The following is a 142,710-nucleotide window of genomic DNA, read 5'->3' as shown; positions in this document are numbered from 1 at the left end:
TATTCCCACCTGAGGGCGAGTCCACCTCACCTGACCCCAGCTCTGCGTCAGACAACACCTGAAACCGAGTTACACCAACTAAAGCCCCACCGGCGGCTTCATATCAGCTCCACTCTGCTTCACTTTCCCACTGTAAGCTGCTCAGGGTGGTAAAGCAATGGCAGGGTTTGACTTTCAGTGAGCTCTGGTGTTTCACAAAGTCACAGTTTTACTCACAGTATCAAGGATGGTCAATGTTGGAAAGTTTTAGTAAGATAATAGTTGTAAAATGCAACTTTTAGTGAAGAATTTTCTCAGCTTTATTTGACTGATTAAATTGACATACTTTTAAAAATGCTTTATCAAAGTAGAAAAAAAAAATCCCTCTGTGTTCTTTCCAGCTTCATCAATGAAAGTCACAGCCAAATACAAACAATAATTAAAGCTGCAAGCATCGTTAAATGGGCCCTGTTTTATCTGACTGATTAAATTGAGCAGACACAGACTTTTAAAACACTTTTATTATCAAAGGTAAAAAAAAATCTAAAAATCTCTGCATTCTTTCCAACTTTAAGAATAAAAAACACAAACACAAACAATAATTAAAGCTGAAAGCATCTCTGAATGGGTCCTCGGGATGTGGAGCATGTAAAGGCGTGGCATATGTCCGGTGTGATCGAAATGTCAAAAAATTGAGACTTAACTGACTAATGTCAAGGATAATATCACAAAGTTTCTAGCAATGGTACGTTCAAATATAATGGCTACAACTTCCTGTTTCCTGTAGGTGGTGCTATGACTATGACTCGGTTTTTTAATGTCAATGACTCTTGTCCAGCATATAAAAATTGAGGCAGAGTGGATCATGTGTAGCACACCATCATGGCGGCATCATGACGTTTCTCAGCAGCAGGTTCTGGAAAATTGGCATTACCTTGTAGGAATCTGTTTTCACTTCGACATTAAAGAATCTTTTTTTTTTTTTGGTAAATTCTTGGCTTGAGCAAGTTTGACGTACAACCAGCTACGAACCTGATCCATATGCAGCTTTGGTCGTTATTTTAGTTACCCGAGAACCCGTCAGAGTCTACAAATGATTCGATCTGGAACATGTCAACATTCGGACGTTAAAGTCATGTTTGTGTTGTTATTCTTTCTTCTCGTCCTCCAAAGTTTTAAAAACCAAAGAACCCGGCGAGCCTGAACCCAAACCGCAAGATACAGCGGAGACCACATCGTCTGAGAGTCCGACTGAGGAAACCGCATCAGGTTTGTTTACTGTGTACATTTAAAATCTGTTGACAAGAAGTTGGAGAAAAAATATTTACAGACATCTGCTCCATAAAACTGACTGCTCTGTGGTTTAAGAAATTCAGAATTTTATTTGGATTATTAACAATAACTCTAAATTCTAGACTAAATGTTCTCTCCAGGTCTGAATATTTTTGGCTGATTCACGTAAACAAAACACAAAAAGCAGAAGGAAGCACCGGAAGTTAAAGGTTTAAACTACAAAGATTCAAGACGACGGTGAGGAATTCAAGATGAACACAAAGAACTGAAGACGAACACAAAGAATTCAAGACGAACACGAAGAAGAATGCAAAGAATGCAAGACAAGTACAAGAAAGTGTGCAAAGAATTCAAAACAAACACAAAAAATGCAAAGAATTTGAGGCAGATACTGATAATACAAAAAGATTACGGAGACGAATATACAAAGAAACTAGAAAAGCACTCAGAGAGTGCAGACCTCTGCCAAGGATCTATGGAATAAGATTACTGTCAAAAGTATTCATCCACGATTCTAACCATTCGTATTCGTAATGTTAAACATTTGTATGTTAATAAAAAACTTGTACACAAAATTCTGCTGTCATATGCATGAGTTTGATAAATTAAGGGTTAGGATTGTTTTTACGAGTATGAACCTAAAAGTTGTGAGTGCAACTCTAATTTCTACGACTACGAAGTCTTCCCTGTGAGGACGAATTCAAGTTTATGGGTACGAGTAGAAAAATACTGGAATGACGTCACATAGGTCACAGGGGAAGGTAATCGAACACCGATTGCTCCAAACGCGCATGCGCCATTTATAAAGAGTAGACGCCGAGTGGACCCGGTGGACCTACCGGGGCAGGTGACGCCTCACAGGTCAAGTAAATAACACATCCAACTTCTTGTAATTTATTTATTTCATGAAACTGTACTGTTTTAATTGATATACAGTTTATGGACGAAAGACGGTACTGCTTAGCTTGCATGCTAACGAGCCGGGCCGGTGACACATTAGCCTTCTAATGCAAGGAGGCTAATGAGGAGGCTAAGGAGGCTTAATAACAAAACAAACATAATTTGAGATTATGAATCGTGGCAATTGGCGTATGAATCAGCCCATTGTACAGCCTAAATTGCTGTAAATTAAGTCCAGTTTTAGTTCTTTGCAAACTCAGACACGTGCATTAGTTTAGTTTACAATGAATCTGGCGGAGTTCGGTAAAGTTGGAAAGATATTCACAGATTCGGACTTCCGGCATCAATAACTCATGAGATATATGTTGTCAAAACATGAACGATGCCTCTTTCAAATCGTTGTAAGGTAGACAATGTGCTACAAGGCCAATTTTATCAAAAGTCGCTGTATTTCAAGCTACAGAAATAACATTGGCGTCTATGAGCAGCCGGCGGTGCAACGAGTGAACAGGGACCGTCTGCACATAGCAAAACCGCTGCAACAGCGAAAAGAGACACTACACATATATTCAATAACTTCACTGTAGAGCCACCAAAATCACTGGAGCCATGAATGGGCTCTTGCTGGTCAAACTACAACTCTTGCTTTGGCGCTAAATGAAAAATCTGTATTTTAAGGAGTTTGTATTTTTTATAATTATCATTTTATTAGTAATAAAATTCAATAACTTCACTCTTACACACTGTACAATCACCAAAATCACTGGAGCCATCAGTTGTCTCCTGCTGGTCATACTACAACTCTTTGTTTGGTGCTAAATTAAAAATCTGAATTTTAAGGAATTTTTATGTTTTGTATGATTATTTTATGAGTATTAAAATGGCACTTTTCTTGATGTATGTGGTATATTTTATATAACACACAGGAAAAATGGCATAAGGGCATAATGTACTTGTTTGTCCAAACACATAATTCTGTATAGTAATGGAATTTACAATCCTTACCAAAGAGAGTATCAGATAACATCAATATACCAAACAAACTGTTTAGACTGTCACCTCAAGTACTGATGATTGAGAAGAAAGATGATAAGACACTTTATTGCAAAGTTTCAGTGTCAATTGATTCATTTATACCATAATGTTAAACTGAGAGTAATATTTTTCTAGTTAAGGACTGTACAGACAATACTTGGAGGTAATAAACCTGACGGTCTGACCAGCACAGGTCACAGCAAGTACACTATGCCCTTATGCCATTTTTCCTGTGTGTTATGTAAAATATACCACATACATGAAGAAAAGTGCCATTTTAATACTCATAAAATAATCATACAAAACATAAAAATTCCTTAAAATTCAGATTTTTAATTTAGCACCAAACAAAGAGTTGTAGTATGACCAGCAGGAGACAATTGATGGCTCCAGTGATTTTGGTGATTGTACAGTGTGTAAGAGTGAAGTTATTGAATTTTATTACTAATAAAATGATAATTATAAAAAATACAAACTCCTTAAAATACAGATTTTTCATTTAGCGCCAAAGCAAGAGTTGTAGTTTGACCAGCAAGAGCCCATTCATGGCTCCAGTGATTTTGGTGGCTCTACAGTGAAGTTATTGAATATATGTGTAGTGTCTCTTTTCGCTGTTGCAGCGGTTTTGCTATGTGCAGACGGTCCCTGTTCACTCGTTGCACCGCCGGCTGCTCATAGACGCCAATGTTATTTCTGTAGCTTGAAATACAGCGACTTTTGATAAAATTGGCCTTGTAGCACATTGTCTACCTTACAACGATTTGAAAGAGGCATCGTTCATGTTTTGACAACATATATCTCATGAGTTATTGATGCCGGAAGTCCGAATCTGTGAATATCTTTCCAACTTTACCGAACTCCGCCAGATTCATTGTAAACTAAACTAATGCACGTGTCTGAGTTTGCAAAGAACTAAAACTGGACTTAATTTACAGCAATTTAGGCTGTACAATGGGCTGATTCATACGCCAATTGCCACGATTCATAATCTCAAATTATGTTTGTTTTGTTATTAAGCCTCCTTAGCCTCCTCATTAGCCTCCTTGCATTAGAAGGCTAATGTGTCACCGGCCCGGCTCGTTAGCATGCAAGCTAAGCAGTACCGTCTTTCGTCCATAAACTGTATATCAATTAAAACAGTACAGTTTCATGAAATAAATAAATTACAAGAAGTTGGATGTGTTATTTACTTGACCTGTGAGGCGTCACCTGCCCCGGTAGGTCCACCGGGTCCACTCGGCGTCTACTCTTTATAAATGGCGCATGCGCGTTTGGAGCAATCGGTGTTCGATTACCTTCCCCTGTGACCTATGTGACGTCATTCCAGTATTTTTCTACTCGTACCCATAAACTTGAATTCGTCCTCACAGGGAAGACTTCGTAGTCGTAGAAATTAGAGTTGCACTCACAACTTTTAGGTTCATACTCGTAAAAACAATCCTAACCCTTAATTTATCAAACTCATGCATATGACAGCAGAATTTTGTGTACAAGTTTTTTATTAACATACAAATGTTTAACATTACGAATACGAATGGTTAGAATCGTGGATGAATACTTTTGACAGTAATCTTACTCCATAAGGATAGAGAGGAATACAGGAAACCCATGCAGTAAAAGATCACAACCTGGAATCGAACCTGTGCCTCTGACACAGTTCTGTTTATGAATCACCTTCTTAACCAGTTGAGCTATCTGGACACCTTGCTCTGATCTGTTGGACGACATACTAACCTATGATGTTTTTGTCATATTTTGGACCACATACTAAAACATACTAAAAAATTCAAAGTGATCCAGAATCCAGGATCCTTTCCGGATTGCCACCAAAATTAAATCAGCTCTTCCTCTTGCCATAGTCTACATCCCCTCAAAATGTCATCTGAATCTGCCCAGGCGTTTTTGAGTTATCTTGCTAACAGACAGACAGACAGACAGACAGACAGATGCCGGGTGTCACATAACCTCCTTGGCGGAGGTAATTACAGCGTCTGTTGAAGCCAAGCTTATTAGTCGTCTTTATTTCAGGCTAAGCTGACAAACTTTTGGTGGTTTTTGCTTCTTTCTTTGTGGCGCTTGATGTAAAATTCACACTAACATTACAGTCACTGATTAATTGAACTAAAACCATAAATGCTGCTGATCTATTTCAGAAAGCAGACCAACATCCGTCCTCAAAGATCAAGGTCTATATTCAAATACTGTTTATATTCAAGTGTAAAAGCTTTTTCCTCCTTGTTTTACTTCTTACCCTGGCTGTGCTCCGTTGTGGACATCCTGGTCTGCTGTCTGAAGACAAATAGCTTTTATCCAGTGGCTGTTTGGTTGTGATGTGAGAATCAGCTGAATGTTGATTCATGACAGTAACGTCTTTGCTTCTGTCTGTGTTCGATCCAGTCTCTGGATCTCAGGATGTGGAGTCTGAAATCCAAGGTTGGTGCTGCTGTAGAGCTGCTTCATGTCTCCACTGTGGCTGTAGAACTTCTTGTCTTCATGTCTCCACTGTAGCTGTACAGCTGCTTCATGTCTCCACTGTGGCTGTAGAACTTCTTGTCTTCATGTCTCCACTGTAGCTGTACAGCTGCTTCATGTCTCTACTGTGGCTGTAGAACTTCTTCATGTCTTCATGTCTCCACTGTAGCTGTAGAACTTCTTCATGTCTTCATGTCTCCACTGTGGCTGTAGACCTGCTTCATGTCTTTATCGTGTTGTTTGGGTCAGACGTGTTGCCTCAGAAGTCTTTTTCATGGTGCTCATTGCTGTTAAACTCATCCAGGTCCTTGTGATCGTAGGAGCTTCAGTAGAAACCAACCGGACTTCTCTGGAAGACGTTTCAAGAAGCATCTTCCAGAGAAGTCCGGTTGGTTTCTACAATTAAAAGGTGGAACATTTCAGGTCATTAACCTCCTCATTAGTCTTTGTCATGGTGCCCTTTGCTGCTAAACTCCCACAATGTTCTCTGCTTTAACTGAAGTCAGAGTGACTTCTCCTCTGGTCTCTACAGGATTAACCAGGAAGAGGCGCCACCTGGTGGAACAACCAGGAGCTACAGCTGATCTATGGAGTGTTATCAGGAGGAGGGATTCTGATTGGTTCTCTGTAGCTACAGATGGATTCTGATTGGTTCTCAGTAGCTACAGATGGATTCTGATTGGTTCTCTGTAGCTACAGATGGATTCTGATTGGTTCTCAGTAGCTACAGATGGATTCTGATTGGTTCTCAGTAGCTACAGATGGATTCTGATTGGTTCTCAGTAGCTACAGATGCTAATTATTCGCTAACCTGTATCAGACATCCCTCCTTGTCTTCCAGCCACAGATGTGTTTGTTTGTTTGTGTTTACTGTGTGTTTTCCTCTGATGACATCACTCTACAGGTGTATAACTTGTCTACCTGTGTTTCCTCAGCTGCTGTTCCTCTTCCTCCACTGGAAGACAGCTTCATACCAGGTCAGTCCAGCAGCATTGGGGCTCTTTGGGTCAGTTTGGATCAATTTTGCAACTCTTTATATCTTTTTTCATGGTTTTAATGTCATTTTTGTTTTTGTGTCATTTTTTGTTCATTTTGAGTATTTGTGCATCTTTGTGTCATTTTTTAACTTTAATTTTTATGTTGTTTTGTGTATTTTTTGTCTTTGTGCAGTTTGTGTGTCTTCTGTGTGTCATTTTGCGCCCTTTTTATGCCATTTTAGCGAGTTTTTAAAATCATTTTTATGTTTTTTTGTACAATATTTTGTGTTTTTGTGTAATTTGTACAACTTTTTGTGTTTTTGTCATTGTTATGTTTTTTGTGCATTTATTTTGTTTTTTGTGTAGTTTGTGCATCTTCTGCCTTTTTTGTGTCATTTTGTGCCTTTTTTGTATTTTTGCCTGGTTTTGTGTGTTTATTTGGTCTTTTTATGTAAATCCTGTAACTTTGTGTCATTTTTATGTTTTTTTGTGTAATTTTTTTAATCTTTTTTGTGTCATTTGTGAATCATTTGTGTCTTATTTGTGTCATTTTGCCTGTTTTATGTAATATCCACACCATTCTTTGTGATGTTTGCACCGTTTTGTGACATTATTTGAACTTATTTTGGTTACTTTTTTTGTGTCTTTTTGTGTCGTTTTTCCAAGTTTTTATCAGTTCTATGTATGTTTGTGTAATTTGTGCATCTTTTGAGTCTTTTTTGGTTAAATTTTCCCTCTTTTTGTTTTATTTTTTGCATGTTTTTGTACTACTTTTTGTTTCTGGGTTCTCTCCCCTCCTTTATTCTGTTTCCATGGAGATGCAGGACTTTAGAGGGATAAATGAACCTACAGAGAGGAAAACTGAAATGTAGCTCAGAGTGTTAAACTGCGTGTCTTCACAGTAAAACATTCAATTTTTCGTGTGTGTGTTTTTGTCGTAGATGATCCTGGAGACAGCAAAAATCCGTCCGGTCAGTAAAATTCTCCTCCTGGTTTTTCCACTTCTCTAGACGTCGATCGTTTTCACAGTAATCTGTTATTTTCATGTTTTTAGAGGATGAACCGATGGCGATCGACACCACTGGAGGTCAGAATAATAATATATAATCTATAATAACATCTGGTTCTTGTGTTAGTTAGAGAAACAGCTGGATGAGATGTGATCTGTTTTCTGTTGCAGTTCTGGTGGAGGAGCCGCCGGCCGAGCGGAGCGACGGTGAGTCTAACAAACAAATTCACTCACTTTACATGTTTTCATTTGCTTCAGCTGGATGTGGAATATTTTATTTAGGCCCATTTGTATCTTACACACTTGTCATTTTTGTCTAGTTTGTGCATCTTTTATGTCTTTTGTGTGCCATTGTGCCTCTTTTTCTGTTTTGTTTTATGATTTTTGTGTATTTTTTGCATCTTTTTGTGTCATTTTTGCCTCGTCATTGGTCATTTTTATGTGTTTTTGTGTCATCTTTTTGACTTTTATGTAATTTCTGCCACTTTTAGTCATTTTTATGTTTTCTTTTTTGTAATTTGTGCATATTTTGTGTGGGTTTATTGTGCCGTATTTGCATTTTTTGGTCATTTTTATGTTTTTTGTGTCATTTTACCTGTTTCTGTGTATTGTTTTTGTCATTTTTGACATTTTTTAGTAATTTTCATGTGTTTTGTTTCATTTATTTGTCTTTTTGTGTAGTTTTGCATCTTTTTGATTATTTTTTGCCATTTTTTTGGTCATTTTTATGTTTTTTTGTCATTTATTTGCATTTTTGTGTCATTTTTGCATATTTTTTGGTCATTTTTATGTTTTTTGTGTCATTTGTTTGTCTTTTTGTGTCATTTATTTGTCTTTTTATGTAGTTTTGCATCTTTTTGATTCATTTTTGCCACTTTTTTTGGTCATTTTTATGTGCTTTTGTCATTTATTTGTCTTTTTGTGTCATTTTTGTCACCTTTTTGGTCATTTTTATGTTTATTTGTCATTTATTTGTCTTTTTTGTGTCATTTTTGCCACTTTTTTGGTCATTTTTATTTTTTGTGTCATTTATTTGTCTTTTTGTGTCATTTTTGCATCTTTTTGACTCTTTTTTGCCACTTTTTTGGACATGTTTATGTCTTTTTGTACCATTTGTTTGTCTTTTTGATTCATTTTTGTCACATTTTGGATCATTTTTATCTTTTCTGTGTCATTTTTTGTCTGTGTAGTTTGTGCATCTTCTGTGTCTTTTTTGGGGTCATTTTGCATGTTCTGTGTCATCAAAAAATCCCAAATTAGCAAGAAAAAACGGGAGTATTTTCTCAGAATAAAGCTGTAAAGAGATTAAAAAAAAAAAAGTTTACCGGAACCAGCTTGTTTGTTCTGTAAGGTTAAAGCAGTCAATATTCAGGGCAAAAAACAAACAGGTTTGATAGAAAAAGAGCTGGAAATGTACCAGAAAACACATGAAATAAACTTGATAATGGAGGAAGTGAGGATCTGGAGGTGATTTTATGATTTTCTGTTAAATGACATGAACACTGATTTATGTTTGTTCTGCAGTCAAAACTGAAAAATACGTGACGAGCTCCAAACTCACGCAAGAAGCAGGTAAACAATTAATTATGCTTCATTCAGTTTGCTACAAAATTTTTTTAAATTCCAAGAAAAGTTTTTAAATTTTTTTTTTTTTTTACATCCTAATTTCCAAGAGAAAAATATTAATAATTCTCAGACATTAAAGGTAGAAATTTACTACAATAATTGATTTGTGAGAGAAAAACCTGTAGATTAAAGCGGTGTTTTTATTGTGTCGTCAGAACCAGAACCAGAACCAGAACCACAGACTGAGAAACCCAAAGAGGCTGAAAATGATCCGGAGGCTGAAGGTCAGAAACGTTTATTAATCAACCGTCAGAAGAGAATAAATCTTTACAGGTTCTTTCATCGGTTGTTGACCTAAAAAAAAACTTTTAATTTCTTTAATTTTTCTGTCTCTGCATTAATTTATTGATCTGTTCTTCATTCATCATTTATTTATTTCAGCATCCATTTATTTTATTCATGTATTTCTATTTTTATCAATTTATTTTTTGTTTTGTTGTTAATGTAATAAATATTTATATGTTTATTTTTGTATTTTTAATTTTTATTTTATTTCTGTTTATTTGTAAATGTATTCTTTTAATTACTTGTGTACTTTAAATTGATTCATTTATTTAAACATTTCCTTAATTATTAATTCAGATAACTATTCTTTTTTTAACTTTCTTCATAGGTTTATTTTTATTTTATTTCTGTACTTCTGTATTTATTCTACTTTAATATATTTATTTATTGTTTTGTTATAAAATAATTTTTTCGCAGATTTTTTAGATTTATTGTTTTAATTACTACTATATTTTTTAATTACTTTTATTTATGCATTTCCTTATTTATTTATTTATTTGTCCAATTTTTTTTGCTTCTCTATTTCTGTATTTATCCATGTATGTATTTTAATTTTGATATATTTTTATTCATTTATTTATATAGTGTTCATTTGTTTATATATTTCCATCTTTCTACCTTAATTTATTTATTTATCATACAACAGAAAATATTTAAAGATACATAGAACAGAAACTGACCATTAATCATCATGTAAATACAGAAAGAAAAAATGTAGAAATAGAGAAATATTGTGACTAACAGCTGATGTGTGGAAACGTAAAGGAAATTATGTTAAATGTCCTTTGTTTTCTTGAACAGCAGCAGAGAAACAGAGTGAAGAGAAGCTCAGAGAAAAAGGTGATTTCACAGATTTAATCTAATAAAATTACTGCTTTCTGTGTTTTATTCCTCTCACTTCCTGTTTTCTTTGCTCTTTATCCTCCAGCCAAGAAGAAGAAACCGAAACTCCTGAACAAGTTCGATAAAACCATTAAAGCGGAAATCGATGCAGCAGAGAAGCTTCGTAAGAAGGTGGAAAAAATTAATTTAAAATCAGCTGTCTTAATATTAATATTTAATGTGTTTCTAAACTCCTTCAGAGAGCAGCGACAAATGCTAACTGCACAGCTAAAATCATAGAAAGAGCTAACTACACAGCTAAAGTCAAAGAAAGATGCTAACTACACAGCTAAAGTCATAGAAAGAGCTAACTACACTGCTAAAGTCACGGAAAGAGCTAACTACACTGCTAAAGTCATGGAAAGAGCTAACTACACTGCTAAAGTCACGGAAAGAGCTAACTACACTGCTAAAGTCACGGAAAGAGCTAACTACACAGCTAAAGTCACGGAAAGAGCTAACTACACTGCTAAAGTCACGGAAAGAGCTAACTACACAGCTAAAGTCACGGAAAGAGCTAACTACACTGCTAAAGTCACGGAAAGAGCTAACTACACAGCTAAAGTCACGGAAAGAGCTAACTACACTGCTAAAGTCACGGAAAGAGCTAACTACACTGCTAAAGTCACGGAAAGAGCTAACTACACAGCTAAAGTCACGGAAAGAGCTAACTACACAGCTAAAGTCACGGAAAGAGCTAACTACACAGCTAAAGTCACGGAAAGAGCTAACTACACTGCTAAAGTCACGGAAAGAGCTAACTACACTGCTAAAGTCACAGAAAGAGCTAACTACACTGCTAAAGTCACGGAAAGAGCTAACTACACAGCTAAAGTCACAGAAAGAGCTAACTACACTGCTAAAGTCACGGAAAGAGCTAACTACACTGCTAAAGTCACAGAAAGAGCTAACTACACTGCTAAAGTCATAGAAAGATTCGAACATTTTTTTAAAACCATCCCAAATAAGCTAAATATTTTAACCTGCTACAGCTCATCTTGTCATTTATGAAGCTGTTCTTTGTTCCTGCTAGTTTGAGTTAAACTGAAGCATGTTTTTCTTGTTTATTAGCCTCTTTATTAACCCGTTCTTCCTCATTCAGGGGAAGGTGGACGAGGCGCTGAAGGCGTTTGAGGCGCTGGTGCAGCTGTATCCAGAGAGCCCTCGAGCTCGCTACGGGAAGGCCCAGGTACTGCACAGTAATATTACACAGTGATACTACACAATAATACTATACAGTACTACTACACAGTACTGCATTACAGTGAGCGTAGACCACGAATCACCATGTGTGTGTTATTCAGGCGGAAGACGATCTGGCTGAGAAGATGCGAAGCAACGACATGCTGCAACGAGCCATCAACAGCTACAGAGAAGCTGCTGAGCTTCCTGATGCCACCGCTGACCTCCTGAGAGCTGCACTGAAGAGACGAGCCGAGAGACAGCAGTTCTTAGGTAGCAAATACTCATGACTGAGCTAGCTATGCGGCTAAAGTTGGAGAAAAACAGCTAACTCCACAGCTAAAGTCACAGAAAGTCAGCTAACTGCACAGCTAAAGGCATAGAAAATCAGCTAACTACACAGCTAAAAGCATAGAAAGTCAGCTAACTACACAGCTAAAGGCATAGAAAAACAGCTAACCGCACCACTAAAATCATAGAAAAATGTTGAACTACATAGCTAAAGTGAAAGAAGACGCTAACAACACAGCTAAAGTCATAGAAAGTCCGCTAACTACACAGCTAAAGGTATAGAAAAACAGCTAACTTCACAGCTAAAGGCACAGAAAAACAGCTAACTACACAGCTAGCGTCACATCGAAACAGCTAACGTCACATAAAGTCATAGAAGGATGGCTACCGACATCGCTAAAGTTACATTAAAACGGCTAAAGTCACAAAAAGTCAGCTAATGTCAAATAAAGACTGGTAGCTAACAACACAGCTAACGTGACTTAAAAACTGCTAAATGCACAGCCTCATGTATCGTCTGTGACTCTCTGCAATCTCATGAGGTTTTCTGTCTCTCAGGTCGGATGCGAGGATCTCTGGTGACTCTGGAGAGGTTGGTTCAGATCTTTCCAGAAGACATCAGTCTGAAGAACGACCTGGGCGTCGCTCACCTATTGCTAGGCGACAACAAGGGCGCCAAGAAGGTGTATGAAGAGGTGTGTGTATGATAGCAGCTTACTAAACTTCATGTGATTTTTAGTCACAGCAGTTTGTTGGTAGTTTAGTGGTGTTCTGCTAATACAGGCTTCCACTGATTGGCTCCCTTATACCCCGCCTCCTAGGTTCTGGCGGTTGATCCCAGCAGTGGTTTTGCTAAAGTTCATTACGGCTTCATTCTTAAGTCAGAGAACAAGATTGCGGAGAGTATACCATACCTGAAGGTAAGCGTGCACACATTTGTAAGTTTATATGATCATTGTGGCCAAAACACAGCAACAAGTCATAGAAAAACAGCTAATCGGACAGCTAGCGTCACATAAAGACAGCTAACAACACAGCTACCATTACATGTACAGGTACTGTTAACACCACTAAAAATATAGATAATAATGCTAACGGTATAGTTAACATTACATGAATACAGCTAAAAAGACAGCTGAGGTCACATAAAGACAATGAACAGGCCAGCTAATGCCAGAAAGACAGCGAAGATCACATAAAAATAGCTAACAACACAGCTAACGTCACATGAAGACAGCTTAGAAACACAGCTAAAGTCTGATAAAAACAACAACGCAACAAATGTCACGAAGACAACTAACAAACACTGAGTTATATTTTAAGAATTCTGCCTTATGTTGGATAATTTTGTAGTCATTTTGGAAAGGTTTTTAGTAAGTACTGACCCGTAAAGATGGAAAAAAGTGCAAAATTTTCAGTTGTGGTTGATATCGTGTCTCGATAAAGCTCCTGTAAGCGTGTATATATGGATGGATCCATATTTCTACCAATTAGTGTTTGAATATTCTGAGAAAGTACAGCAACATATTTCCTAAGTTCTGTCTGAACTGACCCAGTAACGGGTACTACTGATCCCATCGTCTCACTTCCTGGTTCTCTCCAGGAGGGTTTGGAGTCGGGTGAGCCGGGAACAGACGACGGACGCTTTTATTTCCACCTGGGCGACGCTCTGCAGAGGGTCGGAGACAACAGTGTGAGTGAAACTACCTTCTGACATGCGTCCAAACAGAGATGTGGAGGTTTAGAGGTTGTTTCCAGGCACTGAGCAGCAGCAGTGTCGTCCTGCAGGGTGATGTTCTGGCCACAAGGTGGTGCTAAAGAGTTAAGAAATGAAGACGAACATGCAGAACTCAGAACTGAGCACTTTCCTTCCCAGCTCTTTAAAATGTAGTTTACAAGTACTCCGATTACACCTAAATAAATCCATAGTTTAATGCAGTAAAGTCATGTATTTTTTTCTGAAATTGACTTTTACTTTTGGAAATGTATTTATTTACTGAAAACATCCAGGTTTTGTAGTGAATCCAGATGACAAACGGCCTCAAGTGTTACCGGACCTTGACTGTTTGTTGTATCAAATTTTTCAATGTTTACACTTTTTATTTAACCCTCTTTGTTGTCTTCATTTACCGTCATCAAAAAATATTGTTGTCTGAAAAAAAGCTAACAATTCAGCAAAAAAATTCCCCAAATTTCAGAAAACTTGCAAAACCTTCAGGAAGAAAATTTCAATAATTCCTTAAAAGTTTCCCTTTAAAGTTTTATTTTACAAAAAATCACCCAAATATGGCAAGAAAATTCTTGAACATATTTTTTTTAAAAATTAGTACAAATCTTTAAAAAAAAAACCTAAAAATATCTAAAATGATTCCATGTATTTCAGTAAAACCTCTGATATTTTCTTTAAGAACATTCACAAAAAAACAACCAAAATCCAGTGAAATTTGCTGGTTTTTGGTTGTTTTTTTGGTAGATTTTGGTTGAATGTTCTTAAACGTACTTTTTTTTAATTTCTTTTTTCCACCCAAAAAAATGTTCAAAGATTTCCCAGGAATGTTGAAAATGTGGACATCAGAAGTTTCACTGTGAATTTTTTTTTTCTTCCACATTTTAAACTTTAAAACGGATCAGTTTTGACCCGCAGGACGACACGAGGGTTAAACGTTTTTTAACTGCTGTTCACCAGATCTCAGAGAACAACAGTGTAGAAAAACTTTCAGGGTTGGAGTCAAAGCAGAGGTTTAATTTCCAAACTCCACATGATGTGCAAGTCAGCTTTCTACATGTTCATTTAAGACCTCTTTGGCCCGTACGGGGATCGAACCCGCGACCTCGGCGTTATTAGCACCACGCTCTAACCAACTGAGCTAACCGGCCACAAAATAGGGTGCAACTCCTCTCCAGCAGGTGGCAGTAGGTGAACGAGGAGGATGTCTATTTACATACTGCCTGATCGTAGAGTGTACTCAATGATGTGCAGATCAGCTGTTTTTGGTGTTATTTCAAGAGATGTTTAGCCTGTACAGTGTTGAACTATACAGTAAAATCAGGTTCTTGAAGTCAGGGGAGAGGTTATCGTAAGAGATCCTACCAGGTAATCAGTGTAGATAGTTTTCAGTGACTGTGCACAATCCTCATAGTCTCCACATTATATCCATCCAATTTTCAGGGTTGATTCCAGATTTTACTGACAAGCTGTATTTTCTGGCTCCTTAAAAGCTTGTCTGGCCCGTATGGGGATCGAACCCACGACCTTGGCGTTATTAGCACCACGCTCTAACCAGCTGAGCTAACAGGCCACAAGCACTGGTGTTTTTATGTCAGTGTGGAAACGACAGCTGAGGCATATGTGGCGTCACCCATTCAACTCCTGTTATGTTTCAAACGTACACCATGTTTTCAGTTTTTCCCGAGTTTTTTAAACCATCGAGTCTCAGAGATCCCCACATTGAAGTTTCTATAGAAGAGTACGATAGTGTTACTTATTTAAACCAAAAAATCGAAAAGAGTTGTTTTTACCTTGCTGACATGTTTCGACAGCTCCTGCTGTCTTCCTCAGAGCGTCATCTGACGTTTGGTGACGTGTCCTTTTTAATCACGTGGTCGGTTTGACAGATCTGTCAGAATCTGTCAAACCGACCACGCCTCCCGCCGTCCGGTGGTCTCCGGAGGATGGTGTCCGAGGTATGCGAGAGGATGTAGGCTCCCTCGTCCCGGTTCATGGTGTGGCCCGCCCGCTTTTCGATTTGTCGGTTTAAATAAGTAACACTATCGTGTAATACACAACAACAAAATGAACCTTATCCAACTATTCTATAGAAGAGTGTCCAAGCTAACAGTGGACCAGCCAAAATGGGTTTTGTCACTTTTGCGACCATTGCTTGTTACTTCGAAAAGTAGAACGCCACACACAGAAAGATTGTTCTTGTTCTTGCATTATTGCTCGTTCAGCGGCTAGTTTAGATGTTTGAGGACAGTTTCACGATGCGAGATATCTCTGCACGCCCCATTGAATTTACATAAAGTAGAAGTTGAGTCTATTTCATGCAAGAGCGCATCTAGTGGATACATGCCTCCAGTTATACAGTGTTTGGACATCATGTTTCTGCCATGGATGAGAATGTCCATAACCTCACACCAATTAGTAGAGCCTCTGTTTAGAAGTGTAGCTTCAAAAAGCTCTTTGGCCCGTACGGGGATCGAACCCGCGACCTTGGCGTTATTAGCACCACGCTCTAACCAGCTGAGCTAACTGGCCATGAGAGAACACTGATTTTACCCATCTGTCAGAACGAAGTGGGCAGTGGAATGACAGATTCTTTTTTGATCTGGGAATGGTTTCCGATGTGAAGTTCAGGACACCTGAGCCAAAGGAAAGACTAGCTAGCTAAAATTACCTTAAGATGTAGCTACAGCTGTTTCAAAGGAGTCACAGAAAAGACTGAGGTTTGCGAGGTAATTTAAAGTAGAGGGATTTCGTTGATACACAAGGTCATGGGAAAACACAGTTTACAGTTTGTGACCAGTATTTTTATTTTTACTTTTAATTAATTCCCATATTTTAAGTAAAATGACCCAACATCTGTGGTTCCAGCTTCTATGTCAGAATTTACTTCATGAAAGGAAAGTTTTCAGTGAAAATCAGTATTTGGGTCCATTTTAAACCCACCATTACCCTATTATACCTGACACCATTAATTATATTATCTCTGTTGTCTCTCTCCAGGCGTATCACTGGTATGAGTTGGGTCACAAGCGTGGTCATTTTGCGTCGGTGTGGCAGAGATCTCTGTACAACGTGGACGGACTGAAGGCTCAGCCGTGGTGGATGCCCAAAGAAACCGGGTATACCGACCTGGTCAAGGTACGCCGTCAGAGAGAGTGTGGACACGTGTGCAGTTTGTCTTTGCTCAGAGTTAAACTAAACAGGATATTTGGTGTTTTTACGTGCACTCAGATGTTGGAGAGGAACTGGAAGACGATCCGGGACGAGGCTCTGGCTGTGATGGACCAAAGCACCGGACGGTTTATACCCGAAGAGGAAAACCTCCGCGAGAAGGGAGAGTGGGGCCAGTACACTCTGTGGCAGCAAGGTACGAACTCATTTCATCGGCTGAAAATTAGCCCACAGTGTTTTTAATATCAATAAGTCGCTTGTATTGTCAAAAAAACAGAGGTTCCAGTTCCTTAAATGTGATTAATTGATGTTTTTCTGTATTTCTGGTGTGTTTGTGGTCAGGGAGAAAAGTTGGAAATTCTTGTCAAGGAGCCCCGAAAACCTGCTCGCTGCTGGAAAGATTCCCTGAAGCTACAGGATGCAAAAGAGGACAGGTACACACTGGCAGATAGAATGTTTTTGGCCTCTGTATATTTGATTTTAGCTGTAGTTAGCTGTTTATCCATTACATTAACTGTAGTTAGCGCTTTCTATGACTTTAGCTGTGTACTTAGCTGTCTTTTAACAACTTTAGCTTCATAGTTAGCTGTATTTCTATGACTTTAGCTGTGTACTTAGCTGTCTTTTAACAACTTTAGCTTCATAGTTAGCTGTACTTCTATGACTTTAGCTGTGTACTTAGCTGTCTTTTAACAACTTTAGCTTCATAGTTAGCTGTATTTCTATGACTTTAGCTGTGTACTTAGCTGTCTTTTAACAACTTTAGCTTCATAGTTAGCTGTACTTCTATGACTTTAGCTGTGTATTTAGCTGTCTTTTAACAACTTTAGCTTCATAGTTAGCTGTATTTCTATGACTTTAGCTGTGTATTTAGCTGTCTTTTAACAACTTTAGCTTCATAGTTAGCTGTATTTCTATGACTTTAGCTGTGTACTTAGCTGTCTTTTAACAACTTTAGCTTCATAGTTAGCTGTATTTCTATGACTTTAGCTGTGTATTTAGCTGTCTTTTAACAACTTTAGCTTCATAGTTAGCTGTATTTCTATGACTTTAGCTGTGTACTTAGCTGTCTTTTAACAACTTTAGCTTCATAGTTAGCTGTACTTCTATGACTTTAGCTGTGTACTTAGCTGTCTTTTAACAACTTTAGCTTCATAGTTAGCTGTACTTCTATGACTTTAGCTGTGTACTTAGCTGTCTTTTCTCAACTTTAGCTTCATAGTTAGCTGTATTTCTATGACTTTAGCTGTGTATTTAGCTGTCTTTTAACAACTTGAGCTTCATAGTTAGCTGTACTTCTATGACTTTAGCTGTGTAGTTTGTGGTCTTGTGTTTTAAACTCAGTTTTCTTGGAGATTTGCCACAAAGAATTATATTTCCAGGAAGTGAAAGCAGGTCAGAACAAGCATGAACCCTCGTTTAGGAACAGGCTCAGACTGAGATCACAGAGCATCCAGCAAACGGACAGATTAGTTTCGGTTTGGTTGGTGCTGAGAGCCAGAAAGAGTCCTGAAGATGTAACAGCTGCAGAGTTTGAACACCTGCGAGGCTTCAGGGACGGATTTTCTCCACTTTGGACTAATGGTATCTCTGTACCTTCCTCTGTCCAGAATAAGTATTAGAACAGGAAGTGTTGTCTTATATTTGGGCCTGCAGGATAAAACATGTGACCTGACATGTCAATAAGCTGATTTTAAGGATTTCATGTCCAAAAATATCCAAAGAGTCACCAAATCCATGCTTTTACTGTCCACTTTTAGTCCCAGCTGTCCTGGAAGTTCATGTTTTCTCTCTAGTAACCATGTCTGCCGTCTGTCCAGATTAAGTTCTCAGTGATGCATCCTGGGACTCACGTCTGGCCTCATACTGGACCCACCAACTGCAGGCTGAGGATGCATCTGGGCCTGGTCATCCCCAAACAGGGCTGCCGGATCCGATGCACCGACCAGACCAGGTGTCAGCTCCTCGTTTAGCTCCTCATTTAGCTCCTAGTTTAGCTCCTCCTTTAGCTCCTCCTTTAGCTTCTCTTTTAGCTCCTCCTTTAGCTCTTTGTTTATTTCCTTGTTTACTTTCATTGTGTATCTCCTTGTTTGTCTCCTTGTTTCCTTTCCTTATCTATCTCCTTGTTTAGCTCCTAGTTGAGCTCTTAGTTTCCTCTCTTAGTTTCCTTTCCTTGTTTATCTCCTTGTTTCTTTTCCTTTCCTTGTTCATCTCCTTGTTTCCTTTCCTTATTTATCTCGTTTATCTCCTTGTCTCCTTTCCTTGCTTCTTTTCGGTTTGTATTAAACTCTTTATGTCATCAGTACGACTTCAAAAATCCTGAAACAATGAATGATGCTGATGTAAAAACAAAGTGTCTCACTTCTCCTCCTCCTCCTCCTCCACGTCTCAGGGAGTGGGAGGAAGGTAAAGTCCTCATCTTCGACGACTCCTTTGAACACGAGGTGTGGCAGGAGGCCGACAGCTTTCGTCTGATCTTCATCGTGGACGTCTGGCACCCGGAGCTGACCCAGTACCAGCGGCAGACGCTGAGCCCCATCTAGAGCCGACCAATCACAGCAGCGGTAAGAATCACGTGACAGGAAGTGTGACGGACTGACTGATGGACTACTGACGCTGTGGAAGGACCCCGTCCACACCGGACCGTTGATTTCTGGGTTTTACTACTGACTCCACCACAAACTCAACCCATCGGTACTTCACCACACTCTGGATTCTCACTCACAGCTCCGGACACAAACAAACAAACAAACAAACAAAGCAGCTCTTCGGAGACGAAACACTAAAGCGTGATTTAGAACAGCTTCTGGATGAAACAAAGGAACCTTCAGTTTAGCTCCTCAGTCCTTAGCTTCACTCTTCATCACTTTTGCACAGATGACATGTAAGAAAAGATGATTTATATTTATATTAAAATTAAAAAATGCAAAACTTTGCAATAATAAAAACATGTGTGTTTGGTTTTTATTCCTCGTATCAAACCAAATTCATCACATTTAATAAACTGCAAACTTCAGCGTTTTTATTCACTTTCAGTAAATGAACTAAAAACTGGTTTCATTTTTGCTGAAATTATTCAGTGTTGTCAATAAAGTTGAATTTTTATATTTATTCATCTCTATGTCTCCTTGTTTCCTTTCCTGGTTTATCTCCTAGTTTCCTGTCCTTTTTATCTCCTTGTGTCCTTGTCTTATTTCCTTCCCTTGTTTCCTTTCCTAATTTAATCTCCTTGTTTCCTTTCCTTGTTTATGTCCTTGTCTCCTCTTATTTCTTTCCCTTGTTTATCTGTCTGTTTCCTTGTTTCTTTTCCTTGTTTTATCTCCTTGTTTCCTCTCCTTGTCTCCTTTCCTTGTTTATCTCCTTGTCTCCTTTCCTTGTTTATCTCCTTGTCTCCTTTCCTTGTTTATCTCCTTGTCTCCTTGTTTATCTCCTTGTTTCCTCTCCTTGGTAATCTCCTTCTTTCCTCTCCTTGTTTGCTCTCCTTGTCTCCACTTCTTGTTTCCTAATTTATCTCCTTGTTTCCTCTCCTTGTTTATCTTCTTGTCTCCTTTCCTTGTTTATCTCCTTGTTTCCTTTCCTAATTTAATCTCCTTGTCTCCTTTCCTTGTTAATCTCCTTGTTTCCTCTCCTTTCCTTGTTTTCTACCTTTTATTTGACTAAATTAGTTTGTTTTGTGCTAAAATGTTTACGTGTGTTTATAGTTTAGATATTTAGGCACAGACGGTTTTTCTTGAACTTTTCACAGCAAAGCGTGGCGATTGTTTCATAAAACAGCCCAAAATGTGCAGTAAAATGATGGTATGAAAGGAAACACGGCAGGACTTTGGTGTAAATGTTTACTTCTTTACATTCATTGAAAGGAAATACATTACAGTTGAGTGGAGATCAGCTGAGTGTAGCCCTGATGATGAAACAAAAATCCGTCCAATCATCAACCTGCACCATAAACCCAAACCTGTCGCAGGAAATGACTTTAAATATGTCCGCCCAGGTTCTTCTGTAGTGTTTCTGCAGCGCAGTAATACGAGTAACGATAATATACAATCTTCAGATGAGTGAGTCGATAAAAACAATCTTTGCTTGTTCGCTGCTGGAGGTTGAAGGTGAGAGTTTGGCATCCGGAGGTTTCTTCACAGCTGGTTTTCGCTGGTAGAACGACTTCCCCACATCCCCATGCTCTATGAGTGTTTGTGGCGACAAACACCGTGCTGTTTTTATTTGTTTTTTTTACTTTTCAAATACTTGTGCAACGTCGGTGAGTTTGTTGTGCCTGAAGGAAAGAAAACAGTTGAAATCATTTCTGCCAAAGTGAAGCTTTTTTCTTCCTCGTCTTTGTTTCCTTCTCTGGCTCGTTGTTCCATTCCTCTGTTATCAAGAATCTTCAAAAGTTACAAAAAGATTTGGCTAATTAGGTAACAGTTTGTTTTTTAGACATTCAAACATTTTAAGGTTGGGTTTCACCAAAGAGGACGATGTTTAAACTCAGATTTACACCTACTTTATTGTTAATTTGGCCACTAGGGAGCAGTGCATCAAGCTGCAAGAATTAAAGCCCAACATTTCCTCTCTTTTGACTCCATTTTTGGTCTCCACCACCTCCCAAAGGAAATACTGGGCCCTTTAGCTGCTAAATGCTAACCCAGCTACTAAAGAGGAAAATGAGTTTTAACTGAGAAACACCTTATTAAAAATGTTAGCTAGCAGTAAATAAACAGTGCTTTTACTACAAACAGCAACTTTTCTTAAATTATCGCCGAATGTATTTGTGATTGTCCACTTAATTCCCCTCTGAGTCAAAGATAACATCTTAAAATGTCAACAAATTGTCCAAAATCTGAGGTAAAACATTTCTTTGTTGCTTTTCTGTTCTTGGTAAACAATTTCAAACACAAAACCTACGCAACTTCTGTGAAAAATCACTTCTTTTCCGAGTTGTAACTTTACCAAATCCAAACAAACAGAAGCAATACACAAATATTTAGCCTCCGTGTGGTTTAAACTTCTCGATGACGCCATTATGGTGACGTTCAGTGGGAATAAAAAGGAGTAAACTTGTTTAGAAACCTGCAGAAGTCGCTTAAAAATCGTCCTGTTTTTAGCTTATCAGCATCCTTCTTAATCGGTGAAGTTTTTCTGCACATCAATGGACTCGCTACAGATGCTAAATGCTAACTGACTGACTCCTTTTAAACAATGCTCCACCCCCTCAGAGGAATTATGGGAAAGTCTTAGAGCTCAGTGGTGCCCCTTGTGGACAAGTAAAAAACACCAAATCCAGTTAAAGTTGTGTTATTTTCAGATTAAAAAGGAGCAACCTTTGTTTAAACTGAATCCTCGTTGGTGCAACCCGCTCTACCACGGTTCTCCATTACAGACATGATTGTTTTGTTGTACTGAGGTTTTTAAATAAAGTTTGATCTTCGGCCGTTGTGTTTAAATGTGGTCAGCACTAGAAACTCAGGAGTGTGTTGTTGTTGCTGCTGCTGCTGTGGACATCTGGACAGATGTTTGGCTGCGGAGATGCTCAGCTGGGAGGAATTAGGCGGCTCACACTCAGGACAGACTGTGTGTGTGTGTGCGTGTGTTGTACTTCTAGGTTTGTGAGGACATCTTCTGTGTTTTCCAACCTGATTGTTCATTTTACTGCACGCTCAAACACAATAAAAACGAAACTGTTTTATGTGATGCTGCAGCAATTAACTGAATTGATGGTGAATGTTCTTGGGTTTATCTACAGAACAGGGGGTCCTCGACTTACAGCGTTCGTCGGGACTGGTTACGTGGAACTAGTTGACGAGCAGAGCGGATGAATACGTCGTCACGTGGCACTATCAGACCGCTTTGTTTCCATTCTCCGGTTGTACTCCACCTTGGATTGTGCTGCATTCACGAACCTTTTGTCCTTCATTATGGCTCCAAACATAAATCAGACTCTTCTGATGTTTGGAAGAAAAGGAAAGCCGTCTCCATGGAAGTGAGAATAAAACACTGGGAACAGAAACACCGATGAACCTCGGCATTATCAGACCAAGTTGTAGAAACAGGTCAGCACATTCTATTATCTTCTTGTGAAATGATTCATACATGTATGAAAGTCGTTGAATTCATGACTTTTCTGGAGAACCGATCGATATCGCGATGTATGGAACGGCTTTGTTTACATTTTCACTGGAGTCCCAACTTACCGCGAAAACCGATGGAAATACGGAACTCAGATGTAAGTCGAGGACCTCCTGTAAACTGAATGTTTTTTGGCACGTTTTATAACTCCAATAGATCTTATTGTTTATTACTGCAGCAACCAAAGGAGATAGGTAGTTCTGTGTTGGCAAGCTGTAGGGTTTTAGCTAGAAAAGGAGCACCATGACAAAGACTTCTGTCACGCTTAATGACCTCCAACCACTTGTATCTACTCTCTCTTGCACAAATGATTTAATATATTGTTACGTTTAACTTATTAGTGTAATCATCATGAACAAAAACAGATTTAGTCTTTAAAAGTCTCAATTTTTTTCCCCAAAATCCTCTAAATTTGGCCAGAATGACTCTTAATTTTGTGTTGAAAAAATCAACTAAAACCTGATTTAAAATGATCTAAAATAGTTACAAACTTGTTCAGAACGACATGAAAACTGTCCAAATGTTCCTGAATTGAACAAAAACCGGATTTAGTCTTTACATTGTGACACCTGGACGGATGTAGAACTGATCTGGTGTCAACTTTTAATGTGTTGTGTAATGTAATCTGCTGTTCTGATGAAGTTCTGGGCTCAGAAATGATGGAAAAGTCCATTACATAAACACCTCTATGTACTTAAAGGGCCAATACATCTGAAAATATTCTTAGTATGAAGGTAAAATATTGCATGGCTTCATTAAATATAGTTAATGAAGATAAAAAAACAGCCTGTTCTCAGGGAACCTTCTTCAGATTTGGTTGGTTTTAAACATGATGACCCAGGACTCTTCTTTAGTCCTTAATAACAGCTAGTATGATATCATTCTGCTGGATGCTGCGTTATGCTAATTACGGTCCTCACAAAGATAGAAGTACAGATGTCTGTGTGAGTCCTGTGCAGTGGGTTCGGTCACCGTCAGGTCAACGGGACAGAAGGACAAATCCACCAGATTAACACACAGCTGGTGCTGGTTGTGGCTTAAAGTGTGTTTTCAAGAAGTGTGTCGTGTGTTTAGTCCAGAGCCAGCAGCGGTGTGCTCGTCTCCCGGTCCGTCTGCCGGAGAGTTCCTGGTTCCACCGCTGACTGAGACCTGAAACAAGACAGAGACTAGTGAGGGAGGCCACCAAGACACTATGACTACTCTGAAGGAGTGACTAGAAAGAGGAGAACATAATGGAGCTCTTTGTCCATCAGACTAGATGATACCAAGTACACCATCATGGCAGCATCATGATGCGAAACATGGTGGTGACAGCATCATGACGTGAAACACGGTGGTTGCAGTATCAAGGCTTGTAAAGGTAGAAGGCAAATTAATGCAGCCAAGTCAATAGATGTCCAGAGGAGAACCTGGTCCCCACCTCTTCATCAGGTCCTTATCTCCTCCACAGTTCTCCCGGACGTGCAGGGCGTCGTATGTTAGCGTGTACTCAGTCTCGTCGTTGTAGTCGGGTCCCAGCAGCGTTCGCGCCCAGATCCCCATGTCGTACGGCGGCAGCGTCCCGCCAAACTCCGACGGCAAACACTCGGGCTGAATGAGCTGGTGGAGCGAGTTCAGGTTGTTACCGTGGAGGAAGATCTGAGGAGGAAAAACATGGTGAGAAAGAGATGAGAGGATAAAGAACTAAAGCATGGTGGTGGCAACATCATTATATGAAACATGGTGGTGGCGGCATCATGATAAATATATAGCAAAGAAATGTGTCCTCACCCTTTTCCTGGTCTTGTCTTTGAGGAAGGGTTTGATGATGGTGTACATGGCATGGATGTACCACGGCTGATTCACAAAGTGGATTCCTCCAAACCGCGCAGGGAAGCTGTCCTGAGGAGACGAGGAGTCATGGTTTAGTTTCGCAACATCCGAGACACGAGGAGACGAGTCGAGGACAGAAAACAAACAACGAGGAGAGGAGGGTTTCCCACCTGGAGGCCTTCTATCGCCAGCTTCAGGATGTTGGGCGTGAGCTTGGAGGCCTGTTTGAAGGAGAAGTTGCTCCAGTCGATGATGAGGATGAAGCCGTTGATCTGCAGCTCCGGGTTCTCGATGAGAACCTCCAGAGACAGCAGGATGGCTCTCAGGATGTCGGTGAAGGAGTTCCTGCAGGGGGAGGAACTATTCAGCCGCTAATCGATGGCTACAGGGAGCGTGACGGTCTTTAACTACAGCTCTGTTGTTCTATTTCAGAACACAAGTGACTCATTAGACTCTCGGTGTTTCCAATCAATACCACACATCTCTGTGTTGTAAGCTGTAGAACACTGCAGATCCAGTCTCTGGACTCAATATTCAGAGAAGTCGGCTTTAAATATCACAGAACATTTCACAAACTGAATCAACTGATCAGTGAAAGCAGGATTTGTCATCATGATGCAGTATAAAGGTGTAAAGGTGTGTGTCTTACCTGTTCTGTTCCTCATAAAGCGGTACAAAGATATAAAGGTTTGTGTTTTACCTGCTCTGGTCCTCATAAAGTGGTATAAAGGTATAAAGGTTTGTGTTTTACCTGCTCTGGTCCTCATAAAGTGGTATAAAGGTATAAAGGTTTGTGTTTTACCTGCTCTGGTCCCAGTTAGAAGCAAACAGGATGAGGATTTTTCTGCCCTGTTGGTCCGGAGTCTCCAGGACGCCTGGAAAACCGTCCATCAACGCTCGCTTAATGCCGGGATCGTCCACCTGGTGATACCAGAGATGAAACCAGGTGAGAAGACAAGGATGACGTGACAGAAACGTACAGGTGAAGCACTAAGTAGTAAATAACGATCGTTCTTTAGTATACAAGCGCTGGTCGGAAGTCATTAACTACCCGAAGTCTTTGTCATGGTGGCCCTTTCCTTGGTAAACTCCTGCACTCATAGTCTGATCTACCGCCTCCTCTGGCATTATCAGAGGGAGTGCAAGATCATTTCTGATGTGAAAAGCAGTTAAATTATTTACAGCAACCAATCCATTAATGATAAACCATTATCCTCCCTAGTCACAACCAAAACAACAAGATACAGAAGTCTTGGATGGGTTGACCCCACTGAGAGGGAGGTGCTCCAACTTGGCCTGGGTCAAAAAATGATTGCGATACATAACCAAAAGCAATAAGAATATATATATATATGTAGTTTCACTTTATTGCGTCAAAGCTTCACGTAAGCACATAAACAAAAAGTTCAGTTCCATAAATAAACTCCTAGCATGTTTCCCTGCAGGTCTCATGAGGTGCGCTAGTCCACGGCTGCCTGGATCTCGTCACCTTTGTCCACACCTGCAGATTGTCCCTTATACTACAGCTAATTTACACAACACTTTCTGATATGAAAAGTGGGGAAATTATTTACAGCAATTAATCCATTAACATCTCTAGTCGTGACAAAATGTAAAAGATGCAGGAGTCCCCATCGGTTGTGGGCAACAAGCTCAGACTAGGACTTAAAACGATACCGATACCTAACCAATAGCAATAAGAAGTTCTTCAATAAACTGGTAGTTTCACTAATTGGCATCAAACCTTCATGAAAGCAGAAAGACAAAATGTTCAGTTCCATAAACAAACTCCTAGCATGTTTCACTGCAGGTTTACCAAGGTGCACTTAGTCCATCTTTAGACGTCCCCAGTGGATGCTGTAATTGGCCAGAATCAACTAAAAACACCCTCACACTTGTGGTTCCATCATCTCCACCCAAGGGTTGTATCCCTGGCATCCTGTTAGGGCTGACGGACTGCTCATCAGGGTGCGTGGCTGCCGGTGTAGGGTCTCCATGTGGTGATACCCTGAACCTTACCCTTCGCCCTGGACGCCCTCTGTGATATTGTCCATTTTACTTGCTTCCAGAGTTAGGAGTGGAATGGGACAACCAAGATTTAGAGCGCTGTACGTGAACTACAACTACCAAGTGCTGGTTTTTAAAATTCTCTTTTTGTTTGAAGACTATCAGCAGAAACAGACCTTGAAGCTCTGGAACATGTCGAGGTTCTGCTGTCTGAACTGGAAGTACTGGGCCAGCAGTCTGAAGGTCTCCACCTGGTCGAACTTCCTGGCTCTGAGGAAGCGAAGGATGAAGTCGTCGTCCGTTCGCAGGAAACCGATGTCCGGTCGCGTCACGATCATGTCTCGAACCTTCGGTCAACAAAAAGGGAAACAACAAAAAAAACTTAAGAAAATTCCACTCTGAAATATGAAAACAGAACCAAGAAAGTAGTTGGAAGGCCTGTATAAGATTATATCTCAAGTTTGTGGCATTTTGCGTGAAATTTAACGCCACATAATTAAGTCATTTCATGGGTTTTTCAACTCTTTTACAGTAGGTACAAGTTTTTCATCATAGTATGCTGCAAATGTTACCAGAATTGCAAAGAAAATCTGCAACTGATGCCCATTTTGTCCTCTATGTGAATGAAAGGACCTGGTGTGTGGAGATGAACAGCAGATGGCGCTAATTCTTCGAGAAGAAGATATGATCACATCTGCCAAGAAGGTAATTTTTTTTACATGAAAACTGTCTGGATGATTTTCATGAAACTTGATGAATGGTTGGAACAGAGGTTATCGAAGAACCTGGTGAATGTTACTCGGTGCCTCGAGTACTGTGGCGCCACCGATGGGTCGAAGTTGAAGGTGCGTGAATGTGTCTTAACTTTTGAGCCACTCCCCTGATTTTCTTGCTGATTTCTGCCGCAATGGATTTACTGACATTTTGGATTTTGTGAAAAAGTTTTAAAAAGTTTTCAAACGCTACCGTTTTTTCACCAATCTTGTTTTGAAAAGTGTCACAGATTCTGAATTTTTGGAAATATCTCAGGAATGCTTTCATGTATTAAAATCAAAGTTGGTTCTCTGGTAGGTTCTTGAAACTACCAGAGAACCAACAGAGAAGTCCCAGTTGACTTCTACTGAAGCTCCCACGATCTCCGTGACCTGGATGACTGAGAATCTTCACAGACCTACACCCTGAACCCAACAGTTGGCGGTTTAAAGTGCATTTACCTGCTGGATGTCCTGATGAAGAGTATCCGGGTTCTCGTTCAGCTCTAGTCGAGCCTTTTCCGTTGTCTCGGAGCTTAGACCAGCGTGGAGGTGAGTCATGGTGGAATCTCGCTCTGGTTCGGCTCCTAAAGTCCAAAACGATTCCACCTGTGGTTCCCCTGAATCCAGCTTTGACCGAGTGTCCGAACCCTTTTTTTAATTCAAACTTCTGGACCTCAAAGCTCCAGAAGAGCGTTCAGGTTTCTTGATGTTCGTTGATGTTTTTCTCAGTAGTTTTTGCCCTTTTTAATCCTGTGACACAATCGTATTCGCTGTCAGTCTTTGATTTTACAAAAGCAAGAAACAGTTTGATCCCTTTTTGAAAAATTCCCTGTCGGTAGAAGACAATCGCACTCGTCTTGTACAGCGGCTTATGAACCGTCTTCTTCTACATCGTTGGCTGGAAAAAGAGATTCTGATGCTGGGTTGAAATGTTTTAGAACTTCAATCTCAGTCATTAGAAAAAAGATCAGCAGCGGGTTTGATTCACTTTCTGATGCCTTAATTTTAAAAAACACACCAGCAGGTAAACAGACGGTTCTTAAATGTCTAATTCACATCCTTTTTGTCCTGTATCTTCCTCCTCCTGTTCTACGTCATGGCTCTTCAGTGTTTATCCTCTTCGAATCTCTGGTTCATCATGACGAAGCTGTCAGAGCTGCAGGCTTTGATGATGTTACGGTCGTTTGTCCGAGAGAAGTGGAGGTCGGTTAAGGCAACTTGGTCCGACTCGAACCTCCTCAGTCTGTAAGAGACGGAAGAAGAACCCTTAATGTGATTGAACAGTGAAGGGATTGAAGATCTCAACCATAAATATAACCAAGGACAAGTAATCTGTGGTTGACCTGCTAATACGCTAATCATGCCGCTAGAATATTCATGATAAAACTCTACTGCATCTGCAGAATGGTACGAAATACAGCATCAGACTGGTTTTTATCGTCCAGAAGCTTCGTCCAGATGGCGACAAGCAATCAGATGCTAAACTATGAGGCTAAATAAACAAATATAAGGAATATAGCTTTAAAATCATACAAACCTGAGGCAAATATACATTACAACGAAAAAATATTATAGAAAGCAGACTGTTGAATGGTCCATGATGTAAATATGACTGAATAAAAAAGTTGTTTTTACTTGAAACTTAAAACCAGAGAAACCATAAGAGCTAAAATCTTCTAATAGGACTGAGAATGAATCCAATATTTAATCAAAGTACCAAACCAGGAGCTGACTGGTAATCGAAGAAGCTGAAGTAGCATCAGACACAAGGCTGACCATTTAAAGCCGACTCTCGTTCACGTTTAACGCCTCCACGGTTGTTGTGAAGAACGTGACCTTTAGAGAGGATTTTGTCCAGTTCAGAGTCTTTCTTCAGCCCGGTTTTAACCCAAACAGGAAGTGGTGTACGGTGAGCCTGTTCTCTGGTGACTAAGTTCTTTGTCGCTGTGAATAACCTGCCAAATCAATGTAAAATTCACCACATAGGTTAACGTAACTAGCGTTATACGGCTTCGAGACCTTTATTCATGTCCAGTAACTACTGTCACCAGTGTTTTTAAAGGATATATTTTACCTGCCTTTTACAGTGTGGGCCTTTTATTATTTTATTTTATTTTATTGTGTAAGTTATTTGTGGTTTGTGTTGTTTTCTAGATATTTTCTGTAATTTAACAAAACTTTTTTATTTTATTTTATTTTTGTACAGCTTTGGCCTGTTTTTACAACACATATATGTATTTTTAAATTATTGCGTTAGATATTATTTATAATTTAGCCAAACATTTATTTATTTATTTATTTATATTTATAGTTCTAGCCTGTTTTTTTGCAGCATGTGAATGTTTTTTTTATTATTGTGCAAGAAATCATCTGTAATTTAGCAAAAAAAATATATTTATTTTTTGTGTTTATTTATTTATTTATTTATATTAACAATTCTGGACTGTTTTAACAACATGTAGATGATTGTTTTTAGATTGAGCTAGATATTATCTGTAATGTAACCAAACGTTTATTTTATTTTACAGTTCTGACCATTTTTTCTTTCTTTTTTTCCAACATGTAAATTAAGAATTTTTCTTATTTATTGCGTTAGATATGATCTATAATTTAACCAAACATTAATTTATTTATTCATTCATTCCTGTATTTATTTTTATTTACAATTCTAGCCTGTTTTTTAACATGTAAATGATTATTGTTTTTTAATTATTGTGCTAGAAATTATCAATATTTGAACCAAACGGATAAAACGTGTAAAACCTCGTTAAATTATCTATCATTTTCCGGTTAAATCGTTAATCCTCTGCTCTCTCGGTGTTTTCTGTCTGAGGGTCGGGTCCACGGTGACCCTCCAGCCGCCTCCATCCTCCGCCGGTCGCTGAGCGCTCCGAGGCGGACCGATGGAGGAGCCGGAGCCGCCGCCGTCACCTCCTGGCCCGGATCACCGGGACCCTCCTCGACCCGGTAAATAACGGAGGACTCACGGTGGACGAGCCGCTAGGTCTGCTGCTGCTGCTGCCTGGATCCCGGCCGTCCTGCTTGGCCCGACGGCCCTCCGGCGGTGGTGCTGATGCTGCGGACGGAGGCGGCGGCGGCGGCGGCGGGGGGACGCTGCTGGTGGAGGCGGCCATCGGACAGAGGAGAAGCCCCGGTGGACGTCTCGGAGGACGGAGCCCAAAGAACCGGGGAGAGGCTGGAGAAAGAGCAAGGTCCCTGAAGGCGTCACGCAGGATGGAGCCCGTCCTTGTGAGTCCGTGTGGGCATCTGGAGGAGGACGAGGAGGAGGAGGAGGAGGAGAGCCGTCAGTGTCCGGAAGTAACCCGTACACATCCGGTCACTGCCGGAAAAATAAAATCACCCAGAAATAAAAGCAGGTTCAGAGTCCACAATAATAATAATAATAGTAATAGTAATAAAAATAAATACCTGCAGACTAAGAAATGCAATAAAGCATAAAATGAAAAATAAAAAATAAGTCCAGTTTCTTTATAGCTCCAGAATAAACACAACATGGATGACTGAGAATCTACACTTTTTTTAAGGTACTATTTTTTTTTACCATTTTCCGTCTTTATTAGATAGGTGCAGCGTAAATGAGGGAGAAGAGTGAGGGGAAGATATGCAGCAAAGGGCCACACGAGCGGGAATCAAACCCAGGCTGCTGCATCAGGGACCAGCCTCTATCCATGGGTCGCCCGCTTAACCTGTTGAGCTATACGGGCAGATTACAGGCCATTTTTGAGAATGAACTACTCCTAGGGGGTTACTAGAGAATTCAAATTTCGCTTGTATATACAACACAGCATAGTGATCAAAAGTTATTAAAAGTTCCCGCGTAAGCCAAAGGGTGTAGCCTGACGACCTCCAGAATTTTGATGCTTCGCCATGAAACATCAACAGCTGTGTAACTATCCTATGCATGCTCCAATCTCCTTCAAACTTTACATGTGTGATCAGAGTGCAGTTTAGAAGACATCCATTGACCAACGTACAGTCAGAGTGACAGCGCCACCTGTTGGATAAACAGGAAATGCTGTATAACTAGCCTGTACATACTCCAATCTGTCTGAAACTTTACATGTCTGCTCAGAGTCCGGTCCTGATGACATCCATAGACCAATATGAAGTCACAGTCATAGCACCACCTAGTTGGACAGGAAGTGCTGCATGTCTAACCTGTACATGCTCCAATCTGCCTGAAACTTTACACGTGTGATCACAGTCCAACCCTCATCACATTCATTGGCTGAAATATACTCTCAATCACAGTGCCACCTGGTGGACATGCTTGGATTCACAGATCAGCAAGAGTGCGAGGACCCGTTCAATGCTGCTTGCAGCTTTAATTATTATTGTTGTAGTTATTAATATTATTGCAAACAAAAATACCAAGCTTTATTTTTATTTATGCTAATCAGTTATTCAATAAGCAATGAAAATAATTGATTTGACAAGAAAAAATGCCAACTGTTCCGATTATTTTATTTATTTATTTATTTTATTATCTCTACCTTATTTCTGTATTTCACTTTTTCTGCTACTCAATCCTTCAGTTTGAGGAAATAAAATACAATGTTTCATTTTTGACTAAACATAGTTGTCCTCTAGTTATCAGTAAATATTTAAATACTGATCTATTTTTTTTATTTCACAGATGATCGGTTTCGTGGTTTTATTCTGAAACTCCCCTCCGCCGGCTTCCATGGTAACACTGTGTAACTTCACACATGTGCGCGCTCCCCAATGTGACGGCGGCTGATGGTGCGCGGTCACGTCGTAAACCTGAGCTGACAGATTGTGGGCCGAACGCGCACACGCACGGGCTGGTGCGCACGCATGTAATGTAGGTTAGAAGTCCTGCAGTTTATTTAAAACCGGAAATCAGTGTTGCATCTCATTTAATATTTCATATCCCAGTTGTTATTCTATATTATTTATACATATTTATTCATTCACTGACCTGAGTAGATTATTTCTGGGGTTTTGTTTGTTTATTTTTCTGGATTAAATATGAGTTAATAGCTTTAATTTAAAGCTCTTTTAATTACTTTGTGTTCAAAAATTCTCACAACTCCTGATGAATAATATAAATTATTTTTATTTATGAGTCAGAATTAGGTTGTAAACTGAAATCTGGATTTTTTTTGTTGAAAAATCATGATTACGTTTTTGTTAAAAAATGAAATTATGATAATAAGTATCATATTAATGATCAAAGATTAAAAGGATAATAATAATCAGAATAATTACAGAAATAAAAATGAGAAGAATTTTGTGTAGACTGAAAATTATATTACGCATCATCATTTTTGCTTAGAAAAAAAATCTTCTTCTTAATAATAATCGTAATAATAATGTTTTTTCTTAATTAATAGTTAAGCTCAGCTAGTTAAACGACTCCTGGACCCGGAAGGCTGTTATTGTGAAAGTGCTTTGTAGCCCTCGACGACCATGACGTATTTCCGGTGGTGACCAAGGTTCTCTTTGCTGTAGAAACTCCTCCGAGCAGCTTTTCTACCTCCTTTCAGCCGTGACTTTATTTTAAAAACCTCTGTTACAGACCCCTAAACTACAGGTTCGTCTTCAGGGCAGTTCGTTCGGCAGTTTTGTGTTCGTGTCACGTCGAAGAACGTCCGTTTTTGCGTCATTTTCGGGACTTTTTGGTCGTTAAATCTGCCCTCGACGTTCGATAACGTTAGCTCAGCAGTTAGCCGCCATTCTACCTCCACACAAAGGATCGATTAATCGATATTTTAAACATGGATCAAACCGGAATCACGACAGAAACACCGAAGGTAAGAAGCTGTTTGTGTCGCCGACTTGTCATCATCTGCTGTTGTGTTTTATTTCTGGTTAGCTCGATGAAGCCGCTGTGGCCAACTGCTAAGTTAGCTGATAATGTTAGCCACCATGGCCTCAGTGACAGTCCTGTCCTTAAAAGGCTCAGTGGCAGCAGCTTTGGCACAACGTCCACATGAAAATGAGCTCCGGCGCTGAGTCATGGTCCAAAAAACACCTTACGTTAGCTCCTTGTTAGCTAAAAAACACCGTGAGCTCACTACTATTTCTGTAGCAGCCCACAAACTTAAGATGTGACCCTTTTAAAGTGAGTATTTCATCTTTAAAAGTCCCCAGTTACATCTAAAAGTCTTGAATTCAGAGTGCTATGACGTAAAAGTAGTGAAATCATCAACGTAATATGAAATTAAAGTGTTAAAAGTTGATATTTCTGTGTGTGGAAACGCCCCTTTAGCACATAGCTTCATGTTTCAGGAGCTAAATGAGAAGCTGTCAGGTAAAAATAATGAAGTGAAAGGTTTAGTGTTAGCCTCAGGAGTGTACTAAAGTAGCTCACACAAACTACAGTACACCAGTAAATGCAGTCAGTTGTCTCCCACTGCTGTTTAAAATAGTCTAATTAGACCCTCTAATAGAAGTTAAACTGGTCTGACGGTTTTGTTAAACAACAGCACATCGGATCGTTTTATTCTTTTAAAATCACCTTAAACCTTTTATTTAAATCCTCTTTTTGCTGTTATGTAATTTAACCTGTTCAGATTTCAGGAATTTGAGTTTAAATGTCCATTTTTACACCCCTTTCTGTGTTACTTTTCATGTTTAGTGTTTTTTGTGGCCTTGTGTTTTTAAAGCCCAGAATAAAGATGTGGTCCTGATCTGAGCTGGTAGGCGTGGTTAGCTCAGACATGTCTGAACAAGCCTCTGTGACTCATTCAGACCATTACAGCTGCTTTTATTGGACTTTCAGCTCATTAATTCATCTCCAGAATGACGTCTCTGTAGAAATGGCTTTCACAACCTGAACATGTTAATTAACTGTCATGAGGAGGAAAGAAACCAGAAATATTCACATTTATGAAGCAAGAAACTGATTTTAAAGTGAGTTTTTGAGATGTCGCCCTCGGCTAACAAACTTTTATTGACTGAACTATTAATTTAACAAATCTATACTAGAAATAAAGAGAAAAATCACAGACTGCTGACCTGAATGGAGAACACAGGTGTGGGTAGAATTAAAGGAAATCAGAGACGAGGCCACAGTTGAAGCAGAGATTTTTGAAATATGAGCTGATGTTGGTTATTTGTGGTGTAAATAACGTGTCGTCGTGTTTCAGAGTCCGTGGGGCTCCGTGGCCCCAGCGGCTCCGTCCTGCTCTCTGGCTGAGGTGATGAGTGAACAGCTGGCCCGACAGCTGGACGAAGAGAACAACAGCTTCCCAGCTCTGTCAGAGTGAGTCTGAAAATCGATTTCAAACCTAAAAACTGAACCTGCAGACGCCTGAAGTTTACATTTACAGCCTCAGCTTTCTGATTTAAAAGTCCACAGACATAAAACTCCACCAGAGCTGCTTCTCAGGGTGTTTTTACTTTATCTGTTGGTGTCTCGACACGTTTTGAATCAGATTATTTCAGATTTTATCCCCTGAAATACAACCAGTCATATTTTTCCTCACTGACGCTTCCTTTAGCCCTGCAATTTACGCTGTGATCTCTGTTCTTCTGGTGTTCCTGTGGTGTTCTTCTGGTGTTCCTTCATGATCTCTGTTCATCTGATGTTCTTCTGGTGTTCCTCCAGCCCTGGATCAGACCTGCTGCTGGTGGATGAAGCTGCTGACACCACCAGTGACCTGATGCTGGCCCAGATGCTGCAGATGCAGTTCGACCGCGAGTTTGACGACCAGCTCCGGAGGGAAGAGAAGAAGTTCAACGGAGACAGCAAAGGTAGAAGATCTCCATGGTAACTGATGCTGAGGAGCTAGGTCTCCATGGTAACTGATGCTGAGGAGCTAGATCTCCATGGTAACTGATGCTGTGGAGCTAGGTCTCCATGGTAACTGATGCTGAGGAGCTAGATCTCCATGGTAACTGATGCTGTGGAGCTAGATCTCCATGGTAACTGATGCTGTGGAGCTAGATCTCCATGGTAACTGATGCTGTGGAGCTAGATCTCCATGGTAACTGATGCTGTGGAGCTAGGTCTCCATGGTAACTGATGCTGTGGAGCTAGATCTCCATGGTAACTGATGCTGAGGAGCTAGGTCTCCATGGTAACTGATGCTGTGGAGCTAGGTCTCCATGGTAACTGATGCTGAGGAGCTAGGTCTCCATGGTAACTGATGCTGTGGAGCTAGGTCTCCATGGTAACTGATGCTGTGGAGCTAGATCTCCATGGTAACACATCTGCTGAAAATATATACGTTTTGCAGATATTTTCCCTTATTTTTCTACCACACTTTTTTGTCGTTTTTGGGATTGTGTGTTGCTTTTTACACACTTTTTGTTTGTTTTTATGTCATTTGTCCACATTTTTGTGTCAGTTTTCTGTCTTTTTGTGTCATTGTTGGAACATTTTGTGTCATCTTTACAACTTTTTTTTGTCATTTTTGTTTTCTTTTTTAAATTTTTTTGTGTTGATTTTGCTCAAATTTCTTCTCTTTTTGTGTCATTTCACACGTTTTTTTGGTGTGTTTTTCTGTCATTTTTGGATTTTTTTTTTGCCAGTTTTGCATCAGTTTTCTGTCTTTTTGCCATCTGCTAGTGTCTTTATGTCAATTTTGGAAGTTTTGTATAATTTTAGGAACTTTTTGTGTCATCTTTACACATTTTTTGTTGTTTTCACCGTTTTTCTTCCACTCCACAGTTAAACGGCTCCTTCTCTGTGAACAGAGTTTGAAGCAGACAGTGGGGGTGTGTGTTAACTCTGACTGAGGTTTTAGTTTTGGTCTGATGTGTTGAACCTGCTTCATAGCTCAGCTCCCTGGTTTGATGACAGCATCTCAGACTTTTTACCGTTTTATCTCTGAAGGTTCCTGCTGAATCAGATGAACAAAACTGAGCTTCATTGAACTTTCTTTGTTTCCCTCCAGTGTCCATCTCCTTTGAGAACTACCGGAAGGTCCATCCCTACGAGGACAGCGACAGCTCTGAGGACGAGGTGGACTGGCAGGACACCAGACACGACCCGTACCGGGCAGGTAGCTCACCTGTTCTGTTGGTTTCTACCTGTGTGCACGTCTCAGCTCATGTTGTTAATATCGACATGTGGGGCATTTTAGGAGCTTTTTCTGTCACTTTTCTGTCTTTTCTCGTCATTTTTGCTCATTTTTTTGTCTGTTTTGTTTCATTTTTTGAACTCTTTCAGTTTCACATTAGTGTGGTCATTTTTGGAAACGTCAGTTTAGAACCTTTTGTGCCAGTTTTGTGTCATTTTTACATTTTTTGTCTCTTTTTGCGTCATAGTGCAGGTTTTAATGTCTTTTTGTGTCATTTCTAACAGTTTTTGTCATTTATACACACTTTTTTGTCTATTTTGTAGCATTTTTGGAATTTTTTATGTCCGTTTTCTGTCTTTGTGCATATTTTTGTCGTAGTTTTATGCCTTTTTGTGTCATTTTCAAAAAAAATTGGGGTTTTTTCTGCTTTTGTGACATTTTTACACGTTTTTTTCGTGTCGTTTCTGAACTTTTTGCACATTTTTGTTGCTTTTTATGTCATTTCTGCATCTTTTTGTGCCGTTTTGTTTTCAGTTCAGGCTGAAAACGGATCTCCTGGTTTGTGTTCACCCATAAGGGCCTAAAACAGGAACCGAATTTTGTGTTTTCTGGCTTTGAAAGTGTTTTTTAAATGTATTTCTGTGCTGTGTCGCTCTTCCTCCCAGTGGTTTATGAGTCCGTTTATAAAAGAATCAGGTTTTAAAGGTCGCTGCGTTATCCAACGTCCTGAACAATAAAACCTGTGGAACAACAAACATAAGATGACTAAACGGCTGCTGCTGTCGTCATCTGGTCTGTTTCTATTGATGTGATCTGTGAACTGTGTGTGATCGTTCAGAAAAGCCTCAGACCACGCCCAGGAAGGGATTCAGCGGGAAGGGCAAGAACATCACCACCAAACACGACGAGGAGACCTGTGGCCGGAAGAACACGGCACGGATGGACAAGGTCAGATTCTGATTGAAGCCATGAAGATGAGAAATGTTCTCCTTTTATTGGTTTACTGTGAATCACGTCCAGTTTAGGTCAGATTTTAGGATTAAAAAGGACCAGAAGCAGCACAAAAAACGAGTGGCTGAGCAACAAAAGAGACCAGTGAAGGAGGCAAAGATGCTTTGTGTCATTTTCAGAACTTTTTGTGTCATTTGTACAGTTTTGTCTGTTTTTGTGTTATTTCTATCAAGTTTTGTGTCAATTTTCTGTCTTTTGTGTCATTTTGGCATCTGTTATTGTCTTTTTGTGTCATTTTTGGAACGTTTGTGTAATTCTTACACAATTTTTGTCAGTTTTAATCTAATTTTTACTTTGTTTTATGTCAACTCAACATCTTTTTTGTCATTTTTACACTTTTTTTCTGTTTTCGTGTCATTTTTGGAATTTTTTTAATGTCGGTTTTGTGTTTTTTGTGTTCGTTTTCTGAATTTCAAGAGACCAGTGGGGGAGGCCACCAAGACTCTGACTCCTCTGAAGGAGTTCTGCACATTCACAAATTGCCAAAGTTTTACCGTCATACTGTGAATGTTTTCACGGTTTCAGGCCCTTGAAGTCGTCTCTTTCTAGTAGCTCCTTCAGACGAGTCATAGAGTCTTGGTGGCCTCCCTCTCTGGTCTCTTTCTCCTTCAGACGAGTCATAGAGTCTTGGTGGCCTCCCTCTCTGGTCTCTTCTCCTTCAGACGAGTCATAGAGTCTTGGTGGCCTCCCTCTCTGGTCTCTTCTCCTTCAGACGAGTCATAGAGTCTTGGTGGCCTCCCTCTCTGGTCTCTTCTCCTTCAGACGAGTCATAGAGTCTTGGTGGCCTCCCTCTCTGGTCTCTTCTCCTTCAGACGAGTCATAGAGTCTTGGTGGCCTCCCTCTCTGGTCGCTTCTCCTTCAGACGAGTCATAGAGTCTTGGTGGCCTCCCTCTCTGGTCTCTTCTCCTTCAGACGAGTCATAGAGTCTTGGTGGCCTCCCTCTCTGGTCGCTTCTCCTTCAGACGAGTCATAGAGTCTTGGTGGCCTCCCTCTCTGGTCTCTTCTCCTTCAGACGAGTCATAGGAGTCTTGGTGGCCTCCCTCTCTGGTCTCTTCTCCTTCAGACGAGTCATAGAGTCTTGGTGGCCTCCCTCTCTGGTCTCTTCTCCTTCAGACGAGTCATAGGAGTCTTGGTGGCCTCCCTCTCTGGTCTCTTCTCCTTCAGACGAGTCATAGAGTCTTGGTGGCCTCCCTCTCTGGTCTCTTCTCCTTCAGACGAGTCATAGAGTCTTGGTGGCCTCCCTCTCTGGTCTCTTCTCCTTCAGACGAGTCATAGAGTCTTGGTGGCCTCCCTCTCTGGTCTCTTTCTCCTTCAGACGAGTCATAGAGTCTTGGTGGCCTCCCTCTCTGGTCTCTTCTCCTTCAGACGAGTCATAGAGTCTTGGTGGCCTCCCTCTCTGGTCTCTTCTCCTTCAGACGAGTCATAGAGTCTTGGTGGCCTCCCTCTCTGGTCTCTTCTCCTTCAGACGAGTCATAGAGTCTTGGTGGCCTCCCTCTCTGGTCTCTTCTCCTTCAGACGAGTCATAGAGTCTTGGTGGCCTCCCTCTCTGGTCGCTTCTCCTTCAGACGAGTCATAGAGTCTTGGTGGCCTCCCTCTCTGGTCTCTTCTCCTTCAGACGAGTCATAGAGTCTTGGTGGCCTCCCTCTCTGGTCTCTTCTCCTTCAGACGAGTCATAGAGTCTTGGTGGCCTCCCTCTCTGGTCTCTTCTCCTTCAGACGAGTCATAGAGTCTTGGTGGCCTCCCTCTCTGGTCTCTTCTCCTTCAGACGAGTCATAGAGTCTTGGTGGCCTCCCTCTCTGGTCTCTTCTCCTTCAGACGAGTCATAGAGTCTTGGTGGCCTCCCTCTCTGGTCTCTTCTCCTTCAGACGAGTCATAGAGTCTTGGTGGCCTCCCTCTCTAGTCTCTTTCTGTAGATAAAGTAAAGTTTGTGTGTTTTTTTTCAGGGTTTGGTTGTTTTCTAGTGAAATGAAACGTGTAGATTCTCTGATATCAGTGACACCTTCTTGGGTTTGTGTTTATTTCAGACTGAAAAAGGAAAAAAGGGGCGACGGTTGAGTCTCTGCTTTGTGTTTCTGTCCTCCAGTTTGCTCCAGAGGTCCACGTGGGGGACGGTCTGGGGATGGACCTGAAGCTGTCCAACCAGGTGTTCAACTCTCTGAAGCAGCACTGCTACAGCGAGCAGCGACGCAGCGCCAGGCTGCACGAGAAGAAGGAGCACTCCACCGCCGTACGTACGAACGGGTTGAAAGCAGACGTCTGCTGCAGGACGGCTGTGTCTGACTCCACCCTCTGCTCTCCCTCAGGAACAAGCCGTGGACCCTCGCACGCGGCTGCTCATGTATAAGATGGTGAGCGCCGGCATCCTGGAGAGCATCAACGGCTGCATCAGCGGCGGGAAGGAAGCGGTGGTGTTCCACGCCAGCGGAGGGAGGTGAGAGGAAAAACACCGTCAGCTTCCATCTGTAGGAGCCAGATGTTTAAAACACTGGAACATCAGCTACCACAACTAAGAAAGAAAAACACCTAGAACCACTAAAACGACGGCTACCAAATCCATTTCTTTATTAACCCTTTAAGCGCCAAAGTCGCAATATTGTGACAAGCTACATTGCTGAACATAACAACCCTTCAAATATACTGCCTCGTGTAGTTACTACTTTATACCAGGAGATGGCGGACATCTGGAACTTCAATCTGAGCATCAGTTGTGGGCGTGTTTTCATTCAAAGTTTGGAGTTTACAGAGTTTGAAAACCGAGGAGACGAGACTCGCCGTCGGAGCGTATCAGAGCGAAGACGGCACATTTTAGAGCGAGAAAACTCACCGAGAGGTCTGCTCAACGCTGACAAAGTACTTTGTCAAGTAATGGCTTACTCATACTCTGAAGAGGAATATTCACCCTCTGATGAAGATGTTCAGTCGTCCACTGAGACAGAAAGTGCCGCTGCGTCTGTGTGTAACGGCAGCGGGTCGGTGCGCCATGACAGTCCACGAGCAGCACATAGTGGAGCCGATGCTTTGCTTCGGGGGGGCAGGAAGGGACGTGGTGGGTGTAGCTGGAGTGGTCAGAACACCGCTAATGATGAGGGGGATAGCGAGGATGCAAAAAAAAACACGGAAATAGCAGCAGACGCGGGAGAAAATGCACTGATAATAACGATGGAGGCTGCAGTGGCGTTCACGGCCCTGTCGTAAATGACGATGATGATGATGGCTGGGTTTGATTGACAGATGAGGAAGAGTTTCAGAAGTGGATCAGACATTTTGATGAGTCTGTTGGGTATCATGGAGACAGAGATGTGACACATTCTGAGCCAAACAATGCCATCTTGATCCATAAACATCAATAAAGTTCTGTGATCCATATGTCCGCCACCTGGTGACATCATAATATGCAAATTAGATGAGTGAATTTACTCCCATCACAAACTTTGGGTCACACTGATCATTTTTCTCATTTACAGTTTGCCTTTATCTCTAACCATTTTCAAGTTACAACCTTTAGAAAAATGACATCAAAACTGAATTTTATTGAAAAACTGTGGCGCCTAAAGGGTTAAACTGGTCAAAGAAAACAGTGGTGTTGGTGATGAAACGTGTGAAAAATCCTCCGTTCAGACTTCATGTGGATGTCAGATGTGAACTTCAACCCTCTGAGCTCCCAGCAGCAGTTTGTGGACGTTTTTTGTTTGTGTGGTTCATCGATGGAAACAGAACAACATGAAGGAGGAGAAACTCAGAAATGACTCCTGTGAGCATGACACCGTAAGAATGACCTAAAGAGACACAAATGAAAGAAGAAGATGCAACAATGACACTAAAAGATGCTGAACTCACACATAAGTGACACAAAAGACATAAAAATCACTCAAGAGTTGCTAAAATGACACAGAAAGGCACAAAGGGGTGAAAATTGGCCCAGAAAGTTGTAAAAATGCCACTAGAACAATAAAACTGACAGAAAAGTGGATAAAATGATGCAAAAGGTCTCTAAGGGATGGAAACTAAAAGATCCACAAACATTCACAGAAATGACACAAGATGTTCCAAAAAAGACAGTGAAAGCTGCAGCACTGACATTCTGTGTGTGTTCCAGTCTGGAGGAGCAGCCGGTCCCAGACGAGGTGGTTCTGAAGGTCTTTAAGACGACGCTGAACGAGTTCAAGAACCGGGACCGCTACATCAAAGACGACTACCGCTTCATTGACCGCTACAGCAAGCTGAACCCCCGCAAGATCATCAGGCTGTGGGCCGAGAAGGAGATGCACAACCTGACCAGGTAACGCAGGTCGTCATGGTAACAGACTGATGCTGCTGGTCCTGTCCACCTCCAGATGTCTGCTTTAACCTCAGACCATCTGGAAGGTCAGAATACTAAACGTCCTGTTTGTGTTCAGGATGAAGAAGGCGGAGATTCCGTGTCCAGAGGTGGTTCTGCTGAAGAAACACGTCCTGGTTCTGTCCTTCATCGGCAAGGACCACGTCGCTGCCCCCAAACTCAAAGACGCCAGGCTGAGCTCCGAGGACATGAAGGACGCCTACTACCAGGTCCTCCAGGTACGTACGGCCGACTAATGGACCACCAGGACGGAAAAAACCCAAACTAAAATATACGATCATTTACCCCACCGTCTAGGAGGCTGAATGCTAAATTTAAACAAATAATCTGCAACATTAACTCCATTGATCACAATGTGAAGCTGTCAGAACAGAAAGAATTTCAACTTTACGACTGTCCCTGAACTCCTCATCTCAGGTCCTGAACTCAGAAACTTGACCCAAATCTGAGCTGGAAAATCTGACATTTAGTCAAAATGATTTTGTTCTACATATGAAAATAAACCAGTTGTTGTCACCAAATGTCTTCCTCCTTTGTGTTTTTTCTTCCTTGGTGTGTGCAGATGATGCAGAAACTCTACCAGGAGTGTAACCTGGTCCACGCTGACCTCAGTGAATACAACCTGCTGTGGCATGAAGGGAAGGTATGAACGCTGCTGCTTCAGCCTCGTTTCCCTTTTGGTTTTTCACAATAAAACTCTGATTCCCTCCTGTCCTTCCTTTGATTCTTCCTCTGCAGGTTTGGCTGATAGACGTGAGTCAATCCGTGGAGCCGATGCATCCTCACGGTCTGGAGTTCCTCTTCAGGGACTGCAGGAACGTTGCCACGGTAACGGCTGTTTTAGTGTTTGAGTTTATTTATTGAGATGTGGAGCAAAGAAAAGAAGCGTCGTTCTGCCTCAGATCATGAGATCTGATTTACCTGAAAGTGTTTTTATCATAAACTTATATTTAAAATGACGTCTGTGAAACTTTTGCTGGATCTGTCGACTACTTCCTGTTGGAAAAAATTAGTGGAATAATTGATTTCTTTGCACGTTTAACTTCGAGGCTGTTTGATCAACAATATCTGAGGAACTGTTAAAGATTGAACCTGAAACGTGCTCGTTAGAGTCCATAATGTTTCTGTTTTATTAGATATAAAGCTGCCCCTTCAAAATAAGTCTCCAATAGGGTTGTTCCATCTAAAATCAGCAAATTTTAAGAAAAATTTCTGCTCGACTTTCTCTGATTGTCTGAAATTTTGAGTGGGTCAACGAGCATTTATTGTTTTTTTATAAATCTTGGAAACTGTTTGATAAATCAGGCTGAAAATTCAGATATCTTTATAAATGTCCATATTTTATGGTATAAAAATTTCAGACAAATCAGAAAAAGTCGAGTTGAATTTTTCTTTAAAATTTGCTGATTTCAGATGAAACCGTCTTATTGGAGACTTTTATTGTGAAGGGCGTATCTTTATATCTAATAAAACATAAACGTTATGGACTCTAACGAGCACATTTCATGTTTCTATCTTTAATACTTCCTCAGATATTGTTGATCAAACAGTAAATGAGAACAAACCTGCTGAAAGTGGGTTTAAAAAACAAATTTCCTCTGAAAATGAAGCTAAAATGTCCCAGTTACTATTTAAAATGTGCAGTTTATGATAGAAGCGTCTCAGAGGTGGAACTGCTGTGAAGTAGTTTGTAATAATCTAGTAATAGTTGATTATTGTTGCTGTTTAAACGGAGTATTTTCCTAAAACAATGAGGATGTGACATTTAGTGCCTTCATACCGGCTGTTTGAAACTATTTAAGCTGCTAAATGTTGGAGAGTTAATGTGTTTCTGTGCTTCAGTTCTTCCAGAAACGAGGCGTGAGTGAAGCCCTGAGCGTGTACGAGCTTTTCAACGCCGTGTCGGGTCTGAACATCCCCGTAGGAGCCGAGGACGAGGCCGAGTTCATGGCCGAGGTAAGAGCGCAGGAAGCACGTCCTGGTGGAGCGAAACCGAGTTTATTAGCCTGAAATCAGTCGAAACCAAGTTTAAACGGTGTCCTGAAGCATTTAAATGGTTCTTCTCTGCTGAAGCTCCAGGTGTTACTGCAGCGTCTCTCACTTGGTTTCATTTAATAAGGTAGCTGACACGTTCTGAGAGCCGTTTTTATAAAATAAAACGCTCACTGACCCACTTTCAGCAGGTTTGTTCTCATTTACTGTTTGATCAACAATATCTGAGGAACTATTAAAGATAAAAACCTGAAATGTGCTCGTTAGAGTCCATAATGTTTCTGTTTTATTTGATATAAAGCTGCACCCTTCAAAATAAAAGTCTCCAATACGACTGTTACATCTGAAATTTGCAGATTTTTATAAGAAATCTCTGAATTGTAAGTTTTTATAGCTGAAAATATGAATATTTATAAAAATATTTCTGTAAATGGTGTTATTTTAGTCTGAATAAAACAGTTTTTTGACTAAATATTCAAATTTTTAGCTCAGATTCGGTTCAAGTTTCCAACAAAATCACAGATGAGTAGTTCAAGGACCGTCAGAAAGTTGATAAGCTGACTATTTTTGCAGATTTGTTACATAACGTGTTAATTGAAGCAATTTTGACTAAATACCACAGTTTTAATCTCAGATTTGGTGCAAATTTCTAACAAAACTACAGATGAGTACTTCAAGGACCATCAGACAGTAGAAAATCCAACAATCCTTTAGTTGTTGCAGTTTCTCGCTCTAAGAAATGGTGTTTTTTTTTGCTGATTTAAAAAAAAAAAACACGTGTTAACCCAAACAATTTCGACTAAATATCAGTTTTAGGTTCAGGTTTGGTTCATTTTCTCGACAGAACGACACATCACACATGGTTAGTTCAAGGACCGTTGGAAAATTGAATTTCTACAGTTTCTTTTATAGTTTCCAGCTGATAGATTGAAGCTTTCAGGGTTTAGACGGTTTAAAAAAACATCCAGAAAATGTTTCTCTGGTGTTTGTGCTCCGTTCCAGATCGTGGCGTTGGAGAAGAGGAACGAGGATCACATCCAGAGGCGAGGGAAGAAGACGTTTCCCGTGGCGACCGAGGACGGCGGCCCTCCTCCTTTAAAGCCCGACACCGACGACTAACGGCCGCCCGGCTCCCTCGCTCTCTCTTCACCATCCGTTTGAAAACGCTGTAAAAAGGAGGAGCCGGTCGGCCGGCATCAGGAGCAGCCCTCCACCGACGGAGCGCCCCCTTCTGTTCAGGGGAACCAGCCCAACACCTGAGGGGCTTTTTAATCTAATCTACTGCATTTAAACGCATCATTACCGGACCTGGAGCTCCGGCTGAGCTTTGATCTTCAACTTTTATCTAAATTCCAGTGAAGGATCCAGAGCCGAGTGGCGTTCAAAGACGGCTGGTTTATTCCAGGATCAGCCACATTGGTGCTGCTTTTAAAGCCGCTTTTCTGCTAAAATAAATCATTTTAACGATCATAAATGAGGTGCTGAAGGGAATCATTCCAGTAGCTAAATGTAGAATCTGCCTGCGGTGACAGAAGGTCATACGTGTGCTGCTCAGGTCACGTGATCGTCGTGTGTTTTTGTCGAGGCTTAAAAAGTCAAAAGTTCTGGAGCTGATTGTGATTAAATGAAAATAAAAGATGAAGATGGAAACTCGTTTGTCTTTCATTCAGTAACAGGAATTTATTTGTTTTTATCTCAATCATGTGATGAGCTCTGTCACATGACTAGCAGCGCTGAAAACCAGCTTCCGGGTTGTCACCTTCACAATAAAAGACCTCAAACTGACAGTTAAGAAATGGTTCAAATCTTTAAAATAACATTCTTTCTGTTGGTTTATGTTTTAGTCAGGATGTATACTGACAGTCAATAGAAACTTTGAGGTAGAAATGTAGGCAGAATTCTACTTGTAGGGGGGTTGTAATTATTCATTGTGGATTTACTGATGATCTAGTGCCCTGGTAGTTGAGATAATGATGAGTTGTCATTTTGTCATGATTCATTGCACATGGGTTGGTCACTTTGCAAAAGTGAACCAAATACACACCAAGCAATACTCAGTGAGTATCTGCACAATTTGAGAATGGGTTCTGAAGGCCTATATAAAGGCCCAAAAAAGGCCCCCATTGTTAGTCCAGTGAACAGCATCATGCCGCGTCTATCACATGAACAACGTCTCCGGGCACTGGGTATGGTGGAGGCCGCTTTGAGCTACAGTGATGTATCCAGGCGTATGGGCTGTTCCCAACCCACAATCAGAAGCCTGGTCCAAAGCATGCGCCGACGGATTGCTGCCTGCATCCAAGCAGATGAGGCCATACTCGGTGTTGACTGTTGTGACTTTGTGTTTGGCAGGTGCCGTTTTCTTTTGTGAAATTCTTTATTTTGAAATCATTCTTTAAACTTTAGATTTTTGTTTCTGTATGCCAATATGCTAAACAAATGATTCATATGAAGAAAATCCAGTTTGGGGCTTCAAAATAAAAATTATGTTGAAAAATATGGTCCCAAAGTTTTTAATGACTGTCAGTGTATATTAAAGAACCTAAGTTTAAGCATCTGAAAAGTCATTTTTATTCGGCAGGAAGTCTGTTTACCCAAAGAAAAGCTGCTTATTTAAAAAAAAAAAAAAAATTGATCGATTTGGACACAATTGAGGCAATAAGTTCATCCACTGACCACAAACTGAGTTCTACAAAATAAAACACAGAATAGAAATGATTGCTAAAAGTTCCTGTAAATGTATAAAACATGTAAGTGCAGTATTTCATTATTATATGCAGTCGTTTGTTATTTATAATGCACAGTAGTTAAATTTCAAGTACAATATTTATTTAGAATGTGCAGTTTTTCACTATAATAAACAATACTTCATGTGCAAAGTTCAGATTTTAGTGCAACATTTGAATTTCTTGTACAATATCTAATTATTATATTCGATAATTATTTTTACTTGCAAAATGTAGTTATAACATTCAACATTTAATATTGCATATTATAAATTATAATTTCCATGCAATATTGCAATTTGTTGTACTATATTTCATTAATATTTTCAGTCATTTGTTTCCATTTGCAATGTGTAATTATATTGTGCAATATTTAATGTGCAAAATTCAAAATTTAGGTCAATATTTCATTTTATTGTACAATATTTAATTAATATATGCAAAAATAGATTTTTGTTTGTAAATTTCTTGTATGATATTTGACTAATATAAACAGTAATTTAATTCCATTTCATGTACAATATTTGGTAATAAGAAATATTTCAATTTCATGTGTATTATTTTATTGCCATGTGTAATATTATATTATTCCGTGCAATATTACTTTAACTGCCAGTAAATCATTCTACCCTATTTATTTTTATTTTCTGTGTTATATGGGACTTTTATCTTATTTATATATTTTTGGAGCAGTATCTGCATTAGGATAAAGAATAAAGTCCGCGCTCTTATTGTGAAGGTCTGCCGGTGACATCCGGCGTTCTGAAGCCGCTGAGGAGTCGCTGTTCCGCCGCTTCCTCCCGTCAGTCGAGTCGCTGCTCCGCCGGTGGAACCCGGAGCCGGACCGGTGCGAGGATGAACGAACCGCCGCAGCAGCACTACCTGGAGCTCAGCGAGAACCCGGTCCAGTTCGAGCACGCGTCCAGCGTCAACAATGTCTTCTTCGACGAAGCTAACAAGCAGGTGAGCTAGTTAGCAAGCTAACGTGCTAGCTTAAAGTTAAACAGCAGGACTACAACTTTAGCCCTTTTCAGTGACGCATTCCCATTCTTCTTAGTTGCTTTATTTATGACAGTAAACTATAAATGTGCAAGGTTTTGCTGTAACGTGTACTTTTATTTCAATTTGTTGTACAATGGTTCATAAATTCTGTACAATATTTAAATTTCTAGTGCGAAAATTCCTTTTTCTGTGCAAGTTTTTTTAATGCAACAATTAATTTCAACGTGCTGTTATGTGACGTGCAATAGTTAAAAATTATATTTTTCCTGTAGTTTGTCAGTTTCTTTACTTTTGTTCCTATTAGTTCAGTTAAAGTAATAATATTGTTCTGTCTTTAATTCATTGATTTCGAAAAAAAAATCTAATTAAAGTGCAATATTTAAATTTCTTGTGCAAAATTTCCATTTCCTGTCCAGTATTTTATTTTTATTATTATATGTAATACTTCAGTTTGTTGTGCATTTATTAGAATGTGCAATAGGTACATTTCAGTATTTTTTCTATAATGTTTTTTTTTCTGTCATTCTTGTGTTTTTTGTGTCCTTTTAGCATCTTTTGTGTTATTTCTGTGTCTTTCTGTGTCATTTTGGTTTTATTTTAGTAATTATTTGTGTCTTTTTGTAGATTTTTTGTGGCATATTAGCATCTTTTATGTCAATTTTGTATCATATCTGTGTCCTTTTTGTCATTTCTGTGTCGGTTCAGCATCTTTTTGTGGATAGTTTTTCTCATTTTTACACAGTAAAATCTGGAATAAAGTCCCAGAAAACTCAGCTTACATCTTTTACTTGGTGGTTTTACTCTGTTTATTTTATTCTCTATTTAACTCTATAAATTGCTTTTGCGCTTTAAGTTTTATTTTGTGAAGAACTTTTAATTGTCTCGATGTTCAGATGTCCTGTTTCCTCGGTGTTCTGACTTTAAATGAATGAATAAGTGATAATCAGAGTAAAATAAAGTGTAAACGTCACACACAGGGCTGGAGGGGATCTTTACAGCTCCAGAATAAATGTTTGTTCTTCAGGTGTTCGCGGTGCGTTCAGGTGGAGCTACAGGTGTGGTGGTTAAAGGTCCAGATGACAAGAGCAGCGTTGCCTTCAGGTACGTCAGGTTATTCCAGAGATTAAAGAAAATCTAATCGCTTTCTATCAAATTAACCGATTTCATGAATCGATTAATCAGTCTGAGAGGTTTTTAAAAAGGAAAACAGACTAAATTCTCTGATTGCAGCTTCATAAATGTGAATATTTTCAGTTCTGTGACATTAAACTGAATATATTTCCCCAAAAAATGAGAAATTTGTTAGATGGGGCTTTGGGAAACACTTTTTTAAACCGTTTTCTGACATTGTACAGGTCGTTTAACCAAAACAGGAGCAGTTTGTCATCAGTAAGAGACCCAGGACTGTTTTTTTTTTTTTTTCAGATTTCCGTCACTAAACCAACAGTGTCTCTGAGTTCTTTGCTGTTTTTTTCCTGCTCAGGATGGACGATAAAGGGGAGGTGAAGTGCATCAAGTTCTCTATTGGAAATAAGATCCTGGCGGTGCAGAGAACCTCCAAATCTGTGGTGAGTTCTCGGCTCTCTTTGCTCCGTTCGCTTTATTCTGCAGCTTCTAAGGTGAATATTTTAAATAAACCTGCCGATATGAAGTCAGTAAATCGGTGGAACGACTTCTGAAGTAACAAATGGAAACCAGACAGATGAGAGAAGTCAAAACGAGGACGATAAAGAGACTGGATTTTAGTAGAAATATGGATCCATCCATGTTTATAAACGCTTACAGGAACTTTATGGAGACACTAGACCAGCCTGGCCCGAACAGTTTCCACTTTTTTCCAATTTTAAGCCACAGTACTTCTAAAAAACCTTCAGAAACCGCATTAAAAGTTGTCCAAAATCAATCAAAAATGATGTAAAATTACTCAAAAAATGTCAGAAGTCTCCAAAACAAAGCCCAAAATGACATGAAAACGTCTCCAGATGGACCCATGTTGACATTTTTATGTCAGAATATCAAAAAACTGGAACCTTGTCCGGTCATATTTACCAAACATCAGATTCTACCGATGTTAGAGCCTCAAAAGTCAACCAAAGACTGTGTTTTAGTACAAATATGGATCCATCCACATATAAACACTTACAGGAACTTGATGGAGACACTAGATCAGCCTGTCAATGAATGTTTTGTACTTTATTTCCATTTTTAAAGGCCAATAATAAAGAATTTGTCCTCTGCTGGAGACAGTACTTGATTTAGAACTGCTGGAAATTATATAGTTTGTGTCCAAAATGGCTCAAAGGTTGCACAAAGTTACACTAAATTTGTCCTAAACGACTAAAAAATGACCTCGAATAAAACCAAAATGGTCTAAACTGACAAAAAACGGTCAGAATCGACTCAAAAATGACCTAAAACTTCTCCAGATCAACTGAAGTTTCTTCCGTTCTTCCATCATGTGTTTAATGTTTGTTGATCGTGTGACTCATTCCTCTGATCTGATTGAATAATCTGATTGTGTCTTTGCAGGATTTCATCAACTTCATCCCCGACTATCCTCACACCGAGTTCAGTCAGGAGTGTAAGGTACGGCGCCCTCTGCTGGTTAAACGTCACGTTAAAAAGTCTGATCCGGAGACAAACTGTTGGGTTTTGTTCTGCAGACGAAGAACGCCAACGTTCTGGGGTTCTGTTGGACCACCTGGAACGAGATCGTCTTCATCACCGACCAGGGCATCGAGTTCTACCAGGTAAGCATCGCATCATCAGTTTGTTTGGACTGGTCAGAGAAACTCTCCTCCTCTGCTTTTTATGGTTTGAAATGATCTGCAGCAAAACATCAGGAAAACAAAAAAGAAGCTGTGATAAAAGCAGCAGTTTCTGGATGTTAAAATGACACAAAAGATACAAGGAAAGTCGCTAAAGTTAAACAAAAATGACACGAAAGACGTAAAACTCACACAAAAGATGCTGAAGTGATGCAAGAAGTTGCAAAATTGAGACAAAAATGACACAAAAATACACAAAACTTGCTAAAATGAAGCAAAAATGACACAAAAAGACGTGATACGACACAAAAATTATGCAAAAAGTTGCTAAAAATATACAAAAATGACACAGAAGGATGTTAAAATGACACAAAAAGCTGCTGAATTGGCAAAAAAGACAAATTACACTAAGACATAAAACTCACAGAAGAGCTGCTAAAATGATCTAAAACGTTGCAAAACAGACAAAAAGATACAAAAATGTCACATAAAGTTGCTTAATTGTCACAAGAAGACACAAAGCGACACAAAAACATGGTAAATTTACACAAAAAGACACAAAAGGCCTGAAACTTACACACAAAGATGCTAAAATGACACAAAATACACAAAACCTGCTAAAATGAAGCAAAAATGATGCAAAAAGACGTGATGCAACACAAAAATGATGCAAAAAGCTGCTAAAAAGATACAAAAATGACACTAAAAGTTGGCAAATGTCACAAATGATGCAGAAAGTATACAGAGGTACAAAGACAGCTGATGGTGTAACACTGCTTCCTTTAAAGTCATTTTCAGGGTTTTTGCTCCTGTTTCATTTTCCTCAGTAGTTAATTTTTCTAACATGAAGATGAGAAAGACCTCAGAAATGTGTGTTTTTGTCTCCGGTAAGATGGAGGAAGATGTTCAGGTGTGTGTGTGTGTGTGTGTGTGTGTGTTCAGGTGTTTCCAGACAAGCGCAGCCTGAAGCTACTAAAGAGTCAGAGCATCAACGTTAACTGGTACCAGTACTGTCCAGAGACGGCCGTCATTCTGCTGTCCACCACCGTCCAGGGAAACGTCCTGCAGCCCTTCGCCTTCAGAGTAAGACCTCACCAGTCAGAGTTAATAATTATTCAGCCCTCACTGGTTAGAGGAAGACCAGAAGTACGGTGAAGATCCCATGGAGGTGTCGAGTAGAAGAGTCCTCAGATCAATACAGAACAGTAGAGCTGCACGTCTGTTAGTGGAGACAGAAAGATAATAAGAGAAAACATGAAGTTATGGTGCATGAAGAGGTGTTGGAGAACAGTTTTTATACAATACTGCAGTGGCATTGTGTTTTATTGTCATTGTTCATGATGTATGGCTAGCAACATTAGCAGAGTTAGCACAAGACATCTGGAGAATTTACAACTTATCGCTGTGTTTAGGCTCTGTTAATTACGTAATACAGCAACTTTTAATGGATTAAACCACTATGTTTTATTGTCATTGTTCCTGAGGTATGGCTAGCTCAGTTAGCAGAGTTAGCACAAGATATCTGGAGAATTTACAACTTGTCATTGTGTTTGGAATTAATATCAATATGTTAAAGCTCAGGTGTCTGGTGTTCCATTTAGCCTCAACCCTGCATCTCTCTGCTTTGTCTAATTGTTTCTGATGAGCTAACTGGTACAAATGAAGTTTCTGCGGTTTGTCATCCGTCCTTTTTTCAGAACGGGACCATGTCCAAGATGTCCAAGTTTGAGATCGAGTTGCCGGTCATCCCCAAACCCGCCAAACTCAGCCTGTCGGAGAGAGACATCGCCATGGCAACCATGTACGTCACAAGCTCAGTTTGTTCAGTTTCAGTTTTTTTGCTTAAATTTGAAGCTAAATATTGTTTCAACGCCTCTGTCTGCAGTTATGGTCAGCTGTACGTCATGTATCTGAAGCATCACTCCAGAACGGCCAACAGTCCCAGTGCAGAGGTGGTTCTGTACCACCTGCCCAGGTAAACACCCAGCTGCTCGTCTTATTTAGCTCCTTTAGCTTCTGTTCGGCTGCATGTCGCTGTTGGTTGATTGAGCGTCAGTCCAGTTTGATTTCTGTCAGAAAGGTGAAATTCTTCTTCTTCCTGGTCGTGTTTTGCTCCAGTTTCTAATCCTTGGACCATCTAGGCTGATCATTAGTGTCCTTGTGCTCGTCACTGAGATCTCCAGGGTAGTGATTAGCATCCCAAGACATACACTAGCACGTCTAGGCTAGTCGTTAGCATCTTTGGGATTATCACTCAGATCTCTGGGCTATCTATGAACATTTATTTTGGAATCGTTTATTGGATCAGAAAAGATATCAAGACCTGAAACATCTTTTTGTTTTCAGTAGCTCTTAGAACTCTTTAGGGTTTCTGGGACTGATTATTGATCGTCTGATAACAGATGTTTGGAACATCTACTCCAGCTAGTGTTGACACATCTCCAAGTGGTAGCATTAGCGTAGCAACGTCAGCAACATGCATCAAAAACAAGACGTGAACCTGGCAAACGGCATAAAAGCATTCATTTTGATCTCGGCTGAGATGATGAGTCAGCTGTGTTTGTACGTGTTGAACGATTGGTTGTTTTGGTGTTTTTGTGTTTTGTTTTCAGGGAGGGAGCCTGTAAGAAGAGTCACGTGTTGAAGCTGAACACGACGGGGAAGTTTGCTCTGAACATCGTGGACAACCTGGTGGTGGTTCATCATCAGAGCTCTCAGGTCGGTGAATGTTTGGAAACCCAAAGAGCCAACGAGAGATTTTAGCAGCTAGCTAACGATGTTTCCTGTTTCTGCTTCAGACGTCTCTGATCTTCGACATCAAGCTGAAGGAACCCGACTGTGCCGTCAACACCCACCAGCCCGTCCTGCCTGCCCGGTCCATACACCCCTACAGGATGCCGCTGGCAGGTAAACCTCGTAGCATGAGGGTTAGCGCTTAGCTTCTTCTGTCTGAAGGTTCTTCATCGTTTCTTCTCGTCTCTGCAGGTCCAGCAGTCGTTCCCTCTCAGCCTCCAATGCCATGTCAGCTCTGTATCCTTTAAACTCAGGCTGTTAATTAGGTTATTCTGTCCGTCAGGCGGTTTATTTCCTGACTGTCTCTGCAGACTCGTCGTCCTGGAGCGTCTTCCAGCCCGACATCATCATCAGCGCCAGTGAAGGTAATTCAAACACTGACAGACACGAACAGTCCAGAGAAGAGCTTCAGAAATAAGACTACTGAGAATCACTTTCATCCCCTGGCTAGCAACTAGCACCTCTAGGCTAGTCTTTGGCATTCTTGGGCTCATCACTGAGATTTGGAGAATAGCGACTAGCATCCCAAGGCAAGACACTAGCATCTCTAGGCTAGTCATTAGCATCCTTGGGCTACTCGCTTACATCTCTCGGCTAGCGAATAGTATTCTAGTAGCAACTACCATCCGTAGGCTAGGCTAGTCACTAGCATCTAGTCACTAGGTTAGTAAATTACATTCCAAGACAAATCACAAATCAAATCTTAATCAATAAGATCCCCAGGCTCACAAACCAGCTTTTCTTGGCTATCATCCCTGTGCTAGTCACTAAAATCCTTAGGCTAGCAACTACTATTCCCAGAGTAACAGCTAACATTTCTAGTGACTAGCATTCCAGGCCAAATCACTTGCACCCCCAGGCTAGTCAGTAACATCCCGAGGCCATCAATTAGCTTTTGTAGTCTAGTCTAGCATCCCTAGCCAGTGACTACAGTCCCTATACTAGTGACCATTGTCCTAGTCATTAAAATTGATAATATCATCTGTAAGAGCCCTAGACAAGTGGGTATTACCTGTAGGTTAGTCACTAACATCTCTAAGCTAGTCATTTTTGTCTTTGGCTTATTACCAAGATCCCTATGCTAGTAAGTAACATCTGTCTACTAGTCATTAGCCTCCTTGGGTTAGTCACTAAGATTCTTAGGCTAGCAATTAGTGTTTCTAGACTTTTCACTAGCACCCCTAGGCTAGTCACTTAGATCTCAGACGATTTACCAGCATTTTTAAGCTAGTCACTGACACCAGTCACATAGAGGACTAGCAACTAGCATCCTTCGGCAGGTCATTGGTATTAAGATCCCTAGGCTAGTCACTAGTGTCTGCAGAGTAGCAATTAGCATCTCTAAGGTAGTCTCTAGCATCCGTTAGCTTATCATTTAACCCTATAACAGACTGAAGTGAATTATCCAGGTATGAGAGTCGTTGCTGATAGTGTGTGTTCACCTGTTCTCCAGGTTACCTGTGGTACCTGCAGGTGAAGCTTCCTCCAACAGTCAACCTGCTGCAGGACAAAGGAAAGCTGATGGACTTCCTGTTACGACGCAGAGACTGCAAGATGGTCATCCTGTCCGTCTGCTCCCAGAGTATGTTGTTGTTGTTAAATTCATAGCTGCTCAGCATGAAGCGCTAACTTCTCTAGCATCAAGCTAACAGCTAGTTGTCTATGTTGTAGTTCTGGAGGGCGGCGATAAAGGAAGTCTTCCTGTGGTGGCGACCGTCTTCGACAAACTCAACCAGGTGTATAAAGAATACCTGGAGGCAGAGCAGAGCTACACGGTGGTGAGTGATGGCCGGACGTTAGTTTGTTAAAGGTTCCCAACAAACCAACAATACAACCGTTAGTTTGTTAAAGGTTCCCAACAAACCAACAAGACAACCGTTAGTTTATTAAAGGTTCCCAACAAACCAACAAGACAACCGTTAGTTTGTTAAAGGTTCCCGACAAACCAACAAGACAACCGTTAGTTTGTTAAAGGTTCCCGACAAACCAAAGACAACCGTTAGTTTGTTAAAGGTTCCCGACAAACCAAAGACAACCGTTAGTTTGTTAAAGGTTCCCAACAAACCAACAAGACAACCGTTAGTTTGTTAAAGGTTCCCAACAAACCAACAAGACAACCGTTAGTTTGTTAAAGGTTCCCAACAAACCAACAATACAACCGTTAGTTTGTTAAAGGTTCCCGACAAACCAACAAGACAACCGTTAGTTTGTTAAAGGTTCCCAACAAACCAAAGACAACCGTTAGTTTGTTAAAGGTTCCCGACAAACCAACAAGACAACCGTTAGTTTGTTAAAGGTTCCCAACAAACCAAAGACAACCGTTAGTTTGTTAAAGGTTCCCGACAAACCAACAATACAACCGTTAGTTTGTTAAAGGTTCCCGACAAACCAACAAGACAACCGTTAGTTTGTTAAAGGTTCCCAACAAACCAAAGACAACCGTTAGTTTGTTAAAGGTTCCCAACAAACCAACAATACAACCGTTAGTTTGTTAAAGGTTCCCAACAAACCAACAATACAACCGTTAGTTTGTTAAAGGTTCCCGACAAACCAAAGACAACCGTTAGTTTGTTAAAGGTTCCCAACAAACCAACAAGACAACCGTTAGTTTGTTAAAGGTTCCCGACAAACCAAAGACAACCGTTAGTTTGTTAAAGGTTCCCAACAAACCAACAAGACAACCGTTAGTTTGTTAAAGGTTCCCAACAAACCAACAAGACAACCGTTAGTTTGTTAAAGGTTCCCAACAAACCAACAATACAACCGTGAGTTTGTTAAAGGTTCCCGACAAACCAACAAGACAACCGTTAGTTTGTTAAAGGTTCCCAACAAACCAAAGACAACCGTTAGTTTGTTAAAGGTTCCCGACAAACCAACAAGACAACCGTTAGTTTGTTAAAGGTTCCCAACAAACCAACAATACAACCGTTAGTTTGTTAAAGGTTCCCGACAAACCAACAAGACAACCGTTAGTTTGTTAAAGGTTCCCAACAAACCAACAAGACAACCGTTGGTTTGTTAAAGGTTCCCAACAAACCAACAATACAACCGTTAGTTTGTTAAAGGTTCCCAACAAACCAACAATACAACCGTTAGTTTGTTAAAGGTTCCCGACAAACCAAAGACAACCGTTAGTTTGTTAAAGGTTCCCAACAAACCAACAAGACAACCGTTAGTTTGTTAAAGGTTCCCAACAAACCAAAGACAACCGTTAGTTTGTTAAAGGTTCCCGACAAACCAACAATACAACCGTTAGTTTGTTAAAGGTTCCCAACAAACCAACAATACAACCGTTAGTTTGTTAAAGGTTCCCGACAAACCAACAAGACAACCGTTAGTTTGTTAAAGGTTCCCAACAAACCAACAAGACAACCGTTGGTTTGTTAAAGGTTCCCAACAAACCAACAATACAACCGTTAGTTTGTTAAAGGTTCCCAACAAACCAACAATACAACCGTTAGTTTGTTAAAGGTTCCCGACAAACCAAAGACAACCGTTAGTTTGTTAAAGGTTCCCAACAAACCAACAAGACAACCGTTAGTTTGTTAAAGGTTCCCGACAAACCAAAGACAACCGTTAGTTTGTTAAAGGTTCCCGACAAACCAACAAGACAACCGTTAGTTTGTTAAAGGTTCCCGACAAACCAACAAGACAACCGTTAGTTTGTTAAAGGTTCCCAACAAACCAACAAGACAACCGTTAGTTTGTTAAAGGTTCCCAACAAACCAACAATACAACCGTTAGTTTGTTAAAGGTTCCCGACAAACCAAAGACAACCGTTAGTTTGTTAAAGGTTCCCAACAAACCAAAGACAACCGTTAGTTTGTTAAAGGTTCCCGACAAACCAACAAGACAACCGTTAGTTTGTTAAAGGTTCCCAACAAACCAAAGACAACCGTTAGTTTGTTAAAGGTTCCCAACAAACCAAAGACAACCGTTAGTTTGTTAAAGGTTCCCGACAAACCAAAGACAACCGTTAGTTTGTTAAAGGTTCCCAACAAACCAAAGACAACCGTTAGTTTGTTAAAGATTCCCGACAAACCAAAGACAACCGTTAGTTTGTTAAAGGTTCCCGACAAACCAACAAGACAACCGTTAGTTTGTTAAAGGTTCCCGACAAACTAACAGTACAACTGTTGTGTGTTTGCAGGCGATGGAGTCCGGACCGAGTCGAGGCAGCGCCGCCCAGAAACGTCCCGTCAGAACTCAGGCGGTCATCGACCAATCAGACATGTACACACATGTTCTGTCATCGTTCACAGAGAGGAAGGTACAGTAACACACACAATAACACAGCTGAAGCTTGGTGTAAACGTTCTACTTTGAGCCCATGGGAGACGTGTAAACATCTAAACGTTGATAATTCATATGTTTGTTCATAAACGTGCTGTGTCTGCAGGAAGTGTCCCATAAGTTTGTGATCGCCGTGCTGATGGAGTACATCCGCTCTCTGAACCAGCACCAGATCACCGTCCAGGTAAAACCCAGCAGAGTGACGCCTCCTCACCCTTTAACCATCTCTGTTGTTCTAAAGATCCAGGGTTTCTGGTGTGTAAAGTTTGAGGCAGACCAGATGACATCAGTGATGTTTTACTGATAAAGTTTGTGTTTCAGCATTACCTGTACGAGCTGGTGATCAAGACTCTGGTCCAACACAACCTGTTCTACATGCTGCACCAGTTCCTGCAGTACCACGTCCTCAGCGACTCCAAACCTCTGGTGGGTCTCAGAGAAATCCACCCAGATAAACTCGTGTTTATTGGTGTGTTTATTGTGTGTTTACTGTGTGTTTATTGTGTGTTTGTGGCCCTCAGGCGTGTCTGCTGCTGTCTCTGGAGAGCACCTATCCTCCTGCTCACCAGCTCTCTCTGGACATGCTCAAGGTACGACTTCATGTTTCACCATCTGGGATAAAAGGTGCAAAAAACAGGAAACATTAAGCAGGAAACAGTAATGAAACAAAATATGACTGGAACAGGACGAAAGAGAAGAAACATGACACATGATGATGAATCTAAGACTGGAAATTTAAAAAGTACCTGAAGATTGAAAAACCTGTATTTGGGGAAAAAAATCCACTTGAAAAATAAATTCTAAAATATTACACACACAAAAAAAACCTGGAAGTAAAAAACATTGCACAGCAAAAAGGGTAGCATAAAAATAAATTGCACATAATAATAATAATAATTTGTACATGAAATATAAAGACAATATTGAACCTGGAAAAATTACAAAAAAAAGATGAACTGAAAGAAGGAAAAATAGTACCTGTAAAAATTAAATGAAAAATAAATTAAAATAGTACCTGTAAAAAATAAATACATAAAAATAGTACCTGTAAAAATTAAATAAAAAATAAATTAAAATAGTACCTGTAAAAAAATAAATAAATAAAAATAGTACCTATAAAAATAAATAATAAATAAATAAAAATAGTACCTGTAAAAAATAAATAAATAAAAATGGTACCTATAAAAATAAATAATAAATAAATAAAAATAGTACTTGTAAAAAATAAATAAATAAAAATAGTACCTATAAAAATAAATAATAAATAAATAAAAATAGTACCTGTAAAAAAATAAATAAATAAAAATAGTACCTATAAAAATAAATAATAAATAAATAAAAATAGTACCTGTAAAAAAATAAATAAATAAAAATGGTACCTATAAAAAATAAATAAAAATAGTACCTGTAAAAAAAATTAAAATAGTACCTGTTAAAATTTAAATAAAAAATAAAAAAATAGTACCTGTACAATTTAAATAAAAAATAAATAGTACCTGTAAAAAAAATAAATACATAAAAATAGTACCTGTAAAAATTAAATAAAAAATAAATTAAAATAGTACCTGTAAAAAAAGAACATGTAAAAAACAAATAAAAAATAGTATCTGTAAAACATAAATAAATATAGAACCTGAGGGGAAAACATGCCATGGAAGGTATAAAGATTGCATAAAAAAAAGTCCCAGGAAAAAAGAAATACTACACCTGAAGAATATAGTTTATAATATTCTCCCCAAAAAATTACCTGGAAAATAAAAAATATTACAGCAAAAGTAAAATGCAGCGGAAAAACAGATGGTGTAGAACTTAAGATGAGAAATATTAAACATGATGATGAAATCCTATCTGGAAAAATAATAAATGTATTTATAGTATCTGGATCAATAAAATATTGGAGAATAAAATGCTGATGCTGAAAAAACTGTTCATAAAAATAATGTAAATGATATTATGTTTAACAGCAGAAATAAAAATTAAAAGTCCACATGAAGAAACGTTTCCTGTTTGTGTTTCAGCGTCTTTCTACGGCCAACGACGAGATCGTCGAGGTTCTTCTGTCCAAGCAGCAGGTTCTGGGCGCGCTCAGATTCATCCGCAGCGTCGGTACGTTCACGTAGCCTTAACGGTTCGTTTTAACGGTTTAAAGTGTGTTTTAACGGTTTAAAGTGTGTTTTAACGGTTTAAAGTGTGTTTTAACGGTTTAAAGTTTGCTTTAGCGGTTTAAAGTTTGTTTTAACGGAGCTGCTTTCTGTCCTCCAGGCGGCCACGACAACGTTTCGGCCCGGAAGTTTCTGGATGCAGCGCGTCAGACCGGAGACCAGATGTTGTTCTACACCGTGTTCAGGTCGTTCCAGCAGCGGAACCAGCGGCTCAGAGGAAGTCCAGCCTTCAACCCCGGTGAGAACAAACAAACCCAGAGGTCATTCACCAGACGGTAAACTTTACCAAAACCACGGAAAACTTGTCCAAAATGACTCCAAAACCTGGAATCAACGTGTGGAATATTTTTCCAAGTGTCCTCAGATGCTGTACTTATTCTGAATATTTAACTATTTCTTTTTGTATATTCTATATCTGGTCCCGATCTGATACTATTTCCCTACATAATACATATTTTTTGTATAGTATTTTAGCTGCAGTACCTGGTTGAGCCACCAGGGGGAGATTCTTTCCATCTTTTTCTGCAGAGAGCATTGTGGGGGTTTAGCTGCTAAAGGGGCACCATGACAGTCGTCTGTGACGCTTAATGACTTCTGCTCTGAGAAACACTGTCTGCAGTTCAACCGGGAAGTATTAGTGTAGAATATCCCAGTTTAAGCGTCGATCTGGTTCATTTCCCAGATGAAACCATCTGTCGGAAAGTTGAACATCTAAAAACTCTCCTTGTTTTTACAGTTTCTGGCAGATAAATGGTGCCATTACAGGCTGTAGGTTGTTGTTGTTCAGAGGGTGAATAAAACGACTTAACTGTCATGAAATCAGATTTTCTTCTGTGAATTTTCCAGGATTAAATCAATATGATGATTTTTTTCTTGCTGATATAATCTGTAAAATATCGGACTGTGATTTTTGCTGTTTGTGTTTAAAAGAACTATAGAATAATTAAAGTCGTGTGTGTTTTCTCCAGGAGAACACTGTGAGGAACATGTGGTTCACTTCAAGCAGCTGTTTGGAGAACAGGCGCTGATGAAAGCTTCCACCGTCTGAAGAACCACAAGATCATCACGTATGTCCACGCTGACAGGAAGCGGGACGGTTTTTCACTCCAACAACAACGGAGCGTTAGAATCAGATTAAAGAACAAACGTCACTAAGATCAGACAAAACAACTCTCACATGGACATTTTAATGAGGTTAAAGCATTAAAAAGTATCGACGATTTGGAGGAGAAAATCACAATATTTTTGACGAAATGCTGCAAAACATCATGCGTTTTATTTTGAAGGAGCCAGTTTAATTCGATGAAGCTGTTTTAACACAGGAAATATGAAAACATTTCAGTAAATCTCTCTGGCCTTTTACGTGTCACAGATGTCACGAATCAAATCAAGAACAACAAGTCTTTATAGATTTGTTGAGTCTTATGAGAAGAAAGTCGGTCGTTGGCTCCAAAGCAGCCTTTGGTGTTTGCAAGATACTTAGAATAAAATCATTTCGACATTTTTGACTTTACTCCTAAAATACTGTGACTTTATTCTCCAGATGTTTGTCCCTCAGTGGTTCTGATTTTTTATTTCAGTCAACTCTGGTTCAAAAACAAAAAGCAACGATAAAGACTTCAGTAATCACGCTTTGTGGGCGGGGCCAGATGTGTTGTGGGCGGGGCCAAAGTCTATGTTCAGACACCTGTGTGATATGTTTATTTTGTAAAACTAGGATGAATTGTTGTGTTGAAGCTGTTTTTCAGTAAAACTGAACTGTATGAAGCCAGAAATATTTTAATGCTGTTAAAAGAAATTCTATCGTGCTTGTAAACAATAAAGGATTGAAAGTTTTCTGTTTGTCCATTTCTGTCTCACTTTAATGTTGCAGATCAAACTAAGTTATATATGAGACGGCATGGTATGTCGTACAAAAAATCACAAAAGTGTCATAGTTTAATGTCGTCCAAAATGATTAAAACGCTGGTTATTGGGATTTCTGGTTTCCACTATCTTCAGATGATTAACCATGAACAGCAGCCTCATTGGTGCTCCAGAGAAACAAACCTAACAGGAGAGTTAAATGCATGAAACCAAGGTGTGTTCTACTTCTAAAATCTGATGGAGGTGGGGGGGTGGATTTCCAACACACAGCAGGTAAAGTGGACAAACAGCAGAACATTAAATCCACTCAGACACTCTGCTGCTCCGTCACCGGGCCGAGAATCCAAAATCCAGCAGGAAGCTCAGTGCAGGTTGGAAATAAAGGGTCATTCCGTGTGGTTTCACCAGATGGTGGTTCCCGTACCATTTTCAAATTAGTCCTAAATTTGCATGCCATTAGATCGTCACAAAAGTACTTTCTATGCTAAATTGTAGGCCTGTAGCTCAAATAGTTTCTGAGTTGTGGGGGTCTGAAATTTTCAGAATTTGGGCTATAAAAAGCCTCACCAGCGTTTTTTGCATCTTTCAGTGGTTATTTCTCAGCCTCTAGACATACCAGAGAGCTGTGAGTTGGTAAACAAGGCCTCTGCATGTAGCTAGTGCCCCACAAACATCCCCAGGTGTTTCCCTACACTCTGCAGGCCGTGGGGGCTTGATAAAAATGCTAAAAAATTAAGAGATACCAACTCACGAGTGGAGTTTGGGACCTTAAAAGTACTAGAAATACTGCACAGAAGTGTTCTAACACCCCTGGGTTCCATTCTACACAAACTTGTGTGATAACTTAGCAAACTGGAGCTTTCTAGGTACCTCAGTTTGGAAAATATGAGCTCCCAAAGTTGGACGAGATTTTTAATTGGCTATTTTTGGTGTCAAAAATCTCAGTGTGGGACAGGTACCAGAGACCCCAAGTTTTTCTACAAGACAGTTCCATCTGTCTTCTATCACTGTATAAAAAAGCAGCAGGGTTATATTTGTAGTTACTGAGATATTCTTACTCAAAATGGCATGGGTGATGTCAAAATGGTTTTTGCTTTTCAGTACTTTAAATTGGGATACAAGTATTAGTAGTCATTCAATGGTAGTATTATGTATGTTTTGTGTGTATGTATGTTAAAGGTGACTACCTTCATAAAGTGTAATGACATGTTGACACCCATTTAAAATGCATACATGTAATTATAACAGACACATACTAATTACATGTACTAACTTGAATTCAGGGAGCTCTGTAGTAGTTTATGGTTGATTAATTAAAAATAAAACAATAATGTATAACCCTATACCTAAGTTATAACTTTGGTATACCTAAGTTATACTATTACACTTTTTGTAATTCTTCTTAATTTTTTTAAAAATACTGAGACAAAGACAAGTCTTGAACCTGCTACCTTCCACTTGGTAGTCTCTCCTCTTGTCCTCCTGAGCTACTAATGGGCTATTGGAGTATGTTAGTAGAAAGAACCACCTCCAACCCCCACTGCAGCCTCTGTAGCAGTGAGATCTCTGTATTTGCTCTATGACCGACGGCTACAGTGGGAATTGAACTCACATCCCAGTTTTTGTCCCAGACAACGCTCAGTGGCAGAATCCACCGCACTACCGTGGCCCCTTTGCAATTGGACTCTTTCTCTTTGTGCTTTTGACATTCACTTTGGCTGTTGTATGTCAGTGGAAAATGTCTTAATGGAGTATGGTAGTAGAAAGCGTCTCCTTAAAGTAGGTAGTAAAGTAAGTAAAGTAGGCCGTCAAAAACACTATAGGGCATTTTTCTTTGAAAAAAAAATCATCATAAATTTTGACCAAAAAAACCGCCATAGGTATGTCGAAATTTTTTTGATTTTTTTCAACATGTCGTAAAAACATGCCATATGATGAAATAATGTAAAGGAGGCTGTGAAAGTTGCCCGTATAGCTCAACAGGTTAAGCAGGCGACCCATGTACAGCAGCTGGTCTCCAACACAGCGACCCGGGTTCGATTCCTGCTCACGGCCTTTTGCTGCATGTCTCACACCCACTCTTCTTCTTCTCCGTTTCTTGTCTACCTTCACTGCCACTATCTAATAAAGAAGATAAAGGATAAAATATATTTTTTAAAAAGGCTGTGAAAAACACTATAGAGCGGTTTTCTTTGAAACAAATAATCATCATGAATTTTGTCCAAAAATAACGTCATAGTATAGCATGTCGAAATTTTTTTCGATTTTTTTCAACATGTGGTAAAAACATGCCATATGATGAAATAAAGTAAAGTAGGCCGTCAAAAACACTATAGAGCAGTTTTCCTTAAAAAACAAAATCATCATGAATTTTGTAAAAAAAAAAAAAAAACGCCATGGTATAGTATGTCGAAAAATTTTTCGATTTTTTTCAACATGTCTTAAAAACATGCCATATGATGAAATAATGCAAAGTAGGCCATGAAAAACACAATAGAGCAGTTTTCTTTGAAAAAAAAATCATCATGAATTTTGTCCAAAAATAACGCCAAAGTATAGTATGTCGAAATTTTTTTTTTGATTTTTTCAACATGTGGTAAAAACATGCCATATGATGAAATAATGTAAAGTAGGCCGTCAAAAACACTATAGAGCAGTTTTCTTTGAAACAAATAATCATCATGAATTTTGTCCAAAAATAACGCCATAGTATAGTATGTCGAAATTTTTTTTCCATTTTTTCAACATGTGGTAAAAACATGCCATATGATGAAATAATGTAAAGTAGGCCATCAAAAACACTATAGAGCAGTTTTCCTTAAAAAACAAAATCATCATGAATTTTGTAAAAAAAAAAAAAAAAAAACGCCATAGTATAGTATGTCAAAAAATTTTTCGATTTTTTTCAACATGTCTTAAAAACATGCCATATGATGAAATAATGTAAAGGAGGCTGTGAAAGTTGCCCGTATAGCTCAACAGGTTAAGCAGGCGACCCATGTACAGCAGCTGGTCTCCAACACAGCGTCCCGGGTTCGATTCCTGCTCACGGCCTTTTGCTGCATGTCTCACACCCACTCTTCTTCTCCTCCGTTTCTTGTCTACCTTCACTGCCACTATCTAATAAAGAAGAAAAAGGATAAAATATATTTTTTAAAAAGGCTGTGAAAAACACTCTAGAGCGGTTTTCTTTGAAACAAATAATCATCATGAATTTTGTCCAAATTTTGTCGAAATTTTTTTCCATTTTTTCAACATGTGGTAAAAACATGCCATATGATGAAATAATGTAAAGTAGGCCGTCAAAAACACTATAGAGCAGGTTTCCTTAAAAAACAAAATCATCATGAATTTTGTGGAAAAAAAAAAAACGCCATGGTATAGTATGTCAAAAAAATTTTCGATTTTTTTCAGCATGTCTTAAAAACATGCCATATGATGAAATAATGCAAAGTAGGCCATGAAAAACACTATAGAGCAGTTTTCTTTGAAAAAAAATCATCATGAATTTTGTCCAAAAAAAAACCCCGCCATAGTATAGCATGTCGAAATTTTTTTTGATTTTTTGAACATGTGGTAAAAACATGCCATATGATGAAATAACGCAACATAGGTCGTCAAAAACACTATAGAGCAGTTTTCTTTGAAAAAAAAATCATCATGAATTTTGTCCAAAAAAAACGCCATAGTATAGTACACACGTGGACAAAATTGTTGGTACCCCTCAGTTAAAGAAGGAAAAACCCACAATTCTCACTGAAATCACTTGAAACTCACAAAAGTAACAATAAATAAAAATTTATTGAAAATTAAATAATCAAAATCAGCCATCACTTTTGAATTGTTGATTAACATAATTATTTAAAAAAACAAACTAATGAAACAGGCCTGGACAAAAATGATGGTACCTCTATAAAAGATTGAAAACTATTTGACCAGAGTGACATGATTAACTCAGGTGTGTCATTTAATTGACATCACTGGTGTTTCCAAACTCATAATCAGTCAGTCTGCCTATTTAAAGGGAGACAAGTAGTCACCCTGCTGTTTGGTGAAAAGGTGTGTACCACACTGAACATGGACAACAGAAAGCGAAGGAGAGAATTGTCCCAGGACATCCGAAAAAAAATTATAGACAAACATCTTAAAGGTAAAGGCTATAAGACCATCTCTAAACAGCTTGAAGTTCCTGTGACAACAGTGGCTCATATTATTCAGAAGTTCAAGACCCACGGGACAGTAGCCAACCTCCCTGGACGTGGCCGCAAGAGGAAAATTGATGACAAATTGAAGAGACGGATCGTTGGAATTGTATCCAAAGAGCCCAGAGCAACCTCCAAAGAAATTAAAGGTGAACTCCAAGGCCAAGGTACATCAGTGTCAGATCGCACCATTCGTCGTTGTTTGAGCCAAAGTGGACTTCATGGGAGACGACCAAGGAGGACACCACTGCTGAAAAAAACTCATAAAAAAGCCAGACTGGAATTTGCAAAAATGCATGTTGACAAGCCACAAAGCTTCTGGGAGAATGTCCTTTGGACAGATGAGACCAAACTGGAGCTTTTAGGTAAGGCACATCAACTCTATGTTCATAGACTCAAAAACCAAGCATACGAAGAAAAGAACACTGTCCCTACGGTGAAACATGGAGGAGGCTCAGTAATGTTTTGGGGCTGCTTTGCTGCATCTGGCACAGGGTGTCTTGAAAGTGTGCAAGGTACGATGAAATCTGAAGACTATCAAGGCATTCTGGAGAGAAATGTGCTGTCTAGTGTCAGAAAGCTTGGTCTCACTCGCAGGTCATGGGTCTTCCAACAGGACAACCATCCAAAACACACAGCCAAAAACACCCAAGAATGGCTGAGAGAAAAGCGTTGGACTATTCTAAAGTGGCCTTCTATGAGCCCAGATCTGAATCCCATTGAACATATGTGGAAGGAGCTGAAACATGCCATTTGGAGAAGACACCCATCAAACCTGAGACAACTGGAGCTGTTTGCTCATGAGGAGTGGGCCAAAATACCTGTTGACAGCTGCAGAACGCTCATTGACAAATACAGAAATCGTTTAATTGCAGTGATTGCCTCAAAAGGTTGTGCAACAAAATATTAAGTTATGGGTACCATCATTTTTGTCCAGCCCTATTTCATTAGTTTGTTTTTTTAAATAATTATGTTAATCAACAATTCAAAAGTGATGGCTGATTTTGATTATTTAATTTTCAATAAATTTTTATTTATTGTTACTTTTGTGAGTTTCAAGTGATTTCAGTGAGAATTGTGGGTTTTTCCTTCTTTAACTGAGGGGTACCAACAATTTTGTCCACGTGTGTATGTCGAACTTTTTTTTTTGATTTTTTGAACATGTGGTAAAAACATGCCATATGATGAAATAATGCAACATAGGCCGTCAAAAACACTATAGAGCAGTTTTCTTTGAAACAAATAATCATCATGAATTTTGTCCAAAAATAACGTCATAGTATAGCATGTCGAAATTTTTTTCGATTTTTTTCAACATGTGGTAAAAACATGCCATATGATGAAATAATGTAAAGTAGGCCGTCAAAAACACTATAGAGCAGGTTTCCTTAAAAAACAAAATCATCATGAATTTTGTAAAAAAAAAAAAAACAAACGCCATAGTATAGTATGTCAAAAATTTTTTCGATTTTTTTCAACATGTCTTAAAAACATGCCATATGATGAAATAATGTAAAGTAGGCCATGAAAAACACTATAGAGCAGTTTTCTTTGAAAAAAAATCATCATGAATTTTGTCCAAAAAAAAAACGCCATGTATGTCGAAATTTTTTTTCCATTTTTTCAACATGTCTTAAAAACATGCCATATGATGAAATAATGCAACATAGGCCGTCAAAAACACTATAGAGCAGTTTTCTTTGAAACAAATAATCATCATGAATTTTGTCCAAAATACCCGCACAAGTATAGTTTGTCAAAAAAATTTTAGATTTTTTTCAACATGTGCTAAAAACATGTCATATGATGAAATAATGCAAAGTCGGCCATGAAAAACACTATAGAGCAGTTTTCTTTCACAAAAAAAAATCATCATGAATTTTGTTCATAAAAAACGCCATAGTATATAGTATGTCGAAATTTTTTTAGATTTGTTCAACATGTGGTAAAAACATGCCATGTGATTAAATTATGTAAAGTAGGCTGTTAAAAAGACTATAGAACGGTTTTCTTTAAAAAAGAAATTATCATGAATTTTGTCCAAAAAAACGCCACAGTATAGTATGTCGAAAAAAATAATGACATTTTTAAAAATAAATTTAAGAAGGGTCTGGTCTTGAACCAGCGACCTGCAGCTCCATAGGCTTTTTATTTACGTCTAATTTATTTGGTCTTTTTCAATCTTTTTTTGTTGTTTTCTCTTTTTGAGTTTGCTGTGTAACTTTACCATCAATGTAATGCTTGTGCAGGTGCGAAACAAGAGTCTTGTGTTAACTTTATTTCTCATTTTAAACAGACTAACGAATATCAGGAAACTCGGCAGCTAGCTCGCTAGCTTGGAACGCTTTTGTGATGTCAGTGGGGTCATATTGACCGGGGTGGACTGTAAAATCCTTTCTGCAATGGAAAAAATTAACTTCCACACAAGTTCAAGGAAATCCACACAAATGATAAATTCTTTTAAATCTTGACATTAACGACATTTCCTACCTAAATTTTGAAAATGCGAATGCCAATTGAAGGCCGCTGATTTTGAGTTTGCTGTGTAGCTTTACCACCAAGGTAATGTTTGTTGAGGGACGAAACAAGATTTTCGTGTTAACTTTTTATCCCATTTTAAACAAGCTAACAAATAGCAGCAAACTAGCCAGCTAGCTAGCTCGGAATGCTATTGTGAGTCTTGGTGTTTTCAAATGAGGTCATTTTCAATGTGGTGGGCAGTAAAATCTAATCTCCACAGAATAGTTTGAGTAAATCTGCACAAATGTTGATAAATTCTGTTAAATTTTGCCAAACATGAACTTGTCCCACCTCAATTTTTAAAATGCTAATGCTAACTCAAGGCTGCCAATTTTGAGTTTGTCGTGTTGCTTCACCATCAAGGTAATGTTTATATAGGCACAAAACAATTGTCACGAATAGCAGCAAACTTGCTAGCTTTTGACTAACATCTCATTTTTAAAAAGCTAACAAATAGCAACAATACCATTTTTTGGCTCAAAACTACATTTCTGACCTGTAAATTGCACTAAAATGTTCCAGAAGAGAGGAAAAAAAGACAAAAATGTGGACGGCGTTTGATTCACACACCTTTCCTTAATATAATCTTTATTGCTTTTTCTTATTGGGTTGAATACAGAACAGGTTTACATCTCTTGACTTGGTGAGACACTGTCACGTGTTGCTAACAGCAGGGGGCAGGAGAGGGCCAACGCCTGACACAACCTCAGGACGTCCTGCTGATTGTGGCTTTAATGCTTTCTGATTGAGGTTCAGCATGAATGTTTGCGTTTCCGCAGAAAAAAAAAGGCCTCAAACCGAACGTGACCGACGGGAACCAAAACACGCCGACCGTGCTCCGGCTTTAAAACACCAAAATCCAACCTGTTAGGTGACGACGAGTTCACAGTCAAGTGTTAAATGTAGTGATTGACAGTTCTGAATCATTTTTTTAAGAGACAAAGTAATCAGGACAAGTTGCAACTCAGGAAATAAGAACATGAAATATTTCGAATAATGGATTTGTGAAAGACCCTGAGAGCGAGATTATATATATTTTTATATTTATATATATATATATATATATATATGTAGCACGAGAAGTGATGGAGAAAAGGAGAAATCATCCTTAATTGAACAAATTAGATTAACATGCAAAAAAAACCTAACCTAAAACTCACCCTTTAACTGAACACAATGGATTTTCACAGTTTTATACGCATTTATATGTCATTGAGAAAAAAAATAAACACGACAAAAAAACAAACAAAAAAACATTTCTCAGCCAAACTAAAAATAAACAACAACAGAACCAATAGACCCAGACAGTCTGTTCAACTCATATACAGGAGATCTAAATAAAGCTTTTTGGATTCAGAGGGATTCTTATTGCCAAGTCCGAGTCGCCGCGCGTACGGCAAGCCGGTTAGTCCACAACACAAACCATCAGTTCCTCAAAACAGTTCTGCAGCATAAATGTGATATTCTTAATACATGGCTTCTTCTCAAGTCATTGTAGAAACTAAACAAACGCACAAACACACACACAGCTGGGCTCCAAATAAATACATTTAAAAACAGTCCACGTGCATTCGAATGGAAGTCCAGTATTCATATGGCCGCGCACACAACAAACACACAGTCATTCCCAGGGAGAGGGTTAACAGAGCTGACAAAACCGGAAACAGTTCAGAGAGAGAGGCGGCGGCTTCTTTACAGACATGCAGCAACAGCTACAGTTAAAAAAAATCACAAACTTTAACTCCATTCTAGTTCATCTGAGTGAAACGCCACTGATGCTGTGGTTCTGTAGCGCTACCACCAACTTTACTGAATATCTGCCTAATTAAGTGTTACCAGTTTTCCTGCTTCCCATAAATGGGCTGACAGAAGCGTAAAGGCGCAAAATCTCTGCATGAATCCACACGAATCTTGTCAAACATGAGCGTGTCCCACCTAAATTAACGGAAATGCTAATGCTAACTCAAGGCCACCGCTGCTGTGTTGGCTGTGTAGCTTCACCATGTTTATATAGGTACAAAACAAGTGTAATGAATAGCGGCAAACTAGCTGGCCAGCTAGGTCATAATGATTTCGCGACTCTCGCCATCTTCAAATGGGGTTGTGTTCACCGTGGTGGAACGTAAACTCGAATTTTCACAGACTAGTTCAAGTAAAGTCTGCATACATTTTCATAAATTTAGTTAAATCTTGACAAACATGAGTGTTTCCACCTAAATTAATAAAAATGCTAATGCTAACTCAATGCCACTGGTGTGTAGCTTCACCATGTTTGTACAGGTATGAATCACATGTAACAAATAGCAAACTAGCTAGCTAGAAACTCAGAATGATTTCGCGACTCTCACTGCCTTCAAATGGGGTTGTGTTCACCATGGTGTGGTATAAAATCTACTTTCCACAGAATAGTTTGCATAAACCAGCACAAATTTTTATTAATTCTGTTATATCTTAACAAACATGAGCATATTCCACCTAAATTAATGAAAATGCTAATGCTAATTCAAGGCTGCAGATTTTGACTTTGCTATGTAGCTTCACCACCAAACTAATGTTTGTTCAGGTTTGAACCAAGATCTTGTGTTAACTCATTTACCCCATTTTAGACAAGCCAACAAATAGCAGAAAGCTAGCTAGCTAGCAAGCTCAGAATGCTTTTGTGACTTTAATGGGGTCGTGTTTACTGTGGTAGAGTGTAATATCTAATTTCTGCACAATACCTTGAGTAAATCTGTAGAAATTTTGATAAATTCTGTTAAATCTTGACAAACATGGGCGTTTCCCGTCTAAATTTTGAAAAATTAAATGCTTATTCATGCTTATGAGAAGCGGCAAACTGTCTAGACAAAGTCAATTTTGCATCTGCATTCAGTGTACAGCTTCACCACCAATGTAATATTTATAAAAATATGAAACAAGGGTTGATTTTTTTCACATTTTTTATCCCAAGCTAACAAATACGAGCTAACTAGCTAGCTAGCTCGGAAAGCTTTTGTGACTTTTGCTGCCTTCAAATGGCGTCGTGTTCAAACAAATAACCCATACAAGCGCTTTATTTTTGGTGGCTTTTAAATTAACATTTTGTAGTTAGTCGTATAGAGCGAGGAAGTTTTGATATTCCAAACAGCTTTATTTTTTTATTTAGCCTGTGCATTTCTATTTACATCATCTGCTCGTTAGCGTGCTAAATGGTTAGCCTCGGTCTGATTCTACCACCAGAACACAAAGCATTTGGTTTAAAAAAAAGAAAAAACTTCCCATGTCACAAGATCATGGGTTCCATTCGAAGGCACCAAATGCTCCTGGCTGGCTAGTATGTTAGTTGTTAGCTTGCAAGCCACGCATTCAAATAGTCACGACTGACATTCTACCACTGAGCACTTTGCAAGGTACTACAACTGCAAAAGTATAGAAATATTCAGTAACAAAAATAAGTTTGATTTTCAGTTTGTCTGTAACTTTTCCAGTTCCCAGTTTAGCACAAGGTATTAGCCGCTAAAACAGAAAGAAAGAAATCTTAAAGCCATGAAGAAATTTGGACACCCTTGGCTTTTATTTTGAAAAGTTTAAGGGTCAATTTGGACAACATGATATTAGAGAAGCTGATAAATTTACTGCGACAAGGAGACTTAAGAAGTAAAACACAATCCTCTCATGTGCTGGATGCCTCTAGACTTTTAAACATCCATTAAGTTCGTATCGTAGCTTTGGATATCATTTTACAAGCGATGACTTGAAGGCAAGCTGAAAGAAACCGACTCTCTCTCTTTGATTGTGTCGCGATGGTAGTAGTACTAATAGTGGAAGTAGTAGTAGTAGTTTTGGAAGTTGTTAGTGCCAGTTGATGGCAGCAGCCAGCAGGTCGGAGCAGTTGTGGTTGTTCAATATTTCCGTCTTTTTGACCGACTAAATGACCGACGGCCGCTGCCTTACAGTTCCGTTATGAGCCGCTGAGGTTCGATTTGCTTATGAGGTTGCTTGATCAAAAAAATGTACAAGAAGAAAAATTAGCTATATTCAAAAAAGAAAATGCACACACACTACCCGTCCCTCTGGTCATGATATCAGGATCAATAAGCCCTCATCACCCTCGCTGGTGTGGATGTGTCCGGTTCGGTTGGTGCCGGGAGTGAATTAGCCCTTTAACTTGTGTTTGTTTGTGTGTGCAGCAGGGAAATACAGTTCAGGAACACTACATAGTGTTGAGCTCACACCCGTTCCAGCCAACCAACCAAACCATCCATCCATTCATCCGTCCATCCGTCCGTCCCCTCACCCCGTCATCTAGCTCTTCATGGAAACTATTACAGCTGAGACTGGATTCACTAACTTCTTTCTGTTTTCCATTTGATTGTCTAATGCCGAATTCATATCCAATGACCTTGATGAGGATAAATCAACACCTCGTTTACCAAAAAAAATCAATTGAGGACCTTGTCAAACAGAAATCAATAGCTCTGTTTGCATCTGGACAGACTGAACAGAAAAGAGGATCGAGTCCTCAAAGACTTTCACAAAGGAGAAGACGGGACAAATGGTACTAAAGTGGTCCAGGCCAACTCTAGATACTCTGATAATACTGTAAGGAGACTATCTTAGCCTACTTCAACTAGATATGTGGTTAACTAAGATGGCTACGTGTTACGTGCAGTCTGACCACTTAACCCCAGCTAACATGTGGTTTTACCCTCTGGGGGACATGTTTAGGAACCACTGAGCACAATTCAGGCTAATGATTCAAGCTAGCTAGTGCTAACTAACCATACCAGATAAATTAACCAAGCTAACACAACTGTAGCTGAGTGAGCTTGTCAGAGTTGGTCAGTTATCTCTAGCTAATGTTTTTTTTATCTGTTTGTTGGATTTTCTTAAGACCCACTAACCATACCAGAGAAATTAACCAAGTTAACACAACTCCAGCCGGGCTAGCATATCTGATCTGGTCAGTTATACCTAGATAAGGTTGGTTTTTACCCTTTTGTTGATATCTTACAGTCCGCTAAGCAAAGCTCGGGCTAACGGTTAAAGATAGCTAGAGCTACCTGGCCATACAAAACTATCCTCTGCTAAGTTTCTACCTTTTTGCTATCTTAGAACCCAATAAAAAAGCAGCTATCTAGAGCTAACTGACCATAACAGAGAAATTAACACAAGTTAACACATCTGTAGCTTGATTAACTTGTCTGGTTAGTTGTTAACGTTTAAAATATTGGAGATGATATTTTATAAGTCAACACAGGCTAATAGTTACAGCTAATTAGTGTAACCTGTGGTCAAGACTAAGCCTAAGAGCTTTTCTTGTGTGGGTTGAGGCTAGTAATGACTTAGCCGTGGCTACGTAGTTTGCTGCTACCAAGTTAGCCTCCTTTAGCTCTGTCTTGGCTTTTTTTGCAAGCCCAGTTGACTTGATAGCCCTGGATAACTGTGTTTGAAGCTACATTTATGAGTTAGCCCTGGCTAGCTCTGATTTGGCCCACAGTGGAAACCAGGCTAGCAAAGCGTTGGCCCTGCTAGCGCTGTTCAGGAAGACATAGGATTTAAAGGGTTGTCTACAGAGCTGCTCGTCTGTTGCTTTACTGGTTGCAGTTAAAAGCAGAGGTTGAGGTAAACTGAACCTGGGTCAGATATTAGCGGTGACATACGTTAGCACGCTAGAGGCCCTGTGATGAACCCTAAAAGAACACTAGGGGGCGATGATGAGAGACAGGTGGCAGCCACACACATACACAATGAAAAACTTTTGATTTGTTCAGTTATCAAAAGAAAATCCACAAAAGATAATTCCCGTCCCTACACCTAAATGTCACATGATCGCACACATGCAGAAAAACAAAATACTAGCATATCACGTGCCACATGTTCAACTCTCTGTACACACACATGGAATCAGTTGAGAATGATTATGAATGACAAATTATTAACACAAAACAATTCATAGGGTGGCTTCTGGGGGATGAAGAGATCAATAGTGTGATGGGTTTAAAAAACAAACAGAAAAAACAGAACATGGAGAACACAAACACTATTTTCTGCCCTTACAAGAGTTCTTCACACAGACATCAGACTTAGACAAGTTCATCAATGTTTTTTGTGTTTGCCGAAACGGCCGAGAGACGTGGATCGCTGCGAGCTGAAAGGACGACGAGGCGGCGGCGGCCTCTCTGCGTTTTCCAGTTACAAAAAGTTTCCTTGGTCAAACTGGCAGCCGCGACCCGCTGGTGAAACTGGGCCGTCGCCTCAAAAATATCAAAAACGGCTGGTGATTTTAACACGGCTGGCAGACCGAAAAAACAAACAAACAAAAAATCTAGTTCCCGACCTCGACTAGTTTGCTTTTAAATCCACAGCTGGTTCAAATGTTACAGTTCTGAGTTGTTTTGTGTGCCCAGCGGTGATTTAAATACAGAAGAACAAACGCAGACGGTCCTCTGTAGTCTTTGTCTCTCTGCATCTCCTAAGTTGATCATCAATTCTCAAACAAAACCTAGAACAATAATTAATCGTAACTTTATTCTTTTTATTGCTGAAATATAGATTCCCCGCACGAAAAATAGTAATGTAAATCATTGTCATCATAAAAAGCTATAAAAATTAGATCCATCCTCCGTAATAATGCAGATAAAGATATAGCAAAAAACATCTTTAGAAGAAGGACTAGTAGTAAGGCACTTCAAGAAAACAAGGTCTTTCTATCAAAATTTTCCGGGCTGGTTTTTGCATCATCATCAATGGTGTAGCGTCTGTCCGTCGTATGGCACTGCGGTGATGTTGTAGGGGGTCGCCCTCAGTCCACCCCCACCAGAGGAGGCTCTCCGTTGGGCAGGATGTGCTCCAGAGGGGGCTTGGCGTGGATCTCCAGCAGCCCCTGGATGAAGCCCTCTGCGGAGGCGGCTTCCCCCGGCGGAGAGCTGGAGGAAGAGGGATCTTTGGAGGCGTTTGAGTCGGGCGTCGATTTCAGGTCGCTGGCTGAGGAGTCGGCGCTAGTAGTTGTCTTTGTGTCAGTAGCTTGGTGGCCGGGAGTCGAGTCGACCAACAGTTGTGGCGTCGAGTCGAGTCCGGATTTGTCCTCTACGTCTTCAGGAGCGACAGCGGTTGGAGGATCTGAATCTGCTCCGGACTCTGCTCGGTTCACGGCGCGCTCTTCCTCCTCATCCTCCTTCACGTCCTCCTCCTCCAGCTCCTTCGCCCCAGCTGCGGCGCTCCCAGACTCACTCTCGTTCTCCGAGGGCGGGCAGGTTGAGGTCGGGGTCGGGGTGCAGGAATCTCCATCCTCGCTGGCGTCGTCGTTGGTGGCCGAGGATCCGTCGGCTCCGCGGGGCTTCAGATGGATCCTTTGGTGGCGGACCAGGCTGTGCTTCAGGGTGAAGGTCCTCTCACAGGTTTGACACCGGTAAGGCCGCTCACCTGGACAGGTGTAGAAATCAGACCAACGGCATTAAGAGCAAGGAATTAAAGGTGGCATCGTACCCGTCTGTGACCTCGTGTTTCGTACCTGTGTGTGACCTCGTGAGTCGTACCCGTGTGTGACCTCGTGTTTCGTACCTGTGTGTGACCTCGTGTTTCGTACCCGTGTGTGACCTCGTGAGTCGTACCCGTGTGTGACCTCGTGTTTCGTACCTGTGTGTGACCTCGTGTTTCGTACCCGTGTGTGACCTCGTGTTTCGTACCCGTGTGTGACCTCGTGTTTCGTACCCGTGTGTGACCTCGTGTTTCGTACCCGTGTGTGACCTCGTGTTTCGTACCCGTGTGTGACCTCGTGTTTCGTACCCGTGTGTGACCTCGTGTTTCGTACCCGTGTGTGACCTCGTGTTTCGTACCCGTGTGTGACCTCGTGTTTCGTACCCGTGTGTGACCTCATGTTTCGTACCCGTGTGTGACCTCATGTTTCATACCCGTGTGTGACCTCGTGTTTCGTACCCGTGTGTGACCTCATGTTTCGTACCCGTGTGTGACCTCATGTTTCGTACTCGTGTGTGACCTCGTGTTTCGTACCCGTGTGTGACCTCGTGTTTCGTACCCGTGTGTGACCTCATGTTTCGTACCCGTGTGTGACCTCATGTTTCGTACTCGTGTGTGACCTCGTGTTTCGTACCCGTGTGTGACCTCGTGTTTCGTACCTGTGTGTGACCTCATATGCCTGGTCAGGTCCTGCAGTGACCAGAATCTTTTCCCGCAGACTTTGCAGATCTTCTTCCTCTTGTCCACTCGTCCTCCTGACACCTCTCCTCCCTCCAGACTCTTTGGTTCTGACGCCTCCTCGTTGCTCCTCTCCTCCTTCTCCTCTTCCTCCGAGTCGCCACTCTCTCCTCCATCGCTCTCGCCTCCCTTCACTCCTCCGTCCTCCGCCTCCGTCTCCGTCTCCTTCTCGTCTTTGTCCTCCTCAGCAAGTTTGCTCTCCGCCGCCTCCTCCTTCACCGGCGATGCCTCCTCCGCTGGCGGTGGACTCGGCGTCTCCTCGGTGAGGTGCGCCCTCTCGTGGCGAGCGAGCGTGGTGGCGTATCGGAAGCTCTTCTTACAAACCCGACAGACGTGTTTGTAGTCCGGCTGCTGCTTGGTGGCGGGGCTGCCTGAGGAGGAGGAAGAGGAGGAGGAGGCGGCCGGCTTCTCCTTGTCCTCTGGGCTCTCGGTGGCGGATTGAGGAGCCGAGGTAGAGGCTGCAGACGAGGGGGAGGAGGTGGGTTCGGGCTGGGAGGGCGGTTCTTCCTGAGCGGAGCCTGAGGAGGACGTGGAGAGCTTAAAGTCGATGAGCTTCTTGCCGAAGTTTAGGTCCAGACTCTTGTTGCTGTTGCAGTCGTCGTCGTCTGCGCTCTCCACCTGACGGGTCGTCAAACAGAACGGAAAAGTTTCAGGATAAAATCACGGCACAAGAAGAAAACTCAGCACTGAAACACTTCAAGACGCATCTTGAGTGTTTGCGGCTACCTTGCAGCTCTGTGGAGGCTGTTTTCCCGGCGCTGTGCAGCTCTCTGGCGCCTCCTGCTGGTCTGGATGTTTGGTGATTTCTGCCTCCTGCTGCTCTCCAGCCGGACTGCAACCTGCAGCACAAAAAACCTCATCAGCATCCACAAAACGGCTTTTAACCCTCCTGTTGCCCTCATTTACAGGCACCCAAATATTTAGTTTTTTGTCTGAAAAAAATCCAAAAATTCTGCAAAAAAATTGCACAAATTTCTGGAAAATTTGCAAAACCTTCAGAAAGAAAATTCCAATAATTCCTTAAAAGTTTCTCTTGAAAGTTTTATTGTAAAAAAATTCCCCCAAATTTGGCAAGAAAATTCTGGTATTTTCAAAAAATGAGTGAAAATCTTTGAAAAACTTTACAAATATCTAAAGTGATTCCATATATATGTCAGTAAAATTTCTAAGATTTTCTTAAAGAACGTTCACAAAAAATGTGAATGTTCTGAAAGAATTTTTTTTAAACTTTTTTCCACCAAAAAATGTTCAAAAATTTCCCAAAAAATGTTGAAAATGTGGAAGTTTTCACTGTGAAAATATATTTTTTTCTCACATTTTCAACCTTTAAAACAGGTCAAAGAGGGTGAAAGAGCTCAAGTTCGGCTCAGGGCTCCTTCATTCCTTCACTTTGTTATCCAGCTGATTTTTTGTGTCAAATTTTGTGATTTTAGGGTTGGTTTTTTTTAGTAATTTTGAACACTTATCAAGCAGAATTCGACAGGTTTTGAGTCATTTACGACAAATTTCTTATTTTGAACAGATGTGGAGAAGTTTGAAGTCATTTTGGACTCATTTTGAAACAACTTCAACAGATTGAGTCATTTCTGTCAAATCTTCCTTTTGGACATTTGTTACATCATTCTGGACAATTTGTAAATCAAGATTTGAGTCATTTCGGAAAATTTGAGGCGAAAAAAAATCACATTTCAGATTTTTGATTTCAAAATAAGCTTTATTACTTTTAAATGCTGTTTTTCCGTGTTATTTCTGGTTGGCTAACCTTGGCTTGGTTTGTGGGCGGGGCTTGGCTGTGTGCTTTCACTGGGGGCGGGGCTATCTGCGTCGGGGGCGGGGCCTGAGTCTGCTGTCGTGGCGACGCTGCTGAGGTCTTGTGCTTCTGGTGCGACCTGCTCCGTCTCCGACTGGCTTCCTGTGAGACACGATGAACACCAGAGCAAACTAAACAAAACTGCAGCCGGTTCATTTAGCCACGTCTGCGTAACGCTCCGACATGTTGGTAAATAAATAAGAGACACGTGGAGCTTTCTGACCGGCGCTCTCCTGGGAGCCTTCGTCTCCGTCCTTCTTCATGATGGCTCCGTTGCGTCGCAGCGTCCTGTGGGTGACGCCGTGTTTCCTCAGCAGGTGGCGCTCACAGTTAGATTTGGTGGAGAAGAAAGCGTCGCAGCGCGGACACGGAAACGGCTTCTGACCTGCAGGACAAACACAGACTCAGACCTCTGGGTGTGTTACCGGTACAGGTGTGTGTTACCTGTCCAGGTGTGTGTGTTACCTGTCCAGGTGTGTGTGTTACCTGTCCAGGTGTGTGTTACCTGTCCAGGTGTGTGTGTTACCTGTCCAGGTGTGTGTTACCTGTCCAGGTGTGTGTTACCTGTCCAGGTGTGTGTGTTACCTGTCCAGGTGTGTGTGTTACCTGTCCAGGTGTGTGTGTTACCTGTCCAGGTGTGTGTTACCTGTCCAGGTGTGTGTGTTACCTGTCCAGGTGTGTGTGTTACCTGTCCAGGTGTGTGTGTTACCTGTCCAGGTGTGTGTGTTACCTGTCCAGGTGTGTGTGTTACCTGTCCAGGTGTGTGTGTTACCTGTCCAGGTGTGTGTTACCTGTCCAGGTGTGTGTGTTACCTGTCCAGGTGTGTGTGTTACCTGTCCAGGTGCGTGTGTTACCTGTCCAGGTGTGTGTGTTACCTGTCCAGGTGTGTGTTACCTGTCCAGGTGTGTGTTACCTGTCCAGGTGTGTGTGTTACCTGTCCAGGTGCGTGTGTTACCTGTCCAGGTGTGTGTGTTACCTGTCCAGGTGTGTGTGTTACCTGTCCAGGTGTGTGTGTTACCTGTGTGAGTCAGCATGTGTCTCTGCAGTGAACTGGCCCAGGGGAAAACTCGTGGACAGAAGGGACAGGTCATCTTCTGGACAGAGTTGGAGTAGGCGTTCTTCTTGCCTTTGGTCTGAGGAACCGTCATCGCCGCCGCCGTCGGCTTCACCTCCTCCCTGACTCCTCCCTCTTTCTCCTCCCCTCCTCCTCCGTCTCCTTCTGTTCACAGGTTAATAGCGTCTTCATCACTCATTATCACTTCATCTTCACATTGTGTATTTCTGTTAATGGTTTCTATGTTTTTCAGTGTGAGCATCTACAGAACACCTTTCTAGATATTGTAATAACAGATATATTTTTTTCAAATTTAGACTTCCAATAGTTATTTATTGAAACAAATGTGTAAATTCTATATTTGTATATTTAAATGTTCTACTGACCATCTGCCCTGTGTCTTCATTAAAAATGCAATATTCTTTTAAAATTATTTTTTTTATTAGTTTATTGAGATGATAAGATTTTGGATGCATCCTAGTAATTTAATCTTTCTTTTCAAATATTTTATTTTACCTATTAAATGTAGTTTTATTGTTTTTGTTGCTGTAGTTCAGTTTTTATTCGTACAGATTTGTTTTAACATTTTATATTATTTATTTAGATTTTACTGGTGATATTCTGTCCACATAATTTCATTTATTAAATTAGTTTTTATTATAATTTACTTCTTCATGTTGTTTGTGAATGTAAGTGTTTTAGGTTTTATTTATTTTTCTTTACAATATGTACTTTATTTTTACATAAACACTTGAACTTGTATTTTGTACTTTAATAAATTATTTTTTCGTCATATTTACTGATTTTTACACTTATATCTCTCTACGTTCATCATGTCTGTGTCCCGGTGTTTCTGATCATTCAGTCGACATGTGGAATCGCTGTTTTTAGCTCTCAGTACCAAACTACAGAAAGCTGCATCTTAACGCTCTGTCTTTGGTTAAACGGATCACGTGGATGAGTCGTCTGTTCATCACGCCTCTGGATCCTCCTACCTCTCTTTGTTCCGAGCTCAGCGGCTCCGGTCTGCAGGTAGGTGCTGAACTTGTTGGCGTCGGTCGTCGCCAACATCTTCTCCACGCTGGCGAACTCCCCGCTGGACTCCAAGTCGATGCCGCCGCTCACAACCTTCTCCTTCAGAGCGAGAGCGGCCGGCTTCTTCCTGGACCTCCTTCTGTTGGACAGAACACCAGGGTTGATCCAGAACGTTTCATAAACGCAGCAGCAGAGACATGAAAAGTTGTGATTTACTCACCTGGAGGATCCTTCAGACACGTCGTCGCTCTGCGGTTCCAGACCGGCCGACGGTCCGGGGGCGTCTGCAGCCGGATCGGCCTGAGACGAAGCCCCCGTCTGGGGTTTGGCCTCCAGCGAGGCGGCCTCTCGCTTCAGCAGGTCTGGAGCTGCAGAGACAGAGTGGATGATCTGAGCGATGGAGGCCAGAGGAGGCAGCTCTTTGAGGGCAGCAGAGGGTGATGAGGAGGAGGGTTTGGGCAGCAGCGGTTTGAGGCGCTGAGCTCGAGCAGCGGCAGGGAGGGAGGTGGGGGGAGGCGTGGATCCAGGAGGCAGCTGGTAGCAGCCCAGCTGGGGGTGAGGATGGAGGGGAGGCAGGGCACCGGCCGTCTTCTCGTCCTTGGACAGAACATTCTGCTGCTCGATGATGCTGCCGCCGCCGTGCTCCGTCTTGATCTCCTTAATGTCGCCTGCCTCCCTGCGCTGCCTCTTGCTGGGAATGGACAGATCGATGGGCTGATCGGAGCACTCGAAGCTTGGAGACACGCTCTCCAGTTTGACCCCAGGAGACCCTGTGAGGCCGCCGGCTCCGCGGCCTTTAGCCGAGAAGTCCAGCGGCTGGTCCAGTTCTGCAGGAAACACCACGTTGGCCTCCACCTTCACGGCCTGGAGCGCCGGGGCGGGCGGCTGGTCGATGCCGTTCAGCGCCACCGGAGCTCCAGGAGTGGCGCGAGCGGCGGCGACGGTGGCGGTGGGCTGGAGTGTGGCGATGTGCTCCTCGATCTCCCTCTCCTGCACCTCGGGGTGCTGCTTCAGCAGGTGGTGGATGCAGTTCCGTTTGGCCAGGAAGGCGGCGCCGCAGCGACGGCACTCGAACGGCTTCCTCTGGCAGCCGTTGTGCGTCCGCAGGTGGATCTGCAGCGCCCGGTAGCTCTTCAGGTCCTCGCCACAGAACCGGCAGGTGGTCTCGGCTCCGGTGTAGCCCGTCTCCGTGTCCTGGGTGGTGGTGGGGGTCGACGCGGTGATGGCGGCCGCGATGTTGGCGGTGGTGGTGGAGGTGACGTACTTGATGTTCTTTTCGATGTCCTTCCTGGAGGTCTTGGCGTGCTTCTTCCTGAGGTGGCGCTCGCAGTTGGCCTTGACGGTGAACGGGTAGTGGCAGACGCGGCAGACGTACGGCCGCTCGCCGCTGTGCGTCCGCAGGTGTCGGATCAGCGTGGCTTTGTCTGGAGCCACGTAGTCGCAGATGTTGCACTGGTGGGGCAGAATGCCGAGGTGGAAGCGCATGTGAGCCTGCAGGACGCCGGAGAAAGTGAACACCTGGTCGCAGAAGCGACACGGGAACGAGCCTTTAGCCGAGCCGGCGTTGTTCCCCGCTTTGGTTCCTGGTTTTCTGCCGCTAAGCCCCGCCTCCTCGTGAACGGCGGTGCTGGCGGCAGGCGGCGAATCGGACAGCGGCGTGTGGGCGTCGCCCATGCACTCTGCGTCCATCTGCCCTCCGTTGCCGGCGGATGAAGAGGACGAGGAGGGCGTCTTGAAGAGCGTGGGGGTGGGGGGCGGCAGGCTGGGGCTGATGCAGCCCAGAGAGGCCTGCTGGGAGCTCTGCAGGGGCGGGGGGGTCGTTGCCGTGAGGCTGGAGCGAGGGCTGATGGGAGGTTTGGGCTTCAGAGGAGGCATGGCCTTCTGACCCTGGACCTGACCTGCAGCACAACAAACACACAACCCTTCAGAAAACAACAAAATGATCACAAAATGATGTGAGACGAGAAAAGGTGTAAAATATGTAAGACAAAGCCAAACTGATGTCTAATGATGTTGAAATGATACATAACTGAACACAAAATGACAAAAATGACCACAGAGATTCAAAATAAACCTAAAAATGAGGAAAATATTAGAAAATCCTGCAAAATCCTGAGAAAAATATGAAAAATTTCCACAAAATTGTGTGAGAATACCAAAAAGATGCAAAATGATGACAAAATTAACGCAAACTATAAAGGGCACAAAACGACGACAAAAGATGAAAATTATCCGCAAAATTATGAAAGACGTCCACAAATATCCTGCATGAAGGATAGCAAAAAGGAAAAATGAACACATAAAGATGCAAAATTACCATAAAAATGAGCAAAAATCTGATCAAATCCAAGCAAAAATGACTATAAAAAGATCTAGAAGACGACCAGAAAAGATGCGATCTGAAGAATAAATGTTGCACAACGATGGAAGCCGACGCCCACCTTGACCTCCAGTGAACCCCGGAGCTTTGGCCAGAGGAGGAAGTCCCATCTGATTGGGCGCCGCCGCGGCCACTTTGAGGATCTGCTGGATGTCGGCCAGCTCCACCAGGCCGGCTCCGCCCGCCTCTCCGGGTTTGACGGCCGATGAGCCGGCGGCGGCGGCGGCCCCGTCGGGCTGCAGCAGGAAGCCAGTCTGGAAGGGCTGCAGCGACAGCAGGCTGAGGGCGTCTCTCTGGCTCAGACCCTGCAACGCCGAGCCGGACGCCTCTAGCAGGGGGATGCTCAGCGCCAGGCCGCCCAGCGTCAGACCCAGACCTCCGGACAGGAAGGAGGCCGCCGGCTCCTGGGGGAGGCTGGAGGACGGAGGCTCCACGTGGATCACCTTGATGCTGTCCAGGTGGGCCTGATGGATCTCATCGTCTGTGGGACCAGACTTCACCTGAAGGACGACAAGCAGCAGCTGGTTAAAGACGCTTTAAAAATAAAAGAAAGGTTTCACTTTTTAAAACCTTAGTGACCACATTAACCCAATTCAGCTCCGACTCGGTGAATCAAAGCAAAGGAAGTGTTCAATTTTTAGCACTTTCCTGAAGTTAGCGACACAAAATCTGGTATAAACGACAAAACATGATCACAAAAACATCAGATGATTGCAAATTATTTATAATATTAGATATAATTAAGACAAAATGTTCCAAATGAACACAAAATGATGTAATGACCACAAAAGATGTAAAATTGTGAAAAAAAAGATGCAAAATGATGACAAAATCTCACAAAATTAAGAAAAAAAGATGAAAAATCCACAGAAAGTGGCAAAATTATGTGATATAACCAGAAAAAATGCAAAATTATAAGAAAAAAGGCAAAATGATGACAAAAATGATGCATAATGATGACAAAAAGATGCAAAATGATGATTAAATCCAACAAAATTAAGACAAAAAGAAGAAAAATTCACAAAAAGATGCCCAATGACTACCAGAAGATGTAAACTGATCATAAAGAGACGTCACACGATGATAAAACTACGGCTCTTTTCCGCGCTTTGCCTCAACAGTTTTGGTAATGGTCTTGGTAATCCTACCTTGGAGACGTGCTGGAGGCCCAGGAGCTCCATGAAGCTCTCCTGCTCTGAGGGAACCTCCTCCTCCTCTGGACTCTGCAGGCCGTTCTCTGCAGCTCCGTTCTCTGCAGCTCCGTTCTCTGCAGCTCCGTTCTCTGCAGCTCCGTTCTCTGCAGCTCCGTCCTCCTGGCCGTCTGCTTCGTCGGGGTGGGAGGTTTTCTTGTGGAGGTCGAGGGCCGAGCGGAGGGGGAAGGCCTTATCACAGCCGTCACACACGAAGCGGTGGAACTTACTGATGCAGCGACGGAGGTTGGTCTCACACCACACCTGGACCAGGAGAAGCAGAAGTTAAAACCCAGAAAGACTCTCTGAGCAGAAACCGCAAATCAGAGGAAAGCAGAAGGACCTGGGCGATGTGAGCGAACTTCTTGCAGGAGAAGTCGATGAAGGCCAGGTCGTTGAAGCCGGTGGGGATGGAGGGGTTGTTCTGGATGAAGGGCCGGCCGCTCGGGTCCTGGGGGAGGAGCTTATGGACGCCGGCGTTGTGACGCAACAAACCGCGGTGTGTCCGGAAGGAGAGGCAGCAGAGGTCACACCTGAAACACAAAGCAACGGGGCAGAATTAGTAAAAACAGAAAAAAGAGAAAAAGATGCTAAATGACGAGAAAAAGATGTTAAATGACGAAAAAAAGATGCTAAATGACGAGAAAAAGATGCTAAATGAGGACAAAAAGATGCTAAAAGACGAGAAAAAGGTGTTAAATGACGAGAAAAAGATGCTAAATGAAGGGAAAAAGATGTTAAATGATGAAATAAAGATGCTAAATGAAGAGAAAAGATGCTAAATGAAGAGAAAAAGATGCTAAATGAAGAGAAAAAGATGCTAAATGAAGAGAAAAAGGTGTTAAATGACGAGAAAAAGATGCTAAATGACGAGAAAAAGATGCTAAACGACGAGAAAAAGATGCTAAATGAAGAGAAAAAGATGCTAAATGAAGAGAAAAAAGATGCTAAATGAGGACAAAAAGATGCTAAATGACGAGAAAAAGATGCTAAATGACAAGAAAAAGATGCTAAACGAAGAGAAAAAGATGCTAAATGAAGAGAAAAAGATGCTAAATGAAGAGAAAAAAGATGCTAAATGAGGACAAAAAGATGCTAAATGACGAGAAAAAGATGCTAAATGACAAGAAAAAGATGCTAAACGAAGAGAAAAAGATGCTAAATGAAGAGAAAAAGATGCTAAATGAAGAGAAAAAGATGCAAAATAACCAGAAAAAGATGTAAGACAATTCTAAAGTCATGAAAACTGAAGACAGAAAGACATTAAATGATTAAGAAGCTGTCTTACGGCTAGAACCAGTCCTGGTGTTTAGAAAGGCACTCTGATCTCTAAAACCAACAATGTCTACAGTTTAGTTTTTATTTCTCTTTTCCAGTAGCCTCTGCTAAACCCTAACCCTACTCTGGTGTAGTTCCGTGTGACCTCCACCAGGGGGCGTCCTCTGCCCGCCGTCCATTAGGACTTTCAGGACGTCCTGTTTTCATCTCCATCTTCTTCGGGTTTCTGAACAAACTTTACTGGAGCTCCATGTTTGTTTCCTTCAGCCGATTGTTATTCTATAGTTAGAACTAAACAAACTCTACAGACACTTTTAGGGATGATGAGGTTTGTTAAGTCGTCACGTCTCCGTTCTACTTCTGGTAGTTTTGTTGCTTTAATGACTTCCATCATTTTAACTCGTATCGCTGCTGATTCATCTCCTGATCCACTCATTAACTCTTTCTTATTCATCATCATCATCATCATCTTCATCTTCCTCCTCCTCAGTCGATCCTCTTAACAGCTGATTAGTGGATTTAGAAGCAGATCAGCGCCTCCTGCTGACCTCCTCCATCTTCTGTCTATCCTTCCTCCATTCCATCCATCTTCTATTCTTCTTTACATATATCTTTCCTTCCTTCTATCCTTCCTTCCATCCCCTAAACTTTTAACTCTCCATGTGTTTTTTTTGTGTGTGTGTGTGAGGAGTCGCGTTGCCGTGGTAACAGACGTGTTTGTTGCCGAGGGGTGGGGGTAGGAGGGGGCCGTCGTCACGGCGACAGGGCCCACTGGAGCGAATCCTGAATCCTCCTTGTCTCTCACTTATTAACTCTCCTCTCTCTCTCTCTCTCTCTCTCTGTGTTTCTGGACCTCGATCGCCCTCCACTGACTCATTACCCCTCCTCCTCTTCCTCCCTCCTCCTCCTCTTCCTCCCTCCTCCTCTCTACTGAGGAACTTTATGACCTGCAGGTTCGACTTTTGGAACCAGGAAGTAACAGAGTAAAAGTACGTAGTTACTTTTAACCACAGCAGCAGGGGATTGTGGGTAGACAGGTGAGGAGGTGAGGAGGTAAGGAGGAGGAGGAGAGGAGATGATGAGGTAGTGAAAAGGTGAGGAGGAAGAGATGAGGTAAGGAGGAGGAAGTAAAGATGAGGAAGACGTAAGGAGAAGGTGAGGAGGAGGAAGAGGAGGAGGAGGAGAGGGGAGGTTGGGAGGAGAGGGGTGGTTGGAAGGAGGTTAGAAAGAGGAGGTGAGGAGGAGAACAGGTGTGGAGGTGGTGATGAATACGCGAGAAGAAGAGGATTACATGATTTGAAAATGTGGTAAGGAGAGGTGTTGAGGAGATAGGAAAGAGGTGAGGATTGTGGGAGTTGTCCAGGTGAGTCCTACCTGAGTGCTGTGTCTGGGTGCGTTTCTTACCTAGGTGCCCTTCTTACCTCGGTGCGCTTCTTACCTAGGTGCGCTTCTTACCTAGGTGCGCTTCTTACCTAGGTGCGCTTCTTACCTAGATGCGTTTCTTACCTAGATGCGCTTCTTCCCAAGGTGCGCTTCTTCCCTAGGTGCGCTTCTTACCTAGGTGCCCTTCTTACCTAGGTGCGTTTCTTACCTAGATGCGTTTCTTACCTAGATGCGCTTCTTACCTAGGTGCGCTTCTTCCCTAGGTGCCCTTCTTACCTAGGTGCGCTTCTTACCTAGGTGCGCTTCTTACCTAGGTGCCCTTCTTACCTAGGTGCGCTTCTTCCCTAGGTGCCCTTCTTACCTAGGTGCGCTTCTTACCTAGGTGCGCTTCTTACCTAGGTGCCCTTCTTACCTAGGTGCGTTTCTTACCTAGGTGCCCTTCTTACCTAGGTGCGCTTCTTACCTAGGTGCATTTCTTACCTAGGTGCCCTTCTTACCTAGGTGCCCTTCTTACCTAGGTGCCCTTCTTACCTAGGTGCGTTTCTTACCTAGGTGCGCTTCTTACCTAGGTGCCCTTCTTCCCTAGGTGCCCTTCTTACCTAGGTGCCCTTCTTACCTAGGTGCGCTTCTTACCTAGGTGCCCTTCTTCCCTAGGTGCCCTTCTTACCTAGGTGTGCTTCTTACCTAGGTGCCCTTCTTACCTAGGTGCCCTTCTTACCTAGGTGCGCTTCTTACCTAGGTGCCCTTCTTACCTAGGTGCGTTTCTTACCTAGGTGCGCTTCTTACCTAGGTGCCCTTCTTCCCGAGGTGCCCTTCTTACCGAGGTGCGCTTCTTACCGAGGTGCGCTTCTTACCTAGGTGCGCTTCTTACCTAGGTCCCCTTCTTCCCTAGGTGCCCTTCTTACCTAGGTGCGTTTCTTACCTAGGTGCCCTTCTTACCTAGGTGCGCTTCTTACTTAGGTGCGCTTCTTACCTAGGTGCCCTTCTTACCTAGGTTCGCTTCTTACCTAGGTGCCCTTCTTACCTAGGTGCCCTTCTTACCTAGGTGCGTTTCTTACCTAGGTGCGTTTCTTACCTAGGTGCCCTTCTTACCTAGGTGCGCTTCTTACCTAGGTGCCCTTCTTCCCTAGGTGCCCTTCTTACCTAGGTGCGTTTCTTACCTAGGTGCCCTTCTTACCTAGGTGCGCTTCTTACCTAGGTGCGTTTCTTACCTAGGTGCCCTTCTTACCTAGGTGCGCTTCTTACTTAGGTGCCCTTCTTACCTAGGTTCGCTTCTTACCTAGGTGCCATTCTTACCTAGGTGCCCTTCTTACCTAGGTGCGTTTCTTACCTAGGTGCGTTTCTTACCTAGGTGCGTTTCTTACCTAGGTGCGCTTCTTACCTAGGTGCGCTTCTTACCTAGGTGCGCTTCTTACCTAGGTGCCCTTCTTCCCTAGGTGCCCTTCTTACCTAGGTGCGTTTCTTACCTAGGTGCGTTTCTTCCCTAGGTGCCCTTCTTACCTAGGTGCGTTTCTTACCTAGGTGCGTTTCTTACCTAGGTGCCCTTCTTACCTAGGTGCGTTTCTTACCTAGGTGCGCTTCTTACCTGAGCGCTGTGTCTGGGTGGGCGTCCATGTGAGCATCCAGATCCAGTCTGGAGCTGCAGGTCTTGAAGCAGATCGGACACGGCAGCAGCTCCTCCTCCGACCCGCGGACCGCTGTCGCCTCCTCTCCTGCTGCATCCTCCACCACCTGAACGCATCGTAGAAACATTACCTTCTGACTCCCCCCTCCTCCTCCCTCCCCCCCACCAGGCTCCTGTTCCTCTCACCTTTTTGCTGGGAGGCTCCTCCCCCGCCTCCTCCTCAGGGCCCAGCCTCCTCTTCACCGACGGGCGGCGGCGTTTGGTGGGAGACGGAGGGCTGACGGGCAGCAGGCCGCTGGCCGGGTCCTTCTCATGGATCTTCATATGTCTGCAGGAGAACAATCGGACCAATCACTGCACTGGAACTCTGGCTGCAGCCAATCAGGAGGCAGCATACAGGAGGGGGCGGGGCTACAGCGCTGTGTTTATAAAGGACTCATCTAGCAGCAAAGGATTACTCTGATTCAGAGAGGTGGGAGGAGAAAACAGGAGCAAGAATAGAAGTGAGGAGGTGAAGGGGAGGAAGTGCTTTGAGGAGGTCAGGAGGAGGTGATGAGGAGGAGATGAGAAGTAGAGGAGGTGAGGAAGAAGTGATGTGGTGACGAGGAGGTGCAAAGTTAAGAAGGGGGTGAGAAGGAGGTGAGGAGGAGGAACTGATTTGAGGAGGTGAGAATCAGCTGACAACGTCATCAGGAGGAAGTGATGAGAAGGAGGTGAGAAGGAGAGGAGGAGATGTGAGGAGGAGGTAAGGAGGAGAAGAGAAGGTAAGGTAGTGGAGGAGGAGGAAGTGATGTGAGGAGGAGCTGAGGAGGAGGTGAGAAGGTGAGGAGGTGAGGAATTAGTGATGTGACGAGGAGGTGCAAAGTTAAGAAGGAGGTGAAAAGGTGAGCAGGTTCAAGCAGCAGGCCTCCTCCTCCTCCTCAGCTCCTAATTTTAGCGTCAGGCAGCAGCTCGGACACCATAAGAGGTCCTGATACTCAGTCAGCAGATCTGAGAGCAGCTGACAGGAAGCTGCTCATCAACCAATCAGAGCACAGGACAGGAGGCGGCCAATCAGGGAGCGGAGTCTGCTGCATCAAACTGCCCTGTGACCTCTGAGCTGACCAATCAGAGAGCAGCAAACATGCTCAGTCAGCAGACACACAATCCTGACAAACCGGTGTGTGTGTTAGAGACACAAACAGCTGCTGGAGACCAACACACACTCTCTCACACACACAAAATACACACACACAAAATAAACAGACAGACACACGAATACAGAGACACACATACAAAACAGATAAACACAACAAACCCACACACATACACAAACGTAAACAAAACACACACAGACAGTAAAGACACACACACGATTCACAAACACAAAAGGAAAGTAAACAAAACGAGGAAACATTCATTTTGTGTGCTGTCTTCGTTTTGTTTGTTGTCATTTTATTTGTTGTTGTTTTGTTTGTTGTCATCGTGTTGTTTGTTGTCATCATCTCATTTGTTGTTGTTGTTTTGTGCTACTTTTTTAAAACTAAACTCTGGAAACAAACGACTCAACACAAAGTGGATTTAGGTCAGAAACATCCAGTTGTGTGTCTGTCGGCCTACAGCCATTCCTGCTGCCCACAGACCTCATACCAACACACACACACTAAACATCGTCTGCATCATCGTTTATCTATCAAAGATAGCTGAATGTCTTGAAGACGTGTCACTCTGTTTAAATTCTACTGAGACGTAAAAACTGCATTAGAGATAGGAAGGAGACAGATGTCTCACTCTGTCTGATATAAACACCGACCATGTAGTCAGACACACAAAACACACACACAAAGACACACACATACAAAAACACACACAAAGATACACACATAAAAAACAGACAAATAAACACACACATACACACAAAGATACACTCTAAACAGAAACACACACTCTCTCTGTAGTTGTTTTGCGTCTCCTTGCAGTCATTTTGTGTCTCTTTAAGGTTGCTTTGTGTCTCTTTGTGGCTGTTTTGTGTCTCTTTGTAGTTGTTGTGTCTCTGAAGTCATTTTAAATCTTTTTGTGTCTTGTTGCAGTTAATTTCCATCTTTGTGTGTCTGTTTTTAGATCATTTTGAGTCTTTCTACGGCTGTTTGGTGTGTCTTTGTGCATCTGTTGTCATTTAGGATCTATTGTAGTGAATCTGTGAATCTTTTAGTTGCCGATAACCGTATTCGTATCACAGTGTTTTGTTTTAGGACATTTCGACGTAAACACACAATAATTCATGTTGACGTTCACAAACAGACAAAAAGACCAACGCTGTGTTCAGGGACGGTTGGTTCTGATGGTGGAGGCTGGATGCCACTGATAAATGACTGGGCGTTGTTCAGTGTGTGTGTGTGTGTGTGTGTGTGTGTGTGTGTGTGTGTGTGTGTGTGTGTGTGTTGGGGGTGGTCAGTTCCCACTTCCTGTTTAACCCACATTTTGTTAAACTGGTGCCATTAAAAGTAGCCGAATTAGCCGTTAGCGCTTCCTGTTTATAATGCAGCCATGAGCGCACAGAACTCCCACCGGATCACAGTGACTCTGAATGCAACCTTAAAATGTGACGATTCTCAAGCAGCCTCCTCATTTCTAGTTTTATTTGCAGATTTACACACTTTTTTTGCTTTCATGTACCTGTCCAGTGGCTTTATTACTGTACAAACACTTCTAAATGTATAAACATTTAGCGCATATTTAATATTTAATGCTCACAAAATGATACAGAAAAGTGTAAAAAAACACAGATTTCCACACTGCGTTCAGTGACGCTCCGACATTCGGGTTTTAAATTCAATAAACAACTTTATTTGCATTTTTTTGTGTTCTCGATTTAACGGCTTTTGTCAGCCGACTCAACTCTCAGCTGTCCTACTGCCTCTGAACTTCTGCCTCTTTGTGGTTGTTTTGTGTCTCTTTGTGGTTGTTTTGTGTCTCTTTGTGGTTGTTTTGTGTCTCTTTGCGGTTGTTTCGTGTCTCTTTGCGGTTGTTTCGTGTCTCTTTGTGGTTGTTTTGTGTCTCTTTGTGGTTCTTTTGTGTCTCAGTGGTGGTTTTGTGTTTCTTTGAGGTCATTTTGTGCCTCTTTGAGGTTATTTCATGTCTCTTTGTGGTTGTTTTGTAACTCTTTGTGTGGTTGTGTACCTGTGCATGTTGCCGTTGGTGGTGAAGGTCTGGCCGCAGACGTTGCATTTGTAGGGCCTCTCCCCGCTGTGCACCAGCATGTGTCGGTCGAGCGACGAGGCCGAGCTCAGGCATTTTCCACAGATGCTGCAGGAGTGGTCGGTGGCTCCGGTGTCGGCGTTGTGCTGCAGAGAAAGACACACCTGTGGGCTCAGCAGCGACACACACACAGGTGTACTTCTATGTGATGCTAATGCGGCGTGGACGTACCTGTCGGATGTGCATGGTCAGCTGGTGTTGTGTCTGACAGTTCTTGTCACACAGCGGACAGATATAAGCAGAGCTGTCGTCTTTGGTGTCCTGAAGAGAAAAACACACACACAGGTAGACGTTAACACACTGAAGCTGCAGGTGGCTTTAAAAGGCATCTTATCTTATTATTATTAACATTAGTAATAATAAAATAATCAACAAATTCATGTTTATCACAAAGAAACTGTAGAAACAGAAGTAATGGGCAGATTTTCAACTTTCCAGCAGTTATTGAACTCATCAACTCATTTATTCTATTGAAAAATTAATAAAAAATAAACCGGAGATTTTAACCAGATTCTGTAAAAAACTAATAATTTTGTAATTTTTGGAGCAACAGTGAAGCCATCAGTGACTCAGCTGTGACTAACGGTGAAGTGACAAAAATTCTGAGAGTTTTTGATTGAACTGCAGGCAGTGTTTACACAGAGCATAGAGTAAATAAGTACGAGAACTACTTATAAAGTGTAATTAGTTAAATATCTCCAGAACGCAGAGTCACTGTCTGTTTTTCTGGTGTTGGTAAAACCTGTGGGCAGCTTTAAATTTTTTTTTCTGATTCCTGTCATTCGAATCGACGCAGCGTGGAATGCCGCAATGCATGGTGGGAAATGCAGCAGAGTGATGAGGCAAGAATACAGGAACAAGGAGAGGAAACAAGGAGATAAACAAGGAAAGTAGAGAAGGAGATAAACAAGGAGAGGAGACAAGGACTGTGTTGTTTTGTTGCTTTGATGTTTTTTCTCATGTTTTGTTTTCTCTTGTTTTGTTGCTTTTTGTTTTGATGTTTTTCTCTTGTTGTGTTGTTTTTTGTTGTGTTGTGTACCTGGGTGCGGCGAGCGTTGCGGCTCGGTGGGGCTCTCATGGCCGCTGTGATCGACTTGCTGGGCGATGGGCTGCAGGCAGAGAAGAAGAAACGCTTTAGTGGATTTATTTTGTCAAACTTTGTGTATTTACAGGCTGATGGAGGTAAACAGCTCCTCTGGAGTGTTGGACTTCCACTTTCTCATCATTATTATTATTATTGCTGTTTATAATCAATAATAAAATAATCACCAAATTCACATTTATCATCAAGAAAGAATCATCAGATTTTCAATTTTCCAACGGTCCTTGAACTCATCAATTCATGTGTTCTAAGTGTCTTGTTTAAAAATTAATAAAAAATAAAATGTTTATTTTCACCAGATTCTGTAAAAAACTAAAAATTCTGTAATTTTTGGTGCAACAGTGAAGCTATCAGTGGCTTAGCTGTGACCAACAGTGAAGTGGCAAAAATTCTGGGATGTTTGGTTGAACTGCAGGCAGTGTTTACACAGAGCAGAGAGTAAACAAGTACAGAAACTAATTAAAGTAGTAAACAGTTAAACATCTGTCATATGTAGAGTCACTTTCTGTTTTTTAGTGTTGGTGAGGACTGGAGAAACGTTGGACGAGTGAATAAAAACTCTTAGAATCCGCTATAATTCCCTTTGAAGCGTCTAAACGTTGCGTCACCTCGGCGACGGTCCGGCTGAGGAGTTGGCTGAAGTGACTCCGCTGCCTCCATCTGCGTCTCCTCCGCCGTTGATGCTTCCTGCCGCTGACATCACCGCTGACATCATGGCGTTGATGGAGGACAGGTCTCCTCCTCCTCCTCCTTCGGCTCCCATCATTCCTCCTCCTCGGTCTCCGTTCTGTAGCTTCTCTCCTCCGCCGGCCTCCATCACTCCGTTCAGCGCTCCTGAGGAGGTTGGAACCAGGTTAACGTCTGCTGGATGAGCTCGTCGGGTTTTGACGGGTTTCTCACGTACCTTTGAGGTTACTGTGCGTTTTCTCCTCTGTCAGCTCCGCCTCCTCTTCTTTAACGGCAGCGCTGGCTCCTCCCCCTTCCTGCAGCTCCTCTGTGGAGTTTTCCATGACGGCTGGAAAAGAACAAAAACACAAACCGATAAGTCCAGAAAATAATCTGAAACACATCGACGGCATGTTAGGGAGGAAAAACGTTCCTGTCAGGCTTTTTCCATTTTTGTGCAATAAAATAAATTCTATTTTTGGTTCCAAAGACACTGAAAATGGAAAAAAAATCAACATTTTTGAAACAAATCCTAAGAAAATTATCTTATTTTATTTTACTCAATACAGAAATAAATTTAAAAATGTTGGCCGCTTCATTGAAATTCTCGTATATTTTTCAAATAGATAACAGAACTTAAAAATAAGAGAAGACCAGCATAGTATTTTTTAGACATTTCTGAGAATTTTTTTTGTTTTTTGCAAAATAAAGAATCCAAAAAATACATTTCTTTTCAACATTTTCAGCATATTTTTGTACAATTTATAGAAGCTGAAAATGAAAACAAAATATTTGCAAAATAAATTATGTTAAAAAATACTTTCCTTTATTTTACAAAAAAAGAGCAAACTGTGGTCCATTTTATTCAAATAGGTAATAAAACTGAAACAAGTCCAGTATATTTTACATTTTTTTTGCAAAATAAACAATCCAGGAAATGTGTTTTTGTTCAGCGTAACTTTTCCTTTTTACACATTTCCCACTGAACAAACATCAGAGAAACTCATCTGGAGAATAAACACACGGCTTCCTTGCTAATCTGAAACACCAAACTCCTCTAAAGAATCTGGAAGTTTTTCAGTCGAGATTCAGCAAAAACTGAAACGTTTCATCGATCTGCAGCGAATCGACAGAAAGCTGAGTGAGAATGTGCAGCGAGGAAACACTAGAGGGGCTTTCAGAGGCTGAGCCGCTTCTTTAACCGTCAGTGAACCGGGAGCTTCCTCGCCGTGTGAAGGTTGAAGGCTGGGATCAGAATAGCTCTGGAGCACTGCAGTGTCTGGTTTCACCCCAGAACGTTTTCCTAAAGCGCATTTTCACTGTTCAGGGCTGCAAATCGGACCGAAGCGAAACTAAAAGTCGGAGCGTTTCAACGGAGCGTTCCCAGCATCCTCCTCGGGTTTCCCTCCGATCTACCGGGACGAACGTGACGGAGAGGACGACCTTCGGCTCTGGCTCCACGCCGATTGGACCAGAGGCCGGACCGACGGCTCACACCTGTTTTAACGGGGCTTTTCTGGGAGAGGAGGGGTAATTACTGCTTCCCGTCGGGCTGCCCCCACAGGAAGACCGGCCACTTCCTCCTCCAGCTCAGAGAGAGGCTCTGTGGTGTTAGAGGGAGTTTCACATTCCTCCTTCAAAGGAAAACCCAGAGAGGAGGAAGATGGAAAAGCAGCAGCACCAGCAACAGCAGCAGAGACACTGAAAGCTCGAAAAAAACCAACAAGAAAACTACTAAAAAACTACTAAACGCCCAAAGAGGCTGGTGAGACGGAACGACGCAGGAAAACGTACGAAGACGTCAGAAAGAAAACCGAAAAATGATGGAAATCTGAAGGGAGTTTGGTGAGAATAAACAACAGGAGAAACCACAGAGAAAACCTAAAAACAACCACAATATCCAGGGAGTTTGGTGAGAAAAATAAACTCAAGAAACCAGAGAGAAAGTCCAAAAGGAACGGAGACATCAGTGGAGTTTGGTGAGAATAAATAACAGGAAAAGCTGCTGAGAAAGTCTAAGAATGACAAGAATACCAGTGGAGTTCTTTGTTTTAAGAGAAGCCAGAGAGAAAGACTAAAAACGATGAATACATCCATGATTTTTGGTGTCACTAATAAAACTAAAGAAGCCAATGATAAAGTCTAGAAATCATGAAAGCGTCAGTGCAGTTTGGTGAGAATAAACAACAGGAGAACCCACAGAGAAAACCTAAAAACAACCACAACATCCAGGGAGTTTGAAGAGAAAAACTAATTAGAGAAACCAGAGAGAAAGTCTAAAAACAATGTCCTGAGTTATGGTAAGAACAGAACAGGAAAAAGTACAGAGAACGTCTAAAAAATAACTAAAATATCAACAGAGTTTGGTGAGAATAAACAAGTAAAGAAACCGATGAATACGTCGAGGAGTTTTGGTGCCAAAAGCAAAGTAAAGAGGCAGGAGAGAAAGTCTACAAATAACTAAAACATCAGTGGAGTTTAGTGAGAATAAATAAACTGACGAAGCCAGACAGAAAGACTAAAAGTTACAAGAACGACAGTGGAGTTTAGTGCCTAAAAACGATGAACACACTCTTGAATTTTAGGGACAATAAAAAGGTAAAGAAGCCGGAGAGAAGGTCTAGAAATGAGTAAAAATCAGTGGAGTTCCAGGAGAATAAAGAACTGGAGAATCTTTGGCATCTTCTTTACACTAGACGTGAGCTTTATGTTTTCGTTTCATAAAATTCCATCAGAGTTTGGAAGAAGAAGGAGAAGAAGAAGAAGAAGAAGAAAAAGAAAAAGAAGAAGAAGAAGAAGAAGAAGAGTGTGTCTCTGCGACTGACTGCTGACAACTGGCTCTGAGGTTGTGTTGTGTTTCCACTGACCTCCGAGTGTATCGCTGCTCTGACATGACAAACTGTTACAGGCCTGCAGCAGGTGCGCACACACACACACACACACACACACACACACACACACACACACACACACACACACACACACACACACACACACACACACACACACACACACACACACACACACACACACACACTCGGACGCTGTGATTGGCCGACGCGGTGCTCGGTCGGCACTTTTTACAGCCGGCAGAAACGAATGGCGACAGATGGCAGCGAGAGGAGAGAGGAGGAGGAGGAGGAGGAGGAAGGATGGAGATGGAGGGATGGAAGGTGGAGGAAAGTCTATCCTACCACAGACAGGTGGCGCTATTACAAAATAAAACACACTGAAGCCGTGACCTCTGCTGGATTCATGTTCCAGTCTGAGCTGTTGTCACATCTGTTTATTTTAGTTTTAGAGTTCAGCTAATCATTGACCGGAACGTCTAGAGTCAAAAGTTAACAAAAACGTTAACCAAGTTCAGTGAGAACAGGAAAAAAAGAACCCAGAGAGAAAGTCTGAAAACGATGGAAATGTGAGTGGAGTTTGGTGAGAACAAAACACAGGTGGAGCCACAGAGAAAGTTCTGAGGTCAGATGGAGCAAGAACGGAAGGTTAAAGGTTATCTTTTAACCCCAAGAACACCAAACCTACCATCAAGCATGGAGGTGGCAGTATCATGCTCTGGGGCTTTCTAGAGGTGCTTTAAAACTGGTTTCAAACTGTATTCTGACTGGTTTTGAACATTCTTTTGGACTTGTTTTCGACCGTCTTAGTTTTTATTTTTAATCCCAAGAACATCAAAACTACCACCGAGCATGGAGGTGGCAGTATCATGCTCTGTGGAAGTGGAGCTTTCCACAAAGTAAATGGAACAATGAGGAAGGAGGATTAAAACTTAAAACCATCAGCAGAAGGTTGATCTTGGACACAGTTGGATGTTTCAACTAGACAATGAGTCCAAACACACATCAGACGTGGTAAAGAAATGGTTCCATCAGGCTGGAATGAAGGTTCTAGAATGAAGGTTCTAGACTGGTCTCCCCAAAGTCCTGACTTAAACCCATCAAGAACCTGAAGAAGAAACAAGTCAGAAAGATGAAAAATCTAGTGGAACGGCGCCGGAATTGGTGCCAGAATTGGTACCATTCAATTAGATTTGTCGTCTTTCTTATTCAGACTTGAGTCAGTTAAGCTGAAGGTGAAATGATACCGCCACCTCCATGCTTGACGGTAGGTATAGTGTCCAGAGGAGTCAAAACAGACTGAAACCGGAATCTATCAAAGAACCAAAAGCCATGACTGTTTCTATTGTGAAAAGGCTTCCTGTTTCATTGATTCCAGAGTTCTAGGAGTATTGGATGTTAATCATGTGACTGGATGATGAAGCTACCGGATCGCTCTGTACGTACAGTGAACACGCCTGTAGACGTTACTACATCTGTTCCCAGCCATCATCCTCACACACTCTGACACTCCCTCCTGACTCACAACACACACACACACACACACACTGCTGACATTCTTGCACATCCATGCTAAAGCAGAAGAAAAGGTCATCGTGGTGGAAGCCTCGGAGTAAATGGATGAACCCAAGTGTGTGTTTGTGTGCTTTTTCTGTGTGTGTGTGTATCTGTGTATCTTTGTGTGTGTTTCTGTGCGTTAGACCTTCAGCTCACCTCAGTTTGCAGGTTAAAGGTTGTCGCTGTTACGTGACTTCGTCTATTTTATCTGATTTATTTGTTCCTTTTATTGTCTTTAACCCTTTATTTATTTACACATTAATTCTATTTATTCTTGAGTATATTTTCGACGGTTTTACCCTCATTTTTAGTCCGCTTTTTTCTTTCTTGCATAAGACATTTTATGATTGAATCTGGTGTGGTATTGTTTTATTTTGAAAGTGCTTAACTTTTGTTTCGTCTCCTTGGTCTTTTTCCTTCTGTTTTTAAAAGGGTTGTTGTTAAATTTATTAATAAAAGCTGCTTTCTACTACTTTAAAGTCCCATTTAAAAAGGATTTTGTAGTGAAGTTAACTGTTTTTGAAGTGAAACGTGGCATCAGCAGTATTTTCTCACCTAAACTACATTTTCAGTCCAGATTTAACCACCGGCTTCCAGAAGAACACCGCTGTGCTCCAAGTAGTGTTCAAAAACGTGCTATATTTTGCACAAACTTTGCACATTTTGCTCGGTTTCCCATCCAATTTCTGTGTTTCGGGTCAGACTGAGGTCACAACCGGAGCGTCCTGCCGAGCAGCACCTGTGTGGAGATGTAACCCAGTGACAGACGCTCATCTCTGGGCAGCAGGGTGGGGGACGGAGGGATGCATGGACGGAGGGAAGTGTCCTGTCATCAAAAACCCCTTAAATCCTCTCCATCGCTGCCTCCGTTCATTGAACGTCACAGCTGAGACATAAAATCTGGACAGATGAGCTGCTGCTGCAAGTTTTTGTGATTTCAGCACAAATAAAAAGTCCACCAGCTTCTGAACCATAAAATGACACCAGAGATCAAAACAGGAGCTGTAAAGTCCACAAGAAATGGTGACATATTCAAGCTAGTAGTTGGAAAAAAATAACCAAATCTGAGCTTAAAGTCGGAATATTTCATCAAAATCACTTTATGTCTCACAAATTCGCCATAAATAAATCGATTTTTCTAGCAAAAATTTGCAAAAAAAACCAACCAAAAGTCTGTCTTTCAAAGCAAAATGGAATAGAATACAATAGAACGGTTTCATTATCATCACACATGGCATGATGAAAGCCGTGCAGCCATCACAGACTACAACACAAGCAGACTGAAACGCATGTAATGCTAATTTACCAGTAAATACCAAATATCCCATATCAAATAGTTTCAGACAAATATGCCATACTTACTACTGAATGGCAGCTAGCCTAGCTTAGCATCTCTACTCATTTTTGTGGTGCAAAAAAGTACATACTGTTAAAGGACATGATAAGCTACTGGTTGATGGAATGCTAAGCTACTCCTGTGCTACGTATTGAACCAAGCATTTAACAACCATCACACAGTGCCCAGTTTAGCATGTGTTAGCAGTGCATATATGAGCATAACAGGATGTTAGTTAGCTACTTCAGCTACTAACAACATAAGTATAAAACCTTAATTTCAAAATTTAAATCAATAAAACACCAAAAATACCATCTTCTTTAAATTTTCATTGCTGCTGTGCCACAAACTGCTACACCCACAAGCTAAACAATGTTAGCAAATAGAGCAACCCTACAAAGGCAGAAAACCAAGGAGCTAGCTCAGTTTAGCGTCCCTACTCATTTTATAGTGCTATAAAGCACAAATAATATAAAATGAGACATTAAGCAATTGGTTAGTGGAATGCTAAGCTACTCCTGTGCTATTTTCATCATACAATCCCCTATTTAGCATGTTAGCAGCATATATATGCACACAAAAGGATGCCAGTTAGCTACTTCTGCTACTAACACCAACATAAGCAAAAAATCTAAAATAAGCTTGCTTAATAACATTTTCAGGTTCCCTGCTGTTGTGCCACAAACTGCTACACCCACATGCCCCACAAGCCTTACTGTTTACTACAATCCAGAAGCTAGGCTAGCTTAGCATCTCTACTCATTTTCCTACTGCTATAAAGTACAAATAACATAAAAGAAGACGATAAGCAACAGGTTGGTGGAATGGTAAGCTACTCCTGTGCTATTTTCATCATACAATCCCCTATTTAGCTTTTGTTAGCAGTATATGAACATAAAAGGATGTTAATTAGCTACTAACATCGACTTATGAAGAAAAACTAAGTTAAGCTTACTTAATCTTCTGCATTCATTTTCCTTCTGTGTGCCACAAACTGCTAAACACACATGCTGAAGAGCATTAGTGCACTGTACTAGCATCATATACAGCCGAACGAGCCATACTGCTTACTATAACCTGAAAGCTAGCCTAGCGTAGGATCCCTACTCATTTCTGTAGTGCTGTGAAGTACAAATAATCCAAAAGGAGACAATAAGCAAGTGGTTGGTGGCATATAAACTAAAATTAAACTAAATAAAAACCAAAAATACTATCTTCTGTATTCATTTTCCTGCTGTTGTGCCACAAACTGCTACACCCACAAGCTAAATAGCATTAGCGCACTGAGGTAGCATCATTTACGGCCCCACCAAGGCAGAGGCAAACTGACAAAAGTGACACCTGCTGCAGAAAGCAAACAGCGCCTGAGGACTCGACTCTTTCTGCTTGCATCTCCTCCATTTATAATTATATGAGGCTCTTTTTGTGCGCTGGGATATTTGTATCGGTGCGTCCTGCCCGGTGTCGGCTAACAGTCTGTGTTTAGAGGCCAGGATGGAGGGATGTATGGGGCAGATAGTGGGGGAGGAAGGGATCCACTCACCATATGTTGGCTATTTATTACCTCCTCCTAACTGTCGCTCTCTCTTCATCTACCATCTATCATTCTCTCATCTTATCTCGCTCAAAATGGCAGCGCAGCGCTCATAAACATTCCTGCAAACATTCATCCACGCTGCGGTATCACACCACCTTCAGAACAATACGGAAGCTGGAAGTGTTTCACCAGAAGCCTGTTTGTAAATTAAGTTGAGGATTATGCTAAAATAAATTACACCTAATCCCCAACAAGACACCAACAACAGACAAGTGTAAAAAACTACTAATACTAGCATCTGAGGCTAATGAGGCTTGCTAGTTCATTTTTAAATTAACACACTCTCCATCAACCACATCAGAAATGAGTTATTCATAAACTGTAACCATGTGAGTATTCTTCATCACTGCTCAATATTAATTTTGAATCTTACCTGCTGTTGCTGCATTAAAAACTCTGAGTGTCTGATGTAGAACAGAATCACATTAGAGTGCTAGCGTCTGAAGCTACAAGCTAAAACAAGCTGTCTTTGTTTAACTGACAACTGAAGATAATTAGCAGTTTAGCAACTGATTTAGTTGTCAAATTTAATATTAGCTAGCAAACTAGCCATTTATTTTTACTTTTATGAACATGAAGCTTGATTAGCAAATTGTGTACTTCTGATGTACAACAGGATCACAACAAACTGCTAGCATCTGCGCCTTATAAGCCAGCACAAGATTCCTTTGTTTAACTGACAAACTGATGTTAGCAACTGAAGGTAATTAGTTTAACTGTTTAAGTGACTGATTGTACAAACTGGAATCTATTGTTATTTTATCTTTTTATAATGTTAAGCTACATTAGCAAACATCTAGCTGTTAGCTTCTGAAGGTTACTAGTCAACACTAACAGTTTAGCAACTGACTTTACAAACTAGACGATTTTTGTGTGAAGCTAAATTAGCAAAACTTAAACGGTTAGCTTCTGAAGCTTATTAGTCAACATAAACTGTCTGTGTTTTCATTGATAATAATCAATAAACAAGCTAAATTGTACTTTGAATTGTGTGAATGTTTTGCTACATGAGCAAACTTCATAATTCTGAACAAAAACTGGATCACATTTAGGTGCTAGCATCTCAGTCTGGTCAGCCAACATAAGCTAACAAACACTTGAAAGTAATTAGCTAAACACTTAAGCGACTGATTTGATAAACTAGCCAATTTTTTTGTGAAGCTACATTAGCAAAACTCTGATATATAACAGGACCACATTAAACTGCTAACATCTAAGGTCTTTTCGTCTCGTAAGCTATCTTTGTTTCACTTAAAAAATGTGTACAACTTAGTTGAAGCTAACAGCAGAGCAATTCATTTTGCTTACTAAGCTAATACCAGTTAGCAAATTAGTAGAAATCTATTTAAATTTGGTTGAATATGAAGCTAAATAAGCAAACTGTGCTACTGATGTCAAACAAACACACTGAAATGCTAGCATTTCAAGCTTTTTAGCCAACACAAGCTGTTTTTAACAGTTTAGCTGTAAATTTTGCTATTTAAATTGATAACGGTTAGCAAATTAGCCTAATTTTAAACACAAAAATATCTACAAGAACATTTAAAATCCTTTTAAAAACAGAATCTTTTACAGGCTGTGTACGCTACTATACTGTGTTTTGTACATTCTGTTTTTAATTACTATGCAATTTATTTATGCAAAGTTTTGGAATATTATTATTTTTCCCATATGTATGCATTGTTTGATATATCTCTTGGTTTTGTTATTGCAAAAACTATACGGTTTTCTGTTCATTTGATCTCCACAAGGATAGTAATTAGTGTGCAAATATTTAGAAAAATATGAAAAGATTTTTTCTTTAATCAGTTGTGAAAGCTACATGACATAATCCTGGGTGCTATTCATATTTTTTTATTTATTTTGTAATGTATTTATATACAATGTTTAGATTTCTTTGTTTTTATATAATTATTCTAATACAATTTCTTTATATTCTTTATACAATTTCTTTAATATTCATGTTTTCTGTTTGGTGTATCCATGCAGAAAACATAATCTTTTAATAATTATGCATACTATTTCAAATTCTGCATATTTTCGAAATATTTTGTTGTACGGTACATTTATATAACTTTGTGGACGTTGTATTTTTAGTTTTACTGTTTTTTTGTATTTCTACAGCTCTTTAGTTTATATATAAATCCTACTACTACAACACTGGATGCTTGGTAAAGTTACAACAACAAAAACACCAAAGAAAACAAACTGAAGCTGCTGCATTTCACAACATTTCCTTCGTTGTGTTACCCTCAAGCGGGCAGAGTGAAGCAAAGACAGCCGACATTGTGTTTTAAATGCTAAAATTAGCAACTCATGCTGTTTTTCGGGGTTCTTTTTGCACACGTGCAACAGAACCAACAGCAGAAAACTTGTTGGAAATCTGGAAAAGGCCAGAAGTGATGCCTCAGAATCTCCCCGCGGCAGCAGAAACCGAAAGAATCTCTCCCTCTTTATCTCTGGAGCACAACAGGAAGCTCACGAGAGTCGCCAGAGAGTGCTTTGCTGCTTCCCCATGTGCGAGAGGGAGATTGATGGACCCTCCCCCTGCCTCCTCAACCCCCGCCTCCTCCTCCTCCTCACACCCGGCTGCCATCACCCATCCTCCACCGCTGCAGGATTTTGCCCAAACTTGTTAACACTCCCTTACGAAACCACACACTTTCTGTTGCAGGAGGGTTTGGAAGATGCGGAGGATCGTTACTCAGCTGGTTTTTAATTTGTGTTTGTGCACAAATAGATGAAAGTTTTCATCCAGACGCAGCACAAGTTGGAAAAGAAATCACAGAAAACTACAGTTTTGGCTGCTTCCTGGTGCAAAAACTCACATTTTAATCGAGTTAAAAAAAAACACATCTTTACTGTAGTTTGTTGTTGTAAATTAGCTTTCTATTTCACTCCCTAATATTTAAAAAATACAGTATATTCTTACTCCAAAGTCAACTAATTGTAGGTTTTACTGCAGTTTCTACAGCAGTCTTAATGAAAAGTATTTTTATCTCATTTTATTAGAATGCATTACTTTATGGGGCTTATTTCAGAATTTTACACCAAAAACAAAGAAATGAAATACTGCATTGTAACGGGACGTCTGCTTACTTTAGCTCATATCTTTTACACCCCAAAGTCGACTAATTGTAGCTTTTGCAGCAACGGTCAAAATGAAAATTCTTTTTCTATTAACATGTATGTATTTATGGGATTCATTTCTAAATTTTGCACCAAAATTATGTAGTAAAATATTGTACTGTAAAGGGTGTCCACATACTTTTAATCTTTCTCTCCTCTCTTGTAGTTTTATTGTTCTCATTAGCAGTTTTATTAAATCGCTGTACTCAGAAATACATTTTCTTCATCTGAAAACAACAACTTGGAACAATTTTCATGTATTTTTTTTTACTTATTTTGTCTTTAAAAACTGTTTAACTGGGCCGTCTGCATCCTGTAGTTTTGCGATTTGTTGTTAATTAGCTGTTTTGTTTGTGTTGCATCCTGTTTCTACTTCTTTCTGCACCGTCTACTCTGGAAATCTAGCTAATTTTCATGTGTTTTTGGGCATTTTTTAATGAGAAAGATGTGTTAGAACTGTGTGTCCACATACTTTCAATCACATTGTGTGTCTACTTTGTCTTTCATCTCCTGTAGTTTGGTTAATTGTTGTTAATTATTTGTTTTGTTTGTGTTGTAACATGGCGTCCACATACTTTTGGTCACATCTCGTATCTACTTTTTCTTTCTTCTTCTGTAGTTTTTTTGTCGTCTTTTAGCCGTTTTATTTATTTATGTTCTGTGGACGTTGCTTCAGGGGTGTCCGCATACTTTTGACCGCTCTCTCCATCTTTTTCCATCCCTCCCTTTGGTTTTCTCTTTTCCTCCTCCATCTTTTAGCTTCTACCTCCCGCTCCTCATCCTCCCTCCTCCTCCTCCTCCTGCTGCTGCTGCCGTCTTGCATCACCTCGCTGCGTTTCCACGGTTACACATTGACCCGTCGTCTGTTTGTGTGGAGTTTAGACCCGCCGTGATAAAGCGCCCAGATATCATCGCTCCACTGTACAGCATACCAGAGCGGGGGGAGGGGAGCGCCCCGGCCAATCAGAGAGCGGCACCGCTGTGGAAAATGTCTGCCGGCTCTCGGCCAATCAGCTCGCAGATTCCTACACTCACACACACATTCATCCTGTGAGTGTGTGTGTGTGTGCCGCCCATCTTACCAAACACAAAGTTCTGCTGAGAATCTGCTGCGAGCATCAAAAACCTGAAACATGCAGCCGCTTGTGTCGATTTAATGGTTGGAAATTCACTAAAATTCACTCTAGACTTACTTTAAAACTCGAGATTATTTGTTTTGAAAGATTATACCTGTTGCTTTCTTGTGTGAAAAAAAGTGAAAATCAATTTAAAATACCCTCATCTTTATTTCTTTTTTACTAGTTTTACATATATATTTTTATTTTAGGGATTTTTCTGTTGTTTTCATGGATCAAAATTCACTAAAATGCACTCTAAAGTTATTTTTAAACTTAAGTTTTTGTCGATGCAGTTCATCAGGAGGATTTTACCTTCTGCTTTCTGGTATGAAAAATCTAAAATCAGTTTTACGCGATTTAAAATAACCACATCTTTTATTATATTTCACTACAGTTACATATAGATTTTCATTTTGAAGGTTTTTTTGTGTTAATTTCATGGCTAATAAAAACAAACACGACTTTCCTGTGAAGTTCTTTTTCCACTGTTAAGTACGGTTTAAAAACATTTCTGCATTTACTTGTTTTTGTCAATGCAGCTGATCAGTGACATTTTAAATTCTACTATTTTCTTGTGCAAATTTAAATATTGATTTGCATCATTTACAGCCCCACAAAAGCAAAGAGCCTCACTGTTTACTACAGTCTGGTAGCTAGCTTAGCATCTCATACTCAGCTTTGTACAGCTAAAAAGTACAAATAAAAGGAGACGGTGTGGAAAGCTAAGCTACTTTTGATCTATTTTCGTAACGCAAGCCCCCGTTTGGCATTTGTTAGCAGTATATATATATGAACACAAATGGATGCTAGCTAGCTACTAAAACCAGCATAAGCATAAAAATGACATTAAGCTCACCTAATAAACACAAAAATAACCGTAGTTTGCATTCATGTTCCCTGCTGCTGGGCCACAAACAGTTACACCACAAGCTAAAGAGCATTAGCATAATGAGCTAGCATCACTTTCAGTCACACAAAGGCAGAGAACCTTACTGCTTACTACAAAATGGTAGCTAGCCTAGCTTAGCATCTCTACTCATTTATATAGTGCTGTAAAGTACAAATAACAGAAAAGGAGACAATGTGGAACACTAAGCTACTTCTGTGCTACTTTAGAACGAAGCATTTAATAATCATTGTACTCGCCCCTACTTAGCACGTGTTAGCAGTATATATTTATATACGAACATTAAAGGATGCTAGTTAGCTATTTCAGCTACGAACACCAACATAAGCATAAAAACTAAATTAAGCTCAACTAATAATACCAAAATCTCAATTTTCTGCACAGCAAGTGACAAAAAGAAACTTGTGGTTGGGGTTCAGAGGGTTAAACTACAAACATCGTCCAGACAGAAGCTGAAAACAGGTCAAGCAGTCGGAGCCGCCGAGCGACACGCAAAGACGACCAAACGCCATGCAAGCTGAAGCAGAGGAGGCAGCGAGGGAACGAGGAGCTTCAGGAAATAGACAGAGCCGCATTGAGAGCCGTGAGGGCGGAACAAAGTGAGAAACAGGAAACGCCCGACGGCACCCAAAGGTGTCACGGGACAGAGGGGGCGGAGCCAGGAAGGTGATGCAGGTGCGACTCCGACCGTGGAGGAAACGATGGAGGAGGGATGAAGGATGAGGATGAGGAGGAGAGACAGGAGGAGGCGGTGATGGAGGATGAAGGAGGAGGAGGAGGAGCATATTTACCGTTCTGATCGGAAAGCAACGATCGATCGATCGGCTCGAGTCTCGGGGCGGGAGGGGGCGGGGTTTGTTGTGTGTGTGTCTGCAACCACTGCTCACACTGCAGGGGAGAGCACAGAGAGACAGTCAGTAACACACACACACTCACACAGGTGTAAACAACAATAAACAACAAACACCGTTAACCGAGGAGGAAACTGTCAGTTACACAAAATACTAAATCATAGATTCACACAACGAAACAAGCAAGTTCACACAGTAAACAAACACACATTTACAAAAAGCACAACACAAACACAGGAGTAAACAACAAACACAAACTTCACAGGTTTAAACAACAACACATTAACAACAAAATAGACAAGCACACAATATGTAAACAAGAAAAACTAAACGAAAAAGACGCAGTCACGCAAAACACAAATTCAGATTTAAACAACAAACAAACAAGTACACAATAAAGAAACACATTTACAAACAACAAAATACACACACGGTTAAACACAAAATTCACTGGTGTAAAAAACACATTTACACCAAAATAAACAAAACACACAACATGTAAACCACAAAGTAATGAACAACAAACAAAATAAGAAAAACAATTTATTTGTAAACAAGCTTACAACAAATAAACACACATTTAGACAACAACAGCCACATTAGTCCACAAAGCACACACGCACAAAAACAAACATTTGCTTGAGGAAAACAAACATTTGCAACAAAATAAACAAACACGAACTTCTACCCACAAGCTAACGGGGACACAGGTTGTGTTTTTGTGCACATCGGGGAAGAAAACACGACAAACGACGCACAAACTAGAAGCTGTGAGACGCAAACGGACCCAAGGGAAAGTTTTATTATTTAAAATCCCTGAAGAGTTCAGGTGTGACGTTACACAAAAGCGGGTCTGAAAGTACACAGGGCGACACACCGATAGGACCCAGATAACACAACCTGGACCCGCCGCGGTGCATCATGGGAAACACAGATACCCGCTATCTGCACAATGTAGGCCAACGGAAGATAACAGGGAGACTCTGACACGGAAAACTCGGCTTTACAGCAGCTGCATTCAGGGTCAAACTCCTCATTCACAAATATTTAGCAGTAATTTAGCCTCTGAGGAGGAGATGAGGACAAATAAGATTATTTATGAAGCTGGAAAAAACACATTCTGAGGAGTTTGTCGACTGCGGGAGGAAGTTTAGCGCTTCAGTTCAACCCTCTGAACAACAAAACCCACCAGCAAGTTTGAAAGGCATGATCACAGACATGACCAAAGCAAGAAACTGTAAAACAGGAAGAATCATCTGATTTCAGCTTTCCAACGGTCCCTGAACTACTCACATCTGTAATGTGCTGCTCTGTAGTTCATAAAATCTCTTTATTCTGCGTTTCATTTTCAAAAATCTGCCAAAAATCAATCATTTGTATTAACTTGATTTTGTAGAAAACAGAAAATTCTGCACTTCCTGATGCAGCCATTAAGCCATGATAGTCTTTACTGCGGCCAACGGTTTGGTCGATAAAAATCTGTGAGTTTTCGGCTGAACTGCAGGCAGCGTTCACACAGAGCAGAGAGTCCAAGCTGAAAATAGTGATACTTCATCACAATCCATTTTTCTATATTTTGGTTTAAAATTACACAAAAATAAACAGTTTACTCAAACAAGATTCTGTAAAAAAAAAAAAAAAAATTCTGCACTTCACTACACAACCGTGAAGCCACGTTTGTCTTTACTGCGACCAACGGTTTGGTCGATAAAAATCTGTGACTTTTCGGCTGAACTGCAGGCAGCGTTCACACAAAGCAGAAGGGGGAGTCCAAGCTTATTTCATCTAAGGTCTCATTTTAAAAAAAATTGCTAAAACCAAAGTTTATATAAAACTTAAGAATTCTGTACTTTTTGTCAGATCTGTTCAGCCATTTGTGATTCAGCCCAACGGAAAATTCAGTAAAAATCTGTGATTTTTCGGGTGAACTGCAGACTGTGGAGCAGAAAATATAAGCCATAAAATTGTTTGATTTCATGAAAATACCTTCATACTGTATGTCTTATTTGAAATGAATAATTTATTTTAACCAGATTTTGTAAAATATGCATAAAAATTCTGCACTCTTTGCAACAACGGTGAAGCCATCAGTGACTCAGCTGCGACCAACAGTCACATCTCAAAAAAATTAAAATCAGCCAAAAATCAAATCTTTATTAAACTAAAGTTATTCTTAAACAAAAAATTCTGCATTTTTCATCAGATCTATGAGCCATTGGTGACTCAGCTGCAACTGACAGTCACATGGCAAAAAAATATGTAGAAATAATTTTAAAAAGCAAATGTTTAATTATCTATAGTATTTGGAGGCACTATTTTTTTTCCACACACTTATTTTTTAAAATTTCTGTAAAATAAATAATCTTTTTGTTATCGTTTTATTTCATAATTAGACATTTCTCAGCTCTCTGTCCTTCTGGCTGAGGCTGTGCATTTAAAAAGTGAGAGAAAACGTGACGCTCAGAGGGTTAAAACCGAAACAAAAGAAGCAGCAAAAAGGCGACGTGCGGTGGAAACGGAGGCTTAAACTGAGCGGCACAAAGACGATAATCTGCTGCTGATGGAGGAGGCGAAGCGAGGTGAGGCTGAGGGGGAGGACGGAGGGGGGAAATCTTGACAGAAACACAAGATAGGAGGAAAAAGATGGACGGATAAGGGAATGCAACAGGCTGCACAGCTCGCCGATGTATTTATGGATGGAGGGATGATGGAGGAAAAACAGAGGGGGGATGGAGACGGAGCAAGGGGAAAGATTAAGAGCTTAGAGGACTGGTAAGACTAATTAGGAGGCAACATGAGGATGGAGGTGAGGAGGATGAGAGGAAAACAGGAGCAGGACTGAAGACGCCGACATCACTGGGAACTCAGTTTACATCAGAAACAAGAAACTCAACACGGACACGGTTTTATGTCCTCATTTATTCAGACTATGGAAAATCTACCTGGACTTTACATCCAACAACAAGAGTCTTTATTACTGCTGATGTTTCCAGGATCGCAAATTTAAACACGTTTGTTTAGGTTTTATGAAATTAGGTGCGACAAATTCAGTTAGCGCCTCCTGCTCACTGACGAGCTGAATAACTAACCGTGAACAACTCTGAATAAAATGTAAAAAACTGGAAGCAAGTCATGAGGAGCATCAGTGAGACCTGCTTACATTTTGGAACATGAAGCAGGCAAATTAGCTATTACACTGAAAAAACAGATGGAAGCCAGTCTGAAGAGTCTGAAAATAGTCTAAACAAAGCCTGAAGCCAGCAGACAACCTGTTAAAAACCAGTGTCAATGAGCTCAAACTACATCTAAAACTGGTCTTAAACCAGTCCAAAACAAGTTCAAAGTAACTGTAAACCAGCCTGAAACCAGCCTAAATGGTGCCTAAAACCACTGTAGAAGCAGTTCAAAACTACGTCCAAAACCAAGTCTGAAATCAGTCTGAAACTAGTCTAAAACCAGTCCAAAACAAGTTCAAAAAGTAACTGTAAAACCAGCCTAAATGGTGCCCAAAACCAGTGTAGAATCAGTTCAAAACTAAACCTAAAACCAAGTCTAAAACTAAGCCTGAAAGCAGTCTATAATCTACTAGGAGTCGTGTAAAACCAGGTCAAAACTAAGTCTAAGACCTGCCTAACACAAGGTAAAAATGAGCCTAAAACTAGCATGAACCAAGTCTGAAACTAGTCTAAAATTCTGCAACAAAACACTAAAACTAGTTTCAAAACCAAACTTGAACTAAGTCTAAAGGAAACCTGAAACCTGCCAAGAATTCAGCTCCAACCAGTTCAAGTCTAAGTCAAAAATTGGTCCAAAAAAAGTCCAAAATCAGTTCATAATTCATCTAACAACTGTCCAAATCCTGTCAAACACTTAAACCAGAATCTGTCCAACCTCAATTAAAGATCTAAAATCACTCCAATACCATGATACCAGAATAAAACCTGCCAAAAACCACTGTAAAACCAGCTAACTAGTCTAAAACCAATCCAGAACAAGTTCAAAGGTAGGCGACCATGATCCAGCAAAAAACCAGCGTAGAATCAAAACTACGTCTAAAACCACCCAAACCAATCCAGAACAACGTCAGACAAGTTTTTAAGTAAATCCTGGGCGACGCACAGCAAACAAAAGCTGCTAAAATAGTTAATTTCCAACATATGAACAAAAAAATCATTCTCAGGCTCTAGCAAAACAACAAAGCTCCTTATTACTGCAGAAATGGACAGAATTTTTAATTTTTTAGAAATTTAAATTCACTTTTAGCAGCTTTTGTTTGCTTTGTGCACACCAACAACTGTCACTGAATTACTGAAGTACTCATGAAAACCTAAAAACTAAGTTATTCTCTAGTAGTTCTGCAGCAGCGAGGTGGTGTGCTAATGTTAGCTACAACCTGATTAGTCCATAAAATAATTGATAAAAACATTAATCTGTCATTGTTCTCGGGTATTTAGGAGATCTTTTTTGGGAGATGCATGTAAAAATGTGCTTTTGTTGATTAAATAAGGTGAGATTTGAGGTATCTGACGTGTATTTCAGCCTAAACTCTGTGGATTGTGATGCTAGCAGGACAGTTTAAACACCTGAAATTAAAGCAGAGCTGCTGTCTCCGCTAACGGGCTGAGCCTGGAGCTGATAGAATAAGTGTAAGCCGACACAGGGAGGTGCCTCGGCTCCCACCTAAACCAGGATTTATCACCATGTTCCCCTCCAGCACACAAAGCCCCCGCTAATCCTGCAGCTAATGAGCTAGCCCCGCTAACTGGCCTTAGCTTTGTTCGGCTACATTGTTTGTAGCTTTGCAGCGCTAAACGGCTCGGTGCAGCTTAAAACCGCCAACCGGAGACGCCGGCGTCGTTCATTCCAGCAGCGTGGAGGGTTTACGCTGATCAACGCCACACAATTACTACGAAACGATGAGGAGCAGAAATTCTGCCGACGCCTCGAGCTAATCACCGGAGAGTTGAAAAATCTGAGGTTAAAATCACAATATTGAACCAAAATGAAACTTTATTCGACAAGTCTTTTAAAAATTAGCCAAAAATAAACGGTTCACTCAAACCAGATTCTGTCAAAAACAAAAAATTCTGCACTCTTCTGTGTAATCAACAAGCTATGATTGATGCAGCTGTGAACAACAGTCACGTTAAGAAAATTCAGTGACTTTTCAAAGTAAATCACCAGAGATGTGCCTATATCAAAATCTGACCCCAAATTTGCAACATTAAACCAATATCACATTATTCTATAAGGCTGGTTTTAAAAATTGCTAAAAATTAATCATTTATGCCAAACAGATTTTGAAAAAAACTAAAAATTCTGCATTTTTCTCCACAACCGTGGAACCTTTAGTGAGTCAGTTGAGACCAACAGTCACATGACAAAAATTCATTTTTTGTCATTTTCATTATATATTTGTTTCTCATTGGGTCATTTCAGCATTATTTTGTGTCAATTTACAAATCCAAAAGTCACACAAAAGATGTGAGATTTTTGCATTTTTTAAAATCATTTTTTCTCATTTTTGCGTATTTTTTATCCCTTTTGTGTAACTTACTGTGTTTTAGCATCTTTGTCATTGTAGCATCTATTTTGTCCTTTTTGTATGATTTTATATATTTTAACATATTTTTGTCAGATGTTTCAGTCTTTTTGCTCCTTCTGCATAAATTTATCACCTTTTGTGTCTTATACTAATTTCGTGCCATTTTAGCATCTTAATGTTCCATTTTTGTGTCTTCTGTGTCATTTTTGCATGTCTTGTGTATTTTTTGTATTTTTAAAGTGCGGTCAGTCGTCCAGCAGGTGTTTCTGCTCCACAGCATCATTTAACGCTCACACATGTTCAGCAGCCTGTTGTTTTAACCACAGCTCACTGCCAGCGTGAACCATTAGCTGGTCAGCAGCGTTACTCTGTAACTGGGTTTACTGGTTTACTGGTCTACTGGGTCTACTGGGAACCAGCAGCAGGAATGACGATGCAGAAGCCGAGGGTCTGAGCGGGAGACGATGCTTCCAGAGGGCGTCTGTAACTCACTCTGGAGGTAAAAATAACCCGCCGAGCAGGATGAGGAATGCGTGCGCTGAAGAATGCCGCTCGGCTTCTGGTTGACAGGCATGGACAAGTGCAGGAGGAGAGGAAAGCCGAGGGAGGAGGAGGAGGAGGAGGAACACCTGAGCAGCGTGAGGAGGAGAGAACAGAGAAATCCTAAACACATCCACGACGACGGCAGCAACGGAGCAAAGACCTCCTCTCAGATGGAGAAAGACTCATCCTGTTAGACACTTTCTGCAGAATAAAGACGGAACGGAGCGCAAACAGAAGAGAATTCATTATTAACAGCCGTTTAATTCCTCAGACACTAATCTGCAGCCAGCTGTGAAAAGCATGTTTAAAAAAAGTCACCAAAATGACAGAATTTATCTGACCTAGAGAGTGGAAAAACAAAAAAAAAAGTGAAAACTAAACTTTCCAACAGTCCCTGAACTACCACGAGTCATGTGTTGTTTTATTCGGAAACTTAATAAATCTGAGATATTAAGTTAAAAAAACTTTACATGTCTCTATTTAAAATTGCCAAAATAACACTTGAATTCACATGAGCCAAATTCTGTCAAAAACAGAAAATTCTGGATTCTTCTGTGCAACCAACAAGTCATGAACGATGGAGCTGAGACCAACAGTCTGCTGGGAAAATTAACTGACTTTACAAACTAATCACCAGAGATGTGCCGTTTCAGCGAGGAAGTTGGGAAAATCTGATCTTAAAATCACAATATTTAGTCAAAATGGAACTTCACCCGTCATTTTTTTTAAAATCGCCAAAAATAAACAGTTCATTGGAACGAGATTCTGTGAAAAAAAAAATTTTGCATTCTTCTGTGCAACCAACAAGCATGCATGACACAGCTGTGGCCAACATTCACTTTCCAACAATTCACAAAGTTTTCAAACTAATCACCAGAGTTGTACCGCTTCATCAAACAAATAACAAAATCTCAGCTAAAAAAAATCACAATATTTTGTCAAACTAAAACTTTGTTCTACATGTCTCATTAAAAAAAAAAAAAAATCACCAAAAAATAAACGGTTTACTCTAACCAGATTCTGTCAAAAACAGAAAATTCTGCACTCTTCTGTGCAGCCAACAAGTCATGAATGATGGAGCTGAGGCCAAGAGTTACAAAAAGAAAATTCATCCAGTTTTCAAACTAATCATCAGAGTTGTACCGCTTCATCAGGAACAAAACAAATCTGAGCCTAAAATCATGACAATAAACCAACAGCATTTTATGCTACAAGTCTTGTTTAAAAATTAGCCAAAAATAAGCGGTTAATATGAGCCAGATTCTGTCAAAAACAGAAAATTCTGCACTCTTCTGTACAGCCAACAAGCTATGAATAAAGTAGCTCAGACCAAGAGTTACGTTAAGAAAATTAATTGACTCTTTGAGCTAATCACCAAAGATGTGCCGATTCTTCAGGAAAACAGTTAAAAATCAGAACATAAAACCAACATCATGTTATTCTACGTGTCTTGTTTTAAAAATTGCCAAAAATAAACCATTGATGCTCAACAGTTTCTGTAAAAAACAAAAAATTCTGCATTTCTTGTCACAACCGTAGAGCCCTCAGTGAGTCAGCTGAGACCAGCAGTCAGCTGACAAAAACTTAGCTTTCAGTCATTTTCAGGATATTTTAGCATCTTTGTCAGATATTTTACTCCTTTTGTGTCATTTTTGTGTCATTTTCATTACACTATTGTAACATTTTTATTATTATATCGCATCCTTGTGTTATTTTGGTCTCTTTATGTCATTCTGATGCCTAACAGAACACATTTTGTTTGCATCTCTCTACTCTTTCTTGGTTTCTGTCTCTGTAGAGCTGCAGGGACTTTGGATTGAAAACGAGCCACAGTGAGAAAACAACAGCCAGAAGTTGCTTCCTGGAGTTTAAACGGATCTAAATGATGCTTACTGTTGAGTTAAACGTTCAGTAGGATCTGAATGACTCTACGTGGTGTTTCTGTGGCTTTTTTCTTTCTCTGCATGCAGCTCCTCGTGTTTCACAACGTCTGGTTGAGAACACGAGCAGAAAGCAGAAGTGAAGGAGAAGAAGAGAATCCAGTCGGACCGGACCGGCCGCTCCGCAGACTAAACTCTGCCCCGATTGGCCGCTTGCCCGCCACGCTGGGCTGGAGCTGGCGTCTGATTGGCCGCCGTGCCGCTGCCTCCAGGCCTCTCCTTATCAGCGGTTACTGTTTAACCCGTCATGTGCTCGGAGAATCCACACGCCTGAGACACGCTAAGCCCACGTATGATGCTCGCAGGATGACACGGCGGTATTACTTCCTGCTTCTAGCCGTCGGCATGGCAACGGCCAGAAAATGAAAACGGCTGCAGAAAGCGGAGTCAGCTGACCGGTGATGAGAGAGGAGAGGAGATTTAGAGGAAACAGTCAGAGAGAGGAGTTCAAGTTCACTGAGAGCAGATTCAGCCCGTTTAGACGTCATTATATACATTTTACATCTCAGTTTAGTGATTTTACAACAAATTTTAGTGATTTTACAACAAATTTTACTGATTTTACATCTAATTTTTGTCATTTTTTTAATCTCATTTTTACCATTTAATGTATTTTTTATTGTTATATACACGTCACTTTGTTGTTGTGGATCAAATTTGAGTTTCTGAGTCACAGTTATTGTGATTTTACATCTAAATTTGGTCATTTTGTATTAAATGTTTGGGTTGCACTGGTTTTACATCACATTTTCACAGTTTTCTGCCTCATTTTGGTGGTTTTCTGCCTCATTTTGTTGGTTTTCTGCCTCATTTTGGTGGGTTTTCTGCCTCATTTTGTTGGTTTCGTGTCTCATTGTCAGCGTCCTCTTTGTCTTTTTCCCCTTTACTGAGATCCAAACAGTCGTAAATTCAACACTATCCTCCTTTACGTTTCACTCCATTCTTCTCCAGCTTTCTTCTGTAATTACAGACACACTGGGAAGGGTGGGAGAGGGTGATGGGGTCCTTGTCAACGTGCTGAGCAGCTGTCACACACACACAACAAGTAACACAACTAGTAACACACTAACAGGTGTCTCCGACAGCCAGCGACCTCTGAGCCTCCATTCATTCACAGCGAGCTAACAGATGCTAACCTGGCTGAGCTTAGCAGGTGTGTGTGTGTGTGTGTGTGTGTGTGTGTGTGTGTGTGTGTGTGTGTGTTGTGTCCAAGAAACAGCAGATGTTTGCTGCAGAACATTCACTTCCTTCAGGTTCCAACTGTTAAAGTGACATCAGAGCTGACGAGTCCCAACAGACGACAAAAAAACACAAAAACAAGTGGACCAAACAGACTTTCTGGATCGTTGAGGCGATTTAACGTCACGTTTCCTCAGCTTTACCTCACTTTTTAGTCACTCTGCGTCTAATTTTGGTCCTTTTTTAAGTCACATTCTGCTCTTTTTTGCATATTTTAGTCGTTTAATGCCTCATGTTGGTGGTTTATCGTGTTTGTCATTTTAGTGCTTTAGTTTTTACACATTTAAATCAGTTTAATGCCTCAATTTGACTAGTTTGCATCATATTTTCCTCTTTTGCACATATTTGCTTTGCATATTTCAGTTTAATGTCTCTTTTTGATAGTTTTGTGTCACATTTTTGTCATTTTGTGTTTAATTTTGGTCCTTTTTACGTCACATTCTGCTGTTTTTAACACATTTTACTAAGTTCAACGCCTTATTTCCATAGTTTGCCAACACATTTTGTCAGCTCTGACTCACATTTTAGTCATTTTGGGTCAAATTTTGGTTGTTCTAAGTCACATTTCAGTCTGTTTAATGTCTATTTTTTTTAGTTTTACTTCATATTTCATAATTTGGTGTCTCATTTTGATGGTTTTGCCACATTCTAGTCATTTTTTGTCTCATTTTGCGTCTTATTTTGGTGGTTTTATCATTAAACCGACAGGTTGCGGTACGTTTTGTCGTCTAGACGTGTCTCTGGGTGTGTGTCTTTCTGATGTTTTCCTCATCTAGAAGACTTTGTGTCCACTGGGATATTTTCTCCTCTCCATCCTTCTCTACAGGAGTCCAGCCTCCTCCTCCAGCAGTTGTCTCTCTGCTCAACAAGCGACAACATTTCATCCCCACACACACACACAACACACACACACACACACACACACCACACACACACAACAGCTGGGGCACACACACATCTACACACAACGCCTGCTAACACACACAGTCCACATATTTGCAGTCTGACAGAAACTAGTGTGTTGTAGAGACAAAGTGGGACGAAGCATCTACACACTTCTACACACACAGACACACCACCAGACACACACACACACAGCTGGCCACATCCATAACAGTCTCTGCTCCAACAAGCTGCTGTTTTTCTTCCATCTTCAGTCCGAGTTTCTCTGCAGCTGCTGAAGACCTGAAGTCTGACTGGAGGCGAACGTACTGTGTGTCTGTTTGTGTCTTTGTGGTCGTTTTGTGTCTCTGTTGCTGTTTGTGCTCTTTGTGGTCGTTTTGTGTCTCTTTGTGGCTGTTTTGTGTATTTTGTGCTCGTTTTGTGTCTCTTTGTGGTCCCATCTGTGTCGTTTTTAGTCATTTTCCATCCCATCGTAATGGTTTTCCACCACATTTTCACAGTTAGCCCCATTTTAGCGGTTCACATCATATTTTTGTGCTTTATGCCTCATTGTGGTCGTTTTAAATCACATTTTCATAGTTTTGAGTCTCATTTTAGCGGCTTTGCATCACATGTGTGTTGTTTTATGTCTCATCTGGGTGGTTTTCCATCACATTTCGCGAGTTAATTTCTCATATTGGTGGTTTAAAGTCACATTTTTACAGATTTAATGCCTCATTTAGAGGTTTTCAACATGTTTTTGTTAGTTTTTATGCTTCTTTTTGGTCGGTTTAAGTCACTATTTTACCGGTTTATGTCTTATTTTGGTGGTTTCAACATATTTTTGAGTTTTATGTTTCATTTTGGTCATTTAAAGTCACATTGTTACAGTTTTAATGCCTCATTTTGGTGGTTTTCAGCATATTTTTGGAGTTTTATGTGTATTTTGGTTGTTTTCAAGACATTTTTGTAGGTTTCTGTCTTTTTTTGGTGGAAAATGAGACATCTGAACTTCCGGTCTTCGCCTCCTGAACCCTGTTGTGCGTCTGCAGGCTCAGAGTTGTTTGCGTCGACGTTGTGCGACGGACATTTAATCCGTTTAATGATGCGTCAGAACAGAAAAAACAAGCAGCGGGAGTCTGAACATCAGCAGCAGCAGCAGCAGGGCGTTACCGCTGCATCTCTGCTGCTTAAACAAACGTCAGGATCAGCCGCCTTCAACAAACCAGCTCCAGCGTGTTCCAGGCCCGTCCAGCCTCAAGGCGACACACACAGTAACACACACACACCACACACACACACACACCACACACACACACCATCTTTTAAACCTCAAACGTCTGTCTTCTGATAGAAAACAAGTTGTTCAGCCTCTTGAATTCTAATTAGCAGCATTTAAAGACAAAAAAACAGGTATGAGTGATGCCTGAAGACTTTCTGTTCACGTCTGTCTCCTCAATAAAACTAACTTAAAGCTAACTGGACCAAAAACTGTGGAGAATAACTCACAAACTATTTCATAATTCATTAAATGTAACAAAACCAACTCAAAACTTGTCCAAAGTGACTCAAAATTAGCTTAAAAAAAATAAATTCTGCTCAAAATGACTTTAAATTCTCCAGAGTGACTTGAAAGAGTGAACACATGAGTCTTCATGCACTCAAACTGAACCAAAGCTGTGGAGAAGGACTCAGAGCTCCTCTTTTGTTTCAGTTTTAACCTCACATCGGGGCTAAAACTCACCAGTGTTTATGTTACAGATGAACAGTTTGATCCATGGACATTAAATAATAAACGCAGTAGAACTCAAAGCTACGAAACATTCAGTGTACGACGACAGACAACGAAGATGCAGCCAAACGTTCTGCACCGATGCTAAAAAACCTGAATATCTGAGAAACAAAATGAGTCTAAAGCTATTTAAAAACAATCCAAAATGATGACATTTTTCATCCAAATGACTTATTTTGGGCAGTTCAAATATCAAAATAGTAAAAAAAAATGGAACCTTGTCTTCACATTCATTAAATTCAGCAGATATTTGAAACTTTTATTTTTAACGGTCAACAATTACAAATCTGATCTTTAATGAAGTCATTTAGTCATTTAGATCTGATGGAAACTATTTTGTCAGCATCAAAAGTTAGTCTAAACTAGGGATGGCTCGATGCCACTTTTTCACATCCGATACCGATATCGATACTGCAGCTTTGAGGATCGGCCGATACCGATCCGATACCAATATGATTCTTTTTGTCATTCTAAAAGTTGTTAATAATACATGGATGTAATTTTCTTGACACTGACAACTAAAAACAACCACGTTCATTGTACAACAGCTGTTCTGGTCCCCTAAAGAAAGAAGGAAAACATTGACAACAAGTTCTGTGTAACTGCTGTGGCTTTATTAAAACTTAAAGCTCACATCGCTTTTAACAGCGTTTGTAAACACAACAGAGCCAGCTGCACCATTCAGATGTTTGAAATAAAACTGCAACTTGGTGCACATATTTACATTAAATTAAATAATCCCAGTGTATGAACAGAAAAGCCACATTACACCTCAATAGCATTGCAAGGCTGCAATAAATAATTTATGAATTAACATAAAATAATAGCATCTCCACTAGAACAATGTAGGTAGTACTCAGTAAGTTACACATGGCTTCTCAAGACACACAATCCGAACAATAAAAAATCTGGGCTATACACCAAAACAAAAACAGAAAAACAAGGGTAAACAGTGACAGTGCAATCTAGTGTCTTTCTTCTTTTGCATGCAGCGCTGATGTTGTAAAACACAGTAAACAATTATTTATTGACACGTGTACAACACTGATGGAATATAAACAATATCTGGGGATTAAAACCCTGTCCTAACGTTCTCATGTGAGTGAAGCTGAGAGCAGCGTTAGGATCTCCTTCTGATGATTTAGAGGAGGAGAGACCTGTCACCTGATCATATTTAACATGAAAACACGTCCACAGTTCACTACTAATCACATTTAACCCGAACAACAGCAGAAAACAACAACAAAAAAACAGTAAACGTGCAACAGAAAAGCCGTCAAGCGGCCACAGAGTGAAACGTAAGGCGCCACACGTTCACGCAAAATACGGACAACAATCCACATTTTCCACCACACAAGGTGGTTGGTCATCCAGAAAAAAAAAAAAAGAGTAAAAACTTGCTCCAACGCCAAAATATAACAGAGAAAATTGTCGAGTTCAAGTTTTTACTCTTCTGTAGTGCTTCCTGCAACGATGGCTGCCGCGGCTCACAGTTTTTTTGCACTCGCCTGTAAAAGTCTCCGTACTGCTTTCTATGATGCTTCTGCAGATGCTTTAAAAGTTCGTTCTGTTAAAATGTCCGGTTTTGCTGCCACCCCCTTGAGACACTCATTTTGCAAACGTTGCACTCAGCTGTTTTACTTTTCTCCTCCGTTCCACACGGCAGACATTCTGTTCACTCTCTGCTCACGTGACGAAAACACGGGCACATGGCAACCGTGGCAACAGCTCGTCTGTGTTACGGCATGTCGTGAAAAGTGAAGATGAGGATATATGAGACGGATTAGGCTCATGGATCGGATCGAACGAGTTCTAATAAAAAACTCCGATGTTCGATCCAGTCACTTTGGCCCTGGATCGGACTCGATATCGATCCAGCGGATCAGACCTTAAACCTTTCTAAAATGAACAGAAACTGTCCATTATGACTAAAAATGAGTCGAGAATGACTTAATTCAGATCATATTCATTGATATGCTCCAAAAAGAGCAAAAATTCATCATAAAATTGCTCAGTTGCCACTTTAAGAGCTCAAAAGTGCAGCAAACTCTTCAGATCTAGCTGTGAGGATGTGCCGTTTGTTTACTGGCATGATTTCCCAGCATGCACGGCATCGCACAGATGAAGATCCTCATTCCGTACGAAAAAAGTTACGTGTAAAAACACAAAGCGAAGACGGACGGAGGAGACAGAAACTCCCACTCTGCTCTCCATAATGGACGCCTTTGTGTTAGAAGAATACGGCCTTCATGTGCGACACACACACACACACACACACACAATAAGATGATGCAGTTCAGCTGACGTCTGACCAGAGATGCTCGTTTTCATCTTCCTCCTCCTCTGCATCCTCTAATCTCCATCTGAACTCTCCGATCAAACAAAACCAGCAGCAAGTTTGAGCGAAATTCACCAGAAATCACCTAAACTACGCCGTTTATCAGTCCAAAACTGTAAATACAGAGAAAATCATCATGTTTCCAACTTTTCTGACAGTCTGTGAACTACTCAAGTGTCACTGAACTCAAGATATTTCTTAAACAAAGCAACAACAAAAAAAACCCACTCACTTTCACACATTTTGTTAAAAAAAAAAAAATCACCAAAAATAAACCGTGTGATCAAACCGGATTCTGTCAAAAACAAAAAATTCTGCGTTCCTCGACACAACCATCAAGCCATTATTGACTCAGCTGTAAAAACAGTTCAGCCACAAAAATTCTGAGAGTTTTCGACTAAACTTCAGGTAGTGTTCAGACGAAACAGAGGAAAGAATCGAAGCCTAGAGATGTGACTTTACAACCAAATCTGTCTTTCTCTCATTTTAAAATTATACAAAAATTAAACAGTTTACTTAAACCACATTCTGTCAAAAACAAAAAATTCTGCGTTCCTCGACACAACCGTCAAGCTATTATTGACTCAGCTGTGACCAACAGTTAGGGGACAAAAATTCTGAGTTTTCGACCGAACTGAACATCTTTCCAGTGTCTGTAACACCTGGGAGACCCTGGGAAGATTCTGGACTCGTTTTGTAAAATAAATCATAAAATAAACAAAACTAAAACCTTAACATGATAAACGTTTTCAGAGACATTCATGAGCTGGAATTTAAAACTGTTTTTTCATGATTAAAAACCTACTCCATGAGGAGGTTGAGGGTTTGAATCCGAGGCGGATTGAGCGCGCTCAGTAGCGAGTTTTACAGCGTCTCCTCAGAGCAAAGTGCTGCAGAGATAAAGGAGTTAATGAGTCACTGAAGAGGGGGAGGACAAAGTCTTAAAGCACCACTGATCTCCTCCTTTATCCTCCATCGCAGCCTGTGGCCGATTAGCATCACAGAGACGCCGAGACCTCACTTCCTGTACAGACAGGAAGCAGGAAGAGGAGTGAGGGGGATGAGAGTGAGGGGAAGTGAGGGGGACTCCCTCCCTACCTCCCTCTCCTGTCACCACCTCCTTTCCTCCCCCACTGAGGTGAGGGTAGTTTGTGACTAAAAGAAACAAAAGCTCAGATTTGGACGATCACTGAAGCTTTTATTATGAAATAGAAGGAAGGAGACGGAGTGAGGAGGAAGTGAGGTCAGGAATGAGAATCTGCTGATGAACAAAAAAAAACAACGAAGAAGAAAAAAAAAAACTATCTTCTGTGTGTGCGTGTGTTTCAGTGTGTTGTACTTAGGAGTGTGTACTTTTGTGTACTTAAGAGTTGTTTGTTCATGTATGTGTGTGTAGTTTAGTGAGTGTGTTTCTCCATGTGTTTCTGTTTCTTAGTGTGTGTGTTTCAGTGTGTGTTGCTGAGTGTGTGTGTGTTTCAGTGTCTGTTACCTACTGTGTGTGTTTTTATGTTTTGTGTGTATTGAAGCATGTTTTCTGCGTATGCTTGTGTAATTTAGTGTGTGTTTCTCTGCATGGGTTTCTCTCCATGTGTTCTAGTGTGTGTTGTCAAGTATGTGTGTATGTGTGGGTATCTCTGCATGTGTGTGTGTGTGTGTGTGTGTGTGTGTGTGTGTGTGTGTGTGTGTGTGTGTGTGTGTGAGTGTGTGTGTGTGTGTGTGCAGGGTGTGGCGCTGTAAGGAGGACCAGGTTTCACTTGACTGAAAAGACTCAGAGCCCCTTTGTGTGTCTGCCTCCAGGGCAACACACACACTTTTTGTGTGTTTATGCATAAGTGTGTATCTTTGTGTGTGTGTGTGTGTGTGTGTGTGTGTGTGTGTGTGTGTGTGTGTGTGTGTGTGTGTGTGTGTGTGTGTGTTTCCCATTGGGAGGACTTCATTGTATTTCGGACTGAAAGCTGAATAGAGTCTGGTGGGCGACACCTACTGCTGCAGAGCCCCCAGTTCACACCTGAGAATACACACACACACTGAAACACACACACACACACACACACACATCCCCCATTCATTCACACACGAAGCAGCAGGTCGACTCTTGTTCACTTTTTCTTTCTCAGCAGCAACAACCAGGCGCTCGATCAATAACTCGACTGATTGGAAACTCTCCTTCTAACCTGATAATCAATCACATTTGTCTGCAGAAATGTTCAATTTCAACATTTTTCCGCGACAAAAGCGCACGACTTTAACGTTTTTCTGTCGCTAAATGAACTTTTTGGGACATTTTACAGACGAATCGATCAGAACGATCAATCAGCTGATTGATCAGTTGATGGATCAATAATGAAAGTGAAGGTAGACAGAACAGTGGAGGTCAAATAAAACTTCACGTTGAGTGATTGTTGACATTTGGACTGAAGATGCAGGACGAAAGTGAAGCTTCAGAAGAAAAAAACACTGAAGGTAAGAGATGGAGGAAGAGGAGGAAGAGGAAGAGCAGGAGGATGAAGAGGATGAGGATGAAGAGCAGGAGGATGAAGAGGAGGAAGAGGAAGAGCAGGAGGATGAAGAGGATGAGGATGAAGAGGATGAGGATGAAGAGGAGGAAGAGGAAGAGCAGGAGGATGAAGAGGATGAGGATGAAGAGGAGGATGAGGAAGAGCAGGAGGATGAAGAGGATGAGGATGAAGAGGATGAGGATGAAGAGGATGAGGATGAAGAGGAGGAAGAGGAAGAGGAAGAGGATGAGGATGAAGAGGATGAGGATGAAGAGGAGGATGAGGAAGAGCAGGAGGATGAAGAGGATGAGGATGAAGAGGATGAGGATGAAGAGGAGGATGGGGAAGAGGATGAGGATGAAGAGGATGAAGAGGATGAGGATGAAGAGGAGGATGGGGAAGAGCAGGAGGATGAGGATGAGGAAGACTAGGAGGAGTAACACTGAGATGTGATGCAGCAGAAAACCTTCAGGAGGAAAAACAGAATCTTTATCAAAGTTTAAACTGAAGAATTTAAATTCAGCAAACTTTATTCATCCTGAGGAGATGATTCACAGGAAGTGTGTCAGAGGGCGGAGTCAGAATGCTTCATCGCATTACATCACTGGTGTCACAACAGACCCAGAGTGTGTGTAATCAGGTTGTGTTAGCTGATGCTGTGTTGTGTAAATGTGTGTGTTTGTGACAGTGTTATGTGTGTGTGTGTGTGTGTGTGTGTGTATACGTGTGCACTTCATAGTGCTGCGTGTGTCTGTGTGATGTGTTGTGTGTACACGGGTGTGTGTACAGACGTGTGTCTGTTAGAAGCTGCTGTGTTTTGTGTGTGTGGCTCATGTTTTTGTGTGTAAATGTGTGTGTGTGATGGTGTGTGTGTGTGTACTTGGGTCTCTGTGTGAGAGGATGTGTGTTGTCTGTGTGTATATAAGAGGATGCTGTGTGTCTGTAATTGTGTTGTGATGTGCGAAGGACTTGTGCGTACATGTGTGTCTGTTGTGTGTCAGAGGGCGGAGTCAGAATGTCTCACCGCATCACATCTCTGATGTCACAACAGACCGTGTGTGTGTGTGTGTGTGTGTGTAATCAGTAAATATTTTAATTACAACCACAGAAGAACAGAAATCATCACTTTGTCTTAAACAACAACACAACGTCAACATGTGATCTTTCTGTGTTGTTTGTTGTTTGTTGTTGTGTCGCTGAATCCAGAGATCAAAGAAAACGAATCAAGGAGAGGAAACTTCTAAACTTCCCTCACATCTCTTTCAACCATCACACACAGACACACATCGTTGTGCGTTTGTGTTGAAATAAATAAATGAAAGTCTGGGGGCATGTCGGTGCTGCAGTCGCCACGGCAACGAGGCGTGTCCGGTGTTTGTTGAGCAAACAATGGTACCTGTTCAGAGGAGGGAGGGGCCTGTGTGTGTGTGTCTGAGTGTGTGTCTGAGTGTGTGTCTGTGTGTGTGTCAGATTACAGCTAACAGATTAATGAGGATTATACTGAGCTCCATTCACACACTGCTGCTGAACTACAACTACACAACATCACAGCATCTCTGTCCTGTTGAAAAATAAAACATCTCTCTGCTCTGAGGAGGAAAACAAGGAGAAGTGAAGCTGTAGGATGCAAGCGTTGGTATGAAGCTTAGCTAACCAGCTAACCACTAGTTACAGTACAGCTAGCCACCAGCTAACCTGCAGCTAAACAACAGCTAACCTACACTTAACCTAGAGCTAAACAACAGCTATAAACTAACCTGCAGCTAACCTCCAATTCACTTCCAGCTAATATACAGCTAATTTTCAACTAATATACAGTTAAACATCAGCTTGTGTTCAGGTAAACACCAGCTAACTTCCAGCAAATATACAGTTAAACACCACTTAACCTCCAGCTAACTACCACACCAGACTCTTTCAGGTTAAAGGTAGCCTACAGCTAACATCCAGCTGACATCCAGCTAACTTTCAACTAACCTCTAGCTAGCCTCCAGTTAACCACCAGCTAAAATGCAGCTAACCTCCAGCTAACATCTACCTAACCTCCACCTAACTTCCAGCTAGCATCCAGCTAACTTCCAGCTAGCATCCAGCTAGCATCCAGCTAACCTCCCTGCAGACTCAGACTTCTACCTGCAGCTTTAAGCGTCTGGTATTTGCATGCTGGTTCTGCATCTCTGATCCTCAGCAACAGCAGCTGACAAAACTGTTTAGTCAGCAAGAAAACTAAGGGGAGGGCGAGCGAGAGGGCGAGCGAGCTTCACACAGACAGAGAGAGAGGGAGAGAGAGAGAGGGAGGCAACCTCCATCAGTTAACCCCTTCATCACCTCCTCATCACGCTTTCTGCTCATGCTGGAGCTCTAAAACCACCAGAACAGATCTAACGACTTTACTGTTCAATAGTTTACTTTTATTGTGTTGCAAAAATATAAAACAATAAAAGTTTTAATGAGATTTTAACTTTCAGAGCTCCTAAAGTCAACTGGATGAATCTTTTCTTCTTCTCCATTCACAACATGTTTAAAAATCAGAACATTTCAGGACTTTAACTCTCCGATTATATTCATAAAGGGAAATATTTTTAACAGATTTAAACAGAAAGAAACTATTTTTATATCTATATATGAGAAGCTTTGATGCAAGACTATTTAAAAAAAAAATTAAATGAAATTATGGGCTTCTTTACATTTGCTAACGTGTGAAATGCAAAAAAAAAATAATTAAAATAGCAAAACATTTTCTGAGATTTCAATTCTCAAAGCATCAAAACTACTCATCTGTCCTATACCAGACTTCATTTAAAAAATGATCAATTTTACTCCAATTCTATCCAATAGCAGTGAAACGAGGCAAAACTACAGTTTAAAAGAAGCTTCTTCTTTTTAATAAATACTTTAAAAATCTCACAAATTACACTCAGTAATTTTAATTTTGACTCTTTAACACAAACAAAGCTGTCATTTGAGAATCTGGGGACACTTTTCTGGAGTCCATCTCTGGTACCAGACTCTATTTAAAAACCATCCGTTTTTAGAAATCCTGACCATTTGTTAGTTTTTGCTCAGTTCTGATCACTTTTCATGACCCTGATGATTATTAACACAGACTTTCGGGTCTTTAAGAAGCACAAAGTTGGAGGATTTCATTCTGCAGCGCAATAAGTTTCCTCAAAGGTGAGCCGACTGACGGATGGATGCGTGGAGGAGAAAAAAAATGTCTGCAGTCGTAGGGAGGACCTGTTGTGTGGGATGCCAACAGCTCGGAGTGTGTGTGTGTGTGTGTGTGTGGGTGTGGTGAGACTGTCTTGCTGATAAGCAGCTTGTGGAGCTAACTACCACCACATGGGAGTGTGTGTATGCACGCACATCACACACACACACACACACACACACTCAGAGCCACCTTCACCCTGTTCGCAGCAAATAAAGCCGTATTTACTGCGAGTCCGAAGTCCGAGCGCCTCGACTGTGAAAGAATGTCCCAGTGGATGGAGGGTGAGGAAGAGGAGGGCATTTAGTGGGGGAGGAGGGCATTTAGTGGGGGAGGAGGGCATTTAGTGGGGGAGGAGGTGAGGAGATGAAAGGCTGGAGGAGGAGGAAGGAGGAGGAAGATGCTCGCAGAAGCTTATCTTGGGTTTTATGATTTTATGAAACCGTAAAGCAGCAGCGTTGCATTTTTATTCTGAGAAGACTCAACTGTAACCAGCTAGCGGCCTGTTAGCATAGCTTAGCATGGCTTAGCACAGAGGTTCTAATGCAAATAAACGTCCATGAATCTGCAGAACAATAACAAATAAAGCTCCCTGCAGCTGCAGAAAATCATCACGTTTTTAGGTTTTCTTCAGCATCACAGTGATTAAAGGTGCATGAAAAGGATGCTAACAGAAGCTGCTAACGGCTAATTCAGCTACTTTTGAAGGGCAAAGACATGACAAAATCTAGCATAAAAAAACACCAGAACTACACAAACATATGGACCTCAACATTAAACTACACTGAGGCACTCCTTGTCAAACCAACACCTAAAAGCACAATCATTTTCTATTTATTAACATAAAACTCTACAATTTTCTTAAAGGAGTTTTGCATTAAGGGCAGAAACGTATTAATTTCTGCTCTGAGGAGTTGTTTTTTAACCGTAGTGAAGCCCTTTTTGCTCTGGTTCGGCCTTGAACTGCTCGGTTTGCTACAGAACGTTTACGTAACGCTGCTGCTCCAGAGACGATAAGATGAAACTCACTTTACAGGCGACTTTACGGCCTTTAAAGATGTTTTCTCACAAACTGCTGCGTTTCTTCTCCTGTTTTCAGCAGCAGAAAACGTAACTGAAAATAATAATGATGATGACAGTAACAGTAGCTGCTTTTGTTTGATCAACTTCTCCCTGATGAGGCCTCACTTCCTGTTAGCTCCTTTAGCGTAGCTTAGCCTTTAACTGAAAAAACACACATTCACTGTAAGTTTGACTGTTCCGTGGCAGGAAACTGTTTTTTTCCTCAGATTTTACGTTTTAGATCAACAATAGAAACTAAACTTCTGACTTTTCTGGATCTGATTCAACATTTATCTGAAAAATCACTTTTTTAAATTATTTTGGTGATTTTAAAACAGAATTTCACAGTTCACAGAGATTTGATCTATTTATGACAACTTATGTTTATTAAAATATACTTTTCTCTCCAGATTTTATCTTTTGGAGCAGGAAGGAAACTTGCTTGCATTTACAAAGTGATCGTTTTTAATCATTTAGATGATTTTAAAACATCATTTTTTAATAAAAATGACAGATTTTTATACATTTGGATCATTTTACAACTTCAACTAGCAGAGATTTAACATATTTCATCTACTTATGAAAATTTTATGTTGAGTAAAATGTCTTTTTCGTCAGATTTTATCCCTTCGAGCAGGACAAACACTTTCTAGTGTCCAATGAAGAACTCCATTCAGAAAACGATGGTTTTTGAACATTTTACAACATCAATTCCCACTGATTGATGTTTAAAAATATTAAAAGTTTTGGTCAACTTGTAACATTTAGAACAGCTGCTATCTTCAATACAGAATTCTGTTTAAAAAAAATGTGATTTTTGTTAAATCTTGGACTTTTTTTTAAAGCTTCTTCGACCTGGTGGGAAACATTTCTAACGCAGAACTCCATTGAGAAAACGATGGTTTTTGAACACTTTACATCAATTCCCACTGATTTATACTTAAAAATATTAAAAGCTTTTGTCATTTTGTAATATTTAGAACAGCTGCTACCTTCAATACAGAATTCTGTTTAAAAATTGTGGATATTTTATTAATCTTGGACTGTTTTTACAACTTTTTTTGCGTCTTATAATGAACTCCTTTGAGAAAATGATGCTTTTTAAACATCTGGGTCATTTTTCGACATCAATTCTCACCGATTTATGCTTAAAATATTAAAAGCAAAACAGCTGCTACCTTCAATAAAGAACTCTGTTTAATATTTAGGTTTTGGTAAATCTGGGACTTTTTAGAACGTCTTACATCAGGAGAGAAGCCTCTCTAATGCAGAACTCCACTGAGAAAACGATGGTTTTTAAGAACATGCGTCTCATTTGACAACTTTAAATCATTCCCACAGCTTTCACAGCAAACACAAGAAAACATTCACATCTGACGAGCGACAAACTCAACTTCAGACTGATGTCAACAAACAAACAAACAAAAACAAACAATCAGTTTTCTTCTTGTGAGCGTCTCAGAGCAGCGAAGTCGAACACGACGGTGATGTTGACTCGTCTAACTATAGCGAGCTGACGGCTAAATAAAGACGGTGGTCTGTGTGTGTGTGTGTGTGTGTGTGTGTGTGTGTGTGTGTGTGTGTGTGTGTGTGTGTGTGTGTGTGTGTGTGAGACCACAGAAACACACCCGTCCAACGACACACTAAACTCTGTGTGTCCTACTTTAGTCCTATTCAGCCAACGTCTCGGATGACGCTCTTCTCCTAAAAACTAGGGCTGGACCCAAATATTCCGAATATCCGAATATTCGTTCGCTACGGCAGTATCTGGATATTCTTTTTGGTATCCGAATATTTGGACCAGGAGACCAGACGAACGGATCCGAATATTCGGCCATCTCCACCACAAGCCCCGCCCCCTGTCGGACGTTACGGGGCGGAACGAATATTCGGATATTCGTCTTTAATAGGGCCCGAATATTCGGAGGCCAGAAACCACTATTCAGGACAGCCCTACTAATGACAGTTTTTGTCTATTTGAACTCTTAATATTTTTCTATAAAACAGTAAATTCAACTCAAAATACTATTTTTAAAAACATCAATTTTCCAAATTAAGTCCATTACACAGTCTTTTTGGAGATTAACAAAATAAAAATCAAACGTGCGACTCAGAAACAGATTTAAGCTGAATAACGAACCAACATAAAATGTGTGTATTCAATTAATAGAACACAAATATTTTTGAAATACAGGCTATAAAATAATTTTTAAAAATGTAATTAAAGTTGGAAAAATGTTAAGAATTTAATTTGTAAAACTTTTCAATTTTTTAAAAAATTTCTCAAATTGATCGCAGAAAAGTGTCAGTATTTTAATTTATTTTTTGGCATCTCAATCTCAAATATAAAATGTGAAATTAAGACCTAAAACCCTTTAAACTTTATTAATAATAATAATTTTCTGAACAGTGTTTTAGAGGACGAAAAGTTTCCCTCTGTTGTAAACTAACAGATTAACAATATTACTAAAATATTCATTATTATTATATGTTAAATATTCTAAATATCTTTATTCCAGTACATTTATTTGGTCATTCTACAGATTTAATCTAACTATACAAAAAATAATTAAGAAATAAATTATAAAAACACTGTTTATTATAACTATTTCTGTATTAAGTTAATATTTGCAGATTATATATATATATATATATATATATATATATATATATATTATATTTGCTGACTTCTTTGAAAAATGCGTTTATTTTTCACGAAAAGTAAAAAACCAGCAAATAAATAATGAAGAACCAGAACAGGAAGTGAATTCCTTAAGCTAAAACTACAAACAGGAAGTGAATTCCTGCAGTTAAACTACAAACAGGAAGTGAAGCAGAGTCTCCTCCTGATGACTCAGGTGTTCTCCTGAAACACTGAGTCAGCACCGACATGACGACAAATGAAAAGACTCGAACACTCGCCTGGTCAAACAGCGACGTCACAAACTAAAGTCTGACTCAACTGAAGATCTGAAGACTAAACCGGTCCAAACCAGAGACCAGACGCAAAATGTCTACAAAGAGACAAATAACTACAAAAAGATGCAAAACGACCACAAAACTACGACAAAAAGATGCAAAATCACAACAAAGAGACACAAAACAATTATGAGACAAAAATCAACTGAAACAACAAAGAGATGCAAACTGATGACAAAGAGCTGCAAAACACCAACAGAGACACAGAATCACAAAAAAGACTCACTAGACAACACAATAGCACAAATGTACAACAAAGGGATGTAAACAAACAACAAAAGCACCTAAAATATGCAAAACTACAACAAAACCATGTAAGCAGACATCAAAAAGACAAAAAAATGAAATGATGCAAAATGACAACAATGTGCCAAACAACAAAAAAGAGACACAAACCGACTACAAAAGAGATGAAAAACACATAAGAAGATGAGAAACAACAACAAAGACATGCAGACCGACTACAAAACTGACCAGAAACAGCTAAGAAGATAAGAAACCACAACAAAACACCAAAAACATCTGAAAAAAAGATGTAAAACTACAACTAAGAGATGTAAACTGAATACAGAAGAGATGAAAAACACCCCAAGAAGATGAGAAACTACAACTAAAAGATGCAAAACTACAACAGAGACACAAAAATCAACTAAAACAGCGACAAAAAGATCCTGAACTGGCAGAAAGTGGCTAAAAGGAATCACCAAACTCCTCAAAGCAGCGACTGAACCACCAGATGTCTGAGTATTCTGTGCATTTCAACGACCCCCACCCATTCTCACAACGACCATCGTTGAGTGGTCAGATGAGTATCGGTCGTTGGAATAATAGTCCTGGACACACCTCAGAGGTTTAAAAGCTGAGGCAACACCAACCACCACCAGAACTGAAGAAGCCTCTGGGATGAGAGGTGAAACGTCTTCAAGGAACTTTCTTCAAGTCCAGTGGATTGATTTAAACTACTTTGGGTGAACCACCAGATGTTGCTTCAAACCTCCACAGCTTTCTGTCCTTTAACGTCCTCAAACTTCCTGTCTTTTATTATGAAAGTCTGCAGCCGTCAAACGGGGAGGAAGGCGTCGACCGTTTGGTCGCTGGTGGAGGTGAGACTCTCTCATCCTCATCATCCTAATCCTCCCCCACCGCAGGAAACTGGTCTGACTGTGAATCATCATCAGGAAGTTCTCATCAGTTCCACCAAAATAAAACACTGTCCACCTCCAGATGTTTGTTTTTCAAACTCACAAACTCCAAATATTCACCTTAAGGCAGAAAATTTGCTCCCAGACACTAAAACTGGAGACTTCTGGACGTTTTTTCAACTGTTTTCTTCAAAAAAGACGATTGCTGTTTCCACTGAAGCTTCACTGAGTCACTAAACAACAAAAATGATTAAAAAGTAAATACAATATTTAAATAAATAAAATAAAAATTATGGACTATTTTTAATTGTATTTATATCATTTTTTGTACTTTTATAAATTATTAAATATCAAAAAATGAATAAGAAAAACATAAGAAACTAAAAGAAGACCATAAATAATAATAATAATAATAATAATAAATTAAATAACAATTTTTAAACACTATTTACTAATTTTTTATTTTGAAATTGGTTAAATATCAAAAATAAATTAGAAAAAATAAGAAACTATAAAAAACAACTAAATTTAAAAATAAAAATAAGGACAGTTACTAATTATGACATCTATTTCTAAAACAGGTTGCAGAACAAAAGCAAAGTAAAAAAAATTACATCTATTTTTTATAATAAAAAGACTTTAAAAATACTACTGATTCCATTTTCTCACATTTCTTGAATATATAATAATATATTAAAAAATCAAATAAATATATATATACTTACATAGAATTTATTTATTATCTCTATTATATATTTAATATAAAACACGTAAAATGTTTTATATTGAAAATATTTTACATAAAATACAATTTAAAAATCATAAATATAAGTATTAAATATTATTGAAGTGGAATATAAAAATTAGCAAATATATATTTTTAATTAATTAATTAATTTGAAAATGAATTAAAAAACCTAAAACCTAAAAAAGTCCACATTATTCAAGAAAATAATTTTTATGTTAAAATGAGGACAGAAAAGCAGGAAATCTTCTTTAAACCACTAAAATCTGCAATATTTAAGCTACAGAAGTTTGTTTTAAACGGAATCTTTTTGTTTTAAAATGCTTGTTTTTGGTGAATTTTTAGGCAAGTTTAAGCTCAGATTTGGTTAATTTTCCCGACAGAACAGTGAGACGCAGATGAGTCGTTCAAGGACCGTCGGAAAATAGAAAATCTGAGGATTTTTTTCTGTTTTTACAGTTTGTGGTTCTGATAAAAGGTGGAAATTTTTTTTCTCCCAAATATAAGAAGAACGGTCGTCACCTGATTGAAACTGTGTGTGTGTGTGTGTGTGTGTGTGTGTGTGTGTGTGTGTGTGTGTGTGTGTGTGTGTGTGTGTGTGTGTGTGTGTGTGTGGAGTCTTGGAGGACGACAGCTTTTAATCAGCTGCTTCACTTCGGTCCTCGTGGACACAAAAGGTCCCACTGAGACTCCCCATTAACACACACACACACACACACTAATTAACACACATTAGTGACAGTGATGTCGTTAACGAGGTGTCAGACGGAGGTTTGAAACCATCAGTTCACTTTTTAAACTGGCTTTTAAACTCGCTCTTTGCTTGTTTTTACTGTTTTTCTTCAGATTTTGTAGATTTTTGTCTGAATTCTGTGAAGCACCAATAAAACAAACAGCCACGCATTTACAGACACACTTTAAGATATTTAGAAGTAAAACTAATTTATTTTAATTATTTCTAGTGTTTTCTAAAACAAACTTTTTAGTGAATATTTATTAACCAGATTTATACGCAATTTAATACAGAAATTAAGTTCATGATTTAAGTTTATACGCAAATAGTTAATATTTTATTGCTATATCTAATTTATAATTTATTTAAAAACATTTACCTCTATTTTAGAAGATATTGTTTACAAAATAAATATTAATATAAATAATAATCTGAAATTTTAATAGTTAAAAAATATCACAAATCTTAATATTTAATTTAAATATTTAATTAGCAATATTTATTGAAATGTAATTATTAAAAAATATTTTTAAAGATCACATTTTTTCAGTATTAATAATAAAATATATATAATATATGTATGTGCATTTAAGCTAATTAAACATAAAAAATAAAACAATATATTTGATCACATGCAGTTTATTTTTGTCATTATTTGAACTGATAATTTAACAGAAAATGTAATGAAAAATGTGAAATAATTCAACAACAAATATGCAAAATATTTCTTAGAAATATTAAGGTTTTTTTTGCTGAATTATTCCTTAAAACCAGCGAGTCCACTGAGATTATTTTTCATTTATTAATTATTAATAAAAATATTTTTTAAATATATGTCTCTTTCTACAGTGACAGGGTTTGGATCTCAAAATAATAATTAACAAGAAAAAAATAGAATAAAATAAATATTTTCCCTGCAGAAGAGAGAACAGACGATGACTGATCAATAATCAATCAATGAATCGATCAGAGCAAAGTGAAGCCGATGAGCTGAAGTCAGACGGTCGCTTTCTCTCCACCTGTTTGTGTGTGTGTGTGTGTGTGTGTGTGTGTGTGACAGAGAACACAACACGTTCTTTGTGTGAACAGAAACATCCACTACATCATCGACCGTCAGCATTTTAAAAAACCCGAAGAAGAAACACGAAGAGACGGTGGTCAGGAGGAGACAGGAAGTGAGACGAGAAGAGGAGAAGAAGAAAGAGGAGGAGGACAAAAAGGAGAAGAAAATGAGGAAAAGCAGAAGGTGAAAGAGGACAAGATGAAGGAGAAGAAGAAACAGGAGGAGAAAACGAAGAAGAAAAACAAAAAAGATGATGGATAGAAAGAAAAACATGAAGGAAAAGAAGAAGAAAGACAAGGAGGACAAGAAAGAGGAGGAGGAGGAGAAGGAGGAGATGTCAAAGAAGAAACATTAGACAAGAAGAGAAGGAGGACAAAAAAGAAAAACAAAAAGAAGATGATGGATAAAAAGGAGAAGAAGAAAAAGAGGGAGAAGAAAACCCTCCTCCTCCTCGTCTCCATTTTAACTCCTCCTCAGATTTAAACTCAGCTGGAGGAGATGATCTGCTGTCGCCGGCAGCTCGGCCTCAGTGTAGAATTTCGTAATGGAATGCTAACTGCTCATCCGGATCTCTGCTCCTCCTCCTGATGAAGAGGAGGACCAACCACAGCCAGCTCTCATCACAAAGACACCAAAACCTCTCAGAAAAGTCCCCAAAACGACAAAAAGCTGCACTTTAAAGCCACCAAAGCAGCAGAAAGTCTGCTGGAGCAAAATACCCAAGAAAAAAGCACAGAGAAAGACTCACCAGGCCACGAAAAAAACACCCTGAAGATGCAAAAACAGCGGCGGAAAGTCACGATGAACCTGCTACAGATGCATCAAAGCGAGAAAAAAGAGAAACAAACAGACTTTAAACTGCACAAATACAGATTATCCTGCAGCATGTTGGAAGATTTCTGCTTTAAACTCACTTAAATCAAAGCAAAAAAAACTCAAATGAGCAAAAAAAATGTATAAAGTTGAGCTAAAAGGATCATAAAGTGCAACAAAGTCATGTTAAACTGCTTTTTATTGCATTTTGTTTTGTTTTTATGCATAAAAGTGACTCCAGAGTGAGTAAGTCTAAAAAACTGACTTTAAGCTGCACAAATATACTTTATCCTGCACTATGTTGGAGTATTTCTGCCGAAAACGCACCTAAATGAACACAAATAACCCAAAATGAGCAATAAACAGACATTAAGTTGAGATTAAACTGGTGTTTAATGCACTTCTACACAGAATTAATTCAACTTCAAGGCAGAAATTCAGCTACAGATGCAAAAATATTGCAAATTAATGCAAAAACAAGCAAAAAAGTTCAAGAAAATGACATTAAACTGCATCAAATTGGTGTTTAATGAACCTTTAAGCAGAATAAAGTCACTTTTAAAGCATAAATGAAGCTGCAGATGTGGAAATGTGGCTCCACAGAGGTAAAAGTGAGAAAAACTGCTTCAATTAATGCAAAAAAACACATTAAACTGAGCTCTAAAGCCAGAATAACGAACCAGAAACAATCAAAAAACACGTTAAGAGGAGATAAAAGAGGAATAAATCTATGGAAAAGTCAGATTTAATGAGTTTCATGTTTAATAAATCCATTTTGGACGCAGAAATGCACAATAAATGTTCTAAAAATGAAGCAAAAAACGTTCTGAAAGGACCAGAAACACCTGCAGGAGGACAGAGGGGAAATATGAAGCAACAGGAGGTGAAAATGAAACTACAGTGAGCGAAAATGAAGCTACAGTAAGGAAATATGAAACTATAATACAGAAAAATAAGGACAAAGAAAGGAAAAATGAGACTAGAGTGAGGAAATGTGAGGATACAGTGAAGAAAAACTGAACTACAGTGAGACAAAACAAGGCCGAATGGGGGGAAAATGAGCGTACAGTGAGGAAATATGAACCTAGTGAGTGAAAACGAGGAGACAGTGAGGAAAAAATAAAGCTAAAGGAGAAGAAAAATGAGTCCACAATATGAAATATAAAGCTACAGTGAGGAAAAATGAGGAAAAATGAAGCTAAAGGTGGGAAAATGAGCATACGGTGAGGGAAAATGAAAGCACAGTGAGGAAAACCAGCCGACAGTGAAGACAAATGAGCGTACGGTGAGGAAAAATACGGCCAAAGGTGGGAAAATGGGACCGCAATAAATGCAAATGAAGAAATACAAGGCCATAAAGAGGAAATACAAAGCTACAGTAAGAATAAATGAGACTACAATGAGGAAAGGGAGGCCAAAGGAAGGGAAATGAGCCTACAGTGAACAAAAACAAGGACAAACAGAGTAAAATGAGACTTTGATGTGTTTATATGAAACTCAAGTGATGGAAAGTGAAGCTGAACTAGTAAACTCACTATGAACTCCAATAACCTCACTTTAAGGTCACTTTAACTCATTTCTGGAGGATAATATGAGTCAGAATGTGTGAGAAAAGTACAGTAGAGTCCCCTGAGGGCAGACACTGACGGGGTTTATTGATGATTGACCTGTTATTGATCGATTTGTTGACGTGTAAACGGCTAAAATGGAGGTTTGGTGCTTCAGATGGAGGATAAAGGAGGCTCAGACACGGACACAGGAGGCCTCAGCCCGGTCAATCATTCACCGGGAACAGCCTCCCGGTGCACCGAACGCAGCTCGGTGGACTTTTATGTTTTTTTTATTGTTTTTTTTTTTTTTTTTACAGCAGCATCCTCCGCCGACGGAGAAAAAAAACACACCGACGACGAAGCTAACGGCTATGCTAGCTGCTAGAAAAGTTGTCAAAGTCGACGTTTAACGGCCGGAGGCGGATTAAAAACGGAGAAAAGTGTCGAGTTAACGATTAAAATGGAAGTTAAAGATGTCTAGTGAGAGAAACGGAGCAGCGGAGGAGGAAGAGGAGGAGGAGGAGAAGGAAGAAGAGGAGGAAGGAGGAGGAGGAGGTGGATGCAACAGGCGTCACGTCGATGCTGCTGCTGCGGGCTGCAGCCGGAGACGAGGGGAAAGAGTCGGAAAACTTCGGCGAAAAGTGTACGAACAGCGGATAAAAGCGGCCCGGACGGAGCGGCCCGGTGCTGCGGGCCTCCGCGGCTCCGCCACCCGCCGCTCCGTTAATGAGCTGCGGCCGTTTGGCTGCTAAAACCCCCCGGACAAGGTCACCGCGGCGGCGTCCAGCTAGCGGCAGTTAGCACGGATGCTAACGGAAGCGACGGCCGTTTCAAAATAAAACGAGCATCCCTCCTCCTCAGCATAACTTCTTACAAAAATGTACAAAACTTTGAACCTGTGTTGTCAGAAACTATCATGTACATCAAATTAAACAATATTTCTGACATTTAAAGGGGATTTATGTCCAAACTACACCAAAATTAATGCATAAAGCCTGAAAACAAGCAAAAACACAAATCAAAATGCTCCATAAAGCCTTGTAGTTTGGATTTATGCTGCTGTAGACTTAAAATACAATATAATATCCTCAAAATAATGTAAAGAACCCAAAACTTGCAAAAAAATAACACACATGAAGTCAAGCTAAACGGGTTGTTGTTGCAGGAAAGCTTCTAAAACACAATAAAGATACATCGTAAAACTGCTAAAGACTGATAAAAAACACTAATAAATACAATTTTATACACTTAAATTAACAGAAAGAACCCAAAACAAGCAAAAAAAACACATTCAGTCGAGCTGAAAGCATCATAAAGCAAAAAGAAGCTTCTAAAACATGAGACATGCTAATTAAAGCCCCGGAGTTCAGATTTACGCTGCTGTAATCACCAATAAACACAATAGATGACACTTTAACAAAAGACACCAAAACACGAACATCCAGTTGACCGACAACGGTCATAAAGTGAAAAGAAGATTCTAAGAATGGATAAAGATGCACACAGAGTATATGTGTTTTACTTAACGGCACAAAAACGTCGTTATAAGCGATGAAATATAGAATAAAGCAGCAAGAACGCGTGGAGTTTGGATATCTGCACCTGTAGAGTCAGAAAACCTCTAAAAAATAAAACATAATCCACTTAAACGAACAGAAAGAACCCAAAACACAAAACAATAAACAGAAAAAAGCTTCAAAAACAGAATAAAGACGCATCACCAAGCCGTTAAACGTCCACAAATTAGGAGGAATTATGGAAATCAGCATCAATTTATGACCTTTCAGTAGGAATAAAGTCACTATAAACCTGCTATAGATGCTGGAAAGTCTAAAAACAGACATTTATCTGCAGTCTGCTGCTAGATTTCTGCTTCTAAAGCACTTAAATTAATGCAATAGTACAGAAAACATGAATTAATTAGAGGTAACGTGGAATAAAAACACAATTACCACCAGTAAAGTAATATTTGATGAACTTCTGATTCACAAATTCACAAAAAATGCAACAAAGACACTCTGAACTCAAAGGTTCAGCACAAAAACCCGAGATTTTTATGCAACCTTCAGACAATAAAGAAGCATCGTGGAGAAAAACAAAACAATCAAAGATTCTTATGAAGAAATGCAGCAAAAAACGCATTAAATAGAGAAACAAAGTCGCCTCATCGCCACCGGATCTCCAATAAAGTCACATTTAGAGGAAATCAAAGCTTTTCTGAGGCGGAAATTCACAAAACAAAGCGAGTTTCTGCACAAATATTAGAAAAAACATAAAACCAGCAACTAAAGCAGCTTTAAATCATCATTAAATTCAATAAAAACTACAATTAAATCTCTTTAAAGTGAAGTAAAACACAAACTGTGATTTAAAGCAGTTTAAATTCATCATAAAAGTATCAAAATAAAAACCCTAAATATCAGCAGCTGTTCTCATGATTGATCCTTTAAGTCATTTTTAAGAGAATAAAAGCAAAAATGTGAAGATTTTGAGGTTTTTAATGATTAAAACTGAACATTCTGCTTTTTTTAACCAAACGATGAATAAATTCACTGAGAAAATGATGATTATTGGTGAGAACAGTGGAAAAAGCTGCAGCTAATCGATCGGTTTTCTATTATTTTAACGATCAGTTTAAGGGATTTTTATGGAAGAAAATCCCTTAAACTGATGCTAAACTTGATATTTTTGATCTGATGGTACAGATTGCAGTTCTATTGATCAGTCTGAAGGATTTTTACAGAAAAAGTCTCTTAAAATGTGAATATTTTGTGTTTTTTCTTTGTTTGTGACGCAAAACTGAACATTTTCTGACATTTAATTGTCCAAACAACAAATTGAAACTTTAAATCTCCGTCAGCTGCAGGAAGGAAGTTCAGATTTTTCACTATTAACACATAAAACATCCAAATAATCACCAAAAAATGAGTTAGACTCACAAAATTAATTCACTGATTTTCAATTGTTTTGATGATTAGTTTTGCGATTTTTGTGGTTTTTTTACTTTTAATTGACCAAACAAGTATTTTAGAAACTCATCAAGTGACAAAACCTGCAGATATGATGTGAAAATCACAGAAAACATTCAAATACTCTGCCTAAAAAACAAGCTTTAGATGAATTTTCAACTATTTTGATGATTAATTTTGTCATTTTTTAAAGTAAAAAGTCAAACCTTTAAGATTACAGCTTAATAAAGGTGAATATTTTGTGTTTTTTTGACTAAACAAATGTTTTACAAACTGAAAAAGTGACAAAACATTTAAAAACTCACATAAAACATTCAAACAATCGCTCAGACCTGCAGCTGGATGATCAATCTGTTGGTTTTCAATTGTTTTGATGATTAATTGTGCGATTTTTGAAAGGAAACCATCAAAGTTCTCAATTGCAGTTCAATAAATCTTGAAGAAAATCTGCTTCAGATTACGTTTACACTATTCTGATGATGAATTGCGACATTTTTAAAGTTCAAAAGTCGTTATTTAGTGATTACAGTTTTCAAAATCTGAATATTTTGAGAGTTTTTTGACTGAACAACTAATTTACAAACTCACCAAGCGACAAAAATACTTATTATTATTTAAAAATCACATAAAACATCCAAACAACCCCTCAGATCTGCTCGCTAACGTTAAGAAGTCACCTTTAGAGCTGCATCTCCTCCCCAGCGGCTCTCTCCATCTCGCTGCGCAGCAACAGGTGGTTTTATTGTGAAAGAGCGCGGCCGGGGCGGCGGTGCTGGCTGCCGGTAGCTTGCCTGGTAGCGTCACACATGGCCACTAGCAAGCGAGGCTCCGACCAAAGTGCACCCGAGATATGGATGCTCGACTCCGGCGGCGAGCAGACTTTGAACCCCCCCTCTTCCTCCCTCCCTCCCCTCCGTCCCCCTCGCCCTCCCTGTAGGGGCAACAACTTACCCCACCAAAACTGCCCCCGAGGGGGGGGTAAAAGTTTCACCGAAAAGTGGACAAAAACACACACGAGAGCGACGCGCAACAGGCGGATAATTAGCCGAAGTGAATGAGGAAGAGGCTGAATTCCACCGCTTGGATGCGCATCAAACTAGGAAGCAGCGGGGGGAGAAAAACGAGGAGAAGTTTCAGCCCCGAAACACGGTTAAAAAAGCCCCGCAGAGGGCAGAAAGTTTGTGCGCAAACATCGACGGAAGAGACAGGAGGAAGAAAGAAAAAGACGCAGAACTTACGCTTCACTTTGTTGGGGTTGGGCTGCTTGCGCCGAGACATCGTGGCGAGGAGGATGATGATGATGATGGTGGTGGTGGGGGCGACGGCGGTGATGAAGATGAGGATGGTGGATGGCAAAAAGGAGATTTTTGAAAAAAAAAAGGAAAAAAGGGGGGAGAGAGAGAAGCTGCAAACTCGCTCCGGAGAGGAGAGGAATCAAAATGGCGTTTCCGAAGGGATGTGCAAACTTGGACAAACTTTACTCCGGCTTCTCCTCCCCTCCTCCTCCCTCCTCTCTCTCCTCCCTCCCTCCTCCTCCTCTCTCTCTGCGGCTCTTCCTCTCTTCTTCTTCCTCTCTCCTCTCGAATAAAACTCTAGGAAAGCTTCCGTCCGGAGGGGAACAAAACAATAATTTAAAGATGTGTTTTTGCGTCTTTTTGGTGTCTCGCTCCGGGACTCCAGCAGCTCCGTCCCCCCTCCGGTTCTCTCTCTCTCTGTCTCGGTGTCTCTCTCCCTCTAAACCTGATAAGTAAAGCTCATCACGTGTTGTCTCTCCAGTCTCCAAGGGGACGTGGCCACCAAGCATCTCTGTCTTTACGCACGGACACGCGTTCCTTCTGCGCTTTTACGCAGCAGCATCCCGTTCCTCCACCGCCTCCAACCCAACAATCCGCACTCTTTACGTATTTATCCACAACTTTTACGCACAAAACACGCACTTTAACCCCACACCACACTCATAATCCAACCACTTGTTGCTCATTTGTCCTCAACTTTGCCTGCAACTCGCCCCAAAGTCGCTCTTTTCTCGCTCCGCTGCGTAGAATTCCACATTCGGCAGCTCGTTTTATCGTTTTTGCGCCGACTTGAAGGTGTTGAAAGATAAGAAACCATCCGGCCACACTGCAGGAGCAGCCGCGGCGACTTATCGCGAGGTTTGAGTCGGGGAAGAAGCGGGAGGGGAAGGGTGAGTTCTCGCGGGATTTGGAGCGCAGGGAGAGGATGCCAACCGTCGGCCTGAGGGGGGTTGGTGGAGAAGAGCTGCTGTTCAGGAGGTGTTGGTGAAGCAATCAGAGGCTCACAGGCTTTGTTTACGTTCAAAGTCGAATCAGAAGTAAATTAATGACATCTTAGACTTCAAACACGACGTGAAAACCAAATAAACTAGACTTTAAACGGTAAAAGTCAAGTCAGAAGCACAGAAAACACCATGTTCCACCTGAAATAGGAAGTAAGATGTCAAATAAATGCATTTAAATGGTAAAAATGAAGTCTAAAGTACAGAAAACACCATGTTCCACCTGAAATAGGAAGTAGAATGTCAAATAAATACATTTAAAATGTTAAAAATAAAGTTAAAAGTACAGAAAATACCATGCTCCACCTGAAAAAGAAAGTAAAATGTCAAATAATTACATTTAAATGGTAAAAATGAAGTCTAAAGTCTAGAAAACACCATGTTCAACCTTAAAATTAAGTAAAATGTCAAATACATACATTTAAAATGTCAAAAAATATATAGTCAGAAGTGCAGAAAACAACATGTTGAACTTTAGAAAAGGAAGTAAAAGTAAAATAAATGCAATTTAAATGTTGAATGTAAAATCAAAAGTAAAATATCATCTTAAACCTTAAATAAGAAATAAAAAGTAAAATAATTACAATTTAAATGTTAAAAATGAAGTCAAAAGTGCAGAAAACAACATGTTGAACTTTAAAAATGAAATAAAAGTAAAATAAATACATTTAAAATATTATAAATAAAGTCAAAATTACTAAAAGCACCATGTTGAACCTTAAACATAAAGTAAAACATTTTAAAAATTACATTTGAAATGTTAAAAATAAAGTTTAAAGTACAAGAAACCCCATGTTGGACCTTAAATATGAAGTAGAAAGTGAAATAAATACATTTTAAATGTTAAAAGTAAAATATTGT

The 142,710-nt window shown here is 40.3% G+C and overlaps 5 protein-coding genes, 1 long non-coding RNA gene and 3 other non-coding genes across 10 annotated transcripts in view; 4 read left to right on the top strand and 5 right to left on the bottom strand.

The window, feature by feature from the left end:
• LOC110965482 (aspartyl/asparaginyl beta-hydroxylase-like) overlaps positions 1–19,939 on the top strand; it is a 38,963-nt gene extending 19,024 nt beyond the window's left edge. The window contains 20 exon segments of the mRNA XM_051940472.1: positions 1,153–1,248; positions 5,605–5,640; positions 6,615–6,656; positions 7,598–7,627; positions 7,711–7,743; positions 7,837–7,872; positions 9,190–9,237; positions 9,447–9,515; positions 10,378–10,416; positions 10,505–10,590; positions 11,561–11,647; positions 11,763–11,913; positions 12,490–12,626; positions 12,753–12,851; positions 13,535–13,624; positions 16,658–16,795; positions 16,889–17,024; positions 17,171–17,262; positions 18,649–18,782; positions 19,221–19,939. Coding sequence (XP_051796432.1) covers positions 1,153–1,248; positions 5,605–5,640; positions 6,615–6,656; positions 7,598–7,627; positions 7,711–7,743; positions 7,837–7,872; positions 9,190–9,237; positions 9,447–9,515; positions 10,378–10,416; positions 10,505–10,590; positions 11,561–11,647; positions 11,763–11,913; positions 12,490–12,626; positions 12,753–12,851; positions 13,535–13,624; positions 16,658–16,795; positions 16,889–17,024; positions 17,171–17,262; positions 18,649–18,782; positions 19,221–19,371 — 1,730 coding nt within the window. The 3' untranslated portion in view covers positions 19,372–19,939.
• trnai-aau (transfer RNA isoleucine (anticodon AAU)) lies at positions 14,735–14,808 on the bottom strand. The gene has a single exon. It is a non-coding gene; the product is annotated as a tRNA-Ile (tRNA).
• trnai-aau (transfer RNA isoleucine (anticodon AAU)) lies at positions 15,157–15,230 on the bottom strand. Its single transcript has one exon. It is a non-coding gene; the product is annotated as a tRNA-Ile (tRNA).
• On the bottom strand, positions 16,116–16,189 carry trnai-aau (transfer RNA isoleucine (anticodon AAU)). The gene has a single exon. It is a non-coding gene; the product is annotated as a tRNA-Ile (tRNA).
• Positions 19,940–20,650: 711 nt separating the features above from the next.
• Positions 20,651–30,843, bottom strand: LOC110965484 (clavesin-1-like). The gene is made up of 8 exons (XM_022214565.2): positions 30,510–30,843; positions 27,982–28,765; positions 26,944–27,114; positions 25,563–25,681; positions 24,931–25,105; positions 24,719–24,829; positions 24,369–24,586; positions 20,651–24,097 (listed from the first exon to the last, which is right to left on the bottom strand). Exons 2-8 carry the CDS (start codon positions 28,078–28,080, stop codon positions 24,019–24,021), a joined length of 972 nt encoding a protein of 323 aa, XP_022070257.1. The 5' UTR covers positions 28,081–28,765; positions 30,510–30,843; the 3' UTR covers positions 20,651–24,018.
• Positions 30,844–32,979: 2,136 nt separating this feature from the next.
• Positions 32,980–45,528, top strand: riok3 (RIO kinase 3 (yeast)). Its single transcript, XM_022214559.2, has 13 exons — positions 32,980–33,320; positions 34,659–34,774; positions 35,120–35,265; positions 36,411–36,518; positions 37,375–37,484; positions 39,631–39,774; positions 39,851–39,978; positions 41,644–41,826; positions 41,945–42,104; positions 42,449–42,529; positions 42,625–42,714; positions 43,729–43,842; positions 44,881–45,528. Exons 1-13 carry the CDS (start codon positions 33,285–33,287, stop codon positions 44,995–44,997), a joined length of 1,533 nt encoding a protein of 510 aa, XP_022070251.1. The 5' UTR covers positions 32,980–33,284; the 3' UTR covers positions 44,998–45,528.
• Positions 45,529–47,353: 1,825 nt separating this feature from the next.
• On the top strand, positions 47,354–61,458 carry rmc1 (regulator of MON1-CCZ1). The gene is made up of 21 exons (XM_022214561.2): positions 47,354–47,567; positions 48,631–48,707; positions 49,090–49,174; positions 50,136–50,192; positions 50,270–50,356; positions 51,317–51,457; positions 52,072–52,175; positions 52,260–52,349; positions 52,987–53,092; positions 53,173–53,281; positions 53,360–53,404; positions 53,479–53,532; positions 54,621–54,749; positions 54,839–54,945; positions 57,318–57,437; positions 57,567–57,644; positions 57,782–57,886; positions 57,982–58,050; positions 59,479–59,566; positions 59,723–59,860; positions 60,591–61,458. Exons 1-21 carry the CDS (start codon positions 47,460–47,462, stop codon positions 60,668–60,670), a joined length of 1,977 nt encoding a protein of 658 aa, XP_022070253.1. The 5' UTR covers positions 47,354–47,459; the 3' UTR covers positions 60,671–61,458.
• LOC127531381 (uncharacterized) lies at positions 54,957–57,297 on the top strand. Its single transcript, XR_007938433.1, has 5 exons — positions 54,957–55,906; positions 56,069–56,150; positions 56,434–56,515; positions 56,881–57,157; positions 57,197–57,297. It is a non-coding gene; the product is annotated as an uncharacterized LOC127531381 (long non-coding RNA).
• Positions 61,459–68,766: 7,308 nt separating the features above from the next.
• rreb1a (ras responsive element binding protein 1a) lies at positions 68,767–141,700 on the bottom strand. 2 transcript variants are annotated; one of them, XM_051940381.1, is made up of 20 exons: positions 140,792–141,700; positions 106,450–106,546; positions 93,404–93,514; positions 93,108–93,333; positions 92,437–92,506; positions 91,569–91,658; positions 91,320–91,483; positions 88,347–88,488; positions 88,122–88,267; positions 84,219–84,408; positions 83,834–84,139; positions 82,747–83,185; positions 80,526–82,203; positions 80,266–80,444; positions 79,235–79,435; positions 78,440–78,601; positions 78,169–78,318; positions 77,133–77,245; positions 76,328–77,024; positions 68,767–75,614 (listed from the first exon to the last, which is right to left on the bottom strand). In XM_051940381.1, exons 3-20 carry the CDS (start codon positions 93,507–93,509, stop codon positions 74,995–74,997), a joined length of 5,679 nt encoding a protein of 1,892 aa, XP_051796341.1. In that variant the 5' UTR covers positions 93,510–93,514; positions 106,450–106,546; positions 140,792–141,700; the 3' UTR covers positions 68,767–74,994. The 2 variants fall into 2 exon arrangements, with proteins under 2 accessions (XP_051796341.1, XP_051796340.1); XM_051940380.1 differs by lacking the exon at positions 106,450–106,546.
• Between the last annotated feature and the right edge of the window lie 1,010 nt (positions 141,701–142,710).

This window comes from Acanthochromis polyacanthus, chromosome 20, assembly GCF_021347895.1.
Source record: "Acanthochromis polyacanthus isolate Apoly-LR-REF ecotype Palm Island chromosome 20, KAUST_Apoly_ChrSc, whole genome shotgun sequence".
In the NCBI taxonomy this organism is placed as follows: domain Eukaryota; kingdom Metazoa; phylum Chordata; class Actinopteri; family Pomacentridae; genus Acanthochromis; species Acanthochromis polyacanthus.
This window is presented reverse-complemented; position numbering and strand designations above follow the sequence as displayed.

What these genes read in the sequence shown, in the direction of transcription:
- LOC110965484 (XM_022214565.2), bottom strand. Translation starts at nt 28,080, where the DNA reads ATGACTCACCTCCACGCTGGTCTAAGCTCCGAGACAACGGAAAAGGCT. An exon ending in ACATGTTCCAGAGCTTCAAG is followed by an intron (nt 25,682 to 26,943) that starts GTCTGTTTCTGC and finishes TGGTATCACCAG; the next exon opens with GTGGACGATCCCGGCATTAA. An exon ending in GATAAGGACCTGATGAAGAG is followed by an intron (nt 24,098 to 24,368) that starts GTGGGGACCAGG and finishes GTCTTGTTTCAG; the next exon opens with GTCTCAGTCAGCGGTGGAAC.
- rreb1a (XM_051940380.1), bottom strand. Translation starts at nt 140,831, where the DNA reads ATGTCTCGGCGCAAGCAGCCCAACCCCAACAAAGTGAAGC. An exon ending in TCAGCCGGACCGTCGCCGAG is followed by an intron (nt 92,507 to 93,107) that starts GTGACGCAACGT and finishes CTCTGCCTGCAG; the next exon opens with CCCATCGCCCAGCAAGTCGA. An exon ending in CACCCAGACACAGCGCTCAG is followed by an intron (nt 84,409 to 88,121) that starts GTAAGAAGCGCA and finishes TTTGTGTTTCAG; the next exon opens with GTGTGACCTCTGCTGCCTCT.
- riok3 (XM_022214559.2), top strand. Translation starts at nt 33,285, where the DNA reads ATGGATCAAACCGGAATCACGACAGAAACACCGAAG. An exon ending in ACACGACCCGTACCGGGCAG is followed by an intron (nt 36,519 to 37,374) that starts GTAGCTCACCTG and finishes GTGATCGTTCAG; the next exon opens with AAAAGCCTCAGACCACGCCC. An exon ending in TGCTGTGGCATGAAGGGAAG is followed by an intron (nt 42,530 to 42,624) that starts GTATGAACGCTG and finishes CTTCCTCTGCAG; the next exon opens with GTTTGGCTGATAGACGTGAG.
- rmc1 (XM_022214561.2), top strand. Translation starts at nt 47,460, where the DNA reads ATGAACGAACCGCCGCAGCAGCACTACCTGGAGCTCAGCGAGAACCCG. An exon ending in AGAGAACCTCCAAATCTGTG is followed by an intron (nt 49,175 to 50,135) that starts GTGAGTTCTCGG and finishes GTGTCTTTGCAG; the next exon opens with GATTTCATCAACTTCATCCC. An exon ending in CATCGTTCACAGAGAGGAAG is followed by an intron (nt 57,438 to 57,566) that starts GTACAGTAACAC and finishes CTGTGTCTGCAG; the next exon opens with GAAGTGTCCCATAAGTTTGT.